Here is a 121,896-nt window from a genome sequence, read left to right as displayed (position 1 = left end):
ATTGATCTAGCTGCAGCTGAAATATGACACGTAATGAAAAGAGTCCTCTGTATTTTTCAGAGGGTCACACACAGTTTTCCCTCTGACATGGGAGGGAGAAGAGAGAGAGATAGATAGAGGGCTGGATTGATGGGTGGGTGTAGGGGGAGGATTCTTCTGGTGGGAGGGAGACAGGGAGGTGAGGGAGGGAGGGTGGTGCTGAATGAACAGCTCCGCGGCTCATAAAGTAATCAGAGATCTCTCCTCTGCTCCTCTTGTCAGAGCCAGCCATGAACCAGCCGAGCTCCCCGTCCTCCAGACCCGCGCCGACTCTCCGCCCGTCTCCCTGACTCTCACCGAAGCACCATGAAGAGGCAAAACGTGCGGACCCTCGCACTCATCATCTGCACTTTCACCTACCTGATCGTCGGAGCGGCGATCTTCGACGCGCTGGAGTCCCAGAAGGAAACGAGCCAGTGGAGTAAGCTGAAACTGCGCAAAGATGAGCTGCTCAACACCTTCAACCTGTCCTCGGCGGACTTTGACGAGCTGGAGAAGGTGGTGCTGCAGCTCAAGCCGCACAAAGCGGGGGTGCAGTGGAAATTCGCCGGCTCGTTTTACTTCGCCATCACTGTGATCACCACTATAGGTAAGAGAGATTTACTCTGAGGTCAGCTCTGGAAACTTTTATTTCACTGCAGAGGAGACAAGCTGTCATGAATAATTATCATTCTTCAGTTTTTGTTTGATTTGAGGCAACATCCATGACTGCAAACTCTTAAAAAAAAAAAGGTTAACATATATCCAAACATAGCCTAAATGTTAGACAGACACAGAAGAATCCAAATCCCAGAGGGAAGAACAGGGCAGACAGCCTACAGCAGAATCAACACTATCACTTATGTGAACTTATACAATGAACACTAGGTAACATGTTATTTTAGCTTGAACACACATGGGGAAAGGCCTCTTCATACAGCTGGTATTTACAACAGGTAGTCTTTAAACTCTGCATCTATTATGGAAATTACATTTTGAAGAATAGGCTATAAAAGTGGCAGAACTTGGATATGAAATATTTCATTACTGGTATTGGCATCAAAGTCAAAGTTAAGTGTCCAATATTGAAGTAGGCCTACAAGCAGTTGCACCAATGTGTGTTTTATTCTTATAATAATGCATTCATGTGTGGCATTTATCTGCTGTAGTCATCCCACTTGGATTTCTTTTAAAATGTATGCTAACATTTCTATTCAATGCATCTTAATTTGTTAAACAATCATTTGTTTTTTGTGTAAATCTACGAAAAAAGGGCAGTGGAAGATATGTTTAATTTTCCCCTCCAGATGTGTACAGTATAATGAAAATACTCTGAAAAAATCTGAAATTCTTCACCAAGAAAAATACTTGATTAAATGTAGACCAAATTATTTAGTCAAATAATACTGTGTTCATAAAAGCATGCTTATTGGCACATTTCCATTATGATACATTATAATATCACAAATGGAGAAAAGATCATGTATATTTTTATAAACTAAGATGAAAGTAGTCAATCACATGTGGACCATAAATTAGAATTTGCTCTAAACACTAAAACATTTTGCTTAACCTTCTTCTTATTGGATTCTTGGATTTTTTAAGTCATAGTAAAAAAAAAGTAATCAATTAACAAGCGTTACAGAATCAGAAAAAAAGACTGAGTATACCTGAACGAAAACAGAAACTTGTTGAACAGTTTTCCATCAAAGCTTTTCTACTGGTGTATTGAGTTGTATTTTTTTTTTTTTTGCAGCGTAGGAAAAGTTTGCCTCAAAGTCAAATAGTCAGGAGCCACGTGAAGGAGGATGAATGACAAGCTTCTGTCCCAAATGAAAGTCATTAGAGAGGATGCTTCAGAGGTTTCAGTTATGAGACATTCATTTGTGCTCTTGCTCATTGATCGTGCAGCAAAGTATCTAAAACATGAAAAAGCTCCCCCGGCTCGTCACTCACTTTATTACACAGCCTTCATGTAGAGCCTGTTAGCTTTACTGATTGAATTAACTGGGCAGCTGAAACTGGGCAGCTGATTGGCTGAAATCCACCACCTGGCAGTCAAATGAACTGGAGGAGAAGAATGTTCAGGCAAAAGCTCAAATCACAACAAGAAAGATAAAAGATAAGTCATAGCTACAGCGTAAACTGTTGTTGATTGGAAGCTAGGATGAGCTTTAAGAAGTAACTGCTTTTCAGACTTTACAGCAAGCTCAGAGCAAAATGGTGTAAAGATGGACAACACACTTGAGAAATACAATTACATCCAACATTAGCTGTTGCATTACACTTAATCTAATGAAGGTGTTGATTTCATCAGACAACCTGAGATTTATCCCCTCTTGTCATTTGTGAATGACATAGAAAGGAGACATCATATTTTGAAACCCCAGAAGAGGCCTCAGTACTCAGTAAGTAACATTTCAAATGAGGTACTTTTTTTATTTTACTCGAGTAGATTCAGAGACTGCTAATTTTACCTTGAGTAAAAGGTCATCAAAGTAACTATACATTTAATTGAGGAGGATATCTTAACACTCGGTCCACCAATGTCTAAGATTTCAGAATACAAATCAGAATCAGAAATACTTTATTAATCTCAGGGGGAAATTTGCTTGTTTCCGTTGCTCTAAGACAAAATACAGAAGTAGGAAATATAGAAATAATGTAAGAATGTAAAAACAAAATAGAATAGAGATACTAAAATAAGCAATAAAACAAGCAACAAGTACCAGGTAGGACTGGAATAGTAGGCTATGTAAAAGCACAGTGACTTAAAGATCAAATATAAAAGAATATTTACAGTTACTAATACACAATGAGTTAAGCAGTGTGGATATTGCACAGTGTATTTATAGGCTTCAATATGAATAAAAAATGTATGACAGGTTATGATAGATTGCACGATTACACATAACACTTTAAATATTGGAGAATGATACAAAAAAAAAAAAGAATGCATCGTTTACCTCACGCTTGTAATTCTTGCTTAGCAACACTCTGGCTGTGTCCAAAATGTCATAGTACACTCTTCATACCTGATGCTGTCCTGTTGTTTAACATGATGGTGCGTGAAGAAGTACTATCATGTGACAAGTCGTAACTGTTGTAGTCTGTAGTCACAACAACTGTGAGTCTGCACACACAACAATGTGTAGAAAGGATGAACTTATATAAAACACACATTATGATAAGTGAAACGGTTCATATTACACTTTAATTAAAGTGTTTTTATTCTATGCCTGAGATGCCTCAGTTGTGTTGCGGCAGTAGTCTGTTATGTTGTTTATGTTGTCATAACTATTGCATTGTGGGATATTTTGAGCTGAAGTGCTTTTAAAGTGATTGTACTGTGATGTTGCCTCATGATTCGAGTGGATTGGAACATTATTGGTTTCATACTGAGGGTCTTCTGGTAAATACTTGAAACTCTCACATGTTGTATAACTATGGAAATTATTAATGTAGAGAATGTAAACATTGAAGCAGATGGTTTTCCACCAATGAGTCCAGTTCTAATGCCTAATAAAGTATTTTTTGCTTCTTGCTAGTGTTGCTAAGTGCTTACAGGAGGACTAAGAAGGCTCTCTGTTAATGTTATTAAAAGGAGTACGGTTTAGACCAGTTTAGTTTCTAGATTTAATTTGACTTATTTAGGGGTCTTTATTATAATAAAAACAATACACCAAAAAGAACCCCTTTGGCCCCTTGAATATTAAATTCTTCTGAAGTTCTCCTGAATCTTTTGTTTTGAAAGGATGACGTTTCCTGCTAAGACATTATCTAACATGAGCACAAGCAGAATTTGGATTATAAAATCAAAATAATTAACGTCAGTTACAAAGCAATCTTCCAAAGTTGGCTCAAATTAACTAACATTAGCCTCAGCCACCTCAACATACACAGATTTACCCAAATCTGGACTTTAAACATTGAAATATGCTAGGGATCCTTTTTTCAGATGGTCCACTTTGTATATGATGTCCAGAGACTTTATAAAGGACGGTACAAATGGTGTATTTATGATTTATTTATGTTGAAATGACCCCTGTGTGGACCAGATCTACCCGCTGCTTCAAAATTATTTTGGAGAAATGTTGAGAAAAATATAGTTTCTGTCTTCCTTTCAGCAGAGACATGAACAATATATGAAACTAAAGGAGAAAACTTTATTTAGCGACTTGCTGTTGTTAGACAGTATCTCGGTGATGAATGGTTTAAATCAGGTATTAGAGGATAAGACCAGATTTCAATTTCTTTTCCACCAAATGTCAACGTTGAAATCACAGCTTGTGCTCACTGGTGGGTCTCTCATGTTGTTTTCATTTGTTAGGAGTCGTCCTTATCACCTTCTCTCATCTTTCCCTGTGTAGTTTACAGTTGTCAGTGGTGACCTGTGACTTGAAACCCTATCAGATGTTAGCAGCTAATTGCACACTAACCCAACTCCGGGTGTCTGTGACTGCATTCTGTAATTGTGAGCCCAGCGGCTGCTACAAACACAGTGATTGGTTGCTTCAACCTGCCATTAAGTATTAATGACAACACCAGAGCCTCACTGTTCCATCCAGCTCCTGGCACACAACATTAACACTGTAGATACCGCACTGTACACACAATATCCTGCAGCCATGACCTACAGTAAAGTCCACAGAGTGAGGCACAATACCATGATAAGACATCTGATTCACAAAGCTTTTATGATTAACTCAATCAGAGCTAAAGCTGGGATTTATTTTTAAAAAATTATCCTGATAAAAGAGAGGCTAAAACTACTTCTGTCACTTACTGACGTACAAAAATAGAACCTCTTATTTCCTGTCATATTCTTAAAAGTTCTAAAAGTCATGTCACATATGAGAAGTGTTGGCTTTCAGATTCACCACAGGACCAGGGTGCTTCACTTTATGCGAAAGGATTTCTGGATGAAACTGGGCTCCTACATGAGGAAAACAACAGACAATAAGCCGAGAAAAATTATATTTAAAGCTTTAGTTACAAACATATGCATGTCTCACTACCAAACAGGCTACAGGAAACAGCGAACACATGATAAAATCTGGCCCCCGCAGCATGCTCTTACTATAATTAAACTAAAGTGATGTAGGGAGGAGAAGCCACAGTTAGTTATCAGTCATCACTTTCCACAGAGGAAAGAGGAGGCACGGGGCAGAGTGTCCATTTACAAACCAAATGTGATGTACAGTAGGTGATAAAAAAAAAGAGCTTTAAGCAAGAAGAAAATTCTTTTTTATTATAAGAGTCTTGGAGACTTGTATTCAAGGACCAAGTGGCAACCTCCGGTCTTGAAAAATGAAACCAATGCAGAAGTGCAAAATCCTGCACATGACTGGCATAAAAAGCAGTTCTGACAGCATAAATGAACATGTTTACAGGACGACACAGATCATCGGGGCGGTACGTTTCTGCCTTATTGCCATGGTAGCAACCGGCTTTCCACCAGCTAGCAAAACAGCAACTTCAACGTCCTTTATATCCAACTTCAATTCTCTGTCTGTGGGAGTGTTCAAAGAAAACTATGGGCGATCGTCACAGCCTCTCCGTTGAACTCGTACAGAGTGAGCTCTCAGGTCGTGTTTGGAAATTGGACGGTACAGTGTGAGCACATGATTTGTGCATTGTAAGAGATTCACTCATACGGTGGGAGATTCTGCAATAGTTCAGGCTTAGTAATGTTTGTAACCTTACTGTTGTAAAAACTTTCTATTTCACTGTTTTTTGAGAAATCTGGCACTAGAGTTGCCTTCAGGATCATCTCCTCTCTCTCTTCTTAATTCACTATTTAAAAGAAAAATCAGGAGACAGTAAATTGACATAGAACATCCCAGTGTGATATAGAGATGTCCATTTTTAAATTTAAAGAAACAGTTCACTTTTTTTTTAATCATGTAAATCTCCACTGTCAGATCTTTCCAGTCCTTTAAAAGAAGCACTTTTTCGATGGGGAGCTCCTCTGCACAGTCGGGAGCTGGCTCTGATAGAGGTCTGGGTCCTCAGGGTGCTTTTCAAACAGTCACCCACCTCCGGGGCTGCTTATCCTGTCATCAGATTATGTGACCGCGGCGCCGCAGTTCAAGGTCATGCCGACCGAGTAGAGGACAAAAACACAACATGACAACGCTGTTGTGCGAGTGAGGGCCAGCTCATATCCTCTGTGTGTTATCTGATGTGTGAGTGTGATATCTGATAACAGCGGGACCATGTGAAGCGAGGACACGAGGACATGTGGTGCCGTTTTGTTCTTCTTTTGGGCAGCTGGCCTGTGTGTGTGTGTTTGTGTGGTTTTTTTTTCATTAACACATGCTGACATACAGAAGTCTTTGTGGGACGCACAATATGATATCACAGTTTGTAGGAGCTTATTAAAGAGCCCATATTCTGCCCTTTTTGGGGTTTGTGTATATTTAATCTATGTACCTACTTTTGTACGTTCACAACAGCTAAAGTCCGAAAAAAAGTGTCTGTTTTCATGTACTGCTCCTCCTTGCTCCCTCTCCGCTCTGAGTCTGTCAGCTACGCTCTGCTGAGCCCCCACTGTTAGACCCCACGTGAGCCAAGTCTGCTCTGATTGGTCTGCCGATCCGCTCTGTCGTTATTGGTCAGTTGCTCAGCACGCGTCTCGGAAATTTCAACATGAGCTGCTGGGCTTGCCACAACGAGCCAATGGACTTAGATCAGTGATCTCACACTGACAATGACGTCGCACTGACAATTTTTTTTCGAGGGGGGCTAGAACCGAGCATTACATGCAGCTAATGCTACAGCTAACAGGAGGACGTAGGAGAAGCCGCGTTTTCTGCGGACTTTGAATTTTTGCGCATAGATGTGCCTAAACATGCACAGGACACTTGGAAAACACACTAAAGAGCATATAAAACCAGAAAAAGCATAATATGGGACCTTTAAATGATCAGACAAACATACACACACATCATATTCTCTATTGCTTGCATGAAGTCATACAAGAAAGTTTTGATTTTTGTTTTTAGTGAAATCTGTTCTGTCTCTCCTTTTCAATGAAATATTTTGGCAGGAGCTATTTTCTTGCAAAGAAAGTGTATCTGTCCAGTTCCTCAAAGAGTAACTTTCATTGAAAACCTCAAAATGAATTGTCCAATGACCAGGTTCAGCGCCAATGTTAGGTGTATGTGTATGGTCTTATCGTATCGAGATTTAAAGTAAGGACGAAGGAAGGGTCAGTGAGGTGCATTAGGTCTGATTTTACAGGAAACTAGGTTCATGCTCTGTCACAACTAGCAGTTCATCATCACCCTTATAGTAACCTTAACTTTGACCAGTTCAAGTAAATTGTTCATACCAAGGGGTTTTACTAACTGTAATTCTCTCTACGGTTATCATTGATTGGTTCTTTGACGATGGAGATTATTGCTGGGGAAATCTTTTGAAGCACCCAAATAAGACACAAAAATTAAATTCATCCAAAGGGGGGTTAAGCCAGACAAGATTGGTTTTCCTTTTTTGTCTCATCTTTTAGATATCTGTCTCCAAGCATCTGTCTTTCAATGGCGTCTCATTAAAAAATAAGATTGCTGGGATAATCTCAAATAATTTCATTTTACCACTACGTCTTACCAAAAGACACATTTTATCTTTAATGGATGGATCAGTTCAAGATAGTTAAATGTGACAGGAAGTGAATGTTTGTTTTTGTAATTTGGGTGAAATGACGCTTTAATGACTCACTGACATGTTCTCCTTACCTTTTCAACACATCTGGTTCTTTAACTTTGCCGACAATTAGTGTCACATTATAAACAAAGGATTCTGATTTCTGCTCTTTTGTCTAATATCTCATCTCTGAAGTCATTAAGTTTCCTTATTGCTCATAAACAAATTTTCATTTCAAGAAAAGAGCTTTAGAAGTCAACATGTGGTTTAAGTTAGAGAAACATTCCATTGGAATCACCTGCTCTGCGTGCATTTTTATTAATGTGAATCACCTCTTGTTAAATAGTTTGTGTTCAGAGATCATCTGGCTGTATGCCTCTTGTTGGATGGTAGACATGAGCTCATCGTCGGTCGTTTATGAACGCATCATGGAGTCTGTTGCAGTGAGAGGAAAGAAGGGCGTGGCCAAATATTTAAAAAAAGGGGCTGGCCTGACTTGTACACTAATGGTGGGGGCGTCATGACATATGATACACATACAGTACATATGTAGAAATAGAGGTTTACCATGTCGCTCTCAATTTTCATATCTATTCCAAAGTACAACACTTAGATATAAAACAGCTGTTGAAAATCTGCCTAGAGGCTTTATCATTTAAAAAAACAACAGAGTGGTACGTATGAATCTTAAATGCTTACCCCTTTAAAGACAACAAGACAATGTGTCTCCAAAAGCCAAATTATAGAATAACAACAAACGTATGCAACATCAACAGCTCCAAAAGCTACTAGCAGCCTGATGAAACATGGCAATGTAAAGCCTTTTTTTAAATTGCTGGTCTGCAACAGCACCATAATGAAGCTCTGCCGTCACTGCGCCTTTGTACCTTTACATTGAATCTACAACAATATAAAATAGTTGTCCCAGTGTGATTATCATGTAACTGTATACATGGTTTGCATCGCCCATTGTGCCATTGCTATAGACTCTGATGCCAAAGTAGGGGCGGAACGACTTTGCCCCACTATTACAACCTGTGCGCTTTACATGAAAGGTCAGGATTAGGGGACGGCTCCTAACAAAGGTAGTTCAGATTTCAGGAAGGGTCCCATATCACCCAAAGCCACCCCCTGGACACAGCCCTGAGAAATTAATTCAGTGTATGAACACACACCTATGATCCCAAAAGATAGCATCAAAGTAGTGAAAGAACCTCATACTTGTTGGGAAAATCTACTGGTTGGTTTGCTGGCAGCTCTGGCCTGGATGAGAAGTGCTCCTAGCTCCTGCTTTAGTTGCTCCATCACCACCAGAACATCAGTGGTAGATGAATGGGGAAACTATAGTGTGGAAGCACATTAATGCTCACGTGTGAAACAGGCTGTCCCTGGAAATAAAAGACAAGTTCAGCAAATCCACTCTGGGTCAGTGAACCCAACGTATGTGTGTATGGACCAAAGATGAATTAAACATTTGATAATTTTCCTATTTCCATCGCTGACATGGACTTTGATTCGGCACTAGGCGGGAATCCATTTTCAGATGCAGCGTAATTAGAGGGCACGTCCTGAATTATTAATGGTAATTACATTAGGATCATCATTATTATTCAGTCGGCTTAAGAGGTTAGTGCGGTAAGTGGTTGAGTGCACAGAGAATATAACTCTTACCAGCTATCCCACATGGGCACAGATGATCAGACAGACAGTGGTGGGTACTTCAGAGCTTCATCACAGGACAGAGGGGGAGAGTGTGGGGGCTAGAGAACACGACAATACAAGTAAGCATACATCTTTAATACAACATGTATCTGTGCAATTTTGAATTAAGTCACCAAGTGATATTTTAGCATCTGCACTGATATGATAAAGATGAAGGCATGTGGTAAAAAGTTGGTTGCTGTCTTCATAGGAGTACATCCAACAGAATAGAGTCTCAGCCTGTAATCTGAAAAATTCCTCGACATTTAAAATGATGGCATGAAGTGTTGTGTGGATGGGCTTATCCATGGTTCCCAGAAGATGTATCCTCCTGAGTTTGAAGACTTACTGTATAGCCGTTTTCACATATGCACTCCGGATAATAATTACAGGAGGACTTCTCCGGAGATTCTCCCGAAGTAGCAATTCACATGTGCTCCTCACAGCGGGGGACTTTCCCTGTCAGAGGGGCAACAGAGTCCGCTACACGACGTTGTAATGAGAATATTTGCCTTTATATCAATGCTATGTGTAATCCAATGGAATGACAACATCCACAGAAGAGTGGAGAACAACATACTGACGAACAGAAAACATAATGCAGACGTTTAATTACGTGCACAGAGATCGTAGAGGTCGCGGGCAGACACTTTAGCCGGTCACTATATAAACGTCATTCTCTTTCCATTGGCTGAAATTGAAATCTCCGGAGTATATTCGGCCGCCTTCAGACATCAGCTCCTCCGGATTATCTATACTATACTATTATAAAAATACTAGGGGTCTGGCAGGATAAACTCCGGGTAATATGGGAGTAAAAAAATCGGCTTTTGCGTTCACACATACAGCTCCTCCTGGAAATCTCCGGAGTTTTTCAGGAGATTTCCGTATGTGTGAAAAGGGTTAGTGTTTCAGAAATATTTTTTAAAGATGCCTTCAGTGCTTATGACATTCTCAGTATCTTGTCAACAGCACTTTGAAAATTAGCAAAAGTTAGCATTCGGAAATGCTAAACTATAAAACAGTTTTACCATGATACATCCTAAACATCAATATGTTAGCATTCATGCCTTCATGCACATCTGTCCAAGCATGTAGGCGAAACAAAGGAAGTCAAGAAAGTCTCAAGAACAAATTTCAGGAAATTTGTCTCAGGTTTCCGACTGTAAAAAAAGAAAGAGAAAAATTGCTAACATAAACATTTTGTTGGAAAAAGGGCCATATTTGAGGTTTTATCTGATAAAACATAAGCTGCAGTATGACAGCAGCTAATGTTAGCATTCAACCACTTCCTAGCTAACATCGCATATTGTTAGGTTACAGGACACCACAAAAAAAAAAAGCCCAATGTGTTTTATTTCAAGGGGTCAATAAATACATCCAAGATGTGTGTTGATAATTCAACTGTAGGGTGTAACGCTATCAAACATTCATGTTAGCAAGAAAATGTATTCAAGCTAATGCTAGTTGTTGTCTTAAACTAGCTAATGGGTTATTAAAAATCCTTTTCTTCAACCTTTTCAGTATTTTCACTATGTTCTCTTATTTGTTATTGTTATTTACAATCTTCCCCATATTTCTGTGACTAGCAGCCTGGAATACTAAAGAACAATAACTCAGCAACATTTAAGCTTCACACTCTGAGTAATTGCAACAACAGGAACATGGTGAATAGATCTCCTGATCGTGCGTCGTGGACCTTTACATTCTCTGTGTAATTTGTTGTTGAGCACTGTTTTTGGAAATTTGAGCTTAGCTATTTAAGCCTTATTCATTTATGTTGTTATGTTAATTTAGAAAGACATATTTTTCTACCTTAGAACTTGTTTTTTTTTTTTAAATATTAGCACACACTGACGCCTCTTGAATGCTTCATTTCCACAATTTCCCAGTTTGGGATCAATAAAGTAATTCTATTCTATTCTATTCTATTCTATTCTATTCTATTCATGTAATGTCTGTTCTTAGCTTGAGAGGTTTCTAATCTACCAGAGCGGTTTCGGTTTACTGTTTAATTGAATTGGGTGGTGAATTGATCCCGGCCCTGCTGCTGTGTTTTAAATGATTATGAAGATAATGTGACTGTTACTCTCCCTGCTGCTTGCATAAAAGAGCCTCGAAACACAGAGCAAATTACCTTGCATAACAGTGTCATGCTCTGCAGGGAGGCGCTGCCCTCCTCACTCATCAGGCAGACACACTGAGATGTTATGTGACAGAGCTATTTGTAAAATAATAATAATAATAATAAGATTAGAAAAAAAATGATTAACAAAAAAGGAACACAGGAAAGGATTTTAACAAAGGAAATGAGTAAGGTTGAGTTCTTCTTAATGCAGAGTATTTGAGTACTTACGCCACAAATGCATTTCTATATCCTGAAGGTCACAGGACAAGATGTGCATAACATATATGTGCATGTTACTAATAACTTCATTAAAAAGAAGAGCGCTGGAGTCACAGGGTTTGAGTCAGTGCTGCTTCAGGGCCGTCACTGGAAGCATAAGCTCTCATTGTTTGCCTCGAGTCACCGAAGTAACACAACCTGGTCATGATAACAGAAAAAGATAAGGTGGGAGCATCCAGTATGTTTAGGTTGTCTTATAGCGCTTAAGAAGAAGTCATATACAGAGTAGATCTACAAGGTTAAGAGGTCATCTTTAGATAGTGAAGTCAGCGTCTCTGTGGATGGATGGTACATTACTTTAGTTAAGGACAGGTTGTTCAAGACCTTGTAACCTCTGATCCTTAATAAGATGCAAAGTCAACTTACAATCACTTTATAGTTTACAGTTTTTAAAATCAGATGTGTGCACTTTAAGCCAGAAAAAAAAAAATTATTTAGTTTAAAACTGTGGTGCCTGGAAAGTGCAAAACAAAATTACAAAGTTTGAAACACTTTTACAAATTGTGAGACAAATTTACAAGTGGCAGAACACTTTTACCAGTCCCCAAACAGATTTAAAAACTACAGACTCTTGACGGAAAGGGAATGTACCAAAGTGACCCGGAAGTGCATATCTGGTCCTTCCATCTCATCGGTGTCCTTTGAAAGATCGAGAGACCGTCCACACGAAAAGCAAAACTGACTAATCTGGCTCAAATGAGTTCCACAAAACGGGCAAAACATCTTTCTGTCACCACAAACTCTGTATCACTCCATTTCACTGCTCGCCAAGTCTTTCCAACAAAACAAACAAAATTACCCCTCACTCTATCACTTCCGGGTCACTTCCAGCATTTGGTACATTCCCTTTCTGTCAAGTGTTTAACAATTTGTATTTTTGTTTTGGACTTCCCAGCCACCGTATAAAACTGTTCGACTGTCCTTCAATAAGGAACGAGCGTCAGCGCTTTCAGCAAACCCTCACTAAGCCTTCTACTCTTTACGTGACAAGAGTAATGAAATTAAAAAGACACAAAGTCTACAAAAGAGCACATAAGCATAAACACAGAAAAGATAGATGTTTGTTTCATGTTTCAAACAGAACGACCCTAATCGCTCCATAACCTTAATCACATCTAGAATTGTCTCTATGACAAAGGTCTCCTAAATTTAACCAAGCAGTCATCAGATCAGAAGCTTTCCTGAAGCATTACCCAATCACTTTTTATCCTTAACCGGATGAAAGCTGACTCATGATGTCACATTTATAAATATGTGTATTTTTTTTCTACTTCTACTTCTTCAACCTGATCAGAATCATTCTGAACGGGGATTCAAACTCCGCTGTCGACATTGACTCTCATTGAAATGAATTAATATGTGCGTATTTATGCGTCAAGCTTTTATTCAGAAAAACAAATATTTTGAAAGACTTGCACTACTAAGCTGGTTTTTGTCTATTACTTCTTTGGGCTTTGTCCGGTATTCTCGTGTGCCTGTTAAATCTTATCGCTGTTTGTGTGGAATTTAAAGCTCCAGTGAGGAGTTTTTAGCTGGTTATGGATAAACACTGACATTAAGAATGAAATTAAGAATGATGCCTCCATATGACGTACAAACGCAAACAAGACCAAGAGCGACAAGGTTGACAATTTTGAAATAATAATTTTTAAGCTTGTGACCACTGTCAGCGGGGTAGTGTGAGGCAGAGTGACAGAGCCTTTGTTTATGTTTACCACAGTTAAGGGAATGATATGACTGACTGCTAAAAGAAAGCAGGAAGAGATTTGTGCTCTTTCATGTGCAAGGCAAGACGACCAAGGAGACTGGCTGTGCTGTACCACTTTGTCCACAGGGGGTGCTAAAATCGATGTAAACTGAAAGTTCCTCACAGAAGCACAGGAGCTTTAAGTTTGGTACACTACAAGCTCTTTGTTTTTAGCATGATGGTAATATTTGAGGGTTTTTGTCATATTTCCTCTGTCCTATGTTTATGCACTAAATAATTAAAGGTAAAAACAACATAATTAGAATCACTCGCTAAATCTGTACTGAGCTCTCCTACACACTGAAAGTACAGCACAGAAACATCCACAGCTTGTACTGGCTTAGAACGCTTGTTTCTGTTCTGGATCTGAAGGCGTAACGTCTGAGAAAGTTCATAGCAGTGAGTCTCAGAGCTGCTGCTGCTTCTGCTCCGTTCACATGACCACTGAATGTTTACCTCTCCTACGCCTTCTTTATACTTAATGGAAAGTTGACTGCCTGCCTGACTCACTAAACAAAACATGAATCTGACTGTGTATTTATTAGACGTTATAATCCAGCGGGGCCTGCTGGGACTCTAACTAAATATAATAGTACACAGTAGTGGGATCTGACTCTGTTTATCTTAAAGTTTCCGTCTGATTCTTTTCCAAAGTGTAAATATACACAACAGGATGTGCAAAGTCTCAGATACACTGCGATAAAGTGACTCCTGTGAGGTTTATTTGATTAGAAATTTAAACTCTCGTTTTTTTTTTGTCTGAATGGAAGAGAGCCTTTAAACCAGGTCCTGGAAATTAAATTATGTGGCTCTCTACCACCCAGAGCTTTTAGTGAAGTCTGGACACTCGATTATTGTCCTAATCCTACAGTGGAGATGTGAGATCAACTCAGCTGTGTCCCATCGCCTCAGACTCTTACTATCTGTAACAACAACGCTTTATTAAAATGAGAATATTCATCAAAAAAAGAAAAAGCTGATTTAAATCTTTTTTAAAGACAATGCTTTTGCTATTCTGTTATAAACTGGCTGTTAATAAATCCCACATAAAGAGCAAAAGCAACATTGTGCCGGTCTGTCTCTTAAGTAACCTCTTGAGTCTTTACCAGGCGGAGACTCTCTGATGGGTGTTCGTTAAGCCCCATTTCCACCAAGCTTTCCGGTTTGAATACAGTTTGGTACAGTTTGATAAGGTAAACCCTGATCTTGATTCTTGCTTGCTTTCCACAGCATGTCGTACTGTTGAGGGGTACGGGAAGTTTACCCTTTAGGGTCGGAACGTTACACTTGACACCCCAACATAAGAGAAGCAGAAAAGTAGGACAGTACAGATCGGTTATTTTGAAACCATTCCCAACTTTTGACAGTGGAAACACCAAAAAAGCCGTACTGCACCGAACCGCTTGGTAAAAACAGGCAGCAGGCGACCTGGGTTTGGGTCTAACCTGTGGCTCCTTTTTTTTTGCATGTCATTCCCCTCTCTCATTGTTTAGGAGGCGGGGCTTCCCAGATTGTGTCAGTTTCATCCTTTGGAATATTTTAGCCGGATGAAAAGCGTCATAGGCGTATTTCAGCAATCAAGAAGTTCATTCAAACTGCCTCAGCTTCACCTCTTTAGAGCTGAGGGGGGCCCGCCTCTTTCTCAATTAACAGGAAGTTAGTTGGAGTCAGCATTTTTATCAGAGGGCTTCACGGTGCCTCTTCAGAAACCAAGGAGTGACAGGACTGAGACTATGTTTTATACAGCCTATGGTCTGTAGACTGTTTTGTCATGGACCCAGCACACATTTAGTACAGTCAGTATTTATAAAAGCAGGAAGAATTTACTCAAAAAAGTAAGCTGATTTTTTTTTATTTTTAATAAAAGTATTTGGATGGACCGATGTTGAATAATAGTACATTGTCTTGTAGTATTTCCGAACTTTATATTAATGTACTGTATCTATAATTTAAGAAATGAGCTTAGTGTTGACCTCTTGTCTGATCAGCTTCACAACTATCTCTCACTGAGACAGAAAGTGAAATGAGATGTTTAACATGCAGCTCTGTGCAGCGTGGACTCAGGTCGTCACAGGGCTGTCTCCTGAATAAGGCTCTGTCACTGAGTGTCTCCTCTCCTGACCTCAAAAGGAAAGGTATTGGAGACATGTTCAGTGTGCAGACAGTTCAGTCGGGATGTGATTCCAGGAACAATGCTGGTAATAAAGCTGTTCTCTAGTGTATGCTAGAGCAAGACAGGATTTATATAAATCCTCTCTGCATGCAGGTTTTCCACTAGGATACCTTTTGTTTCAGTCTTGTGGTAACTTGTGCCACTTTAGTGTCATTTTAGTGTCTCCATCAGTATTTGTTCTACTTAATCGCCCTTTATCTCCAATAAACATTCACCTGTAAAAAAGCTTCTTCAGTTTGTTTGTAATCATAGAATAAATCCCTCTTATGAAACATAAAGTCAGCAATGTTTTTTTTCATTAGTAGTGGAAATGGGGCTTTAGCAGCATGGAGATTACAAGTGAAACAGTTAAACAAACAAAGACTGGTAAGAGATTATCATCAAAAATGAATTCCATTTCACTGAATCTTCTCTTTTTTATGTTCAAAATACCTTTCCAAAAGAAAAAAAAGTTTTATCGAACTTTACCAAAATACCCGGCATAGACAGTTTGCCTTAGTATGAGCACAGGCTCTGATTTGCCATGAACTTGTATTGAATAATCAGAAGGCTGTAACTGCATCCTTGAACCAAACCTGCATGTAGGAATGGGAATCTTTGGCTGTCTCATGATTCTAGTTGATTTCAATTCTTGGGGTCACGATTCAATTCAGAAGCTATTTTCAATTCAAAACGATTCTGGATCCATGGATTCAAAATCTATTTTTGTATTAGGCTACATACTTCAGGATCTACTGCAGTCATCTGTGAGACTGGCTGCATTTCTTGCTGCTCTATTTGTCATTATACTGAGTCAAATAGCTAGGCTTAGCACTTAGCACTTAGCAGGGAGTGACTGATTAGTCAAAAGAATAATAATCGATTTTTGGAAGTTATGAATCTATTTAAAACCTCAGAAGATAAGTATCTCAATTTTACATTTATCATTTTTTCCCCCCATACCTGCATGTTTCCTATCTTCCACTTGTGGTCTACATGAGAAGCCATATAGCTTTACAGCAGCACAGCATAAAGACAATAACACAAGTTACAGATTTGTATATCACTCACTAATTCAAAACATAGTGTAGTCTACTTTATAACAGATTTGCTGCTTTGGGTCTTAATTGGGAGATTTTGAGTGAGCCAAATCTGGCAACATAAAGATTATCCACAACATGTCTTATTCAACACTGTGACAGTGTGCCTTCACAGAGACCGGCTCCATAAAAAATGTATTTGTTGTCCACACTGCTGCAGTTCACTGGTTTTTTTAGAGCATACATTTTTTAAATCCGTGTGAATCATTTCACACAAACTGACAGAGAAAGACTTTCAATGTGTTTAGCAAATTATGCGCAAATGTGGCAACGGGCTCTTACAAAAGCATGGAGACATTTTCCTTAATGATACTTAAGAGACACGATGTTATAACGCAAATTGTCTGCGTTTATTTCTCTGAGAAATGTGCGATTGCTGAGGGGACATTTGCACAGAGAAGCTCATTATGAGAACAATTGCATGTGTGTGTATCTGCGTGTCCTTTTAAACTCTTTTACCCTCTTCGATAAACAGAATTACTGTGTAGAGACACAGTAGAGATGTAGAGTATACAATCCCACAGCAAAACACACAGCTCAAGTGATAATATCACCAGACAGATAACATTTATCACGGTATATTGAAGCAGAAACATCACTTTTCTAAACACAAATTATTGTCAGCTTCTTTAAGATAATAATTTAATCAAAATATCAGGAGAGGCTCAATATTTTGGGGCACAAACGCCGAAATAACAGCTTTCCTCTGCTGCTATAAAAAGCTGAAACAGCTCTTCACACGACCAGACCAGTGAAAATCTCCCCGAGGAGTACACAATGTCATGGAACACAGCTCTCACACACATTTCTCTCACACAGGAGGGGCTGGGGGTGGGGGGGATTTGAAACCAGCCGTCTGAGGGTTGACTCTCTGCCCAAAGCGCTGAGCTGTCTCCCTGAGACGATGGGGCCTCAGTAGCTTTTCTGCCTCAGTACATACATGTGCCATAAAAAATCAAAACGTTCCACTTCAAGCTTTGTCGGCTCCTCGGCAGTGTGGAACGTGCACTGTGTGTTTATGTCGGCTTATCATAACAACCTCAAGTGATTTTCTCACAAGTCACTGACCTCTGACGACTTAAAGGATTCTTGGAGTCCGGAGAGAAGGACTGTGTTGAATGCTTTAGGTAGCTTAGTTGTTGTGTTAGCGTTACGCTAACTGGCACAAAGTACTTGAATGATTCGGTCGGATGTGTGCCAAGTGTCTGCAGCTCGCTCGTTATATATTCTGACTCTCAAGGGAATTTGTTTTCCAATTTGTTCTCAGCGTCTGCTTAATCTCCCAACATGCCAACCTGGATGAAGTGCACTGTCACACACTGTGGGCTAATGATAATAACAATAACTGTGATACGTGAGCTTTGTTTGCCCCAGAGCGCTGCATTCGAAGTGCAAGTTTATGAGTACATGTTCAATATCCATACAGAAAACAACAATAACTGGGAAGTCCATGGGCTAAAACAACAGGCTGCTAACCTATTTTCTCTAGAATAATCCGAATATCACAGCTGTCAGTGGTTCTGTGTCTGCTCCCAAAGCACATGGTGGTGGAAAATAGTGCCAGGGTATGCTTCAGAAGAAGTATGATTAACTGTGTCAGTAACACTAATAATGTCATGGCTGCCGTAGTTTGCTTTGCAATCACCAGGTACTGAATTGGATTGTTTTTTCTTTCTATATTTACCACGATGGAGACAGACAGGACTGCATTTTACGCTAATGGTATTAAATCATGATGTTACACTATTAAAAAGGGATTACCAATTTGAATGCATTTTATAGAACTACAACCAACCTACTCCACCTCAAGCAAGCCTGAGATATGATACTCAACTAATCTCTGTGCTAAGACCAGAGGATTATGTTTGTAAAAGTCACTGTGTTTTTTTACTTTTTTTTTATTTAAGTATTTACATGTACAAAGAACATGAGCTCATCATGGGTGTTACAGGTAAAATCAAAGTATTCTTTTACACATACATCATGGTATAATATCATACTATTCAAGGTGCATACACAATCCATTTTTCCCAGTGTTCAATGCATTTCTCCAACTGAAGTCTCTCCATACAGTAAATTTCTTGAATGATCCCGCGCCACTGGTCCAGTGTTGGAGGGTCTGGTTGCAACCATTTCCTAGTTATAGCTTTCCTACTACTTGCCAAGAGTATCTTCAATAAGTATTTATCCTTCTGTAGGACTGTTTCCGGTATTTTACCGAGATATAAAGTAACAAAAGAGAAATCTAAATCCACCCCAATTATTTTATTGATCTCGGTAGCCCCCTCTCTCCAGAATGACTGGATTTTCGGACAGGCCCAAAAAACATGAAAGTGATTAGCCATAGAGGTTCCACATTGTCTCCAACAGAAGCCTCGGCTCTGTGTGCCTGTTTGCATTGCTGTTATCTGAGGAGTTATAAAAAAATCTCACTACATTCTTCCAGCCGAACTCTCTCAGTGATCTTGAGTTTGCAGTGGTCGCTTGTGTCTCACATATTTCCATCCAGATCTCTTCTGATATTTGTATTTCTGACTCCTTCTCCCATTTTTGTTTAATGGATAACGTAGAATGATTTTCAGTGTGTCTGATTTCTAATGACTTCATTTCCTCTTGTAGTTCTACAAGTCTGTTCTAAAGAAGACAGATGAGTCTCTTGCCAAAAAACTACCTGCAGCTTTTCTCGTTTCATTTTAGCTATAATTTTACTCCTTTTAATTGGATTATGCAGCCCATTGACATTTAGCGTGACTATCTTATATTCCTGATGATGCATATACTCCTTTCATACTGTGTACACCTGTGTAACATTACCCATGACATCCCAAACATGAACACTGAACAACAAAACAGAAAAACACAAACCAAAGACTTCCAAGTCCGAAGTTCAAATAAAACCTCAAGTTGAGAGGAGATCCTCGCGTCTGTCGAGGGCCTCTCGTCGGTATCAAAGAAGATACTAGTCTGCACCGGTAGCATTTTCAAGTCAGTTTCCCCAAAACCGGTATAAAGCTCCATATTATCAAGCTCAGTAAATAATAAAAAGTCTCTTTGTAAAGTGGCAGAGAGTCGAGAAACTTAAGTATTGTCTTCTCAAGTATAAGGATAGGAATAAGCACTTTTAGGAAAGAAAAAATAAATTCTTTAGTAGATTGAAAATTAAATAGCAAAAAGCATTTTCTTTTTTTGGGAATCAAAAAGCAACATAGTACTTGAGGAAGTACTTAAACTCTCAGTAAGTAGACAAAAATCAAAAACTCAAAAGCCCAAGCGTTATCATCTTAAGTAGGTCTATATAATTCCAATTTAGGTAGAAACAGAAACACTATAGTATTTAACTCTTAAGTATAAGGTTCAACTTAAACAAATCTGGGTATCTATAGTAGTAACTCTCCTGACTAGAGCGCAGTAATAAGTCATCCACTTTACATGGGAGTTAATAACACTTTTCTTTTGAAGCCCAGTGTTAAAGATGAGGGTCCAAGCTGGGGGGTTAGTCCCAGATGACACGATGATATCTCAATTAACAGTCACTGGGTTTACCCTCTATAGAGGTGCATGGCTCCAGCCGGTAGCCACTCACCCCGCGATAGTGTGGAGATGTTCACCCTCGGGCACTTCACTCGGCCAGCAACAGATGCTCCCAGTGGAGCGCGCCGAAAGCTCCGTAGTCTCTCTCTTATCCGCCTGTGATCCACTACCTGTCTGCGGCGATCCGCACCTGCCTTCTCCCACGTTGCCAATCTCCGCTGCTTCAACGCTGCAGAGTCTGGCTCCTTAACGTTTTCCATAGGGAATCCTCTCTTCTTCGGGTCTTTAGCCGCCTCAACTTCTGATTTTATTAGCTTCGTTACAAACTCCGACAGATTGGACCCCTCTGATCCCTCCGGTACTGCGTATATATACGGAGATTGTTCCGGCGTGAGCGTGCTTCTAGCTCGGTTAGCTTAGCCTGCAGGACCTCTTGGTTCTCCAGAGCCAGGGTGAGAGCCTCCTTCGCTGCCGTGTCCCATTCTTCAATGTCGGACATACGCTGTTCGGCATCCGCCACTCTTGCTATGGTAGCCTGTAGCTCACCTGTAGTTTCCTGAAGTTTCCGGTTGATTTCTCCTCTAAACTCGTTCAACTCCTTTTTCATGTCGTTACGAAAGGAAAGTCGGAATTCACTCATTTCACTTTTAAGATCCGACCTGAGAGCACGAATCTCGTTACAGATGGCCTGCATGACGGGGTTAGCTACTTCTTTGTCAGCGTCGCCATTGTTCTCATAGTTTTCCTCCTCGCTGTATGTTTCTTCGACTGTCTCTCCTTTATCATGTCTTGAGCCTTGTTTACATTTAGTCTTTTTTTGTTTAACTTCCATGCTAAGTTTCAGTACAGTTTTTTTTATCTTAATGTTCTTCAAAGGGGATAAATATCCGACCGGTTGGGAGCGGGGTTTTTAGGCTGCCATTCGCTTCAGCGCCACCACACTGTGTGTTCACTTCTAACTGAATTAGTGTCGCTTTAAGTTTCTTTTCTCTGCTGCCGAGGTGTGTTAAGTGTTTCAAGAACATAATGAAAGGGGACTCGTCGACTATAGATTGTGCTTGTCATCCAATAAACTGAGCGCTAGCAGAGCTACACTTAGTGAGATTTTCAGTAACAATGTGGAGAGTTACAGTATTTACAGCCGCTTCTTTGACCTCAAGTCACCACCACAGATCCAGAGAGAGAGGGAGACATCATTTAAAACAAACCTTCTGCAGGTTCACTCGTTGTAATGGAGATGCAAATCTGTGCGGCGCTTGGCTCAAGTGACATTGAGTCAAGCCATTCCAGGCCAACACTTTCATTTTGCGCCCACTGTGGCCTGAAGGATGAGCAGTCAGTATTGCCAAATGTGTGTACTACAAACAAACGTGTTTATTAAAGCGGGTGATAATGGTATGCCAAAAATCTATGTTGAGCAGAACGTAATACCGGTTAATGGCTCACCCCTACCGTACTCTTTGTGTCACTATTTAAAGAGCCCTCAGTTTTATCCACCAGCGTACGAGCTATTGGCAACAGTGGTAATGATAAACTTCATTTTGAGCCAGACCAGACACATTGGTGTGCAGCCATCGGTCTTAATTTGGATAGTGGAGAGAGAGACAGCAAACAGCTGATAATAAATATTCATAGAAGCAAAATAAGTCATTTTTTTATTGTACATACGTATAATGGTGACTAAAGCTGCACGTTTTGCACAGCGTTCCAGAAAAAAAGTTCAGTCAGGTTCAGGTGTTTAACTGAAGCCATCTGCGGTGGCGCTCTCACTGTCAACACTCAACTTTGAAATTAATTGGGGGACTGATAGTGCCACTATGCTTCATCAGAAGTGCTTTTTGGATGGCAAACAGCCTCTAAAAATATCCATCCCGTGACACCTTTTTGATGTCCAACAATTTCTGTGACTTTGAAACATTTAAATCCCACTCGCTGCGATTGGCCAGCTGTGAGGAGGTTAGAAAGTCAGCAAAGTTTTAAATTCTGTTTGAAGCCGTCTTTTTTTCATTTGTTACAGAACAACTTTTCAATTTCATGTTAGTGCAACACTTTGAATGTCTTCAAGGAAAGTCGGCGTTGGCTTTATTTCCATATAAAAAGTTGAAGTATGAATTATAAGCTAAGATGTAGATCTTCTAATTTGGTTGTGCAAGGTTTTTTCTTCTAACACAGTACGAGTGTTAATACTGTATTACTATCCTCCTCATCAATCTATGCACACTGCTTAATGTAAATACTGTAAAAACTCTTCCTCATTTTAAATTAATCATCTGCTACATAATTAAAATGCATTATCAAGTTCAACTTAACATTTCTGCACTATTCCCCACTGCACTGTTAACTTATTTAGCCCTATATATATTAAGTCTTTTTGCTTAAATTATGTTTATATTTAATGTTCTACTTTTTGCACATTGAGAGCACAGTTACTGAAGACAAATTCCTTGGGTGTGTAAGCTTACATGGCCAATAAAGCTGATTCTGATTCTGAAGAGTCTGGAGGTTGGGATGGCAAACAATTATTTAAGTTTTATTTATTTGGCTGAAGTTCACATCGCGTCACAGAGCTGCAATTAATGTCTGCCTGTTTGTTCATCTTAGTCCCAATCTACCCTAATCTTAAAGTAATTTAGTTGCCCTCATGTATCATAATTATAGTGTATTGGCTTTAAAAAATCTTCAGTACATTATCCATGCCATAATATCCATGGCTGGTTATTGAATACATGAAAAGTTGATGTACCAAAATCATTTCCAAAAGTTCTTGTCTGTTGAAATTATTGCAGTGATTGCATAAGTGGCATAAATCATAATACATAAACAACTCTTATACTGTATGTGATCGTGGGTAAACTGCAGATTTTCATTCCCATCATTATTTTGAAGAATGTCTTCTTGAGGATATTCAACTCCGTCGAGTCCTCGTTCATTATGTCCGTCCATTCCTGTAAACTGCAGATTACTTAATGGATACAAACTAAGAATAGAGCCCATTACTGTAAAAAAAAAAAAAAAATACTGTATCAGAGCTGCAGCATTTCTTTTTCCTCCCATCTTTGGTCAAATTTGACTGTGAAAGCCCATTAGTAATCTTATACTTTTGTTTTGACCACCTAACACCACAGCGTGAGGCTTTGAACTCCTTCTTTGGTGCTGTAACAAAAAGACATCACCTAAAAGACGCTTACGCTCGCCTGCCAGGAAACCTCACACCAATCATTGCAACAATAAAAAGTCTTAGAGATGTTTAGGGTCTTTGGTTACGGAGCTCTGAATCACCCATCACAAATAAGGTCTAAATGTATTTTGATGTACTCTAGCTCCAGAAAGCAAAGATACAACAAACTGCAGACGTCATGAATACTGTTATTCTCTATGAAAACTCACCTACAGGCTTTTAGCCTTACAGAACAGTACACAGTAACAACCACATGATCCACGTTTTTTTTTTTTTAATTAGTTTAAATGCTGTGACATTTGGGTGTCTCTTTCATAGTGTTGATGACCTCTGAAGATCCCAGACTCATGGGTGTGTCCAAGGTTCGCCAAGGGGTTGCCCACCTCTCCTCTCTCATTTGATTGGCGACTTTTAAACTATGATTGACAATCAGTTCTTGTGTTTGATTGAACTTACTGTGTTCTGTTGCATCAGGCTGTTAGTGGTTTGAGGCATTTTAGTGTAGCAAATCTAATTTATTTGTAGGATATTCTGTGACTTTTGGAGACATCATGAGTCCTTAAAGAATTAAGCTCAGAAGATTGACAGAGCTGAGTTTGACAAATAAGAAACACAACTGAACAACAGAGAAATTATACATACTTGTGCATAAAATAAGCCAATTACACACAATTTCCTGACAATACTGGAAAGTTCATACAGGATTTATAAGTAATGCTTTAATGCTACCAATCCTATCAACATCTCAGTGCTGATGCAGTAAACCTGGTCAATCCAGTTCTCCAAGTAGGTTGAAATAAGAGCTAAAGGATGGATGGTGCAGGAGTTGCAGATCCTGTGTGACCCTGTCTGGGGAAGTGAACATTCAGATTGAGCGGGGGTGGAGCTGATGCTCTCCTCTCCTGTCTGTCTGTTCCCACCATATGGGACGCCTGAGGCAGTGTTTACCTCTCCAAGGTGACATGAGGAGAGTTATATATTTATATACTGGATGGTCACTCGGGAATAGCTAAAAGTTAGAGAAAGCTAAATGTCTGATTACGAATCTGAACATTCATTGTTTTTAAGCAAATTGGTGCTAACGACTTATCGTTGCTAAAAACCACAAACCTTAATACTGACTGTAAAGAATAGATGAGAATAAACTAAATTAAAATGAGATGTATTTACAACTATTTACTATTAAGTATAAATGAGATGAAGTGAAATGACACTTCAGAGCAGCAGATATGTCCAGTGGCATTGCTCATGCAGTAATGAATCAGCAACAATACGGACAATAAAGACAGCCTTACTTTCTTTGATGTTAAGCACCTAAAATGTTACCTAACATTGGGTCTTTACCAATCCAGACCAATTAGCAAAAATGTGCACAGTGTCATCATGTATAATGAGGAGGAACTTATTGTTTTCGCTGCAATGAGATCTCTGCAGAGGATTAAAGCGTTGCTATTATGAACTTTTATCGTGAGCTTTGCTTGTACTGCACGATTCACCATCTTCAGACAGCGCCGATTTTCCTCTGGTGTGCATTTGAACTTCTAAATGAAAGTCTAAATGCTCTCATAAAAAGACTATCGTCATATCACTGTGTTCAACGTTGTAAAAAGTATTAACACAGGAGCCTGACAAATTCTTCTAATTTCACTGCTTCCAGATGGATCAGTAACCAAAAGACCACAGATAGTGGAAAAACTTACAGCTAACATTAGCATCTCCATGTGTACTTTATAGGAATAGCGTACAATCCTAGCTAATGGTATGTTAGCTGACATGCTTAATGACTAACATACTATTTGTCAGACTTCATTTCCAGCCATGGAGTGGTTTTAATGGTACACTAGCTGTTGTATTACAGCATCAAATATGTTGTCTGAAGTTGATATAGGCTAAATTTTATTTGGGATTTTCAGTTTAATCACTTCACTTAAAGAGTGCATACACTGTCAAAAATGCTAATAAACTTAAATTAAAGTACAACATGTTGCATGTTTTTGCAGACCCTTTAGTCTGCATGACTTTCATATTTCCAGTGTTTTCCAGAATAGATGCATTCAGTACTTGCTATGAAAGACAAAAAAGGAGGATGAGCAGCAGCAGCAGCAGCCGGCGGAGCAGTTAGGGGTTCATGTATGCTTTGATAAGATCCATTACTCCTGTTAATTGCATCAGTCATTAAGTCAGGTGCCAGCATTAGCCACATGCATCACAAGACACGTCATACGATCTAGCTTTACAATGAGGCATCGAGCCGAGTCGGACAGCTCAGCCGAACGTTGATGTGCACTTATGTCTCCATGTAGAAAGCTCGTGTCAGAGGACCACACACACACACACAGTTCTCTTTGAGAGAGTGTTGACGGGTTCATTGTGAAGTTATGAAGCAGCCACACTTCTTCTCATGAGGGTTTGGGTATCATAAATGTCCTTCTTTATTTTTACACTTTAAGTCAGGTCAAAACAAAAGCTAAACTTCCCCACAAAGTCGGTCTTGGACTTAACAAAGTTTACCAAAAATACCTATCTACTCACATGTGGTTGGTTTTAATATTAAAATACTCATTAGCCTTTCATAATAGTTTCATAAGTGTAACTCTTAGGTTGTTAGCCACATTTCTGAGGTGACACACAGACAACAATAAGATACATTTAGTTAACATACCCTGAGTTTGTGAAAGTTATAGTTTGACATGCAGCAAAGACACTTCATTTGGAAGATAACTTTCATAACACATTCCTGTTATGTACAAAGATGGAATGTCATATTTTTTTTTCTTTAATCTACAGACAAATTTAAGTTTAAAAAAAATGACTGTTTTGGGGTGGTATGGAGGGGCTATTATCTGTCAACAGAGCTAGCTGTTTTACCCACTTTCTAGTCTATTTGCTAGGTTAAGTGAACTTCATGCTTTATATTTGAAATTAATTAATGAAAAAATGTGTTCCCTTGGGTAATAAAATCTCTGTGATAAAAACTTCTCTAGCGGATTAAAAAACAAAACATTTTCTTGCTGGTCTAACTGCTTAAAATGAACATCAGCCTGGCCAACCCAACATCAAGTATCATAAATGTGTTGTTTCCATGAAATACAAATTTAATGATAGATTAAGTTTGTTAAAATTCATCATCTTAAATTTGGTCTTAAGACCAGGCTGCCAGGTTCTCACAACTTCTTTCCCTGAAAGTCCAAACCGATGTCTGATCCAAGCAGTTTGCCCCCCAAATGTCCCCTGTCTGAAGCTAAATCATGAGACGCCTTTGTGCATGTTTGCTCTTCGTCTATGAGTATCTGAAAAACCTGGAACCTTCAGTTCCTCTTTTTCATTACTAAGCTACCCTATAGATGTAACTATTTGGATTTTTCCTTACAAATGTTTGTTTGGCATAATTAATCTGTACTTATGTGACACATATATTAATTTATTTAAACTAGAAAATGATCGTGAATAAACTCTGTAAGTTTTTTTCTGGAGTCCTAAAACCTCCCACGAACATTATCTAAGTAATTAGAAAGTAAGCAAATAATACAGCTCCCTTTGATCTACAGCCTACAACATGTGATATCTGGTCCCATTGTCAAATTCAAAATATTTTTGTAAGCTGACACCGATCTTTATCATTGTTCATGTCCTCTCATCTAATCCAATGTTTTTCCATATTGTCTTCCTTTCTCTGAGTAAACTGATCCCGATGTGTTCCAGTTTAAGTATGCTACCTCTTTGCCAGCACATGTCAGTTTAGGACAGCATCTGCTCCCTGAGAGCAGCTGAGCAGGGGAAAGAGCGTGTATGCATATATCAGTGGAATCAGGTGTCAGAGGCAGGTGCCTAGGCTGCACGGGCTGCAAATAAAGAGCAAATACATCTGTTTGAATTAGAAACTACGAGGACGGAGAAGTAGAGAGAGAGGAGGGCAGATAGTCAGATCTGCATGGAAAATAAATGTGAGTGAGCAGAGGATCAAGATAGCAAGACAAGCTGCAGCTATTTTTAAACAGAGCATTTAACTGAATAAAACATTACCCAGCTGCAGTCCAAATGACAGGAATCACAAGGCAAGCGTGAAATACCCATGTCAAATTAAAGCACACTTGTTACAACACATGTATTTTGTTTTTTAATGACACAGAGCTGGAATAGTTCCCATAAGATTTCTCTAATATTGGACCGCAGAGACCCCCCCCCCCCTCAAATGTGTCAGGATTAACAACCACAAAATGATGTTGATGTTCCCAAGCATCCACAGTCTGTTCGCAGTCACGCGTAGCCAAAAAAAAAAAAAAAAAGCTGTTTTTTCAGAGAGCAAATGGATCAAAGGCAGTTAATAGTGTGTGAATTTTAGCAATGGTCTCCTGATTCACACTTGGCCCAGTTCCTAGCCTAGATGCAAAGTGTGTCTCTGCTCTCTTTCTGCTCCCCAGAAATGTATCCTCGTCATCCTCCCCACCATCCATCAGCAGTGACATCTGTGACTAATTATGCTCACTGACGTCTAGGCAGAGTGCATCACAGTCATTTCTGCCTGATGTTCTCACAGCCATGTCAATAGAAATCCTCCATTACCACCAAAGGAAGTTTGTTCTTTTGATTATTTTACTGATGTTTATTGAACTCTATCAATTATATTAAAGTGGAAACCGATAAGATATTACTTCAACAATTAAATTCTCATATTCAGTCCAGTTTGGTAAACTTTGCATTAACACCAGTATCATTTGGAGGGACAGAATCTTAACATTTTAACTCTTTATCCACCACTTTGAACTTTCTTGTGCCGACCATTAACATCAGTCAGTTTAAGCCATCTTTTTCAAATGTTCATACTTTACTTTAAGCTCTTCTGGGCTGATAATCCATTAGTTATTTCAACGTTGCGTCTATTACTGTTAGCTAAAACATTTAGCTGCTTATTCATAACTTTTAGTTGTTCAAAAATGATTTTCTTGTACCCTTTCTTAGAGTTTACCTAACAGATCAATCGTTCAACCTTTAGCTATTCAAGTTGCTATCCATCGTTGAAGCTAACATTTTAGTGTTCAATAAATTAGCATTTTATATTACACACATTCTGCATTATGTTTGAGGAAAGTAACTGGAAGCTGAAACATTATCTGTTTTTTTTTTATACTTTAATGAAGCTAATACGTCTGTTCCTGTATTGCGGTTTTAGCTAGCATTCATTTATTATGTTAGCTTACAACTTTAACTGTTTATCCATAGCAACCATATTGGCTAATCTGCTACTGCTTCTACGAGATGTTTTCCTGTCTTTTTAAACATTTACCCATCAACGTCACTCTTAGCTAACTCTTTAAACTGCTACTTTAATCTGTTTGCTGTGGTTTTGGTTCCTTCTGCCACCTGATCATTTAGCCATTCTTTTTGATGGATTTTAAAATTTACTTTAAGCTAACTAAAAACATTTAATGTCAAAAAGCACAACTGATTGTCAGTAACTATTTTTAGATAAAACCACATTTTTAACTAGTTTAGCATCAACGAGTAGGCCTAGGCTACTTTTGCTCGCTGAAGCTAGCATTATTGTTTAGCTTTGGGGTATGCTTTTAACAATAGATTAAATGAAATAGTTCACCTCTGTGTTGCTAATTTGACTAAACTTGTGGATTATACATTCAGGTAGATAAACTACAACACACTTTTTTAACATACCCCCTGGAGTATACCAGCGTCCCTCATTGGGAATGACTGTACTTATCAGGGCTAATTCTGAAGACAGTGGACGGGAAATTGGCTCAGAAATCATGTCCTTAATCTGTCATCTCTCTTTTGTCTCAATGTGTTTTCATTGCACGCAGTTAAAACAGTTTTGTACTACCATCAGAAGTTTACAGCAGGGCATTAGCATGTGGTCCCTTAGAGGTTATTATCATTATCATTAGAAAGTATGTTTTTGCTTTCTCTTAGTCTTCCTTCTACGCCCTCGTAGGCAGATAGCCTAAATTGAGCATGTGAAACAGAAACCTGGTATTTGAGTTGACCCCCTAAAAGCCTGGAAAGAAATCCCAATACAGAAATCCTACATTAGACATGACTACAAACTCTCAATCTGTTTCCTGCTTCCCTGTTTTTTTTCCCCTATTTCCCCTGTCCAGTCCTCCCCCCTCCCCCAGCTCCTAATTTCTGTACAGTGTTGTGTACTATGTTTCCATAAGTCCATATCAACTGTGTATCAGGTACATAAATCACTTGATTTATTTAATTAACTAACCCACCCAGAGATCTCACACTGCCCGGAATGCCTTGCTTACTGACCTCATGGAAAACTGCGGCCTGCCAAGGTTTTCCTCTCATATCCCCTAAAAAGGAACCCGAGAAGTACTTTTGGAAATAGACCCTAGTAGGAGGTTGTTTTTTTAACAGTGAAAGCAAAGCATAAGACTTGGATGGTTGGATAAACACAGACAGATTTTGAGTTCTTGAGCCTTAAACATGACTTGACAATAAAAGGCTTTTTACTACCACACAGGTACATTCAGCTCGAGTCAACGCTCTCTGATCTAACCGCTGGTCGCTTCGGTCTGCAGGCTTGTGATGCTTCAGTGTTTGGGCATCAGCTGTGAGCTGGGCGACAGCACATGCTCCCAGGCCAGATTTGGAGCCCACACATGGGGTAACCGAGTTAAAGTGAACCCAGACAGACGCTTTGCCAATGTGCTGTTTCATCTTGCGTTACATCAGATTGATTGTGATGAATACATCACGTTTCCCCAACTTCTTGCCCTCTCTTTGGTTCTGACTGGACTTGGCTTGTTTTTCACTCTCAGTAATAAGAAAGTTTTATTAAAGAGATTATTCCTTCTGTTTTGCACTCTGCTGACAGCAACAGCAGAGTAATGTCACATTAATGTATTCATGGTATAACAAAGCTATCCATAAATATAATGACAAGTCAGTATTTGTATGTCGTGATATTTTATGTCTGATGTCATCTTAGTCAAATAAATGTGACTTTTTATGTAGCGCTTTAGCCCAAAAGAACCAACATGATGTCTGTAATTCCTTTACACGGACACTTACACACATTGATTACAGTGAGCCCAAAGATTGTGGCCGAATCATCAGAACAATCAACTTTCTGTGTCTTGTTCAGCTAAAATAAAGTTGTAAAAGCTGTAAAATAAAGTTGAGAGATTTTGTTAAATAGTTAAAGTACTTGTAAATAGGAGAGAGTTGTTAGCTGATATGAAGCAGTCCAGTCTGAGTGAAGGAATAAAGAAGTATTAAACATCAATGCTACACTTGTATACTTGTCATGAGGAGCTGCTGAATGAACCGTCAATCCTGCAAGAAGTGGAAAAACTACCTCTGCTTGTATGCTGAATGTTTTTCCACATATGATCCAATTTATAAGATATTAACTTTAACCGTGCTGTGTGGTGAAACTACTCTAATTAGTTACAATGAACTTGAACTTTTCGTTCAGGCGTTTTGACCTGTGAGAGCTGCTGTCACCAAGTCATACATTTTTAACTGTGTCCTAATCTGACACCCTAACATGCAGGGTAGAGTCATTACTTTGTGTCTTCTGAAATTAGCTCGTCCCATGAAAAAAAACAACCTCAAACCATTTATGAATAATGGTCATAGATATCTTCCAAAGTCACAAACCAAGGCCACAGCAGACATGTTGCAACTTTTTAGTGTTATGTGAATCATTCATAGCAGTTTTAAAAAGCTTTGAAAAACAACCTGATGCATCATTTATGTTACATCTAAAAGTCTGACACGTTTAAATTTAAAGCTGAAGCTAGAAAGGGCCGTTTTTGAGCTGTGTAGGTTATCTTGAAAACAAATTAAATGGATTAACTGAGGGTACGATAATATTTTGCAAATCCTTGCTGCACCTCTAAGTCAGTACCACTGACTGTAAATTAAAATACACAGCACTTCTCTGCCTCCATCCATTGTACTGAATTGAAGCTAAAGTATCCCCGTGATGGGCGCTGACATATCGAGTTGGTGACTTCATTTTGAGCCAAGACATGCACAGAAGGGATCGACTGGTTGAACTTCAGAAGTGATGGCACGCCCCGTCTGCTAACTGCAGCACACATTAAACTTACCGATAAAACATAGAGCCATCTGAAAGATACAGTCCACAGCACAACAGATGCTTGTGTCGGTTTGAAGTAGACACACACAGTTATGGACAGTTTAAATGTATTGTTAGTACTTCTTTTGTTTTTCTCACCTTTGATTTTTTTGTATATCAAATAACTAATTAAAACAAAGCTACTCCGAGAGATGAACACTTACACAAAAATTATGTCGATCGATATCATCATGAAAGAATCCAGGTTTAAGAAAAATGTATTTGATGTATTTTAACGTTATAGTTTGAACCATGTCCACCAATCTGAAACACTGAGGAGGCGGGGTTTGTGACCTATACTACAGCCAGTCAGCAGGGGGAGCTCTAAAAATTCTGGCTTCACTCCCTGTCCCAGACAGCCGCTATTGGTTTTTCTGTCCGTTTTAATATAATCCCCATCTTCTTGATTCAGTACTGCGCACATTGCCTTTAAATATAGACATTCAAACTATAATAATAATACCAATATAATACTCCTTAAAATGATAAATTCCTTAAAATATTTGCTTTCAAACGTAGCTTTGACCCACATGAGCCTTGTGGGTCAAAGCTACGCAGAGTATTTGAGGGATGTGGAAAGCAGAGCTGTGTGTGAGTGATTGAATAAACAATCACAGGGTCGTCTGGAGTTTTAGGTGTCTGTGAAGGAGAAACGAGGGGGCCACGCTTTCAAAAGAGATGAGGGAAAATTTGTGGGAAATACAAGATAATAGTCGATTATTTTACTTAAGGTCTTTGGGTGCAATCCATTGAAATGCCTGGTGCCTTGAAGTGGAGAAGAGTTGCAGTTTGTCAGGTCATGGTATCCTCGGTCGGACGCAGCTGGGAGATGAGAGTGAGCTGTGACGAAGGAATTCTGGGAAGAGGATCGGGCTGCTGCTCAGACGGCCTGTACAGAACACACGACATGATCAGTGTTTATTTGTACAGTGATACTGAGCGTTCCTGTTCTGTACAGCGTATTCAGGACAGCGTAAACGCAGATAAGAGTGACGTCATGCCACCTGTACGAGGACAAACTAGGCTGACCATATAGGGCTGAATATGGTGATTGTGTGCGACACCTCTGAGCACACACGGACGACGCTGGAAGAATTTGTTTACTGACCAGTGATACAAGCTTACAGTAATGACCTCTCAGTAAGGAAACACTTTTTCTTTTTATTTCATTATAGTCTTCAAAGGGAGTTTACACCGAGGGAAATTAATTGTGCTTGACATAAGGAATGATGGTTTTACAGAACCGAACATTACCCTTACAGTTCAGTAAGTCTTTAAAAAAACAACGATGCTAGTCCTTTTAAAGCAGAACAGCAAACACTTTGTGAATTATTCCTAAAGTGATTAACCACATGAGACGTTTTTCTTTCATTAAACCTCTCTAATTATTTAAAGACAACACAATCCAGCCGGCTACTGTTTACACCGTTACCTCTCAGAGCAGAGTGAAACCCCGCACCACACACACACACACACACACACACACACACACACACACACACACACTGGTTAGTGTAGTATACAGTGTAGCTCTGGCTTGTCTCCAGGGTGCAGAGACGTCTAAGGATGATATCAGTTACTACTGAAGCTTGCAGAGAGAGCCAGCAGCCAGAGTTTCTGTTACCACAATGCATACCAAGAGGTTTTCTCTCCCGAGACCTCAAAGAGTCTTGTTGGATGAACTGTATGTGAATACAACATGTCACATTTCACATGATTTGTAATCCCAGTCGCAGTTGAGGAACAGTGGGACTAAACTGGTCCCTAAATTGACCTTTTTGGTCTTTTATTTTTATGTTTTAAATACTTGAGTCCTTTCTGTTGGGATAGGGTTAGGCACATTGGTTTCAACAGCTTCTCCTATTTACAAAGTGCTGATATATTATCTCCTGATAAATGGCCTCTCCTCTCCGAGGTGAGTCGATGTGCCTGATGAGTAGGCTGTGCTCCTTTTCTTGTTGGTGAGAACAAATGGTTCCTGTTAATCAATGAAAATTTAATTGAGTAACAGAGAACCAGAGCCCTTACAGGCACATTGTGCCAGACTTTCATGTATTTTTAAAGCATCTTTATCTCTGCCTAATGAGTAATTAGTGCTGTAACTCCAGAGTGGGTACCTGAGTAACCACCATTCATTATTTATTCTCATGCAAAACAAGAACTGGATGGCACCAAAAATAAAGAGTTGACCCCTGGATTTGGTTGGTTTGGTGTTATGCCTCCTGAGTGGTGGTCTTTCCATCCTGTTCATATGAACATGATATCTTAAGAATGTCTAGATTATATCTTTAAGAATTCCACTTGGACTCTTAAATATACTAATTTAAACGTGGAGGTCAAAGGTCACTGTGACCTCACCAAACATGATTTTAGCCAATACTCAAGAATTTGTATGATAAAAACACTTTACACAACACTAAAGGCTCAGTCCTCTGTGTTTTTTCATTTAAAAATGTGTAGGGCAGTTACATTTGAGTCTTAAAGGACACAATAAGGATACAATAATATATATTTACCAGTTAGCGTAAGCACATGACAACATTAAGCTAACTTTGTTAACTTTAGTTCTGGATCTTGACTGTGTGCTTCAAATGGGGCTAAACTGAACATTTCAGGAGATGTTCCCTGCAGGCCAATTTAGATCGATAGTCCAAAAAAGATAGGAACTGTTGGAAATTATTCCAATATGATTTCATATATATAGTGCACAAAATGAAATGATGTTACTGTTAAAAAGCCCTAACTAATGTTGTACCCTGAACTATCTCAGATGCTGCATGAAGCATCAATGATATTTGATATACTGCAGATTAGCAGTATTAATAGAACTAATTTAGAAAATCTGTGTGTGCTAACAAGTCTTCACACTGATTAAAGCGGTACACTCATAAAAAATACATGGGAGGATTCTAAAATGTGTTTGAAGAATCAAAATTGTATCTTTGAATTAGAACATAATGGCAGCTGCTAAAAGAGTGACAGCTTTTAAAGATACCATTTGGGAATACTTTGCCCTTCTTTGAAGTGATTTCTTTTAATGCATTTAAACCAGGACCATTAGCCTTTTGCTAGAGGTTTAAGATTAGATGACTGGCTGTGAATTAGGATTCCCTAAAGAGAGGCAGCATTGAGGAGGGAATGAGATTCAGAGCATATTGCACCTGTGTTCTGTTGACATTTCTAAGCCTCTCCTGCTTGTTTGTTTTCCCTTGTAAGACTTTCAAAGGCTTTAATTGGCCTGCAGTCTTATATAAATGTTACATTTTAAATGATAATCACAGGAATAAGATTATAAGATAATTGGCCCCGGGTTTTTGAAAAGTCTGTTACTCCTTCTATATGTTGCAACATTTCTTACACAAATAGAGGTACTGGGCTGATTTAAGAGGGAGTTATTGTTTGCTAGGGCAAAAACTGATAGGCTATAATTTCCCTGATGTCTCCCCATTTTTTTATCTGACTTGCCATAATATATGTGCAAATACACGTGACTGCATGTGTTCAATATTTATGCTTCAGCTGCAGGCAGCAAGTACAAGAGCCGAGGATTTTCAGATGTAAATGAAACCGCTTTGTTTCACCTTTCAGAGCAGAAAGGTTGCACTTTTCCTCTGCTGAGAGCTACAGAGTAACAGAGGTGTCTGGTGGACATGGTGGCTTTGGCCTGTGTGCCTGAACAAGCCGTCCACAGAGGCATCATCTCTCATGATAACTTTGTCACTTTTGTGAGGCTGGGGGAGGAGAGGGGCGGAGGATGAGCTTGTCATGCGAGCCTCTCCACTCTCTCAGACAGCGATGGGACTGCTGGCCTTGTCGCCTCGGGCTCCTGCGTCTGCTGGTGACGAGCGTAGCTGTCACTCCAGTTGTCCCGTTGTCTCAATAAGCAGCTCTCTTCGGCTAACAGATCCTGACAGGCCGGCAGATCAGCGTCTGTGCTCACCTGAAAAAACTGTACTGCTCTTACTGTACTCAAGGGTAAAATAAATGCACCTGCTGTAAGCCTTTTATTTGTAGCATTTAGCCAATAGTATTATCTAAAAAAGAAAATCGTACAAGACTGAAGTGAATGCTATTTAGGATTTTAATGTTTTTTGATGCTTGATGAGACTTGATGACATTAACATACATACAAGATACTGAGCCAGAATTTGAGACAGATTTAGTTGCTAAAATGTATATTGGTTGAAATGTAATAAATGAACATAACCCTTTGAAATATTAAGCTTAGGGTAGTGGTCATAGTTTCAAACAATACTAAATCACTTTACATGCAATCATAAGTTTCTTAACACAAAATGCACAGGACAATAATGTGAATACTGTTAATGTAGCTATATAATGCATTTAATGCAAGCTAGCTAACGCTAATGTGGAAAACAGCTAGCCAAAAGTAACGGAGGAGCACCAAGTAGCAAAGATGTACTGTTCACATTAAAGGTGCACTATGTAGATTTGGTAGTGGAATTTGAAAGTTGGAGAAGTGATATTTCCTGAACTAAATACACAAACTTAACAGTTACGGTTTCACTGTTGCGGCCCCCCCACCATAACTTCTCGTGTAGCATTTTATCTTCAAACAGTGTTACAGGGAACACAGGACAGTTTGTGTATAGAGTTATGAACATATACCACAAAATATGTACATTTCTCTAACTTTCACATTTCTCTACCAAAACTCCAGAGTGCACCTTTAAGCTAACAACATATTGGTAAAATAAGTTTTAGATTAACATTTGTAATAGCTACCTTATTATTATTATTATTATATATAGCTTAACACATTGAGTAATCATTTTCAAACAGTTAGCTACTGGTAGCTTTCATAGGGCTGTACTTCAGTCCACTGAAGTTAAAATACCTTCAAAGTAATGACAGATCTTAACTGTAAATGAATACTTGAAAAATTGTGTTGAAATAAAACCTCAAGTAAACAAAATCTGGCTGTAATAGACAGAAGCAGTGGATAAACAGGTGAATGAGATAGCTAACATTTTTGAAAAACCATTGTTACCAAATAATAAATGTAACATCGTTTGAGCGATATCTACTGCACAACACCTTTCAAATTAAAAGCATTAGATGGACAAGTTGTTTAAATGTTAAGATTCAGCCATTCCAGGGTGTTGATGTATCAACAGAAATCAAAAAGTATAAAGAAAAATAACATAGTTATAATGCTTATTTATAAAAACACTTATCAAAACGTATGTTACAAATGTAAAACTGCCAACAATAGAATACACAAAAATAAAACAGAAAGGCGTAGAGAATACAAAAAGGAACATCCTAAAACAATGGTTCGCTTAAAAAGATAAAATATATAAAACACCATGGATCAAAAAAAAACAGGAAGGCCTTTTCAATAAAAGTAAGTCTTCAGAAGTGATTTAAAAGACAAAAGTGATGCAGCAAACCGAGTTTCTCAGGCAGGTTGTTCCTCAGCCGAGGGGCCTGGACAGCAAATGGTTGGAAAAATGTGACATCCATCCATTTTAAAATCGATTTACACTGGGGGACAGGGGCTGACAAAAAAACAAGTTTTGGTGGCACATCTGCAGATACAAGGCCATCTTTAAAGTCATCCATCAGCTAGAGAATGAGTCATTTTGGTGAAAGGGGATGTAATAAATCAACTTGTGATCAGAACAGAGTCCTCTTCAGTCATCTCTTTGTCATCACATAACAATATGAGACTACAAACAGGCAATGATACTAAGAAGCAATATGTGTCTCTGCTTGGTACCAGGTCAGGTTTTTCCATGCATAAGGAGATACATCAACTTTAATGGCTCTCATTTTGGCGACACATTTGGGAAAGCTTTAAACAGATTTGGCATCAGACAGACAGATGGCTCTACGGCACGGATCAGAGTGACAATAAAACCAGAGCCCTTAGAATTAAATCAACTCTCACAGTAATTAAATTCAAGCTGTTGGTCAACCTTTTCCATTTGCTGATGTCTGATGTTATTACGCACGTCATCTTCCTGCTCCTGTGTGCAACAGGTCCACATGAAGGGGAAATAAATTGTAGGCGGTGATGATGCCGCATGCGAGTGCACTCTATCCTTTGGGACAGTAGAAGGGGAAAGATAATGTCAGGAAATAAGAGGTTGATCAAATCCGTCCTGGAATTTATGAGTTCTTCATTGTGAGTGCGTACTGGGTAATTCTGCCTTTCCTAGGATTGGTTGTTGGAGGGGACTTTGTAGTATTCTTCAGAGGACTCACTGGTGTGCGCACACACACCACCTCTTCTATTGTGCTGAAGGGTTTTTCAATTTGAAGACTCAAAGGATTGTTGGGTAAAGATGGATTTAATTACACTGGGAAAATAAATTTTATGTAGAAAATGTATGTTTATTTGATCTGGATACAAAATAGAGGACTAATATGGTACAAATGAACTCATTAACTGGAGCCACTCTGCAGGGTACAATAGTCGATGAATTATTCAAGCTGTGTCTCCCATACCTGACATCAATACTTGGTCATTCCCACTGCCACACTGCTTTGCATTCTCATCTTCAGTTGTCGCTGTGAGATGAAGAGTCTTTGAATGTATCTGAAGTGCTGCTAAGCGAATACAAATCATTTCTGTCCGTCTTGCCAAGGTTGGACTATCGTTCCCAGCCTCCGGCCTTCTATTCTCGGGTCCCTGTCCTATGCTCTGTAGATTTAATTAGTTCCTCGTCAGTAACCCTGCTACTTATTCTCTTTTCTCCTCAGGGTATGGCCATGCAGCCCCCAGCACAGATGGAGGGAAGGTGTTCTGCATGCTCTACGCCCTCCTGGGCATCCCTCTCACTTTGGTCATGTTCCAGAGCGTGGGTGAGCGAATGAACACCTTTGTAAGGTACCTGCTCCACCGCCTGAAGAAGTGCCTTGGTATGAGGCATACTGAGGTCTCCATGGTCAACATGGTGATCATCGGCTTAATATCCTGCGTGAGCACACTGTGTGTAGGAGCCTTGGCCTTCTCGCACTTTGAGGGATGGAGCTTCTTTCACGCTTACTACTACTGCTTCATTACACTCACCACCATCGGCTTTGGGGACTACGTAGCTCTGCAGAAGGAACATGCGCTGCAGACCAAGCCAGATTATGTGGCCTTCAGCTTCATCTACATCCTCACCGGCCTGGCTGTGATCGGAGCCTTCCTCAACTTAGCAGTACTGAGGTTCATGACCATGAATGCAGAGGACGAGAAAAGGGATGCAGAGCAGAGGGCTCTCCTCTCCCATAACGGTCAGGCGGGGAGACACATCCATTGCTCAATGGATCCAGCCTCCTCCTCCTCCACACCATCTGGGTGTGGCGGAGGAAGCGGAGTTGGAGGCAGTGGTGGAGGGGCGGCAAGTAGGGGTCTGCGTAACGTTTACGCTGAAGTTCTACACTTTCAATCCATGTGCTCCTGTCTTTGGTACAAGAGCAGAGAGAAGTTGCAGTACTCTATACCCATGATCATCCCACGTGACCTCTCAAACTCCGATACCTACATGGAGCAGGGGGAGGCGTACTCCAATCCCTTCCACTCTAATGGCTGTGTGTGCAGCCTGCAGCGCCACTCGGGCATCAGCTCTGTTTCCACTGGTCTACACAGCATCAACACCTACAGGAGACTCAATAAACGCCGGAGCTCCATCTAAACTTAGTAGACTTCATGCTCCAAGGTGAACACATCTCCTGGCCCAAAGAGAGGCCAGATTCCTGATGTTCGCATCATTCTGGCAATGAAGAACCTGCAGGATCCAGCCATGTTTTTAACTGCCGATAGCTAAGCACAAACCGTTGACGACCAACATCGTTACTGGCATTTCTGAGAAATAATGCTCATGGTTGCTTAAGTGGAAGCATTTTTTTTCACAAACTATGAAACTGTTGCTGTTAAGAACATGGGGAAAAACACAAGTGAAGCTCTGTACGTCTCTGAATTCTAATATTAAACATCTTAGTATTGAATTCAGTAAATTACTTGGTCAAATGACGAATAAAAAAGGGACAAAATACACTGTGATACATGTTTATAAGATAGATTGGGGTTGTATTAACTGTATATAAAGCCCTTCACAGAAATATTTTATTGAATATTCTTTAATACACTTTCCTTTCCTAAAGGGATCTTTGGTTGTAAGTATTATACCCACTTCAGAGAAATATATATGTGTATATATTTGGACACTTCACTTGTTGGTGATATGGAGGAAAAGCCTATTTTTTCAGTGAAAGTTTTCATAAAAGTTCTCACCGTCTGTTCCTTTGTTTCTGTAACTGATGTTCCGGTTCAAGCCAATGTTTCTGATCTGTTTCATCTTTTGTCCTTAAATGAAAGTCATATTGACTGATTGTTTTCATTGACGGTGACAGAGCAGGTTTTGCCCAAATGTCTTTTTGAAGGATGCAACACTTTTTAACAGTTGTTGGGATCGAAAATTGTGGCAGTGTCTCTAACCACTACGACTCCCTCTCAGCCCTTTCATACCTCACTGTTGTACAATGAATTTGTTTCCCATGGTTTCTTTACTACATGCTTTATTTACTATACTTACTTGTCACATAGAGATTATATAAGAGGTAGATGTAGCCCCCAGACTTCACCCATTGGTTGGTGGGATATTATTTTAAAGCCCAGTTTGGCATTTTGGCCATCATCATCTTGTTTCTTGTCGCCAGAAGTTTTCATTCTTAAGAGCGGCAAGAAGTTAGCAAACGCAAGGCTGTAAGCTAATCTATAGTAAGTAGTAAGATTCACATGCCAAGTGGTAATCACATACATTTGTTTAACGTATGCTAGGTCATCTTATACACTACATTATCAGCAAATTCTAGATCTAGATTGCATCTCAAAATTACAGTAAATGGGTGTTAATTGGATAAAAAAATGTTGCCATAGCTTTAGCTTTAACTCTAGGGCCGGATCCACAGAACAGAGCATAGGAAAAGGGTAAAATGCATGCTAAAACGGATCAAATTTCATGGTGCTATTAGAAGACGCAATCCATTACTAGTGGATCTGGCCCTATGTAATAACCAATAAACAAAAAGACTCATTAGAGTGTTTAACAACCAATCATTGTTGTTGGCTGTGCTAGTAATATTTCAATTGCAAGGTAACCACAGGAGCATATCCTGCATTTTCACATTTTATTTGTAGGTAGACAACAACATATTGAAAGTAATGATTTTGACCATACACTCATTAGAATAAAGTTATTATGGTTATAAATTGGGGGAGAAGAAGGGTCATTTTCTTATTGACTGCCATAGAAGTAGACATCATTTATAACCAGCGGATTAGCCTCCTGCTGGCCATTAGTAATAATGCAGGCTCTAGGAACTTTCAAATTGGTTTCACTTTTAGAGACCAGGCTACGTCCATTTCTTTTATACAGTCTATTGCTGCTGGTTTTAAGTTTAAAAAGAGCACAAGTATACCCTCATAGCTTAACTCAGGTGTGAAAGCTCACCATGGTAGAGATTCATACCTTACTCACTGCTGCACCTTAGAAAAATGTTGTATATGCTTTAGGACACTGGAATTCAGTGAACTTTTGTTTCATTTTTAGTTATTTACTCCATGGAATCACATTTGGTTATGTTTTGTAAATTATAAGCCCTGCATAATTATATCTTGCGTTATCAGTCTGACATGTTTGTCTACATATAAATGTTATATATTGAGAATAATTGCAGTAAACCTAACAAAGAAATAGCCTCAGAATTTGCACCACATGCACTTAGTGGGCTTTGCTGCTGCCCCAAACACACTTGATTCAGCCAACTGAGGTCTTCATGCAGTTTTATCAATTGTTTTAAGACCTTTTGAAGGAGTTTTCTTACACAGACTTCATTTTATTTATTGATCATTTTTGTAGGTTTACTTTACAGTGTCTAAACATTTAAGTAATTCAAAATGAATTAAAAACACATTTAAATATTTTTGTTTTCCACTGGAAGGTTCTTATCAGCTGCAATAAGTCTGTTAACATTGATTAGCATCTCTGATGAACTAAAGGAGCGACTGCAGTCGACTGTGTGTGGCTATACATCTACCATATGTTTTCTCTTTCATCATAATAAAATGTCGTTTTAAACATCAACTCATTAGTTTGACTTCTCATTTGAGTGTTTCTTTTTGCACAGCCAGAAAACATGAATTCATCAGGGGACACCAAACATAATTAGCATTAGGACTTTTCCCAGTTATACAATACAAACGTTTAAGCAATTTATACCGAAATATACCATCCTACAGACAGTGTTTTACTCAAAGGTTTCATTTTTCATGCCCATCTCATCATATGATCTACAACTGTCTGTGTAATAAATACCAGTTTGTGGGAAATGGTGTATGTATTATAGTATGTCTGTTCTTTAGTGTAAACATCCTGCACAGAATATGTATTAGATGTTGATAAATGATGAGAAATCTGCACACAGTTTATGATGAATTTGGACCATATTATTATCATAAATAGAGCTACATGAGTAACCAGGTTTAACTTGTTCCATGTAAACACAAAGCCCTGGATAAGATCAAAACTAGGATAACTACAAACCAGCTTGCATGTAAACATTTACTGAGAGGAGGGCTTCGACATGATGAAGATAGTGCACACGGTCGAGCGGTTGAGTACAATATATAGTAGAAAAGACTGCTGATTGTGTTGAATGAATGGCATTCAACACATTCGATGTTCAGTGTTGTGTTGTAGATTGCAGATAAAGACAGCGCACTCAGCCTTTTGTATCACCAGGGAATACACCTTCAACAATCACAAGCATTTCAGAACAAACATTTATCATGAAAGCGAGGACTCAGGGGAATTCATCAGGACAAAACAACCAATCACAAACCAGAGGCAGAATATTTTCTATCTCTACACTACCAATGTAACCAATGTAAGGGTGCTCCAGTGCAGACATGCTTTATATAAACTGGATTATGATCACACTTTCCAACAAACTTGGATGGATATTTGCTAATTTCAACGTCGTTCAGTCAATTTGGTCAATTTGTGTAAATTAAGTAAAAGTCATTATTTTACTTCATTTAAAGTCATTACTTTACTTACTCAGCTGAGATTTGTTATACGATTTTTCTTTTTGATTTGGGTTTTCAGCTTGTGAGGAGGCGTCATCAAAGCAGAATGAAAATTAAACTAAACCTGCAATTCCTTGAGTGTCCACTTGAGGCTGGCTGCAAAATTCATACAACCTTGTAAAAATGCCAATTTCTACAGAAGAAATTAACAAGTTAACATCCAGATTACAAAAAGCTAATTTCTACTCATCTGTTTTGGTGGTATTATTATTCATGGTAAGGGGCATGGCTGATCTGATTGATGGACGGGTGCGTTCCACCCGGCTCCAGCTCTGCCTGTTGCTAGGTTGACCGAAGGTTAGTTTGAAACAGCATTTCCAATACAGTGATGTCACTGTGACTACGTCCATGTTTATAGAGTCTATGGTGTCATCGCTGCTGTCCTCATGGTTAACTTTAAAGCAAGGCCTATACTGCTTTACATAATCAAAAATATAATGAGGTGACTCTTTAGTCATCCCTTTTAGGATATTTATTATATAACTGTCACAGTCACACCTGTATAGCTGCAAAACATCTCTGTTTCTCTGCTTTAAAGGGGGACATTCCTCACCATCTTGCCTGAAGCCTATTTAGATGCTTTTTAAAAACAGTTTATCACATTCTTCAATAATGAACTGGATGGTTATTTTCCTTTTATTTACCCATTTAACGGCGCTACAACCCAAGCTAGTTGTGAGTGGCTATGATACGGCTTAAAGAAAACATCAAGGGCCCTCAATAATAACAATAACCAACTTCAGGTGCTGACTAGAGAGGGATGAAGACATAATTAAGACACATCAATCCTTTATTCGACTAATCATGCACATGACTATCATACCTTTGTTTCTTGGACTTAGAGTCCCTTATAACTTTGGTCTTGTTTTAATGTCATTATTACTTAATATTGTCAAAAAAGTTCCTCAGGGAAGTATTTTTGGCCCGTTTCTATTTTCTTTATACAGTGCATCCTCCTTCTTGTCCACCATATCACAAAACCAATCTATAATAACCCCATCATGCAGATAAGCACCTGTTGTATGTTTTTTTTTAATCCCAATGTGTACACATTTGGGTTTAACTTGACCTCCTTTCCCATATTTCCAACAGCAAAGTAAGAACATCCTGTACTCTGTGTCCTCAGTAGAAGCTTTAGGCCTGATCATCAGTGTTTTTATGTCAGTTATTTTTAAACTATTGAAGTCTTTAAGTTCTTTACTATAAGTGTTTAAATGCCATTGAAATACATACAAATTGTCATTCTTAGTAATGTTAAAAAAACACTGATGCACACATCAATCATAACAGTTGAAATGACAGAGAATTGCATGGACCTATGAGTTTACAGGCAGACCCAAATAACATCTGACAGGCTGCAGTTCTTCATGCTTGAATGGCGAAGCTTTACACAATGTACTGAGGAAAAATTCAATCTGAAGTGATGCTTCAATGAAATATTTTTGCTGTGCTTTTGACTTTTCAAAACTGGGAAAGGTTCATGTCAAATTAGTTGTAATTGAATCTGAATATATTTGCAAATTTGTAGGAAAAAGTTATTTGACTGACAAATGAGTGGAAGTAAAAAAAACAAAACAAGAACTGATAAAAACAAGTGTTGTGCAGTGTCTATTATTCAGGGTGGTTATTGCAAAGGGAATGAGGGACTTTTTGTAGATGTTTGAGTCTAGGTATCGGAATCTATATCATAAAGGAAAATGATGAGAACATCTGTTGTATGCTTATAATCAGCTGCTTCAAATAAGCCTGCAGACAAGGATGTAATGATACCTCTTGATACAACATTTTTTACCGTCCATTTTAGCTCTTTTCATTATCTTTTGGATCTGAATCGGTGTGTGGTTTGGTTAATGTTGTAACCTTCGATCTCCACGTCGTTCATTATTGTCTTTCGATATAGCAGGTTTATATCCAAAGAGGAAGCAAAGTTACCTTAGCTAAAGACAGTACAAAAAAATTGAAAAAAAAAGCACAACTGTTTTTCAATATAAAATAATGGAACTTCAAAGATATGATAAAAAATGTGATTCATTGCGATAAACTACTGAGATTCAGCGGTTAATCACGTCTAAAACGTTATCGTTTGACAGCCCTATTTATTCAGATATCGTCTTCATTTTCATGTCTTTATGAAAATTAGAACATTATAGGAAACTTGTTGAAACCGTCTCATGATACACATCGTATTGTTAACAAACAGCTATTTCTGTCTTCACCAGTCCTGGAAAAGAACGTTACCTGTTCTTGTTCAATTTGAACGGAGAGTGATCCAGGCACCGATTTTAAGATAAGAAGCAACGAAGTGTTTGTGACACAAGAGGATTCAAAGTGGGAAAACAACAGAAGAAACAAATAGTCCTCCATTCCTCCTTAAGAAGACCTTTTTTAAATGTTATTATGTCAGAGTGTTCATGAATGTGTTTCATTCATTTTTCTACTTTAGTGGACAGAAAACATTTTCAAAGACACAATCACCTTCTCCTCCTTTTCCTTCGTACATTCCCTGTCACTATTTTGTCTCCTGAGATTGGAAACTTGTCGAATACACTGTCATAATTCCTCAAAATAATCTCTGTATGAGTCCTTTTCAGAGCCAATGGAGCATATTCACAGGGATAAATGAAAGTGAAGAGGATGTCTGTGGTTATTTAGTGTGTGATGGATTTTCAAATCCTCCCAGAGCCTTCACCTCTGACTGTCCAGTATTCAGTTCTTCTCACATCTAACTCCCATTGACTCGCATTAAGCCAACTCATTTTTCACAGGAAACTGAAATACGCCTGTCTGCCAGGGCCTTTATCTCACGAGCCGAGAATGCCATTAATGGCCTGCTTCACTCTGTTGTTAATCACATAGAGAGGAAATGTCTGTTCCTGTGCTGGTAACCATCTCTCTTGAGAAAAGCAACACTATATTACCAACTAACAGGTTCAAAATGACCAATTGCAATCTTTCTGTCCTATTTTTACTATAAAAGCATTTGAGTAATAATCTAAAAGAAGATGCTTTACATGCTGTAAAAATGAGTGTGTCAGTGATAATAGCCAAAAATATGTATGTAATAAAGTATGGCACACTTAAGACAAATTCTATTAAAGTGATAACACATTGACCTCCAATATTTATTTGACACATGTATCACACAGACAGCCTGGGCTCCACGTTTGAGATTGACTGTAATATGATTAGTATAACTGATGTAAAGAGAAAAAGGCATCAAACAGTGAAGCTGGGGAGGTTCTCATCTTATATGATGGTCTGACATTAGTTGTGTTACATAACTGTGACCTCCGGCTGTGCTGCCGCTGACTCTCGTACAGTACCCCCCCACCCCCAACCCTGCCATCTCCTCTGTAATCATTCTGCTTGCATGGCTTTAGACGTGAAGCCCAGCTTTGTGGCCAAACAAGCTGTTGGCACTTGCCAAGATGTTCCTCTGATCGGTTGTTGCCATCAGCTGAGAAGAGAACAAACGGGAACACTACGCAGAACATGGAGAGCAGAATCAGACCAGGGGCCATTACTCTGATCTCCAGCGATCACTGATGTGCTGAAGCAGAGTTTTAAGATGGGGGTTGAAGAATGATCTCCAGTCTGAGACAGAAACGTGGCACTTCACATTATAATGCAGGAAAATGTATTGAATGTGTAGAAATGGGATTAGTAGATATACTGATGGTCACTTTACATAGCAGCCTCTGCATCAGTGCGTGTATATGTGTGAATATGTAGGTGTGACCTGCGGTGTAAAAGCGCTTTGAGTAGTCAGAAGACTAGAAAAGCGTTATAAAAGCTCAAGTCCATTTACCATTTTTGGAAGAGAAACATCTGGGCTGTTCATTTCAAAGCTAATCTAGCTTTCACATCTTTTTCTTTAGAATTATTAAATAACCTTGGACCCACGCAACTCAATAAACCACCAACTCCAATGTACTGTATGTCTCTTAACAGACATCTAGTGAATACAGCAAACAGTCCCCTCCTAGACGCTGTTACTCAACATCAGCTGTATCTGGCTTCACAACTTGCAAGTCGGACTGTAACAACAGCAACACATGGAAAGGAAGTCTTCACCAGAAGTCCTTTATCACTAAATGTTAGCTACACAGGAAGCCCTGAAAAGTTGGCTGTCTCTCCCAAACGTTATACTTTAACGTTGCCAAACATTAGTAGATGGGTTCTGAGATGACCCACGCTGTGAAAAAGATCAAGATCCAATATTGACTTCATGTCCCACTGTGTGAGAAATTTGTCTAAGGCTATTCATCCATGCTACAGCCATGAAAAGACAACATTCAAAATCATTGTCAGAAGTGTCATCGAAAATCTTGAAGATTTCCCTGAACATGTTCTGTCACGGAGTGGTGACTTATACTGCTCATAATTACAGAAAAGATTGAGGTTATTTGTTGAACCCTGTTTCTAAGCAAATTGGGTTGAAAAACGATTTATACTAAAACTCATTGAGCTAAAAAAAAAATGTAATTAAACCAGCCATTTAAAAAAAAAAAAATGTCACTGGCTGCATTACTTTTCTAGATGAGAAAAATAAACAGTTAAATCAGCTCCTGTTATAGCCAAAGCCTTGTCAGTGGAGCTGAGCCTCATTTCTACGATGAACGTTACTGTCTGTTTGTGGCAAGCTGAAGTGTCATTGGGCCATCCTTGAAAGCCTTGACAAAAAAAGAAATCAAAGCAGCTGCAAATTATCCAAATTTCTTAAAAGACTACAAATGGTCTACTCAACCGGGAACAACCCATTAAACTGTTAGAGGAGTGTGTGTGTGTGTGTGTGTGCTGCTGCTTTCCGTCTTTGTCTTTTGTCCCTGTTAAACATTGTTTATTCATACTGAATTGTGCTGTTTGTTTTCATCTGCAAATGTGCTGCTTCTGATGTCTCGGCCAAATATGACATCCTTTGTCTCAACATAAAAACTCCAAGGGGGAAAAAATGGATGTAAATCAGTCGCGTGGACCCCCATGTGACATATTAGCTGACTCAAGTGTCTGGTGCCGCATCATCAGCAAATCTGTTTGAAGTCATAACTAATACACGACTAATGGGGAGGTTTTCCAGGTTGATTTGATTGAGCGACACTGCAGAGGGACAATCAAGAGATTCACCATCATCTAACATCAAATAACATGGTGTTAACACAATCTACAGTCAATTTAATACAAACTCAACCCAACACCTGAAGCCGCTCATACAATATCTCCCCTTAGGAGGTAAGGCAGATTTCAAGTGGTTAGATATCTTTTACATCCTCAAGTGTCTTTCAGTTCCGCTTTAAGTCGGTGTTTAAAACAGAGGAAAAGGAATTACAGATTTATTTTAGGAACAAAACACTCAGAATTTTCAAGATCAAAAAACTACCAAACTGCTCTGAGCTAAAAGAGATGCCATCTGGCCAACGTAAAGGTTTATATCCCGGTAGTAAAATAGATATAAAACATTATGGCAGGAGTCATTAAATGGTGCTACAGCCTTGGCGAGTGGAAGGCAGCTGTGTTATAGCTCAGACACAACATCTGAGCGGTATTATGTGACTGCATGAGTACAAACATTAAGAATGAGTTTTACCTACTGGTACCAACTAGCAAAGGACAACATTGAGCGTTTAGTCGGCTTATCCCACAGATCCCTAATTTCAACTATTATTGGTGTAAAGAGGAGGGTTGCAGATTGGCATGTTTGCAAGAGAATAAGTTTTAGCTTGTCTTGTTGTGCTACTTCGCTCTTATTCTGAAGAAAATGTATTTTTCAACTCAAAACCTTCTTACAACGCTCCTTTAGAAGCTCTGCCCCAGAAAACATTCATCAAGGATGGATGTGACAGAGAAATGACTACAACAACTTTCTCATAACAAGCAATATGTACAAATCTGGAGCACACGTATGCTGCCTGATTGTAGGTTAGCATCAGTAAGGTAAAGACTTTCTGTCACTATTACGGTGTAGCTCTATTCCTCTTGGGCGAGGATGTGGTTGATGGAGAGTAGCTTGCAGAGACCGATGGGGGGGTTAGCACTTCAGGATAACCTGTTGCTCACTGGCTTAATTTTTTTTAGTATGAGTAGCACTCAGCCACTTTATTTTCTTCCAATTTACAGTCAGGTCTCGTTTCTTTTTTTTCAGCATACTCACGAAACAGACAGAATGGTGAGGACATATCTGCTGCATTTGACAAAATGTGTGTCAGATAAGAATTGCAAAAACTAAATTTGAAACATATAATGCTCTTCCTCTACTTTTTCATTCTTTCTCATGTCACGGTGAATCGAGCTCAAAACTCAACAAAGCACCACCCTCTGTTACAAGAGACAGAGCTTCAGGGAGACTGTCATATGACAGCAAGAAAAAAAAAAGATCATTGTGTATCATTCTTTGACATTTCTCTACCTATAAAGAAGATGAGAACAGATCCAGGTAAAGAGAGTAAAAACGTGCATGTGGAGGACACTGTAATATTGATGCATATTGTAAGAGAACAAACAGTCCGACAATTGGGGCAACAAATAACAAGAACACATGCACATAAAGCTGCTGTGTGTTGTGGATGATTTCATAGCTTGGCGGCCCAAGGTGGTTTTAAATGATTGAAATTGCTATCACATCCAAGACTTCATGGAACAATTTCAATGGTGCCCTTTCATCTAGAAAGAAGCGCTGAGAGTCCTGGAAATGTTTCTGACTTCAGCATGGATTAGCATCAAATCTGTAGAGCTGCCCCGGTGTCACTTGTGATTAGGTGTCCTCCAAGAAGATCTGCAAGAAAATTTGCAACGCCCTCTGTACCCTGCACACCCCGGCCACGTCGAGAAGCTCCTCGACGGTTAGATAATCAGCAAAGATATGAGCAGAAGTGATTGTTGGGAAATCCAAACCTTTGTAGGTTCATTACCAAAGGAATGGATAATACAATTGACAGGTAGTAATGATTGAAAAACTGCTAATAATCATCTTTAAACTGTTCTCCATATCATTATAATCATACCTGCCAATATATAAACAGGTATGATTATAGGACCAAGAACAGAACCAATTCAAAGAGACGGGGTCCTAATGTAATAAAGGATCTGCTAATGAAGCATAATCATATTCATATGAGCCTTTACCATTCCTTGAATCCTTGTTATTTAGCTTCTTCTTCTCAATATATGTGGCACATGACATTTTGTAACTGGTAAAAAAAAACACAATGTAGTTAACATCCATGGTCAAATCTTAACTAACAGGAATACATTTCTGAATGAAAAAAATAAAAATAGAAACACTTTCAAAATTCATTCAGCCGCTCCTCTGACATGAAAAAGGGAAAAACTATTATTGCTGAATTCATGTTCCTCGATTCCAGCAAAATGGGAAACCTCATGCTCAGACCAGATCAGGTTTATTTCTAAGAGCTGAAGTTGGAGCTGGAGTGGATTTGTCTAAATGTATTCCTGTTAGTTAAGGTTTTCCTCAAACAGGTCTTTTGAATGTCTGATTGAGCTGTCTATCTTCTGACTGATTTCTATGACATAGTGAGTAATAATGGAATGAAAATAGCTGTAGTCGATTGCTCTTAATGTCTAATTCCTCCCTCTGATGCACATTACAGGGCTATCTATTCAAACAGAGGAGAATCTACTCGCTATTTATCACATTAGAACTTTTTTTAAATTGCTGTCAGATGCTTTGCCAGTGATTAAAAAAAAAAGAGAGGGGAATTTCTATCTCATTTTAGAAAAACTCTTTTGAGCTGACTCAAATTTGTTACAGAGCCTTTGGTTGGTTGAAAGTTCGGATCACAGCATGTGATTGGTCAATAGATTCAACTCAAGGCACAAGGAGGTGGCTGAGTGGATGCAGAACAGTTTTCAACATGAATACTAACCACAAGTAGACACTGAGTATTGGATTTCTAATTATGGATTGAGAGTAAACTCTAAATTGTAGTTAGAGGCTGGATTAGAAGCTCATGAAAGAGAGAAAATCACACCAGAGCCTTAAGGCAGCACAGCTGTCTGCCTCAAAGAAAAAGAAGACTCACTAAAGCTAAAGAGATCCAAAGTTTTTCTCAATCGTTTTGGCTCCTTCTTCAAAACAGACCTAACATTCTCTAGACTGTTAGTGCAATTGTCAAAACAGTTTCATGGTACTTCAAAACTCTATTGCATGTTTGCAAAAGGTAGTAAGTCACCCAAAACTATTCATCTTTTTTTCAAAATCTAATTTTTGTGTCAGTTTATTGGACACCGCCACCAGTTAAAGTTAAAAAGTTGTTTTGTCATCGCTTGAGCCGTACTGGTCAAATTTTTATTCATAATGATTTTGTCACCAAGTCAGTCAACCTTGGAAAAGTTTCTCATATAAAAATCTCCACTTCTTCAACATTTTTGACACTGACTGGTTACTGTACTATACAATCCTTTTTGTATATTATTTATTCTGTATCATACTGAGATTTTTCAGCGTTAGATAAAAGTTTACATGGAAATATCCATACTCTAGAATTCAGCAGTACACATAAAGATGGGTACATCTATGCAGTACTTCTGTTTGTGTAACAATGTGTTACATGTACTGTTATTCACCTTCAGTCTTTTATGTGAAGTCATATCTAGACAATTTGCCAGAAAATTACACTCATGTGTTTCCTAGTTCATTAGTGTCAGTTGGCAGCTCATTTGGCAATTTAGCAGAAACCACATTCATCCCATGTTATGGATATTTATTGAATATATGTTCTCTGACCGATTTTGATAACCGAATGGACCATTTTGATTGCTAGGATGAAAGAAAGTTTAGAAGAGTTTGACATTTTCACAGAGAATTGTACTTACTCTTGTGCACACATGTACCCAAACAATGCAATTTGTTTCTAATTCTAATCTGTTGTTATTAACAAGTAATAGTTAAGAGATTTAAACTTAATGATTAAAAAAAATATTTTCTTATTTGATAATTCTGCCAAATTGAATGAAAAAACCTTTCATGACTCAGGAAATCATATCCTTCAATGATTATACAACATGCAGACTTAAGGGAATACGTAGTTTAAATATGAAACATGTGAGTTTGGGGACATAAATGTGCCGGTTGCAGGACAAACGAGTTGGTTGGTCAAATTTGCGGGGTTGCAAAAAAGGTGAGGGGATTGGTAGAAAATGTGTGAATTTGCACAATCACATCATCCTAACGTAATGGAAGGACTGATTCATCCACGTCTTTATGGCCCTAGCTTTGTGCAGAGGAGCAAACTCCAAAGGGCCTTACCTAAACCTAACCTTTGCAGCTAAGTCAGGGTCCCAATAGGCTAAATCTCCTGCCTCGATAGTGAGTGTGATTCACCACTCCAAACTTCCACTACCACTTCTGTAAATCCTGTCTCAGCTTGGACAAATCTAGTGTCCTGTTGAAACGTGCTTTACACCACTCAAGCAGACACTCTGCATTGTACATGGCCATGGGAGGCTTGCGTGCAGCTGCTCGGCCATGGAAACCAATTTGATGATCTTTTTGCACACAGTTTGTGTGCTGGTGCTGCTTCCAGAGGCAGTTTGAAACTCTGAAGTGAGTGACGCAACAGATGATGGCCGATTTTACGCACTACAGCACTTGCTGACCCCACTCTGAGAGTTTGTGTGGTCTACACTGGTCAGGACTGAGCTGGTGTTGATGCTAGGCTCATTCACTACGCAATAAGAGCGACTACAGACGAAAGGGGCTGACGTAGGAGGGCTGAACTTTCACAAAGTGGCTGCTTAAAATGTGACAACCTATGAAAGTGCTTTTATAATAGCCGTTGAGCTTTTTATGATTCATTCTGAATACTTAATGTTTGTCAGGGGCTCAGAAAGAGAGACAGGAAAACGTGAATGGATGGATGGATGGACAGTTTCATGAAGAAAGAGAGAAATATGAAGATTGATGGATGGAAGAATTCAAATATGGATGAATGGCGGAAGAGAGAAATACTGAGGTTGATGGATGGATGGATGGATGGATTGATGGGTGGATGGATGGATCAATAGCTATCCAGGGTTGTGTGATATGTTAAGTGTAATGCGAGTGCTGATTGAGTGTACTACACTTCAGAGTCCTTATTATAAATATCAAGAGGGCTGAATGACAAATGACCAAAGAAAGAAAGGCCAGCAGGTGATCATTTGAAGAAGGATTTTCTCTTCGCAAAACAATAATTTCATTTTTATCCTCCACTACTCAAACTCTCACTGGAAAGCTTCTTAGTCATTTCTGTTCACGTGCGTTCGATGACCACTCGAGGCCACGCAGGGACTTAAGAGAGCACCGGTTCCAGCTACGAGCACACTGAGCCCCACTGGAGAGCGGTTGCATAACTGATGACAGCCCTCAGCGGCTGATGCATAATCACGACAACCATCCTGGTGTGCTGATGATACAGTAAATAATAGTTAGAGAGGACACGAGTGGATAGGGAAGACAGAGGGTCACAGGTCAGACGTGTGTGCGCCACAGGTTTGGTTATTTCAAAATGCACAACGTATCAAAGCGTTTTATTAAAAGTCTGCAAAGAAACGATCAAAATTGTTGTGTGAGAGATAAGTCATCATTTAAAGGAGCTGTGATCCATCATTGTTTGACTTTGAAGTGCTGCACTAACGAGTCCTAAAACCTAGAGCGGAAAATTAGCATTTTAGGACGTCCGATTGGTCCTTAAGTCTATGGGATTTGAGTCTATTGAGTTTTCGCTTAGATGCCTGAAATAAGGTCTGTGGTAAACACACACTTAAGAGATTGTGAATTTTGACGCTATTTTATGTGTAACAAAAGGCGGTTGCTAACAACTAGCTAACTAGGACTTAAGAGTTTGTCGGTAACATTAAACGTCAACTCGCCGAACATGGAAACCAAAGTACTGGTTGGAAACTTTGTGGTGATGACGTTAAAGTCAGTTGACGACGGTGTAGGTACTCCAAGGCTGTCAAACAACCGATTGCGTTTACGCTTCACAAATTATGAAAGTAGTGTTCATTTCTGAAGATTATCTTGATGAACAGAACGTTTCATGAACTTCATTTCAGCACAGAGCTTATTTACAGAACCGTGGAAAAACCCAGAGCTTTTTTGTCGACGGAACTGGCGCATTGCTAACTTTTGGGTTGGCATACAAAAAGATGTCTTCCCTGCGGCACTCTTTAAAACATCACTAAAATCAGACCATTCCATTTTCTGGAGCTGAACAGATTTACTGTCCAGCTTATTACATTGATCTCACACCTTCACAAAAATAAATGTTCCACCGTTACTGTTACCAAATATGGTTTCTCACCTCACATGTGTTGCTACAACTTACAACAAATGTAAGACTTCACTTACTCTTGTGTCACCAATGATTTACCCAATGGAAAAAGTATATCTGCCTGGAGGTCCTGATTTGTGTCTGCAGACTTCATGGTAGCTGTTGTTATACTGTCCAGGTATTAAAAGATCATGCAATAAATTTTCAATCCAGTAAAACTGTATATAAACAATGCCAGTAAAGGTGACCCATTTATTCAACAGGGTAAGCCACAGCACAGTTACAGGAACACTTATACAGCTGCTAGTGATCACACAAACCATAAAACTGACAATTAATAATCGCTGTTTTGTAGAAATGACGATACAAATATAAATTCTGTAGCTGCTTTACTCAGCAGTGAACCTCAACCTGTCGTATCCTTAGAGGGTACTTCTTCAGTTACAAGGGCAGACTTGCCAGACTAAAAAAATACACTTTCTAATACAAAACAAAAGCAGCCAGATAGGATAGTTGTTTACTTATTTATTATAATAATAGTGTAGGGAAACTTGTTTGGTGTATGGAAGTTTAAATATTCTGCTATTGATGAACAGTTTTCCAATAACTGACTTTTATTTAGCAATTGAAGAGTGGTTCAAAAGTTTAGCTGTCTGAAACTTATAATGAAATATTTACCTTGAAACAGTTTAAGTGTTGATGCGTAGGACTAAAAGTAGAAAAGTTGAACAATTAGGGAACTTAAGGTTCAACTGCCTAAGGTTGTAAATAAAATAGTTTGCTAAAAAATGATCAACAACTCAAGGAGGGAAAAGTACAGTTAGCTTAAGAAGTTATTGTTAAAAATATGATGTATTTACGTTGTTGAAATAGTGTAAAGTGAACAAACTCTGAAGATAGTTTGATAAACAGTGATGTTTTTAATAAATATATTGTCTAAAATTTGGCAGTAAAAATGTATAAAACTGTTTGCCGAAAAATGGGCTAACAGTATTATAAATAATTAAAACGGTAACGGATAAAAAGCTAAAATAATTAATACACATAAAGATAGCTAGCTAATGTATTAGCAGTTTAAAGCTTAAAAATAACTGATAAGCAAACTGAAATAGTTAGCGAAAAGGACTAAACTTAATTAAAGGGGCTATATGTAACTTTTTACACGTATAAATCATTTTTTATTGTCCATTAATAAGCGAACGGTTAACTGATGTGAAAAAGTAGATGTTCACTGTCTATCTGTGTTGCCTGTATAAAAAGTTTCCCCGGGTCGTGACAGGAAGTGACATTTTATGCACGTTCTCAGCGTCCTCCTCACTCCGCTCCGCTTACAGAGATCAACAGTACAAACTCATCACACACTCCCGGTCTTCACCTCCACAGCCAGAGGCCGTCTTCAACACACTTCTATCCGCCCTAAGAGCTCTCAAAGATGGACAAACTGATCACACACTCCCGCTCTCAGCCAGTGCCTGCCGAGAATGAATACAGACACACAGACTCCTTCACAGACTTGCACATGTGTATGACCACTTATCTCCTCTGTAAACATTATGCCCGTAAATATCCAGTGTTTCGAGGCCGATGATGATACTCGTTTGTGTACGTACGAGCACGTATGACGAGCACGCGAGGGAGAGCGAGCAACAGGTTACTGGTGCAGTTCACCTAGCGGCCATGAGGTATCGCTAGAAACGCAGTATTTTTGAAAGTTACATATAGACCCTTTAAGCTATTATTGATTAGTTAGGGGGTTTTATGTTACAAAAAACATCAGTGAACAAGGGTGCTGTGTTGAAAATGTGTTGCTACCATAAAGCTAACTTAAGTCTCTGACACTAACTTCTGTTTCTCAAAAGCCGTCATGTTTGTTAGTCAGAGCTGAAAGGTGGCATGTCGTTAAAAAAAAAAAAAACATTTTCAAAAGCCAGGATAATGGCAGCAGAATTATTATATGCCATAGTATTTCTCCCTTGTCTCCACAATTTGCTAGCTCTGGCTTTCTAGCTCCATGCCCTTGTGTTTAACAACCTGGGGGAGGGGTTACTGCCCTTTGTGATGTCATGAAGGGAAAATCTCCAAACGGCCTGTTTGAGCACACATTTTCTAAAAAGTGGAGCAAGTAAAAGACGGAGAGGATGGACTTCACTCATAATTTGGGGGGTTTGTAGACAGACTAGGGACACATACAAATGTTAGAAAAAAATGGTAAAAGTGTATTTTGCACAATATGTGACCTTTAAATGTTGTAGTTCTATAAACCATCTAATTAGTATTCATATAATCCAACTATAACACAATCTAAGAATGTTTTCTATGTAAATACAAAAAGATGTTTGAATAACATTAAGTTGCATTGCTCACGTTTGAAAGAGATCTAAAGATCTTTTGAATGGTAAGAATTTGACTAATTTTGCGATATCGAGTATGTAACTGTCTGTCGTACATCACAACATGTTTACTATAATAAGAAAAGAGCAAAATGTTGTAGACATGAAATCAGTCATGAGTGCTTAAAGGTAATCAGATTATGGTGGGGATTTAAAGCCTCAGTGAATGACTTTACTGATTACATTTGTCAGCAGGTGATCTTTTTCGTTGAACAGTCTTAGCCCTGCACGGTGCAGATGTACATGTTACATAACCGCACAAAGTCACGGGGTCACACTCATAGCTGTGTGAAGTGTACTCACAGGTGAACATTGCTGAGCAGTGGTCATGAATAATTGTGGGTTTGGATCCGTTTTGATTGTTGGGCAGAGATGCAGAAAGGTGGACGCTTTTTCACACGAAGCTCTTTAAACAAGCTGTGACCCGCCTCACTCTCTTCAGCTGACACAGACATTTGACATTTCAGTGGCCAAGGATGAGCTGCGTGTACATAAAGTGCTCCCTCGTCACCTTTTCCCTTCCGCAGGTCCGACTCCTCACACCACTGGAAGTTGGCTGTCAATCAAATGTTTCCGGGCCATTCGGCATGAAACGATAATGGTCCTCCTGGGCCCTCATATTTTTTTCATGGCTGCCACAGATGTTGTGACTCTTCAAGGGCACATTTTAAGAAATACAGATTAACTGTGGATTAGCACAAGCCCTACAGTACCAAGCATTAAATAAATGGATATTATAGCGTGGGGTAGCTCATTCGTATTTTACTTGAGTCTGCCGGGGACGGTTAGAGAGGACAAAAAACCAATACATTTTTGCGATTTGATAGCTGCAAAGAAAAGTAAGATAGAGCTTCATGTCAAGGTTTTGGAGGTTGATGCATCATTAAAGGTTACATAAATAGGCCCATGTGTAAACATACAACTTAAGCAAATAAGGCACGATGAAAAGTACGATTGTGTTCAGAACATGATCGTCTGTGAGACTAATACTTTTTAAATATTAATCTGAGTAACCACGGGTAAGATACTCAAATTAGATTTTAGACTTAATATGAACATCAATAACTCAAATAAGACTCACTGGTAGTATCAATACTGGAGGTGTTGCTGCGCCCACTAATACTCAGTGTTTGTGGCGCTATTGAATTGTTGAACTTTTTTCTTGCACTCTGTGATGGTTTTAATATGCAAGACTTTTATACAGCGCCAGTCAGAGACCTTGATAAAACATTAAGTTGTACCTAATATTTCATGGTTATTATATTAATGCTTACGCTGAACCACTTCCTTTCTAACAAAAAAATAAAAAATATAAGCATCTAGATGTGTTGTGCCATCATTTTTGTCATAATGTCACCTTTGCAGTCATACGTAACATATTAATAATACAGATTTATGGATTTTTTTAAAACTTAAAAAATACGTTTTTATTGTCATTATAAAAAGTACAATTAAACCTTGAGTGGCATCTCCGCAAATCTATCCTCGTTAGTAACTCTTCAGATTTTCTCTTCATCTCAGGGGTGGAACTAGCTGCAGCTTTAAAGTCTGATTTCCAGCCACCAGTCATTTGATGTATTTTTTGTCCTGGAAGAACTAGCTAATAACTAATAATAACTAGTCCCTGCCATAACGAACTTTGTTTTTTAAACTGCAGGATGTGAAGGCTAAAATATGAACGCTAAGAAAGATACAAAGGATAACACATTTGCCTGGCTTAAATAGGTGAACATGCCATTTGAAACAGGATACATACAGCTTTCCAATGCTGCAGCTAATTGGGCACAATGCATCCTGGTACATGTAGGCATTGCTGGAATGGTTCAGAACGTAGCTTTATGAGCCGATACAGCTCACAGTTCACAATTATTTTCCTACCATCAACACAATCTCTCCATTTTTAGTCTCTCCAGTGTCCTCACCTTGTAAGTCATCCAGAACTTTAAACACTCTGATTCCCAGCTATCGTCATAACAAGTAGGCCCCAAGTTTATGAGACATGCACATGAGAAATCTGTTGTTGTCATAAGAGAGTAAAGTTTTTCCATTAGCTTGAACAGAGTTATAATGGCTAAATGTTAAGTGGGGGGAGCCAGGAGGTTTTACTGCTGTCTGCAGTGATCAAGAAGATCACTCCTTGATCTCATGAAGAAGAATTCTGTTTTGCGCACTGCAACACCACGAGAAAGAAACTAGAGGCTTATTTCTTCAGTAAAGATTCCTTTTATATTTTAGGGTTTGAGAAAGTCAAAATTTGACCTCATGTGGGACTGTATCCTCCTGGAAAGTTGAGAGTATGTTCTTATTTTAAGCTGCATGAGGCCACAGAGGGGGGAAATAAACTGTGGTCTAACTGTAAAACCCTAAATGGTCTAACTGGTCCATGACTCCCCCTGCTGTTAAACCTGGATACATGCAGCGGTTAAAATCCCCTAATACTTCCTTTTATTTATCTACAAGCACAGGAACAAGTTGTAATGCTTTTGGGAAATAATGACAAATTAACCATGTTACAACTAATATTTTAATTTTAGCTACACAGACAAAAACTGCAAATTTAAACAATTACCAATACATCTATTACATTAATAACTTATTTTATTTAGTGAATATAATGTGATTATGATAAGTATCTAGTCCAGGGTTTATGTCCTGTTCTGAGATCATCAATAATTTCTATTATGCTTTTGCCTACATCGTAAATCTGTTTAATACTGTATTTCTTCATGGATTTAAAGATCATCAACTTTCTATTTCTTGCTGACACATCTTAAGTTTACGGAAATAAATTAAATTCAAACATCTACAAGTCTATGTGAACTCGGCAAAGTCAGCCACTAATGAATATCATAAACCTGAATGGACTTATTGATGAGATTTTTACGCAACTACTGATTTCAGGTCCAACAATCTACTTTGAACTTCAACACAAATAGATCAAGTAATGTTTTGGGCTACTCTTGGTGATATTATTAGAAGAAAATAACCCTTTATAGTTTGAAAGCATGCTGATGCAGCGGAGCCATAATGTAATGTTCTTATTTATATGATAAAATCATCATATTTTGGGACATCATGCTAACTTGCTGCTTTATTCAACTTTCATCTCTTTACTCTTGATGTCTGGATTTATTAACTGGTGTTATGCTGCCACCTATTGGTCACGTCTATGCACGGTGAACACACACACACACATTACCATAATAAATTATTTACTTACAAGTTTAAAGATCTGTACTCGGCACATCTATTTGCAAAAATGTAGGCTTCTCCTACCTCCTCCTGTTAGCTGTAGCATTCGGTTCTAGCCCCCCTCGATAAAAATCTGTCAGTCCGACGTCATTGTCAGTGTGAGATCACTGATCTAAGCCCATTGGCTCGTTGTGGCAAGCCCAGCAGCTCATGTTGCACGCCCGTTAACTTCTGTAGCACGCCCACGATATGCCGTAGCCTGCGGTAGCACAGTAGTGCTAAGGTGCTAATGTTTTTGCTCCCCTCGGACGGAGCCAGTGGCTGCATTCCCAATATGGTAAAAGAGGCGGGACATTTCCGAGAACCGTGCTGAGCAACTGACCAATAACGACAGAGCGGATCGGCAGACCAATCGGAGCAGATTTGGCCCACGTGGGGTCTAACAGTGGGGGCTCAGCAGAGCGTAGCTGACGGACTCAGAGCGTAGAGGGAGCAAGGAGGAGCAGTACATGAAAACAGACACTTTTTTCAAACTTTAACTATTGTGAACGTTCAAAAGTAGGTACATAGATTAAATATACGAACCCCAAAAAGGGCATAATATGGGCTCTTTAATCGTTTCGTCAGGACTATTCCACAAAACCACCCCACAAATGGAAATACACATACTTTTTAAATTGGTCCGAGCATAATGCTGTTTCAAGTTTAGTTTACCTCTAAAGTGATAACCCCCCTTGTCTGTCTTTGAACAGTTTTTGTATGTTTACAGGTAGCAGTTTATTTTTTGCTTCATACATTATTTGTGCAGTCTTAAATTCTACCAGATCCCCAAACTTTAAGGTGTGTAAATTTAAAAACAGTATATTGGTGTGTTCATAATATCCTACATTGTTTACTATACGAATGGCTCTTTTTTTGTAGTGTACTATAATGTAATGTATAATGAGTTTTTGTAAACATAAAGACAATCTGCTGATTGATTTCTACCGGTCGATTAACATATGAATAGAGATATATTTGTAGTCTATCTTTTTCCATTAAACCTTTATCAGCACAAAAATAATGTCTGGGATCTTGTAGGCAGGCTCTGTCTTTTCCAGGAGGGGGCTTTAGAGGGGCTTTCTTCCACCACCCCTCCAGTTTTTCTCCTTCAGTTTTATCTTACATGAGGTAAAGTATATCATTATACCCCTCCAGTATCTTTTTTTTCCCTTCTTCTATTTATTATCTTCATAAGGTAAAGTATTCTTATACCCCCCGCCCTCGTACCCCAGTCAGCTGTTAAATTGGCAAAGACAGGCCGGAAATTAAATTACTGAATAAAAATCCAGTTTAACCTAGTTAATAAAAAATAGACTCTGGCCTCCCCTTGGCTTGTAGAACTTGAAGAACTTTTAATAACGAGGGTTTGCAAAGTGATTTGACACATGAAGAAACTTAGGCCTACATATGAACAAAGCACAACAGTGAAAAGCCAAGACAACAAAGCAACCCGGGTCAAACACCCAACCAACATCAACAAAACCCAAACAATAAAAGAACCCAAACAAACAAACAAACCAGCATCAGTAACCCAAAATTCATTAGACCCAGGCCACATGCTCCAAATTGAAACAAAGAGGAAACATAGGCCTATAATTTCATCTTTTGTTTAAAGAAACCCAGCTATGTAAATATAATTTTTGGCTGATACTGAAAGACGGGGGGGGGGTGATATTGTTTTCCCCAGTATTACTTCTGTTATTCGTCTTTTGAGTGAGACTTTGACGTCCCCATCGACTTTCTCTAACCAACGATCAGCTGGGGGCGAATGTCGTCGTTTCCGACAGCACGTAAACGCATCATGTTGTTTGGGCTGAGGTCAGCTGACTATGAGCTGTCATGTGGCGTTCACAGGCAGATCGGATCCTAAGGAGAGTGTGTGAATAACAACCTGGGTGAACAAAAAAAAAACAACAACATCTCGGTGGTCGTGTGTTCCTGGTTTTGTTTGTCCTCCTGCACACTCGTCCATCATGGCTTGGACTAAATACCAGCTGTTCCTTGCGGGACTTATGCTTACAACTGGATCCCTCAACACATTATCGGCGAAGTGAGTACATTTAATTCAATGATTTTTTTTTACTGATGTCATGTGTGTGTCGTTAAAATTCACTGCAGGATGCCGCTAACAAGCTTATTATTTCGCTTTACACTCGACCTAGTTACTTTATCTTGTTTACTAATGTAGGTTTTTGTTCCAGGTTATTATTAGCCCTTGTACATTATCTCGTCCTAAACGTGCAGACAGGTTGCATTAGCCTATAGCTTGTTAGCTTTTTTTTTTTTAGCTTTAACCATTACCTAGTGTAAACATCATTATCGAGCTGGAAGTGTAATGTCAAGCTAACTTTACATTTGTCTCTCGTCAGGAAGCTGAATGAGGCTGTTGGGGACAGACACGACGATGTTATTGACACACTGATAAGATAGCAGGCAGGCGGAAATAGTTGTTGTGATGTAATTAGTCTTAAATGGGTTTATCTCAAGTCAAATAACTACAGTTGTCACTAATACACTGACTCTGCAGCTGCATTATTTCAATAGCATGTGGTGACTCAGGCATGCAGGCTGCTGTGCCAGAGGTTAGGTCAAAGCATAGTTCAGCAGTCTTTGTACATGGCAGGTAAATATAGTATCTGCTGCAAGAACTAGTCATTGTATACATAAGGGCGACAACAAACTTTAATCTGCAACATTGTTTGGTGTTTCATTTATCAGACAATAAGAGATTGGGCTGCCAAATCCTCATTGAAAACACAACTTTGAATATCTCTTTTCTTCCCAGCCATTTGTCAGAAACCTGTACAATGTAGTAAAACATCAGATATGAGAAGCATAAGATGTTGAATGTTAAGCGTCTTTTTAATCAATGGTTTGAAGAAGTCATTCATTGTCAAAGCTGATACAAATCCTGGTTGATAAGTCAAGTAATCAGTCAATTGTTTTCCTTGTCGTCTAATTTTTTCCCTCTTTAAAAAAAAAATCTCTGATTAGTGAAAGTTCCCTTTGATGTTTTTAAAATTCTTTGTTTGAAAGACCATCAGGTCCAAAACACAGAGCCGACACGACGACACAAACACTTGAAGGAATCTTTGTGTTCATGTGTTACTTTTAATGACAGATGTCCTTTTCTATCGGAAAGGTATCCTTAAATGACTCTATCCACTATCCTATCCCTGCAATAAAGGCACAAAAAGCCCCAAAATAAATCTTTTTTTTACTTGACCTTCAGGGGGTGCAGGCCGCCCCCCAATATAATGGTCGGGGAAACACTGCGTACTTCTGTGACGTTAGGAGAAGTGCGCAATTTCAGTGAAACAAGAAATGCAGCTTTTTTTTTTTTTTTTACTTCTGCACTAATCTGTGTAGTCAGCTCTCTGCTGTCTGACACTTCTCTGTCCTTTTTATGGGTTGAACGAATCTACAAGCTGAGTTTACATAGGGAGTATGTGAGACAAAACAAGCTGTGTCATGTTGTTCAGAGAGCTACTTACAGGTGAAGTTTCATAACGGTCACCTGATACCAGCCCCGTCACAGCATCGCCTCACTGAGTTTTTAACAGCATGTAGGCTGATAGTTGGTGTCTAAGGTTTCACTCTCTTTTATTACAAATGTGCACTATATAAAGACATCTAATCTAAAACGTGGTGACCGCCAATAGAGCTGGTATGAGCAATCACTAATCAATTGTTAGATTAGGTTTTAACAAGACCACTTCAAAGATGAAAGGAGCATCTTAACATCAAATATTTGTATTAACAAGAACTGAATCAGTCTACAATTTCCATGTCGTATTGATGAGCTCAGACGTGGTCGCGTTTGAAGAAAGTGCTGTGTCGTCACCTTTACGGACCACATTCCCTTATCGTGCATTTTAAAGAAGACAGGAGGTCACATGTTTGTCATGCTTCCTCTGACTGTCCCGACTATAAAAGTTTTGTAGACCGAAGGACTCATTAACCTTTCATTCAGACAACTTCATCAGTTTATTTGATCTGACCTCACAGATGATTACTTCACTACTTATTAAAACAGAAGAGAGGCAGCTGGCGCAGGTGTCCTGGCGGTTAGGTTGGGCTCCATGTACAGAGGCTGTAGTCCTCAAATCAAGCGCCCTGTGGTTCCTTTCCTGTATGTCGGACCCATCCCTCTCCCTGGTTTATAAAGGAAAACAGCCCAAAAATGCGTCTTTAAAATAATGAGAGAAGCAGAAGTGCTTCATTTGGTTGCATGCAGACAAATGTGAAATAATCTCAAGTGAGAAAGTGGTTTGGGGCGCCAAAAAAGGTGGCTCTAGGCCCCCGCAGGTTTGTTTTTCAACATGTTGAAATAATAGAAATCATAAAGGGTGGATGACCTAGAACTTGAACTCAAGGGAATAATCAAAATGTTAAAGTACAGTTCTTAATGTCCAACAACAAGTCCCCCTTTTCTCTGAATATTTGGTTGGGTAAAATAGCAATAATAGAATATATGTATATAATATCATGTATAATAACCGTACTGATGTCTTTTGTGTTACAGATGGGCTGACATGTTCTCAGCGAAGGGCTGCAAAGACGACCCTGAACATAAATTCTCTCATCCATTTGTGCAGGTAAACAAATTCAAAACTGCAGGTGACTGTACTGTTTAGCTTCACTTAAACATCACAAACACATCAAACATCAATAAAGGCACCAAGTGCATCAAAGTCACAAAGAAACTCCCAACACAGTCATTTGTGTTGCTGATTTTAGCATTTTAAATTGACAATGAACATTGACTGAAAGGTCACAAATGTCTTCAGAGGAATCGTCAAGGTCACTGTACCCAAAAACAACCTGACATTTATCAGGCTTCAGATGCCCACAGCCAAGTCACAAACATAAATAACACTAAATAAAACAAGGTAATGTGCTTTTAGAGTGTTAAAACTTGTGATAATGACATGGAATATAATAAAACAACATATAAAGAGGGAATAATTGCTGTAACTAAGGGGGCGGCAGTAGCTCAGTCTGTTGGGACTTGGGTCGTGAACCGGTTCAAGTCCCGATGTGGACCAAATCTGGAAATTGTTCTAGTAGCTGGAGCACAACTTCCAACTCCTGAGCGTGTCTGCCAAGGTGCCCTTGAGCAAGGCACCAACCCCCCCCCCCCCCCCCCCCCAGCCCACCGTCTCAGGAGTGCTCGCTGGCATCTCTCCATTAGTACATGTACATAGGATCCTGTTTGTGCATGTGTGTGTAGCATCATCAGTAACAGAGTGTAAAATGGAATTACCCCCATTAACAAGATATATCTTCTTCTTAACTTACAGTTTCTATGTCATTCTGCTGTTTTTTTAAATATTTCACACAATACCTGTCATCATCTGCCCAGGGGACAACAGACAGATTTGTGTGCTTTCAACTTTTCCTGGAATTTTATGAACTTGAGATGATGATTTCCAAGTGGCTTGAACAAAATTACATTTTCTGTTAAGTGAAGTCAGTATCTGATTTATCAGCTGATGTGTCCAAAGTCACAAGTAAAACATGATCTGTTTCCTCTCTCTCTCTCTCTCTCTCTCTCTCTCTCTCACTCTCTCTTGACTCTTCCCCTCCAGGCGGTGGGGATGTTTCTGGGTGAGTTGAGTTGTCTTGCCGTTTTCTACCTTTTACTTTGCCATGACAGACGTAGACCCGAGCCAAAGATGAACCCGGGCCAGAGCTTCAACCCTCTGCTCTTCTTCCCACCTGCCATGTGTGACATGACGGCCACCTCCATTATGTATGTTGGTAAGTGACCACTACAGTTCCTCTTACTCCCTGTGTCTCTCACTTGTTTAAAGTGCTCATAGGTTGTTGTGCTAATTGAGGAAATAATATGTTGTACGACCTGGTCTATCCTGCCCTTTTCTTGCACTCTGTGCCTTTGTTTGAGCTGCTACTAACTCTAAGGAGAAACAAGACACAACCTGCTACTTTCAGAAGGCCATGAAGACAAACGTCTCCTGTTACTGTCCTTCGCTTCAGTATTCGCAGAAAGGACTTCATGCATCAGCCAACAAGAGTTAATGTTGGACTTGATTTTTTAGCCGTTGAGAAGGGAATGATATCACTCAGTTTGGGATTCTTTTTTTTTTTGAGAATACTAATTTTGCATCATGTTGCTTCAGCCTCCCACATCAATGCATCCTCATCCTGGTACCTTACAGTTTGGCTGTGCCGCTACTCATACTTCATTCTCATTGATTAGCATGTTAGCTCAAGTTACATTTTGTATCAAGCAAAATCAGTGAGATATTTTCATTCAAAACAGACCTTTTGTTTAAATACAAGATATAGTTGTTCTGCTTATCGTGTCCCATTCTTTCTAATTGACTAGAAGGAAGTCAAAATGTTTAAAGCAAACAAAAACTCAGGTCTCATGAGGTTAAGTTCCATCAGTGCAGCCTAACAGAATAGATTATTTTCTTTTTACCTTAGTTCAAATAGAGATAACTGAGTCTTAGATAAAGTTGTTTTTCTCTGTGTTATGCAGCAAGTCCAAATAATTTAAGTGTCACGTCAGAGGGAACACCTGATTCTCGATGGTTAAAAACATTTCAAAGGAAACTTTTGTTCGCTTTGACAAAACTTTGATTTTTTTTTTTTTGATCTTCAGCTCTTAACATGACGAGCGCCTCGAGCTTCCAAATGCTGCGAGGAGCTGTCATCATTTTCACTGGTCTGCTCTCGGTGGCGTTCCTCGGGCGGCGTTTGATGCCCAGTCAGTGGCTCGGCATCTTCATCACCATCGTGGGTCTGCTGATCGTCGGTCTCGCCGACTTTTTCAGCGGGAACAGAAGCTCAGAGCACAAACTCAGTGATGTCATCACGGGTATGATGGATTATTTTATTATATCAATGATGTATGTGTTGTCACTTTTAAAACATAAAACTCATTTGGAAGTGCACAGTATTTTTTTGAAACCTTGTCTGTTTTTTCTGTCCTGCAGGAGACCTTCTGATCATCATGGCTCAGGTCATTGTCTCAGTGCAGATGGTCCTGGAGGAGAAGTTTGTCTACAAACACGACGTCCATCCTCTGAAGGCTGTTGGGACTGAAGGTACAGGAATACATCTGCAGTTAGATTTTACAAAACTTGGGGGATTAAGGTCAGTCCAAGAGGAAGAGAGTGGACTTAAAGCTCTGATGTTGGTGATTAATCAGGCCTGGACCACTTGTGGCCTGTAACTCAATAATACAATTTGGTCAAGTGTTTAGCTGGACTGTCACTGGTCTAAATCAATGTAGCCATGTGGATGAGGAAAGAAAAGGTCAACAAACAACAACAATAACAACAGATTGTTGTCCAATAGATACTATTCACATTCTTTGAGGAAGAAATAACCGTAATATACAATTGAAATGTTCTTTAAAAGGATTTCCCACAATATAATTTTTTTGTCGTAATAGTGACATTAGATTTAAATTACATTCAGGGACAACAAAAGGAAAGAGTTCAGCCAAAGTCACTCATTTGTAAAGGGTAATGTACAGCAAGTGGCTTGTTTAAAATGCACGACCCTGGCGGGCTGGATGGCCTAGTGGTTATGTTGCGTGCCTGCATGTACAATAGTCCTCAACTGTAGGTCTGTCTGTAGTCTGTAGGGACTTGGATTGGGAACTGGTGGGTCCCTGGTTCAAGTCCCAGTGCGGACCAACATAAGGATAAGGGTCTCGTAGCTGGAGAGATACCAGATTACTTCTTGAGTACTGCCCTTGAGCAAAGCACCGAACCCCCAACCATTTGATGATGTTGTTGACCTAAATTATTTTTGTCTATTAAGTTCACTGTTAGCAACATTGGTGTGGCACTGGACTGGTTCATTTCCTATCTGTGGAACAGGTATTTTTCTATAGAGCTTGGAGATGATTCTTCCTCTTGTGCTTCTCTTTCTTGTGAGGTTCCCCAGGGGTCTATTTTGGGCCTCCTCTTATTTACTGTTTACAGGCTGCTCCTAGTGCAAAGTGTAGGCACGGCATAGACTTTCACTGTTAGGCTGATGACACTCAACTGTGACCCCTGATAAATCCTGGAACCACTGATCTTTCTAATATGTGCAAGAGGTCCGCAACCTCTGGGTCATGCCCACATTGTCTTAGACCTGTGTTTTGTTACCCAGGTGACCAAAGTAATGCAGTCCTGATTTGCTTCACTTAGACAATTAACTAAAATCAGTGTGTACTCCTTTTTACAGCTTTTTATTGGCATATTTATTTGATTGATTTTGGGGTCATATTTTCCTGTTTATTTTCTCTTTTTATTTGTTTTAATATTTGTGGATTTGTATATTTGTTTGCTATGTAAATACATTTATTATTATAATTGTTATTATTAGTATGTGTATCTGAATCAAATACAGCTAAATAAATCTCTTTGAAGATGTGAAAAAAGGTTTCAAGACTTGATTTTGAAAATATTAAATCCTTTTTTTCTTTCCCCCAGGTTTCTTCGGGTTCGTTGTGCTGTCTCTTCTCCTCATCCCCATGTATTTCATCCATGTGGGCGGGTTCAGCGACAACCCTCGGCAGGTCCTGGAGGACGCTCTGGACGCCTTCTGTCAGATCGGCCACCAGCCTCTCATCCTGCTGGCTCTGCTGGGAAACACGGTCAGCATCGCTTTCTTCAACTTCGCCGGCATCAGCGTCACCAAAGAGATCAGCGCCACCACCCGCATGGTGCTGGACAGCCTGCGCACGCTCGTCATCTGGGCGGTGAGCCTGGCGCTGGGCTGGGAAGTGTTTCACGGCCTGCAGGTGCTCGGCTTCCTGGTGCTGCTGATTGGAGCCGGGCTCTACAATGGACTGCACCGCCCCCTCCTGGAGAGGATACCGTGCTGCGCCGGTTTAGTGAGCACAGAGGAGGAGATCAGCCCAGGAGAGAGGGAGAGGCTGCTGGATGCTGGCAGGGTGCAGGTCGCCGATGACAGTTAAAACTCATTGAAGCACTGATCATGATCATATGCTGTTTTTTTAAATTGTTTTTATTTTCTTACCTTAGATTTTAACTGACCTGACACAATCCTTTTTTTAATATGTGGACATGCACAAGCTCTCTTAAAGGAATAGTATAATACAATACAATAAAGTATTGTGTTAAAGGCACAGCACAGTTGTGTCTGTTTCTTTCCATTGAAAAAAAAACAGACACAAAGGGAAGTCTGCTGGAGCTTTTATATGAATTTACAGGGTTTTACAAAAAACTTTTGAACAACTATAATAATTTCAGTCCTGTTTTTTTGTTAAAAAATAACTTGAACGGCTTTAGTGCTGACGTGATGGAAATTAATGCCAAGTTTAATTGATTTTCATTGTCATTGTCAGATTTTTTATTTTTTTTAAGTGTTGCAGACAGAGCAGTGTGGTTGTGCCAAAGTGTTTTTAACGTCAATCACTGAATGCACTACAGAGATCAATGTCACAGGAGCTCAACATTTTATTTGTAATCAAAAGACTGACTCTTCCCCTCATCTCAGTTTGGTTCAGTACAGAATCTGATGTCGTGTTGCTGTTTTAAAAGAATCCCTCTGTATATTTTCTCTCTGACACTTTGATTTGTTTTGATTTATATGTACAGATGTATAAAAAAAAAAGTTGGCGCACCAAGTGGTTTGTACTTGCTGAAGATCTCTATTTAGTGATTTCAGGTACTGGCTGTAAGAAATGAGAAAACAAAAGGGAACTGTCTTTAAAACTCAGTTGCTGAACACTGTAACAATGTTTTGATGATGCACATGTCATAATGAGTAGAGACATTTTTTTAAATACACTCGTGAAACCACTCACAAAGTCTTGAACCATGTTTGTCCTGCATGATTAGAGAGGTACAGTTTTGTGTTTTCAGCGGAAGTAATAGGTCCGTTAAGTCCTTAAAAATAGGCTCCCCCCTCCACCCCCACACACAAAATTTCGAATGATTTTTTTAAACACCTATGATGTGAAAACACCAATGCATTAAAGGCAGGGTTGGTAATTTCCTCCACATACACTTTTTTAAGATTTTGGTTGAAGTTGTCTTTGGGTCCGGACTTACATTAATAATTCATATGCTCTGAAAAAGGAACAAAGAAAATCTCTCATCTGTAGCAGTTGTAAGCCTGAAAAAACTTTGACCAATGTCTGCCACGAGGTGCCAATCTGATGAACCAATCACGCCTCCCTGTCTCCCTGCTCCTTCTCTACCTCTTGTGTGCACTAGCCCACTTTCAAAGCGCGTCACCAATGATGGAGTTTATACGGTGAGTTTGTCGTCGGCCATTGTGAGTAGTAAAATAGTCAAGTTTTTTTGAACATGTATTATGATACAGTTTAGTGTTTACTTATCGCTGAATGTGACACGAGACGACGTAGTTTCTACACAATGCGAGCGATGAGCTGAGACCCCCTTGTGGAGCAAAGGCGCTGGTGTCTGTAAGTGAGGGGCGTGGCTCTTGAGGGGATGGGTGCAGACGTAGCACTGAGGGAATGGTAGTTTCACAATCATGCTAGTTTTTGAAAATTACCAACCCTGCCTCTGAGGAATGAATTGATCAACAGAAATATTGATTTAACCATCATTGCAGATTTTCTCTATTTCCATCAGGTGTGAAAACTAAGCTTTTATTACTTTTTCATGATTTGATTTAAATAATTTGTGTTATTAATAATCTACATCTAAAACCAGTGACTGTTTTATATTAATTAATGAATTACATTTAAAGTGTTGATAATTACATTCATACTTTGTTTCTTTAGACATGATGGAGTTGAATTCAAAGCTAATTGGTAACCTTTCACTTTAAATAACACTTTTCTTTTCATTGTAACCACACAATCTCAGACAAAGATCATGATGAAAATATGACAAAGTCTCACTTTGACGTTCAATAGGAACAGAAAAGATCAAACCTCCAGCTAAGTGAAGTGAAACACCAGTCGTCGGTTCAGCGTCTGCAGCCCCCACAGCAGCAGCTGACACCTGCCGGCACTTCCTGAGTTGACCCAACATCCTACCCAAAGAGCGACCTCATGCTTTACTAGAGGTCAAAGGTTAAACCCCAGAGTCCCCCGAGACTTACGCACACAGGACCCAGGCCGACCCCGGTAAGAGGATGAAAGAGCGTGTGTTAGTTGACTGAATACGTGTTGATGTTTCCTAATTATCCACATGAACATATCAATAAGTTAAATTCACTACAGATACACTTTAATCAAGAGCGACTGATGCATTTTCAGAATGGATTTGAGTATCTACCCTCAGTACACATTTATTCAAGCTAAGAATTAAATTAACAATAAAGAAATAAAATAATGTCTTTGTTGAAATGAGTAAGTCAGTTTTCTTAGGGGGCATCAACACAGTTCATTTATTCATACTGAAACAATGTCAGACGTTTATTTTACTTAACTAGTGGGCTAGAAGATTGTGAGTCCTGAATTATTTTAATTAAAAAAAATATATATTATTATTTTAATCATTGAGCTTCTTTGCTCTTTTTTTCTGTAAAGCATGTAGCAAAATCAATATGCAAGTACGGCTCTCTCATTATGCTACACACACACACACACACACACACACACACACACACACACACACACACACACACACACACACACACACAAAAGAAAGTCGTACGCAAAGACACAGCATGGCCGCTAGGTGGCAGCATTTAACAAGGAAAATGAACCAAAATTTGTGTGCGGCTGCTGGTTCCGGTCGTCGGCTAAGTACTGAGTCAAGAAGACATTTCATTAAGTGGTGTTCTGTGAAATAGTCTAGAAGCAAAAATATATATTTATTACATATTGTAAAATTGTAATGGCTATAATTACACCATGTGTTATTTATTGACACACAACCCTCATAAAAAAGACCATCAGCAACTTAAAACAACTGACGACATGCAATTATAATGAAACAAGTTGAGACATCATTTATGTATTAGTATATGTTTTAAATTATTTGATCTTTTATTGTATCATATTATTTTGTATTTTACTATATGATATTATTGTTTTATGATTTTACATGATTTATTTCATTTTATTAGATCGTTACTCTAGGCCTATAGAATAATTGCAATTAGAGTCATATGTAAAAGTGACAAAGGCCTATTTTATACCAGTTACAAAACAAACAGATGTCTTTCTTGTAGAGACAGCTTCACTTTCAAAAGGCGGCCCTGTGATGTGAAGGCTGTGAAAAAAATCCAGTGTTTATAAAGCAACATGGATGTGAATCAACATATTTAACACGAATGTTAGTATAGCCGAGCTTATCATTTGAATCAAGCTACAGCCGCTAACAAAAAATACACATAAGATACAATACGTCACAGCACTGCAGAAGACACTCCTGGGACAGCAGAGGGGATTTTAAAGTTTCCAGTAGTTGCTATTTTTTCTTGACAATTTCCTTCCATATGTGAAACTGTTCACCCCTGAGACAGACAGCTAAAAATACTGACATATATATAGATGTATTTATTTTACGTCTTTATTTCAGACACACTATTCCATTTCAACATTAGAAAAAACATTTAGCAGCCCGTATGCACAACAGTCATTTTAAACAGGCAATGCAACATTTACATCATCATGCACAATCTCTTGATATGTATATAATGATAAGTTCAGAGCGCTGTTTACAGGAGATGAAACTTCTCTGCTTTGTTACTCCAGACCTGCTTCTGTTTGGAGTTTCTGGGCTGATGGATTGTAACTTTCCAACGGTACGGCAGCGTCAACCAGGGAGCTGTGCAGGCTGAGATGTTCTGCACTGCATCAGCCTGCTATGAATGTGCGGCCACAAAAAAACTTTTTTCTTTTATTCAAATATTACAACTCAGTCTAACTCTGAAGCTCACGGGTTCTGCCTTTTATTTGCACCCTTTTAGCACAATATGAGGCCAGGTATTCAATTCAAGACATCTAAAACTGTCCTTTTACATGTTATCTTTTTACCTTGGAATACATTCTATAAGGCTTGGAGATGATTCTTTCTCTGGTGCTTTTTTTTTTTGTGGGGTACCCCAGGGGTCTATTTTGGGCCTCCTCTTATTCACTGTTTACAGGCTGCCCTCGGAAATGTAGATCTTCAAACATAAGTGACGTTGATAACTTTATGTTTTGGTGTTAATATGCAGGGTCTGGAGAAGCAGCATCAGGTCTAATGGTTTATAATTCTGACGTCTTGTGTTTCCATCATTCTATGCTCCTGCTGCTGCACTATTTAGCTTACAGTACCTGTGATTTAACCGTGTGTACGTCTCCACACTGGAGCTGTGGACCTGCTGCACAAGAGGTGACTTAAATCTGTTGCAATGTAAACACATGGCTTTGAGTCGCCTTCATATGTGAAAGGTTCCATAAAAGCAGCTCCTTCAGCTTGTTTACAGCTGAGGGCACCCGGGGGTGAGTGTGATTAGTCTGGCACTCCAGAGTCTCAGCTAATGACCACTTCAGGTTTCAAACTTTGACTTTGCAGGATAAAGAGTTTTTAAAAAACCTGCTACCACAAAAGGAAACTCAGGCCTGTGAATGGTTTTAGATTCAGTCTAGCCGCAGTCATTGAGCTCTGTTGTGAAAAGGGAGTTAAGGAAAAGTTCTGTCCAAGGAATTACCAAAAAGTTATTAGTGTGAAAATATTAGCAGCTGCTCAAGATATGCAATCATTTACCTCAGAGAGTTTTCAAGTCATCACCTGTTTCTTAAAGTCCACACTGAGTCAGACACATTCACAGCTTTGAACGAGAGGGGGAAACTATCAACACTTCTATTCAAAGTGAAATCACACCCATCATGCTGTGCCGTATATTTTTTCTTTCTTCAACATAAAGGAGACAAAACAGTACTGTAAGCTGAGTGAGTTCAGTTACTCAAGTATGGAAGTGCAATAAAAAGATGGCGTACACTTTATGTTACATTTCAAAAGGGAGATTGGCTACTTTTCATGAACTCTTCTATAGTTTTTATTGTTTCTTTATTGTGCTATGATTGTTAGTTCTGTTTCACATATTACAATTATCTCTGCATTTCAACAATCTATAGCTCTATTTGTGTTATTAACAATAATAATAATAATAATAATCACCGCATATTTAACTTCCTAGTGCAAATGTATATTTTATATCTTTTATGTGAAAAAGAGTAGAAGAAGAAAACCCAGTATGGCCACTAGAGGGAGCTGCTGAACATTTAGTGCCTTAAGTTGCTCATTAAAGTTGTTTTAAGTTTTATGGTGAAATCTTTGGCACTGACTGAAACTCTGTGACAACATTCAAACACTGACTGTACAGAGAGTCATGTACTAATAACAGGACTGAAACTAGAAACTTTCTTTAAGCTGTACAAATAAAAACATTTTATTTTCTCCTTAGAAGTGTCACAGTTCAGGGGCGCCGGGGGACGAGTGGCTAGGACGCGTGCCCCTTGTACAGAGGCTGCAGTCCTCAAAGTGGGCGAACTGGGTTCTAATCCGATCTGTGGCTCATTTACTTCAGGTCATTCCACACTATCTCTCTCTCCCTGATTTCTGACTCTACACACTGTCCTACAATAAAGTGTGACGTAAAAATCACAAAAATAAATCTTTTTAAAAAATGTCACAGTTTAGGATTTTTTGCATGAAAGATCCTCAAATAGTAAAACATTTACATGCAGTACACGTTATCTACTCCCCTTTATGTCTTATTTTTATTAATTATTTAATTCAAACATTTGATACTTTGCATGTTTACTTAATGTCTGTGCATCTTTCATATAAAGATGACTTTATTTTCATGGATCCTATTTCTCTTACCTGATAAAACCAACTTTAATTTGAACTTGTACAATGTTGTTCATGTTATAGATAATAATAGGAGGACAAAGAAGCTCGACTTCATCAGAAGATGTTACAGTAATATTGCTTAAGATAAATAAAGATTTACTGTAAGGCTCACATGGGCCATTTTTGACCAGTATGTACTTCATTATCATTTGAATTATAAAACATCTGTACTTTCCTTAAGTGCAGTTTTGAATGCAGGAGTTGAGCATTAAATGAGATAAAAATTATATTTAAATTGCTAACAACCTGCAGTAAGTCATGTTTCATAGAGAAAACCCAACATGACAGATCCCCAGAGCTCACAGACACCGTCACACCTCTATCTTATACATACAAATAAAAAAACACAACGGAGTTCATGTGCAGAACAGACAGAGTTCAGTGTTTGGAATATGTTGGATGTATTGAGGATCACATAAACGGGACGCTCTTGTTTTGAACACGTCCTTCTGCTCTCTGTAAAAGATGGCTGGGTGCCATACAGAAGGCTGTGTACAATGGCCCAGGTCCCATTAAATCTGCGAAAGTTCCTTCCTGAGGCAAACATTGCCAGAAATAGTAATCGTGGCGTGGAGCTGCAGTGGTACAGAGGGGGAGCAATAATTCTCGCTGTAATAATGGAAATCAGTTTCAGTGTGTCCTCTGATCCTGCAGAGCTGCAGTCCATCGCTGCTCCTTCAGTTTTTTTCCTCCCCCTGATAACACTTCCTGTAAAAACACACAGCAGCAACAATGAGAGGACAACAATAGACGCTTTAAACTCTAGGTAGTCAACAGACATGCTGGGTCTTTTTGTTTTCAGGCTGTTTGTTTGGGCTGTGGTAGAAGTGCTGCAGAGTGTATGAACTGCTGCTTCTAAAAGGTCTTTAGGCAACCAATCAGTGCTTTAACCATATTGATCATATTATGACTGAAAGTAATGTAGTGGACATTATGATGACGTCTATTCTAAAGAAACATTGTTAACAAACCACTGTTTGAAACTTTCAGTCTTTGCCGTCATGTATTATATCTGACATAATTAAACTTCCAGTACTGATTCATCATTGCATTGTGTAAGTAGGGCTGCAACAGCATCTGATTATAACACAGCCAAATGATTATTGTCTCTGAAAACATGTTGGTGTGACAGGATATCACAATTACTGTAATTATTTCTATTGTAGTCAATAACATAGAAACTCTTCATACGACCCTGGAATACAGTTACAACAACCCAGTATACTGTTATAACACAATGTACCATCATACCACAGTATATAAACCATTATAAGACAGTATACTGTTTGATGATAGTAAACCATCATAACAGTTACTGTAACACCAACACAATGCAAACTATAAGCAGTATTTCACTACAGTAGCTGGTCATGGTGAAGCTACTTTTCGTTATGTTTTACTCAGGTATTGTGGGTAGTTGAGTTCAGTGGTTCCCAACCTGAGAGTAAGGCCCCTTGAATCGGTCATATTGATCTGCGGGTTGAAAGTTGATTACATGTTGTTGTGGGAAAGATACAAACATGGAGTGTTGTGCTACACAAGCTTGGAATTTTTTTTGTTTGTCTTCTGAGAATTATTATTTTTCTCACTGTGCCTCAGCCTAATACATTTATTTTAGTCAAACTACAGTGGATGTTCAACAGTTAAGTGTACATATGTTTCAATCTATTGAAATGCAATGATTATTATTATTATTATTTTTTTTTTTTTTTAAAGTAAACTCTTAATCTGAAAGTAAAATCATCTGTGAAATAAATATTGTAGCATTTAGATGTGTTCCTTCCACATGTTGAGGAGTGGAACTATAAAGTTGTGTCCAATGTAAATACACAAAGTATTTCAGTCATACTTTAGTGCACATACTTACTGTTTAGTACTTTTTACATCTGAGTTGTGAGTATTGATGCTTATCTATAGTGGAACTCTAATCATGGAAAATGTAAGCGATGAATATGACAATCCTCAGAGTTGAAAAACTATTATGTTAGGGACTATATTCTGTCACTGAAGGCGAGCATAACAGAGAGTCCGTTTATCTAAAGTACGACTTTAACTATGAGGTTTTCTTTAGATGAGGACAGATTGAGGTCTGGAGGACTCACAGAGACAGGACGAGGCGCTGGCACTGGCAGCTATCCCACCTGCCATTAATTCTACAGCTCCTCAGAGGACCGGTGAGGAAAAGGGAAATGAAGGTGAATAATGGTATCCCGCAGGGCCGCAGCTGAAAAAGTCATATTTTAGTTTTTTACTGCTGATCTGTGGATCAAACTTACTTTTTCTCCTTTTCCAAACTACTCTTTGTACTGCAGGATTTGATGAAATAAAATGTCTCTCTACTCCAGCTGCAAACATAAAACTCTAAATGGTGGATGCTTTAAAAAAGACATATTTAAAGTAATGATACACTATAACTAGACATGTAGGATTATGGCATGGCTTCTTAAAAGAAACTGTCTCTGCAGTCTCTGATGTGCTCACCTTCTGCATCCTCCAAACTCTGTCCCGACAAAGCGATAACAAATAAGTGATAGAAGTGGAGAGAGTTCACTTTGTTCAATCATCTTTTCCCTGCAGAGAAAATGGTGTATTTGTTAACCCTAAACTATCTTGTTCATATTTTGCACAAGCCTGCACAACTGCACAGATGTTTTGTACATTATTTGATTTAATATGACTTCATTCTACTATTTGTCCAGATGATCTATTTCTTAAAAATATATTCACTTCATTTGTTTCCTTACATCTATATTCTCTCTTCATTGGTCTGTAGAAACGTTAAGTTCTTTTGAGAGCGGTCTTTAAACATTGCTTTTCTCTTTTTTTTTTCTCAGCCATTGGCTGTCGCAGTGTGTGTGTGTGTGTGTGTGTGTGTGTACATATGTATGGTTGTGTTTTTGCACTCCACCAGGAATAGGTGTATGTGTGTGTGTGTTGTATGGGATGGTGCAGGGTCCTTTTAAAAATGTGTTTTGGATTTAAAAAGTGCTTTTGAATCTCTTAGTTAATTTTTTTTTTATGAGCTTGTATTGTGTTTGTTTTTATTTTGGTCTTCTGTAAAGCACATCGAGTTTACATTTGTATGAAGTGTGCTTTACATTTCACACAAATTCCATTACATTTACAACAAAATTTGATTTGAATTCTTTGTATTCACAATCAGACCAGGACAAACTCCTTATAATATCAAATTATATTTAACTTGCAATAAATCTGATTCTGATGTGAAAACAATGAATCCATCGTGTATGATTTAAATCCACTGTTTTGCGGGTGAATATTAAAAATCTGTTATAGGATGAATTCACTGCATGATTGATGTTTCTTTCCTGAAAACTTTTGTGTCTTTAGATATATTTATATTTAAGTCCAAGTTTTGAGCTTGATCATCACCTATGATCACACAAGGTTTAATTCATGGTAAATGTGAATAAATAAAGGAGACACAGAAGTGAATGTTTGCTCCTGTAATCCCATTTAAATCTGAGTAAATGTGATTCATATTTTGTTCCCCTGTGTTTTGAGCATTTCTTTCCTTTTTTTATGGTAAAACAAAATTCCTGTCATTATTTATTTGCTTTTAAGTTTTACATTTTCCAAACTAAAAACAATTTGAGAAGGATTTTTTTTTCTTTTAACAGTAAAGATTTTTCCAAACTTGTGGTTTATCGCTGAGAAAGTAAAAACTCCCTCATGCTGATTTGAGGCCTTCTACTTCTTGTTCTTTAATTTTTCCCACTGAAGAAAAAGAAGAAGAAAAAAAAATCTCATCAGCACCTGAAATAACTGGCGGCGTGCTGCGTCCCGCTGCATCCTCTTCCCTGGATTGTTATGACTGCGTGATAAAGGAGGGCAAACGTTAAAAAACTCTTTTCTAATTTTAACCCGGAAAAGTGTCACTCGAAAACAGCATGATAGCAGGCAGCCAGGGTCATCGGGCCTTCCGCGCGCATGAATCAAGACTTCAATGAACGCGGCTTCAGAGGCCATTGTTCCAGGATTTTAAAAAAAGATACAAAGTATGTGAACTTAAACAAAGACATATTTTATCCTGCAAATATATAAAATGTTCAATTCAACAAATCAATTGGTGTAAATTTAAGCTGCCTTCATTTTGAAATCTTATTGGCCCGGGCCCAACGTGTGAATCCTGAGGGGCCTCGCGGGTGAAGTATCGCCTCTGAAGTTAATTGTGTTTTGCTTTTGGGGGGGGGGGGGGGGGGGGGGATAGGTTTTCCTCTGTTTATTATGAGCATGGGGACGGATTTGCGTCACCGTGCAACTTGCAGGTCGAGATAAAGTTGCACAAATATTGAAAAAGGGAAGTTCTAACAGTCATTATAAAGCGCCCCCCCTCCTATGCTCCGGAAGAAATAAGGATTTCTGGCTGCATCCTAAAATACTAAAACAGCTTCTATTTTTGGGGAGGGCAAATCTAGCAGGAATATCCGCTCATTTAACACGAATCACAGCCCATCAAAAACAGGATGAGCGCGAGCTAATAGAAGCTCTCCTGGGCTGATTACACTTCATGATTTTATATAACCACATGACCTGTTTTCCATTTGTTTGGTTTTTTTTGCAATTCAATGTTTGTTTGGTTTTTTTTTATTATTATTGAAAACTACCAGACCAAAGAGCTTCACGGAAATATTTATTGTTTACTTCTTATGTGGGATATTTACACAAAGAAAATCGACATCAACGCGAGAGTTCATGTTTGTAATTTGTTTGCGTGTGGTTCTCTTTAAGTGATCAATCCGTCATCTCAGGATCAAAATTGCTCCGCAGTCATGTAAGTGTGTGTATGTGTGTGTGTGTGGGGTGTGTGTGTGTGTGTGTGTGTGTGCTCATCATCCCATTCTCAGGGCGTGATGTGAGCGAATGCAAAACATCCATTGGCTCTGAAAGCAACCAATCAGTGTCAGCGGACGAAGTTGAGAGAGGAGCTGCACAGTTTGGATCTCAGAGTTGGGAGAGCGATTTTGGCACGAAGAGGACTCCCCATATCTCGTTCTTCCAAACTAACTCTGCGTTGTTGTTTCATATACATGTCTGTTTGTTTAAATCCTCTTCAAATAAACGATAAGTTCGCATTAGAGGCTGCGGGATGTACACGGCCGGGCTCAACCCGTTTTACGCATCAAACTTCAGCCTGTGGTCTGCGTACTGCGCGGGGGGCTTCGCTGTGGACTCCGCGAAGAAACCGTCCTTTTGCATCGCGGACATTTTGCAGGCTGGAGATGCGGAGAACATCCCGGGATCGTCGGCCCTCATGGTGCATATGGGACACCACCACCCTCACCGGCAGCAGCAGCAGCAGGGTCACTCCGGCAGCTCCCCGCTGCGCCCGAGTCCTATCGCTCCGGACGCGTCTGTGTACGGCGCGAGGGGGAATGCGGCTTCCCCTTACCACAGACACGGACTACAGCTGACATCAGTGTCCAGAACTGCTTTTAACTCCCAGCAAGGACCCCCGCCCTCCAGCAAAGACCTCAAATTCGGAATTGATCGGATATTGTCGTCAGATTTTGATGCGAAAGGCAAAGAAAAGTCTTCGCTAAGAGGTAAGAACAATCATTTAACTCAGAAAGTCCAGAAAATATAAGGTCTTTGTAGAGAAGCTGAAGTAGATAGAACTATGTGTTATGGCCTTAAAGTTCTTTTTGAATGACAGGAGAAGACAAAACATATCCAAACTTTAAAAACTACAAGCATCTTATAACTTTTCACATGTGTACATTCATCCAGAATTACTTTTAAACACTGACAGAGCAGTAAGAACACAAAGGGCTCATAATATCCTCTTCAGTGTGGGGAACTCTCTCCTCTATTGCCCCCTACTCAGAGAGGTCAAAGTTTAGGATCAGCTACAATTAGCAGCCATGCAGCTGCAAGCCACCCTTGAACCCAGAGCAGGAATATATGTTGATGGTCTCTGTAGAACCATGACTGAACCCACCCCCCATCTCTCGCTCTGTGACAGATCTCACGTCCATCATTAGCTCGAACCGTCAGTCAGGCCTCCATCTCCCCGTTCAGCCTCCGTCCAGCCAGTACTTCTCCTCCATGGAGGCGGCCGGGATGAGCGACGCGTCCTCCATGCTGAGCTCACTAGGCAGCAGCTGCAGCGGCAGGCAAACAGGCCAGCATCAGTTTCAGGACTCCTTCCCAGGTAGACACCACCTGTAGGCCTGGATCAGACAGGAACCTGGGCCCTCAGCGGGTCCATGCTCTCTGACACACCTGCAGTCAATGCACGTCTGCTTTCTGTTCTCTCTTTTGCTGCTTTGTTTGTGTGCGTTAACCTCTCATTCTCGTGTCTTTCAGGTCCATACGCCGTCCTCACCAAAGACACGATGCCTCAGACGTACAAGAGGAAGAGGTCGTGGTCTAGGGCCGTGTTCTCAAACCTGCAGAGGAAGGGACTGGAGAAGAGGTTTGAGATTCAGAAATATGTCACCAAGCCGGACAGAAAACAGCTGGCTGCCATGCTCGGGCTGACGGACGCTCAGGTAAGAAGAAGTGATGTTTGGATCACATTAGGCAGCAATGGTTCAGGGTTTTTTTGAACATGTCTTTTATGTACTTTATTGGGCACAATAATCATCTGTGCAATGAAATCCTTGAGGAAAAAGACCAATTGTAGTTTATTCTTACAGCCAGGCCTTCAAAATAAACTAAATAAAAATGTATTTCCTTTGCAGTATGCACGTTGAAATGATCTCAGATTATTATAACTAATAGAATTGATCTGTTTAAATTGTGTTATCTTGATCATTAATATCTTTATACTCTTATTATTATAGTGTGCTATGGTGGTGGTGCTGTATTTTCAGACAGTGTTGCAGTGATCATATGCACATTCTTTTATTATAACCCCACAATCAGCAATAGCATGGATCCATATACAGAATATATATTGACTTTGTTTATATTTGTTTAGGAGGATTTAGGAGGAACTATAACGTGTTTAACTTAATTCATAAATAAAAGAAAGATTAGTGATGTCGTGACCCTCCTTAGTAAAGGTGACACCAAAATGAAGGTAGAACATTCTCATTAGTTGGATTTCGACTTTTTTAAATTATAGTTTCCTTTTAAATTCATAAATCCCTAAAAAAACACTCATAGGTTAAAATGCAGCTGTCTAAACTCATCTTGCTAAAATAAATAATGCTGCCATGGTTATTACTGCTTTAAAGTAATGTTAGGATAATAACGTCCCAAATAATAAATAAAACTACCACGAATGATGCTCTCACTTTGAACCTTACATGGTTACAAAATTTGAGCATTAGATCAGGGTCATTAGGTTTATGACATCACACATACATGCAGGATTAGGAGCCATTTTTACGAGAAAAAAAAAAACTTGTTGTATTAATTTAGCTTAAATTATTATATTTAAAATTAAAAAAATAAAAAAGTTGACAAAAGACCTGAAGCCAACAGAGCTCAGGGTCCTGACCTTTAATTAAGGTTGGCAAAGCAGCATCGTGGCTGTAAGGTGCAACCTTATTGGCCGAGAGGCGTCACAGTGATAAGTCATATCTCACCACACCCTGAGCAACACAATGGAGTTATTGTTTACATTTCAGTATTATTGTATCAGTTAATTAACAAACAAAGGTGTAAACAATGAAGAAAAGATTGAAGATACAGATTATTTAATTGTATTCATTTCTTTAACTTATATTGCAACTTCGTTTTCTGTTTTGTCCTTATAGGGTTTAATCAATATTTGTACTAAATTGACTTTTTTTTTTTAAATGTCATGTGTCCTTTGCAAAAGAGATCTAAAAGCCAAAACAGATTTGACATGATAAATTGAACTTGAAAATAATACTGATCCCCTGTTACCCATTTGGTAGAAATAAGGTGTATTATATGTCTTTAATGTTTTCGTTTTCTTTCAAAGTAAGGGGTCAGTGTGGAAAACTAGTTTTAAAAGCATTTTATCCATCAGATTGAAAACTAGTAGGCTAATATTTCCTATTGAGTCTTATTTTGTTCCAACTTTATCACCTGAATGTTGAAGGAATAATAAATAAAATGTAATGTGGACTACAAAACTGCAGTTGTTTTCCTTAATAGTATGAAGATTAAGTAAGGGTCTGTGTGTGTGTTTCCAGGTGAAGGTGTGGTTTCAGAACAGGCGCATGAAGTGGAGACACTCCAAAGAGGCCCAGTCCCAGAAGGACAAGGACAAGGAGCAGCCCGACAAGAGCGCTTCCGAAGCCGGCAGCGGGGAGCCTCCGGAGCCCGCCGAGTCCGAGTGCGAGTGTGAGAGCGAGGGCAGGAGCGAATGCGAGTCAGAGGAGGCACCGGAGGACAACTCAGACGAACATTTGGACGTTTCCGAGCCCAACAAAACCAGCGTGATCATAAGCGGGAGCACGCCGGGGAGCAGCGCGGAGGGAGCGGCCGCAGCCACAGACACACCGGCCTCTCAGACACTCATATGAAGGACGATTTATTCATGAACTTTGGGGTTTATAATCTTGAAAGAGGGACTCGAGTGATATTAAAACTAAGCTGGAGCGGCAGTGACATGACAGTACACAAAAGCATTTTGCAACCTGAAGTCAGGCCTGGATAAAATCTTGGGAACACATGGATGAATTTTATCATTACGACACATTTTAAGGAAAAATATTTCCCCGTTAATTTGTCATTTTATTACATTTATCTTTAATCTATACCGTCTCTTTTTAATGTAAAATAAACAAACTGCTAATTAAATTAAACATACAGGATTTCAGCCACCACCAGCCTCTCCTTGCAGTCGGTTTTCCTGTCACGTGCTCTCGCGTGCATAATGTTTTCTCATCTGAAGGAAATATGTGGTTGTGAATTTTATTTTGAAGGTTATAAACCACTCGTTTTACGTGTCAATGTATGTTTTTCTTCTCATGTTTTTGGTCTGAATATATAACTGTGTTATTTTGTTAATAAAAACTTGCACTGAATATATTGTAAATAAAATGTTTCTTACTTTAAAAAAAATGTGATTAAAACGTTATTTTCATTATTACAATTACATTTCCAGGTAGGCCATTTGTAATGTCCTCCTTCATCAGAAGTCACTTAATGGACATCATTTGAGTTCTAAATATAACAGTGTTTTTTTTTTATTTAGGCATGTTTGATTGTATTTATTTCTTTTACCTCCTTTTGCTTTTACAGGAGAAAAAAACATAGGCCAATCAGAAAATGGGTTTAGGGAGATGATGCATATGTACACTAGTATCCAGCAAAATACAGAAACAATTTGACAGATTTAGCAGAGCCGAAATTGAGAGAAGCTGCAACTCAGAATTGGAAGTTTCATTCAAAATGTATTTGCATTTTTTTGTTAAAGTCCAGTAAAAATGTACCTGATTTGCAAACAACACTGTGCAGCCAAGGGATTTTGACTTTGACTGATAGCAATAAAAGCAAAAAAAAAAAAAAAATTATTAATGAGTTTTAAACGAGATGAAACAGCTTCTTCCTGCTCGGGAGGTTGAGTGGACTAAGCTTCATGATAAATGTAAACTTCTTTAGGCAAACTAACAGGAGAACTAAATTCCTCCTGAGCGCGGTGAGGCACAGAAAGTGAGAGAGAGGAGAGGGTGGGTAATTTATAGTTTGTATACATTTACTGGCTCCAGATAGCTGGGATGAGTATATTTTATATATCCAGACACAGATACAATCAACATGTCCTCCGTTTATAGAGCTGCGTATAACCTCCCTAAGCAGAGAAGTTCAGATCGGCTCTGTTTGATTATTATGACTGAAGAGAAAGTCCTGTTCTGACCTGAGAGGTGTTGAAATGTAACGTTCAAACCAGCCTTATCATGATGTTTAATAGTGACGGTTCAGAATGACAAAATGGAAGAAAACAACATTATTGCCACATGTGCAGCACAAATTGAACCTGCAGTTTAATGACATGATGTAATGACTCGCTGCCTCCCTGCACATGACGGTGCAGTGGACCTGTGTCTGTCAGAGTAATTATGTTTATCAGAGATACATAAATCCTCATTAGGCTCCTCCTCAGAACTGCATTTCATTGTAATTCCTGAAGTTTCGACTGAAATGACTCACTTTCTGTGTGTTAACACGATCGGTGTTCACCCCTGTGGAGTCAGCAGAAATGTTGCTTTATAAAGTTTCTTTGAGACTAAAAATGATGAAAAGTCTTATTGTGTAAAGTGTTTTTCTAAAGCAGGCCAGTTGCAACATAAAGATTGTGCAAGACAAGATGATTGTTAACTAATGTGCATACAGTGTATTTACCTTTGTTTCTATGAGCTCAAGCCACTCATACTGAATAGAATATGTATCAATTTGGGGTCAATCTGTCAACGACCCCCCTCAGCTATCAGGACATCTGTTGATGGGATAATGAGCCTGATGAACTTTAAATGGTTTACATAAAATAAACAACAACCTAAGCTGCACAATACATCCTACTGACAGCAGTCAAGATAGGAATCCCACAACAAAAAAAAACTTACATATAGGGATGTTTATTTAAAGTTGTATTTTATTTTTGTTCAAATAAAAGTAACCTTTGTACATTTGGTTACAATAATGAGTCTACTGTATAGTGTGAAAAGCATGCAGTCAAGGGAGACATGAGTTTTTAAATTTGTATAGCAAAAATCCCAAATCTGACACCCTATGACTGCTCCTATCAAAGGAGCAGTTATTTGGATGAAGACAATCTCCTTCAAAACTATTTACAAAAAATAAAAAAAAGAGTTAGATTTTAGAAATACTTGCACAGGTCACAAGTCACCTAAAGCACCCTCATCAAAAAGTGGTCCAGATTATAAATATGTGTTTATTATTTCTACATATGAGAGGAGTTTGATATATTCTTAATTAAAGTTATTTATGTTTTGCTACTGCACGTGAAGGTCTAAATGCTAACAGGCTGTTGGTTGAAGAAGCGTAAAGTAAATGATTGTTTGGCTCATAAGTACGAACAAGTCTGCAAACACAAGAACCTTGTTTTTAAGTGTGTAACATGAAGTTCCAATAACATGCAGAGAATCTTAAACTACTAAGAAACACTGAGGACATGAAGGAGTGTGAGCGTCAGGGTTGAGCTGGTTGAAGAACATTTATTTAAGTTCTGTAACCTTACTTCAATTATGAGGGGATTGTGCAAACCTCAAGTATTTCCATCTTCAAGTCTGTTAAGTTCATTTCAAATCAGTCACTGGTTACTTTGCTTTCTGCTTATAAAAATAAAAAACAAATTAAAAGATGATGTATATTATATAAAAAGTAAAGTAGATACAACTATCTCCTTCTGTATCAGCTGCAACTTTAATGCATGATTAGTTATGAACCAGATACATAATAATAATATTTTATTGTGAAATGGGCTTTCTTCCTGCATGACAAGTGCATTTAGGTTCTGCTTACTGCTTTATGATAGAAATCTGCCTTTGCACAGTCAGACCTTTAGTTGGAAGCGTGTGTTTGACCACTGCAGTATTTATACTTAATAGTTCTTTTTCAAACACTAGTGCAGCTTTCAGGAATAAGACTGTCCCACTTTGACCGTTGTTTAAAAAGATCCCATTATAACTCGAGGCTTGAAGTTATCATTCATATCATACATAACTATTTAAATCAACATATATCTATTCAAGGTAATGTTGTAGTGGTCAAACATGACCTGGTTCTGATTATTTTATGGATTATGTCAAAATAATTAATGACAATTCATCCAAATTATAAACAGAGGATTTATTTTTTTATGTGAATTAACAAAAGCTAGGAAACAAATCATGTGTACACTTCAATGTAAAATGGATATTAAAGTGTAAAGTGACACAAAAAAACTTTGAAGATTTACATTCAAACACTACAAAACATTATTTAGCTACATAATGATGTCATTTCTTCTGTTAACACCTTCTCCTGTCCTTTTTATTGTATTATATCTCCGTGAGGAAACTCAAAGCCCTGTGGTGTTTTTCGTCATGTTAGCAGAAACATCATAGTGAGTGACCCAAAAAGCAGGACCACCGCAGACTCCCTCCGCTACGGAGTCCACTTTCCTCCTCTCCGGAAAGACGACTGACCCCCAGAGAGCCGCAGCTTTTCCGCTTGAGCTTAGCATCTTGAATTTCACTTTTCTTTCTCCCCTCTTCTGGCTGTACAGTTAACCTGCTGCTGCTGCTGCTGCTGCTGAGATATTCTGACCCCCAGAATCCAGCGCAGTTTCTCCTGTATGGACTCTGGCCTGTGACAGTTCATGAAGTAGATTACACTGGTCTGAATTCATACTCTGTAACCCCGCTGGATGAAAAGTGTCAGAGTTACAACTCCTGTTTCCATGGAAGGCGGTAAAAGACCCGGGCACTTTATCACCTCGATATTAACTGTTAAACACTCACATATTAAATGTCTGGGTGGGTTGAGTCTCCAGTTATGCCTGAAAACGCCATAAATTACATTAGTATTTGCAAATGTACAATAACAATAACAACCCAAACGCTTAACATAATACTGAGAGGCCTTGATTTGTGAACTGTCCTCAGGACTTTTATGAGCAGGATAGGAGAAAGTCCATCTGGCCAGTATTTAATGTCAGCCTCCCCCCCCCCCCTGCATTAAAAGCTGTCCTATACGTCCCTCTTGGCAACCCGGGACAGGGCAACCTATAAAACATACCAGCCCGTGCAGATTTGGCCCAATATTTAACTCTTTGAAAAAGTAACTGTGTAAAACAAATCACATCTGGGGGGGGGGGGGGGGGGGGGTTCTGTCTGCAGCCGTTTGAGGGATTAACGGGACTAAAAGCTGTGACGTCTCCGCCACTTTGAGGTATTATCTGTGAGGTTGTTTGATCGGCTGATGGAGATTTCTCCTTTTCTGTCGTAATGCATCAGAAGAGGCCTGAGAGTCTGCGGCTCTGCCGAAAAGAAAAGAGGCAGCGAGATAATTCAACGAGTGCCTGAGAAAGTTGCAGTCGGTGTACAGAGAAAAGTCGGAGGTTTGGGTCAGTCACTCAGCTTCTTCCTCATGTAGGAGATTATCACGATGATAATGGGGCCGCTTGTCACAACAATAATGATGATATGAAAGTTTCAAGACTGCGTAGGAAGTGGAGGAGGAAGTACACAGATCCTTTACTGAAGCAATAGCAGAGTTTAAACAAACACCAAATACGCCCAGAACTAAAATAGCTTAAAAGAAAATGGACAGAATTTTAGCCTCAAAAATTGAAGTTAAACCAAACATTTAAATGCACTATACATTTATGCATATATTAAATGTCCACGAAGTGATTAGAAACATTAAATTCTTTAGCCATAATTTGAAAAATACAAGTATCTCTAAGTAGAGCTAGTACTTTAACTACTGGTCATAGCACACTGTAAAAAAAATACTCCGTAACAACAGTTAACAGTTAACTGGAGTAGTATAAAAATTTTAACGACAAAATAAGCAGTCAAAGTTGGCATCATGATGACAGAATAAGATGTTTGTTTTGTCATAAAGATTTCTTCTTCTTTTGCTTGGCATACATGACCCACAGCTGACAGTACTGTAAAAATCACCAGATCAAAAATGGGAAACCAATTTGATGAAACTATATGTTACATAGTTATCACAGTATCCACTGTATTATCTTTTTGTTCTTAAAGCTCCAATGAGGGACTTTTGTTTTTTTGGCAATTTTGGCGCCCCCTATGGACAAAACTATACATCTTATCTTTTTGCTGATCTTGTGTTGTACATGTGTAATTTGGCTTTCTGACAAAATAAATAATAAAGTGTCAAATGTATCACTCATAGTTAACATGTGCTGTGGCCACTGTAAAGAATAAGCTGCTTACACGGACTTGTCTGACACCTACCCTGTGGTAGTGGTTTCAGGCATCAGAAATGACACTATATTAACGATCATTCTTGTTGCTAATGATGTTATTTACTTTTGTAGGAGAGATAGAGAGACATCTGTATTGATTTCAGTCTGTTTCATGAGCAGTTAAAAACCCTCACAGGAGCTTTAAACTGTAATTTACATGTTGAGTATGTTATCTGAGCTTTAAATATATTTAGACATTGCAAAGATGGTAATAGGCACCGATTAAGTCATGGTTTATTAACTGAACGGTTGTTTTTTTATTAAAATGTCAGAAATGGTAAAAAAAACAAACAGCCAATTGCCCAAGATGATCATCCTCTAATTACTGTCCACAAACCAAAATTATTCAGCTTCCTTTCATAGAGCGGTCAAGAGATTTAATAAGAGATTTCTTTCTAAAAATAACACTTTGATTGAATTTAAAAGATTAAACCTAATCAATAAGTTTTATTTAGCTCAAGCTAGTAAATATTATTCTTGAGTTTGTTATTTAAAATGTAGTAAAAACTAAAGTAGCAGAGAACAGAAAGTGGTCATGTTAATGTGAGTATAAGGATATCAGCAGATACACTCATTAAGTAGGAGGACTAAGATTAATTCCAATCTAGTCAAGTTTTGTTTGCCAACAATGTTTGAATCTCTCTGCAGATAAATTAATGTTTTTGGCAACTTGTGCAAACAGAGGTGTTAACTTTTGGATCGTGTGCGTGCATTTGATTACAAGGCCAGGAAATGTGTTGGTGATCAGTGGAGCGTTTGATTCAGTCACTGCAGCAGCTCGATGAGTCAGTGTGGATGTTCTGGAGGTGGCTCCGTTTCCATCTGAGGTATGTTTGTTCCATCAGACACTGATTTATGACATCGGCTGGATGCTCTTTCCCTAAATGAGCTCTGAATCATCGGCATGAGAGACGACTTCCTCCTGAGACTAGCAAAATATTATTACATGGTAGAAAACCTTTAATTTGATAGCAGGCCAAATGTTTCCAGCCGCCCCCATCATTTCAGGCCAATTCACTGGAATAACCGGTATCAAGTCTTTTATTTATGGCCTCTTATTCCAAACACTGTTGGGATTTTCTCTCCCTTAACAGGATTATAAAAGAGTGTGTGTGAAGTTGGAAAACTGGAGTTAGATGCACATGAGAGTTTGTTTGATGTATTGCATGTGAAACTGAAACATCGGCAGATTATTTGAGTGAAATTCATCAGTTTGTATCCCTTCAGTGTGTAAATCACGTGTTATTCTGAACATTTGGCACCGGCAACGGCTCTGCAGCTGCAAGCGCACCAAACATGTTCGCCCTCGCTGAAAGCCGAGCCCCCTCATACAGAAGCTGTCGCCACATTTCCAAAAAAGCCACATTATTGAGTGCTTTTTTAACATGGTCGCAGTTTCCAAACTCTTGGCCTCGCTTTGAGAACCCGGGTCCCTGCCAACATTTGGGAGTGGAAGAAGAAGAAGAAGAAGAAGAAAAAAAAAAAAGACATCTCAAGTTAAATTTAAAGATGTGTTTCTCTTGGAAGCTAAGCAGCGCTGCCATAAACCAAGGGAGACATTTTCATGCTCCACATTTTTCATGGTTTCGCTCTGAGTTTCCTCCCTTCCTTTCTCACTCCACCTTGGCTCCAGAGTTACCTACTTCTGCATCGGCTGCCGACCACAGCCAGCAAGGCACTGCGGGGTGGCCTGAAACGAAGCCCCCCCACCACTACCACCAACACCAAAAAACATACCAAAAAAAAGCTCTCCCGGTTGTCCTTGGATGGCTCTTATAGTGGAGAACTCCTATTTGAGTTCTCTTTCAGCACCTTTCTCAAATAAAACACAGCCCAGAGTAATCAGTAATCAGTTATAATCCAAGCGTTTTCTGACCTACCGCCCTGTTTTTTTAATGTGGCAGAGAAGAAACCAGTTTATTGCAGGCAGCAGACGGTTGTCCTGAGCCAGTCCTGTGTGGTATACGCTATAATTTGTGAAGGGTTCAGAGGTTTGGTATTAATTAGGGCTGTGAAATGGCAGCAGTCCGACCGCCTGCCTGTTTCCACAGAGGCTGAATTCATTGAGTGATGTCCACACTGGGAGTGGGATTACGGCCGGGCTCGCGCTGCCCGCTGAGATGCAAACACAAAGGAGAGGATGTAAAAAGAACTTTATGTTTTTTCACATGACCTGTCATCAGCAGCAAATTTTCACGGGGCTCTCTGAGACCAGGGCTGAACTGCCTGCGGCTTGCAGACTAACCGTGTGTTTGAGTCCAAAGCATCAGATCGGGTTGACATTTTGTGCGTGCAAATGACAGAGCTGCTCGGATGTTTCGACCTCAGCGCTGGCTTTCAGGAGCATGACATTATTATTTCTACCGGTGATGAGAATATCATATTATGAGGTTTGATTTTTACGGTTTATGTACAAATTTCAAAGTAGGGACACTTTAAGTTTGGTTACACTGTATAAAGTTTGACTTGGTTCAAATTAAGTTCCCCTGCTGCCTTAAAAATGTGACTTTACTGGACTGGCATAAAATAAGATGATACAAAGTGGTGTCATGAGTCTTGGCAAATGATTCTGTTTAAAAAACTGAGGACGACCAATCACGCACACTAGTTTTGTCATCATAAAGCCGGCAGCATTTCAATATTTGCTCACTCAATGATGGTAAATGTTACCATTTAGGGCTGTAAAAAAAATACCATTTACCATCATTGTCTTGCCCAAGGCCACATCAGACATGTTGCTGCAGGAGCTGGGGATCGAACCCTCGACCTTCCGGTTGAGCGACGACGACGACTCCACCAACTGTGCCACACCCGCTCCACCATTTGTCCACCCTTTCACAGATTTGAATGAAACTCAGCGTGTATGCTCAGTAAATGACCACAGATGTTTCCAGTCAGTATTATCTGGATTGATCAAAGGCATCTGGAGTTATGAGCAGATTGGTGATAGACCACACCCACTTTAATCTATGAATATGACAATCATGGTGTGAGGAGAGGGGCCTTTCAAAAACTGAGTTTCGTTTCCTTATTTCAGCGCCACCATCTAGCTGATTGGGCTCATATTTCTTGGGAAGCTAATGCATATCATTTACAGTTATTGTGCCAAGTGTTGTGTTTCTACCTCTACCTTGGAGATGCGACATACAGTAAGACAAATAATAATAGTTTTAATTAGAATAAATCGGCACAAAAACAATAAGGTTCTTCCCCTATAGGCTCGTACCCTTATTAGTTTAACCAGGGTTAACAACGTTAAATCCTTCAGCCTGCTAATGGAGCACATACCTTCGTCAGAGAAAGATTTAAGGCGTCACAGCTGTGGCTGCTGCAGTTTGAGCCACTTAACACCAGAGCCAGTATGAAGGCAACATTGGATTCTACAGTGAGATACGAGGGACCTTATCCAACACTAACTGTCATGTTTGTTTGTTTTTTGCTTCGTTCTATCATAAGGATGAGAATCAGGCCTCAGTTAATCCGTCTGAACAGGAGGGGGACCGAACACTGCCAGGGCAAATAAAACATGAACTCACATTATCTGTCCGTGGCTAACACGATGTCGTTTCTTAAAGGTTGGAAAGAGACACTAAAAGCAGTCTTACACTGGAAAAAATGACTTAACTTCACAATACTCATAATTCATCAATATCAACATGGGAAAAAGTGCTTCTTAACATCAGCTCCTTTCACTGCCAAATTCAACTGCTAGCCTCCCAGTAAAAAATCTGTAAGATGTCATGATAGAGAACTGATATGTGAACACAGCAGGTTATTTTTAGGAAAATGTACTGTGAGCAAGCGAGCGGAGGTGATGTCATTTACATCACATGACATTAGATCACATGCTAAACCGATGTGATATTTGTACTCATAATGAAGCTGCTGTATACTCTGTTATTCTCCCCACAATGTTCTACTGTGAATACATCCAGCTGCTTTAACATTATACACCAAGACAATATGTATCTGCATCTACTTAATGTAAATAAAAAGGATAATATGAAGAGCCGGTAGCCTAGTGGTTAGTGTGCACAGCCTATGTAAGAAGGCTCTAGTCCTACAAGCGGGCGGCCCTGATTCGAATCCCAACTGTGGCTCCTTTCCTGCATGTCATTCCCCCCTCTCTCTCTCTCCCTGATTTCTGACTATCCACTGTCCTATCTCTAAAATAAAGGCACAAGAAGCCCAGAAATTAAAAAAAACCCTGAAATAAAAGGATAATAAAATCTTCTCCAGCGCACGTTACAACCCAACACATGATGCAACTCCGGTTACCTGTGTGGCCTCCGTGTAGATACATTTTAACTCTGCTGAGTATAGTTTGAGGTTTCCTCATTTCCCCTTTTTCAGAGCTTATCGTGGCTTGCAGACGCCTTTTTATGGAGAACAGCTCAAACGAAACACTGCTCAGTCAACAACAAGCTGAACTTCATGTCGGCTTATCATGATGTCAAAGGTCTGTCAAGGTCTTTGCCCGTTTATTCAGTAAATGACTAGACACAAGATGTTATCATTTAAAGGGAGTTCTTTTTTTCTTTTGTTACCAGGGTCATATTGCAAAATATAACCTTTTAAAGTGCACATTTCTCCATGAAGTGATGATAAAAAGACACCTTTTACAATTAAAAAAAACTGCAAACATAAAGAATGACAGAAGAAGAAATGAGGGGGAGGGGCATGCAGACAATTGAAATGTTTCAAAAACCACACAAAGTCATGATTATTTCTTTTGGAGTGAGCGACATTACAAGCCCAAGGCAGACCACCCCAGGGACCAATCACAATCAGGCACGTCACCCGGCTCATTGATCATACCCTTTTATCTGATAGTGCCCCTTATTATCTGACTGTGAGTTGTAGCATCAGACCTGGTCACACTCCATTATGCACCTACATGTTGAGTGTGTGTGTGTGTGTGTGTGTGTCAACACTGCAGAGGAGACACACTTTGGACTGATACTGACGGATTAAGGGGGAATTCTTCTTCACCACTCAGCTCGTTACGGGAGGAGAGGGCAAGAGCAGGAAAATAAACAAGACATCACTTGGGTTTATCTTGTTCTTGTTCCAAAATAAACAGAGCGCTGCAGAGGTTTGGAGTTTTTATACAGCTCCTTTGATCGAAACTGTTTGGACCCGAGAAAGAGCCACACGCCTGTCACCACAGCAACATGAGTGCAGACAAACATACAAGTGAGAGTGTACAGGTGATTTATAGAAAGTGCGTCTCAGTTTCACATCCTTCCCACTTCCTTATAACTGATTTGTCAGAGAGATTCAGATTCGGGTGAGAGATCATAATTACGGTCCTCTTTTGCTTCAATGTGGTCGCGGCAGAGCCAGGACTGCAGCCTTGGAGGTGATTTATTCTGCTTTAACAAGCTAGCATGCAATCACACTGTGACTTTCTTGTTTCTGGGATGTGTGCGTGCATGGTTAATGTTTGCACATATTTAGGTGCATGAATAAGAGCGTGAGTGCAAGCCCTGTAACCCATATGTGCAAAGGGTGAGAGTTCAGTTCCTGCAGGGTTTGTTTAGGAATATATGACACTGCACAGCTGGCCTAATCATCTGTGCGTATCTGACTATAAAACTTTACTGAGCGTCACCACAGCCAGCTGCCTTTATCAGCAGAGATGTAGTTATTCCCAATTCGGCCTCAACCCTAGGCCCAGATCTTAGTCTCCTCTCCCAGCGGCCCTCATCAGGACCTGCCCTGCATGCTCTTTGTGTAGAAGCTTTAAGGCAGCAGTTTGTAGGTAGATGTGCACAAACATGGAAGCCGTCTGTTTATTGAAACTGCACTCAGTCACACCGGGGATATCACTTTCAAAGAGAATGATTCTATTTTTAACAACATGAGCTACTAGGTTTTGAATGCATGAATGAAACAGTGGCTCTGAAGTAGCCTGGATGGACTGATCTCAGTAAATGTATAGTATATTCCAACCTTTTTCAAGAAGTATTTCATTTATTGCATGCGACAAAAAACAAGTTCCTTCCTCTCTTATTAAAATGTGCAGACACACACACAGTGTCCTAGTGCAATAAGGTTTAAAGATAGCACGGTGGATAGAGTCAGAAATCAGGGAGAGAGAGAGAGAGAGAGTGGGGAATGACTTGCAGGAAAGGAGCCACAGGTTGGATTTGAACCTGGGCGGTCAGCTAAGAGGATTTAATCCTCTCTGTACATGGGGTGCACACACTTACCACTAGGCTAACGACGTCCCCAGCAATAAGGGTTTTCTAATGTCACTTTTCGGCATCTTCTTTTATTCAACTCTCACAAAAAAAGTAGTTTAGGTAAACAGCTGACGTGCCTGCTAGTTTTAAATCTCAATCCAAGAAATTCTCATGAAATTCGTCTTGACTTCAAAATAAGACGTATGACTCAAAAAGTGGGTTAAATTTGACTGAAATCACACAGTGTGTACGCACGCATGTTTCTGTTGCATGTTGTCATTGTTGCTATATTTAGAATGTATTTGCTTATGTTTGTGAATTTGGTTTTAATTTAATTTATTTCTGTTTAATCAGTACAGTGTAGACACATCCTCTCTTTTCACTTTGGCTTTGACTTTCTGTTGCCAATTTTATTTTTTTCCTTGATTTGGTTTTGAAATGTTATACAGGCCTTTGAATTAGTCTGTAAATTGAAGCTGACTTTGCTAAATGTAAATGTATTATTTATTTTACTGTTGCAGCACATGTAGGTTCTGGTTAGTGTGTGTGTGTGTGGAGAATTTATTTTTACCTATAAATGTATTTCCTGTTGGGACCTTGCTCAGCCAGTGAGACAATTTAGCTGTATGTACAATGACTATAAAAAAAACATTCTATTTTCGTCTCTTCCATTCATACTTCACCTCCCCTCCGCCCTCCTTGTTCTTCACTGCCCTCCTCTGACACGCGGTTGACCTCAGGCTCACTACATCCATCAGGTGATCATTACGAGTTGGAGGTCACGACCTGCACACTCCAATCACTGCACCTCTGCCTCTTCCTGCAGTAACCCCGTGTCGTACATAAACCCCTCTCTTCCCCTCAAACTGCTCAAAAGAGTCATGTACTCAATAATGTTTCCCCCGGCACCAGCTCGCGGATTGAGATATAAGCGATCCTGTCTGACTGCAGGAAACAGTCGCAGGAAATGGAGATGCACTGCGTCATTGTGAGTGCCACTTCAGGTTATTTATTTGGACAGATTTTTAGTTTTCTTTTTTTTTCATGGGAATCCCCCTCCCTCCATCACTCTAGGAATCCCGGAGTAGATGTCTGGGAGCCCGAGGAACAAGCCTGCAGTGTCATGTAGCCTGTTGAGGCTACAGGGAGGGATCACTTCCCTTCCCTCTCACCCTTTGCCACCACCTCCTCCTCCTCAAAACAAATTCATGTGGGGAATCCAATTAGTTAATCTCACTCCTGACACACTTCCACTTGTTTGCAACACAGACACGCAATTCCTCCACAGATCCTCTCATAACAAGCTGTCGAAGCGGAGAGAGAGAGAGAGAGGGAGAGAAAGTCTGAGAGGCTATTGATTATGAGGTTTAAACGGACAGCGGGACATCTGGTTTCCATTACAGCTCTTGATGGGACGCAGGGCTCTTCGGCAGCCGGCAGCAGAGGCCACACGACATACAGGCACATGCTAACGCCGCTTGTAATTACTTCATATGGGATCTGGGGGAACAGAGAATGTCATCTAAAGCTGAAACAGGTTTAATGTGGATTTTCCATTATTCAAAAAAGCTTGACTGTTCAATTTATCCTGACCTGTCCAACTGGTGGATGACTTAATTTGTTCATTTTGAAACACATCTGTGAGCTGTATATAGTAGGATTAAAACATGTTTTCTTACAAGTGATCCATCTGTAGATTTTTTTTACATGGAAACATTCTTTGGACTCTCAAATTTCCGAAGATAATAAATTTTTTAACACAAGTTTTTAGAGTTTAATTGATGGTGTGATACGACACGATATCATGACATTTAATTTACTAAAGAAAAGACAATAAAACCGATTTATTTTCACAGAGAAGCTAGACTTAAAAAAGAATGCTCCTCCTCATGTCAGGGCGGGTGTCAGCTTTTACTATGATAGGCTATGTGCTGAAATGGTTTGGCTCGGTTTCATCTGGCATCTCAATTTCAACGGATCTACCTGCTGAAAGTGTCTTTGAATTGATGTCTCACTTGTCTTAATCAGAGATGATTAAATGAAGAGCGCTGTGGCTGTGACTCGAGGTCAAAGGAGCCGCTGTAAATACTTCAACTCCACACAGTGTCATCGAAAAACACTGCTAATTGTAGCACTGCTAAAGCTCAGTTAATTAGATGATCAATACATTGTATTTCCTACAAGTTCTTCTCAATACATTTTCTTCCCAATAACTCCCATTACTATTGTCTTTAAATACTTTTATTATGAAGTAGCGTTATCAGAAAATCTGTTTTCAGCAAAATCAATTTAAGAAAAGTCAGACGCCTAAAAATACCAACACAGGAGAGAAATCAGTAAGAAGCTTCAACGTACTGACAGATGAACATGGTGACTTAAAACAATAAATTGCTTATATTGCCTCTCAGTCGAGGTTTAGCTGCAGCTAAATCAGCATTTGAGGACATGGCTGCATTTTAAAAGTCAAACCAGCCTCAAAATAGTAAACTAAAACAATCTTTTTCTGTTAATAAGCGAGACGGAGAGCATGTCAGTATTTTCTTTTTCTCTTTATGAAATATCCTAGTACTTCAATAGAGCACGGCAGGCAGAGGAGAAAGTTAATACAACCCTGCTGTAGAGTCAGACTTTGTTTACATTTTCTGCAGCAAAGATTTATAGAGAATTTAAGTTTTGCTGTTAAGAGAAAGCGGGATGAGATATGTCATCACTACACTTGTACAGGACAGACTCAGCAAGCATAGACAGGAGGCAACCGACAGTTCCACACATGAACTTTAATGATACTAAAAATGTAATTTGATTACAGGGTGGTTCAAAATACTGGATAAAATACGGGGGTTAGACACAGAGTATATAAGAAGACAGTGTTGAAGATGGTAAATTAATACTGCGGCTGCTTGGAGCGCTGGTTTGGCTAAATTGGTAAATTCATGCTCCATGTACAGAGGCTGTAGTCTTCAGCGTGCTGGTCGCAGGTTGGACTCCCGATCCTGACACTAATTGGTATCATCCAGCACTCCCTCTCCCAACACTACCTGTCGATCTACAGTAGTCCTGTACAAATAAAGGCACAAAGCCTCCTAAAAAAAGAATCTTAAAGAAAAAAAATGACAGCTTCTGTTTTATTTTGCATATTTAGAATGGTAAATGGACTTGAGCTTGTATAGTCCTTTTCTTGTCTTCAGACTACTCAAAGCGCTTTTACATCGCATGTCACACCCACCCATTCACACACTGGTGGTAGAGGCTGCTATGTATAGGGACCATCAGAAGTATCCAATCAGAGTCATACACATTCATACGCCGCAGACTAAGCAGCGGGAGCAACTTGGGGTTAAGTGTCTTGCCCAAGGACACATCGGACATTCTGCTGCAGGAGCTGGGGATCGAACCCCCAACCTTCCAGTTGAGAGACAACCGACTCCACCAAACCAACTGCAAACCGATTTTTTAGTGCAGAGGAGACATTCAAATCTAAAATGGTTGAATGGTTCTGTAATGTATCCAGTTTCAATGTGAGTCTAGACAAACAATGTGGTCAAACAAGAGCCATGACAATCCATCCAGTCCCCAAATGATCTTGTTACATTTGAAGACAACAATTATTGACACTCATCTGACTTTGGTTTGTGGTCATTTTTTTCCTACTTGATCTCACTATCATTATGGATGTTGTACTTCATCCAATCCATTACAAAGTTCAAAAGCAAAATTGTGATTGGCTAAATAGATTCCTGTTTTGTTTATATATCCAGTTCAGATGGTAAAGCGGCAGCTTACTCTCTTTATCTGGACTCATCACATTGCTCTTGTGGTGAGGCTGTGCAAGGTATTTGTGGAGTGGGGACAGACTTCTCTTTAGAGTGTTTTAACCACTATTGTGTATTTGACCAAAGTTTCTGCATTCTCTTTAACCAGCGATGCTCATTAAGTTTCCCACGGTGCTGCAAGAGCCACTTGGTAAAAAGGACATTCTCTTCTGTGACTAAAATAAATAAAACTGAAACCCTAATTTCCACTTGTTCTTTTACTTAAGGGTATTTCTCCCACTGAGCTCACAACAGCACATGTCTAACTTGTGTTTTTGCTAAAAGAAAACTTCCACTTATAAGTAATGGTTAAGAGTCTCCCTGCAATATCACTTATCACTGTGGCAAGATGGAGATTATTGACTTAACTGGTCTAAACATCAACAATGAGTGATTTAAGGCCCCTTTACAGCGTCTGAGCTTTGTGTATTTTACTTGAGCAGAGGCAGAAGAGGAAAATAAACGTCTTTATTTATTCTTTGAAGACGAAGATGCGAGCCGAGCGATGCACAATCGTGTCGTGTCATCTCTGAAAGGAACAAGACGAAAAGCTGTTGTGACTTTAATTTGCTTGTTTGGGGTTGTGGGGGCGTGTTGATGAGGTGGGAGCGGGTCACATCGTGGTAGTGAGTAACACTAACAGCAGTAAATCACATTTGAAGTTAAACCAATCAGACGGAACACACACAGACATACATTATGTCTATGTGTGTGTGTGTATAGGAGATAAGTCTGTCTGAGTGTTTGTACAACATGGAGAGGCCTGGAACTGAGATATTAGCCCTTAAATAGCTTTGGTATTTAATCACATTTTAAGCATTTTAGAAATTCTTTGATATAGTTTTTTAACCTTCCTAATATCTATATGGAGAGAAAAATGTACGAGCAGATACTAAGTAACTCTTTGACATATTAGTGATTGGTAGAAAAACACAAATTGTTTACATTTTGCTAGCTTTGACATGAAACTCCTCATTAGAACTACATCTTTGTTTAAAAAAAAAAAAAAAAGCCTTACCTGGTGTTTTGCATTTTTTTAAGAGGGCAAGAAAAAATAACCCCTTTTACATTGTCAGCTCAAGACTGGACCGTCACTCTCCTGAGGCGTTGCAGAGGCGTAACAAAGGGGAAATGTTGTCAAAATAAAAGCGAGCATAGCAAAAGTGTGACTTGCCATGACTCATATTTGTGCGACTATCAAATGGGGAAGAAGAGCACCTCGAATCTGCCATTATTCATATCATGTGGCTCAAAGTGCAGAGCGACGTTCCTTCGAGTCTGCAGAATCAGTGCAGTGAAATAAAGTACAACATGATCTGCCGCCATCATTGTTTTAGAAAAAAAAATAAAAATCGCTGCTGTTGTCGCTGCACCACTCTCGATGATGACACTGCTCTGTCACATGTGACCTATGCTGCCTCTCATTTGGTTACATAATGCCTGAATGCAATATAATATCACACACTTGGGAACCATCATTACAACACTGTGGCTTCAATGTAAAAGTACAACGGTGTAATAAAGGCAGAACTTTGTGGCAAATTACCCCATAGCCAATATAGCATGTTAGACTGTATCAGAGGCCTGTGCAGATACTCAACTCAATTCAACTTTATTTATATATCACTTAACCCACTTTCTACAGGTGATGCTTTTATGATTTCCAGTTCTGCAAGGTTTGACTGCACTGAGCTACTTCAGCATAAATCATGCTGAAAGTTTAACTACAATATCTCATATCAGCTCTCCCCAAAAAAGGTCTCATGGATGAACTTGCATGCACATAGAAATAAGCATCCTGTAAAGTCTGAGACAGACATGACAGACACTAAAGCTAAACCAAAAGGCAATAATTTACTAATGCACTCCTGAGCCGTGCTCCCTGGGCCTGTCTGCAGCCCCTGATGGATGCTGACGGCTGCAGAGATGGACTGCTGCTGATAGGGAGTGACCAGAGAGGAGCCTGATTAAAAGTGTTGGAGCACGGCGGAGGGTGATAACCCCAATCCAGCAGTGATGAATCCACTCTGGACAGGCTGCTGTCTCATTAGGGTCTAACCTCAGCCAGGCACTGCGTGTCCAAATAAACTTTGAAACAATCCTTGCTTTTATCAGCAGGATTACGCTTGTTTTCCTTTCCACGGGCTTTCCTTGTGTGGGCTCATAGAGAGTGTCCTCCCCCTCTGTCGGCCTCTGTAAACTGAAGGTGTGATTCACCAGCCCTGACTTCACTGTGTTTACACAATCCTTGGTCTATCTGCTTGAATTAATGAGCCCAGCAGCACCATTAGACAACTATTTGCCTGACTAATCTGGAGCCAATGTGAAATAGTGAGAAAAAGTTGGAATAATCTGCCCTTTATTTGCGATAACATAAACAGTGGGGTTGTTTTAAAGGATGATAACATTAAATATTAGGCCTAGGGAGGGGGACAGAGAGAGGTAGTTTACATTCTCACTGGAGTAGTCTTGATAACAGGCCAAGGGGAATATGAGCCCCTTAAATTTGTGCATTAGTGTAATTTATTGGGCTTCCCTTGCAGCCCTGCTGTTCCTCCAGCTCTTTTTCCCAAACATAAGACAGGCCAAGCACGGCTCCAGGATGGATGGGAGGCAAAAATCATTCACAGTTGATAATCACATAAAACAACGCCATATTTGCTGCCTAATAAGCACAAAACGTTCCATCGGCCTCCCCCCTTCGATTAGGATTAGGGCGCTCCTCTGAGCAGGCCTGCGTGATTTAGACCCGGCGATTTGGAAATGCTCCGGTTTTGGAGTGGGTACGAGGGGAGCCGGGGGAGCGGAGGGCGGAGGCGAGGCCATAGCTTTCATAATTCTTTGTGTATGTCTGGAAGTCATCCACGCGTTCCGATTTTTAACCAATTTATGTCCAAACGGAATGACCCTGGGAATTAATGAGGTTTCTGGCCGTGAGTTCCAGCACTGCAGGGTCAAGTAAATCATGCTTTAGGGCTCCAGTCCTCCCCACTCTGCTCCCTCGCTCTCCCCGACTCCACATCCTGCGATAACGGAAAGACAAGGGGCCTGAGAAATACCACCTCATCGACACTTGTGTCCATCCAGTAGAACATATTTTAGAGCACAAGCGCCAACCAGCTTTTAGTGGAGACTGGGAGCTGATGAATGGGAGCGGGGCAAGAGCAGCGGGACTAGAGGTCACTTTCTTCATTTCACATTTCTAGACAGATTGTTGATGCTATGCACATTTCTTTCTCCAGAGGTGACTTTCTTTTTTTTTTTTTATCTGGGCCTGAGTTTTATTGGGGCATTATAAAGAGTTTATACGTGATTTAGTGGCGCCATTTCCTTTTGAATGAATCTATGTCAGAGCACAAGAACATAAGGGAAAAGTTGACATCACTAGACATAATACCATGAAACCTAATAGAGTAACACCTAAGTAACGAGCCCTGCAAATCAATCAGATCTTTTAATGCACAAAAATAATTTGTCTTTTCATTTCATAGCTGTTAAAATGCAATAATTTTCACACATGTGTTTAATGTTTCATATTTAAGAGGAAAAAGGGTGACAACATTGTCAAACAAGCGTGAAACTGGAGCTCAGTTCACCCCTCATGGAACATTGAGGAGAGAGACTGCCAAGTTCTGCTCGACTGGGTTCTTGTCCTACTGTAACCAGTAAAGTAACATTTATCTTCTAAATTAAGCCCCCACAACCCCCAAAAAAGTAAGTAAAAAGATTCCCATTTTTTACCTTTTTTTTAAATTCAACAGGGGATCCGACCAACTGTTTCAAAGTCTAGTTTTTCAAAATCAGAGTATTTTATCTACAACATCTTTTAATGTCTTATTGCAGTGCAGAGGCTAATGTTGCAAAAGTGTACAGCATTATTATTATTAGTAATAGTAAAGAAAATAAATGTTTGTCCGTGTGTTGGTAAATTCAGTCCACCGATGTAATCTAACTTTAGTGAATTCAACCATGAAGCAAAATAACTATACATTTATTCCATACACATCTATATCCGTATGGCAATGGATGGTTAGCAATTTAAAGCTCTGGATGAACTCAGTAAATATGGCAGGTTGAGCAAATGACGAATATTTTGAGGGCAAGGCACTTACCCTCCAGAAGGGCAGCTGCTCACTGACTGCCAGAATGTGACACAGGTAAATCTGAACATGTACCAAAAGATCTTTCCCTGCTCAAACTATACAATATATCCTATTAATTTAGATTATTTTCTAATTCTTATTCCAGAAACTAGCAAAATGTAATAGCAACAAAGACATTTCTATTTTCTCCTAAACAACATAAAATAGTAGACCACTTGCATGATACCAAAATGAGACAAAATTGAGACAAACAGAACTTGGTGTTGAATCTAATGGCACATGTTGATACTTTGCAACATAAAATAAAAACTAGGTCCAGAATGAATGGAGCCCATACAGATTTGCTATATTCCTTTAAGGTTTCCTCTGTATATTTCAGTTTAAGGTTTCAAGAGATCTATGGGCAGGAATGTGATATGTGTGTTTTCAGTAGTGTACACTCCCTTTGGAAGTAAGAACTGTTGTGTGTTTGTGTACCTTAAAATGGGAGATGGTACTTTTCCACACTTTGCCGTGTTGCATCTTCGTGTTTCTACAGTTGACCAGAAAAGAGAAATCCAACAGCAGTCCTGTTGAACAAAAAAAAACATGTAATCATCAAGGGGTTTTACTTCAAAAACGACATTAAACAAATGAGGAATGCACTTTTACACAGGAGAGATTTAACCCAAGTATCAGTGAAGTTGAAGACAAAGAGCCAAACACAGAATCCTACATTTCCCAAAGTGCAACTCACTGCAGCCTTTAATTAACCACAATCTGCCTCCTTATGTCCTACTTCTTTTAAACCTCACATTTATGATTGTGAGACATGCCCTGTTAAATTGTTATTTAAGAGATAATCCTCATGACATCACACATTTTTTTTTTAACTTCTAAAACCTAAACGCAGAGGACATTATGGACTTAATGAGTTCCTCTCAGGAGAAGTTTTATGAACTTCATGTGTACAATCTAAGCCTTTTCAAATGATTCCATGTATCACTGATATGATTTCAGATGGCGAACTCCCTTCTTGAATCATTTCACAACCCAAGTTTATCCTCACATTCCTTCCTCTGGCTAATACTTTACCTTGTTTATAAGATTATCCTCCCTGTAACAGTTCACTTAATGTATGAATTAGACCAGGGCGACGACTAGGAATAAATCTGGCCTGTCCGCGATTAACGCTGTTACATACTTCAGGCTCTGTTAAAACAAACCGAGTGATGTCAGGAGTCCATGTCAGAGCAGCTGAGGAGAAGCAGTCTCCACGCTCTTGGCTGATGGCTCCAGACGAGCAACTTGATGGCTGTAATTACTGTCATGTCCCAAAAGAGATGAGAGATACCAGAGGCCCAAATAAAAACCTAAAACAGTTTTGATATGATGGATTTCTCTGACTTTGTTTAAAAATTCCCGAAGCTATCTGTCTGGAGTCTCGAGGACATCATGACATGAGCACTACAGCCGTTCCATTCACTCGCTCAGAGCACAAAAAACTTCAGAGTGTTTAAACCAATACGCTTAGATAAGCATTAGGCTACAATTGCTGATTTTTACTCGAAGTGTAAGTATGCAGACTGGATTCAGTAAATGTCTGCTGTGTGTGTGTTTACATTCTACCTAATGCACTCAGATGACACTGAATCTAAACACATTCACACAGAGACTCTCCGCGGCTCAGCTTTACTGGCACATTCCAAGTAGGTCCATCTTTATGAGTCCAGCTGTCTGTGAGCTGCAGTTTAACACTGCAGAGCATCTAAACATAAGCAGTCACTCTGCACTAAGTCAACAAAGATTTGAAATATGATCAGTGTTTTTCGGAAATAATTTTTATTGTTAGAGAATTGAGCTGAGGCAGATCCACTCCCAGAACCTGCTGTTATAAGTGAAAGTTCTGCGTCAAAAACAGTTATTCAACTGACTGAGGTTTAAAATGCAAAACTTCATTCTTAGAACATTTTAATGTATCAATGCAGGACATTTCCCCTTGTGTTTTTCCATAATCTGTAAAGTGATAAGATACAATACAATAAGGTACGGTGCAATAGATATGATACGATGCGGTGAGATACAGTGTGGTATGATGCGATATAGTGTGATGCAATAAGCCGACACTGATGGTAAATGGACTTGAGCTTAAATAGCACTTTTCTAGTCTTCCGAATACTCAAAGCGCTTTTACAATGCATCACACACCTACCCATTCACACACTGATGGTAGTGATCGCTATGTAGTATCATCCATCAGAAGTAACTAATCCCATTCATACACCACCACTGAAGCAGCGGGAGCAATTCTGGGTTAAGTGTCTTGTCCAAGGACACATCGGACATGTTGCCCAGCTGGGGATCGAACCGTCGACCTTCCGGTTGAGAGGCGACGACTTTACCATCGATAACCACAAAGAAGATATATTGCACACAATACTCATCATATAGTAAAAAAAAAAAAAGGATAAAAGAAAAAAAGAAAGAAAAGAACACGGTGAAGCAATTGCACAACCTCATCAGTCTCAACAAACATCATTTAAAATATTGATATAGGTAAATATGAGTTTTAAAAAAAGTTGAGTTTGCATTTGGGAAGTTTAATAAGCAAAATGCTGATTCATTTAGGTAACAATGCCAAAGATCCCATTTTTTTTTTTTTTTTTTGGTAATAAGTGCTATATGGAGGTGTTTTTTTTTAACCTGCTATAGTAGCTATAACTCAATGCTAGCAGAAGTAGGAAAACCATACCCAGCGTCACTCTTTAATGAGCACATGAGTGGGTTGGTTGGGTCAGCTCCACCTACTTTCTGTTGGACCAAAAGGCCTCATTAATGGAACACAACTTGTTACGTCTATCATCCCTATCAGGTCTGGCATATGTTGCCTTCCAGTTGTGCTCTGACAGACTCCAGTAAAGTAAATGTGTCACAGAGGGAGCTGCCACATCCTCACAGTAAGCGTGCCAGAAACCTTTAAAAAAAAGGAATCTCTCCAGCAATCACATGAGGTTGAGGCTGTGTAGGCAGGACCTAACACACTGGAGATACAAATCTAATTTTTATAAATGGGATTAAGGCATATAAAAAACAAAAAGAGGTATGAATGGGCTTACTGTACTAAACAGAAGATCTACCTGACAGCCCCTGTGTGGTTTCTACTCAGCATATTTCTATAAACGGTGGACAGTTTGGAGACGGCTTAGATCCATTTAGATCTGAAGGAGGACAAGTCCTTCCTGAGCCAAGCTACCGTCTACAGATGTCAGAATAAAAGTGTCTATTTTGAGACAGGAGTGGCCGCAGATGGAGGGAAATATTTTGAGGGAGTAAGGATTGTGCCGGCATACAACGTACAATTTTGGGCTTATATCGATAGCTAACCACACACCTTTCATTTCTACGTCAAATATCTGTCTCAATCAACTGGATTTTTTACGTTCACAGAATCATTTATTGTGTGGCGAGCTGTAGCCTTGAAATGGGTAAAAACATCTCCCTCGGCCTTGAGATCCCTCCAAGCTCCATGAATCACAAAGCAACCAAAGGAATTCAAATTTGCTTTCCTGTTTCTCTATTTTTCAGTTGTCCTTTTCTCGAAAAACTCATACCATCTGCTCCCTTTCCGTGAGACTTAACCTTTAAAACAAAAAAACACACAGTAAACTAAACCTGTGTCTGCCTCTAAGAGCCTCTCTGACCTTGCTGTTAAACCTTGTGTGTCTGCGTTACATTGACTTGAGTGGGGAATACGCCATGCGCCTCCTCTGCTTGAGATGAAGAGCAGAGGGCGTTATGAGTTGCCTGTTCTAACCACAGTTTCCTCTCTTAAGTAGCTCTGATGCTGCAATAACAAAAACGTGCCAAAACAAGACAATAATAAAGGATAAGAGGGAAAAGTCACTTTTAACTTGTCCAGAACTTGAGCTCATGCCTGAGCCAAAGTAGCTTTCTAGGGCAACATCAGTGACTGTGATGTTTGGTAAGAGACAAGCATAATCTCCTGGATAACTAGACCGATGAGGAGATAAGAGGGAGAGACAGACAATGAGCAGATCTCTTCATGGGTTAGAGAGAAAAGAGAGAGAGAGACATATCAGCCCTTTCTAAACCACAGGTATGATTTACAGAGCAAAGTTGGTCGCCTGCATAAAATTAATAATAGGAAATGCAAGGGTAGTCCGGTGACTTGTCCAAGATATACTTTCCCTGGCGCTCCAGACCCCGTGAAAACCTGGGTGGCCTGCAACTGGGCTTCCTCTGGTTTCTGATGTTAATGTCATTGCTTTCGTTGGTATGACAGGAGCTTTACCACAAGCGTGGTTTGGGTCTGACAAAAGAGACAAGCTGTGATAGCAGGATCCTGGTCCATAATTCACAAGAATCCACTCTACGTTTGTTTGGGGTATTACAGAGTCCCACAGTGGAAGTTTGTTGCCACAGAGGGGGGGGGGGGGGGGGGGGGGGGGGGGGGGGGTGGAAGGAATGAAGAGGAGAATTCATTTTATTCAAATCCGATTGTTTTGAAATACTCCACTTTTCCAGAAATCAGAAACCACACAGTGCATTATGGTTAATGGATGTTTTGAATTACTTCAACTACTTAATGGTTCCTCCTTACCCAGCCCACTGAGCTGTTTCATAGTGGTTTTAAAACTTTGCTCAAGTCATTGAGTATGATGTTGAGTAATCTGCCTTTAAACCTACCCATCACAACAAAGCATGAGAGTTGTTCATTGACAGTTTATACAAAAACAATAAGTCCAGTAAAACATATTACACTTTTCAAGTAAAGACCCCCTATGTTCAAAATGGGAACTTTTGAGGATTTGAAAAGTGAACTGGTTTATGGGCATATTTTTTCCAAGGGCAATCTTCCAAAGAGGGAAAGGTCCTAGATTTTTTTCTCAATTTCAGGAGGGGCATTTAATCATTACTGTAATTAAAATGAGAAACTCAGTGTTAACACGTTTTTATAAGGGTCATAAATAAATGTATATTAAGCTGAGAATGTTTTTCTCTCCTTACAAAAAGTGCAGTGTCCTTAAAATCCTGGTTGTAAAAGTGAGTGAGAACGGCCCTGTTAATATTGGTGTAGATGTTAACCCTGCTCAAGTTGGCACTAACTGAAGAATCCCCTGTTTTCTGAAATAACAGAGGATCTAAGGCCCATTACTCTATATACAGAGTATTGAAAAGAGGTAAGTGGAGGCCGGTGGAACATTTGTAAATCTTGTGTCACCAAAACCGCCGCAAGCAGGATGAATGCGCTTACTTCGCCAACAGGATATCCCTTCAGACCTGCTCACTGCGTCGCTGATGAGGATAACAGAGGGAGCTTTATTTTTGCTCAACAGCTCGGGAAGGTGATAAAGGGCTCCCAGATCCTCTCACAGGGTGCAGCGGTACACACACATCCATTCTCGTTGACGCAACATTTCATCTCCTCAACTACAAGGGGGATTCTCTGGATTTAAACCCTTAAACAGGGCCATGACCAACATGACTGGGGTCAAGAGGAAAAGACTTCTAAACACACAGCGGCCCAGACACATCCCATGTCCTTATAAAAATGTCTTCATAACATCATCATTGGCTAAAGTTAGAGAAGCAGTTGGAGAATCTTTTTAAGCTTCTAAAAATGTAATGTTTCTGCATTTGCCATTAACACATGGCCCAAAAAATTGTACTTAGTAGTAACACAATACAACTTAATAATATTCAATGCAGCCAAATGGTTGTATATTCTGTATTAGGAGTAAATAGTAAACTCATTAGATAATATTAAGATAGTCATTACTGAAATGCACATTAACAATAGTAATCTTGAATTGCAAATTTAGTTAGTTTATGCTGTAAATGGTCTGGTATTATACTTGCCCCTTTAAGCAGTCTGAACATTTAATAAGAGTTCATGCTATTTGTCTGAAGTCAGACATTAAACACTCAGCATCAGAACCATAGATTGAAAAACAGACACTTAATTTAAGTAGAAACATACAATGAGTAGTATGTTTTCATTGTGTGCAGTCACCTGAGGAGAATAACTGCTCTGCTGTTTTGGTCCATGGAATCCGCCATGTTGCACCGCCATGTTTGTTTCTACTGTAGTTAAGAGCAAACCAAACACTGATTTCTGACTTGAATAGAAGATACACGGTCATTAGACATTATTTAGGCCTATTAATAAACCCCATCAAAATCTATGAACAACTTCTATCAAGTATTCAATTATAAGCACATTTTTTTTAACGATTTAACACCTACCAAGTCAAGGATAATTTGTTACTAATTAGCTGTTGGGCGACAGAGGTAGAGACAGGTTGTGTGAGAGGGTTCTCATCAAACCTGGCAACCACTGCGGTTACAAAGCGTTGAGGAGGACTAGACACGCTTATGTTAACGTATACTCATTTTACATACTTTTATGAGCTTCTATCTATCGGGTATTTGCTAAATTAAGAGACCAGCAGGAGGATTCGGATAACCAACCGGGCGACGCGTTGCTCCGTGGAAGTTACGTACATACCCCGTTGCCAACGAGCCATAGCAACCAGGAGTTTTCAACTTACAGGGACTGAAGGTGAGTAACCGCCTTTTAATAATGTTGAGGAATTGACCCATATTTCACCAATTTTCATATGCATTTTTACAATCCATGCCCCTGGCTTAGTCTAGCTTGATTTTTTCTGTGCGCTATTTTATTGTTTTATACAGTTGACATTCATTTTAATGTCATCAAATGATATATGAATATATTTGGCATTAGGATGCAGTGCACTTTGAAAGCAGTCTGCTCTATCATGTTAGAAAATGTCCCAGTTAACTGTTCAAGTTGTCATATTACCTTGTAGTAGGATTATGGTTATCCCTTGAGGAGCAATATTTCATATTCATTTTGGTTTCATGAACATTTTATCTTTAAAATGACTAGCTTTTGTTGTTGTCTAATTCAGTAAATTTGGAGAGTAGCTTTACAGAGTAGGCTATACAAGTATACTTCCCCAGCCATTAGCCTAATTGTTACCAGCATTTAGAGCCCTGAAAACAGAAGGTCAAATGTAACTCAGACAGATATGAGAGCAGGAACAAGACCTCTTGTTGTTGTGTCAGCGTGGGCTGTAAAAGTCTGAACATTCTCAAATTGTCTCTGCAGCAGTGACTGTGACAACAAGACAAACTCTATTGTCTCTTGCGCTTGGTGATTAAAATGAATGATTCCTGTTATGACTGGAGGTCCTGTTTTACTTCCTCCCTATCTACTAACAAGTGTGAGTACTTTCATTGTGAGGAGCAGCTCTCAGTCCCGATCAGTGTTGGATGTGTATGTGCAGAATCTAAACTTCCCCATGTTTTTTTTATTCTATTTGGCTTATGGTCAAGGCTATCTGGTTTAAGACCCTCAGACGTCTTCTGTTTTTTTGCGAGAAAAGTGCTGGTGAAGCCAAGGGGCACATGCTTGTTTGAAAATTGTTATCTGTCTTTTTTGGGTGACAAAATCGTAGTGTATTGATGGATTTTGTGGTTGCAATATATAATGTTTATGTACTGTTATGTGCTGCTTTTGCTTAGAAAGAAATAGTAATAACATATAGGGTTTTAGTCTAAAACATATAAAGTACCAACTGGGTTTAGTCGAGTCTGAAAGACGCAGGCCTAATGTTTGTTCCTAGTTCCTAGTTTTAGACCTAAGCAAAACCCTATGGCTTTTTATGAGCATCATGCATGATGTTTTACAAGGCTTCAATTGTAAATTAATGATTTCATCTTTAAAATCAATCTCACTCCAGAAAGAAGCCGGCTAACATTGCTAACATGGTCTGTATCCAGTTGTCTTTAATGGAATATTTTCTTCTAAAGTCCAAACAACTGTAACTGTTCAGGCTCTGTTTGTCACATTTACTGGACATTTAGATTGGTGCACTTTCTACATTTTAAAATTACTTAACTGTACAAACATTAACACTGATTTACTAGAAGTTCAATAATGAAGTGTCTACATCATTTCTATAACTCACTCAACTTGCTGAAGTGAGCTGCTCTCAATTACAGTGAAAGTGGTGGAATATATAACGCTTCCTTTATAGCTCTGAAATCATTTCAGAGGCTCTGGTAGCGCTGGCACAATTTAAAAGCTTAGGTCTGAGGTAGCCCATTAAAAATGCTCATAAACATTAATTTAGCCAGTGGGCTGTGAGATTGTGTTACCCCTTTGGCAGAAATGTGTATGAAATATGTGGTTGTGCATTGGCTAAAATAGTTCCCAGCCCTCGCTTCCTTTGAAAAGTGTATAATCGAGACTGTGACTGTTTGTCAACTCAGTTTGAAGCAATTGGACGTAACCCAGTCACCATGTGCCTTGTCATGATGGTGATGGTGGTTGTGTCAACATGAAACACTGCAAACCTAAGCGAGGCTACCAAGCCAGAGAAATGTGCTGACTGATTGGTGCAGAACACTTCATATTTACTAAAGCCAAAGATAAATAAAACTTAAGCCGTAAGGGGCGGTAAGTTACTGACATGTCGTCAGTACAGTGCACCGTTTTGAACGTGGTTTCCAACCATTGTTGTCTTAGGTTTTGGCTTTTGAAAACTTCTTAGTGGATAATCAAAATAGAAATATCCTTCTGTCACTCTAATATTTTGAGTAACTTTTGAAAGAAAAAAAAGCCCTTTAATGCCGTTATCAACTACCACAGTGAGAAAAAAAAAAAGAAATTCTCCCCGTCCCACTTTTGAGTTATGACCCACCAGTTAAGAACCACTGCTTCATACTTACTGTAACAGTTTCAGATCCAGACTCTGTCTATTCACTGCTTCACCTCAGAGATGTCTGATTGACATGACAGGCTTTGGTATTATTATTAGAACTAGCATGATGAATTACATTTTATACAGTTGTGTGTTGTGGAACACCGTACTTAAAGTTGTGTTAAGTATGGGGTTTACTTTGTAATACAAGCCATTTTACCATGCAAATGACAGAGGCATTCAACAAATAAGGACAATAGAAATAGGCGAAATTACCCTATAAACAACTTTTCCGCTAACCTTGCTTCCCTTCAGTTCTCTTAGTAAGCTTTCTACTTCCACAAACTTATTGGGCGCATATCTCCTGTCACCGTTATTTATCATTAGGGTTAGGGTTAGCAGATGATGTGAAGTTAGACTGCCTGTCGTCTTACTTGGGTAATGACATCATGAAAATGTACCCGAGTATACTCGTACCCATCCCTAATTGTAAACTTCATATTATATTTATGCAAGATTTTCCCGCATTGTCAGGGCCAGACCTGCTGAAATGTATTATTGAACGCAATTTCCCCGCGCCGAAATTCCAACCCTGTGTGAACAAGCATTCGTGCACGATCACAAACTCAAACACACTTTTTCAGCAGCAACCTGTAGGTCAATGATGACTCTTCATACAGGCTCACATCATCAACTTTTGGTCTCTAGTGTCTAGTGGAATGTGTTATAATCAGGACTGTGTGAGACGGATGATGACTGGTGCAGTCCCTTCAGTACACATACAACGTCAGGTTCACGTACTTCTATTCATTATTTTTCAAAGCTTTTGATATGTGATAAACTTACCACTGTTTTATAATGCTAACACGGGTCACTCACCACGACACCTGCACTGTTCTCCACTGGTTCTTGTCACAACACTACTCAATTTCTCTTCTGTGGCTTTTATTTCTTCTAATCCTGAAACTGTTCACAGTCTCTTTTTCGCGCATATAGCAGGTTGAATATATATGCATATGAATAAAAATCTTTTTTTTTTTTACTTTTCTTCCTCTTTATTGACAAGACCAGCATTTAGGTCAGTGTTTAATATTGTTAAACCCAAAGCTTACTCAGTTTACCCCTTATAATATGTCACATCCGGTTGTTTGTTTTTAGTAGTAAGTAGTAGTAGGAAGTAAAAGCAAACATACAAAAGTTATTTTCCTACAAATTGATTCACTGGGGTCTCCAACCTGTAAGTTGCTCTTTAAACACTGAAAGCAGTGTTTCAGCGGGATCTTAAAATACACTTGGTAATTTAAATTTCAGGTGCTGCACCATGTGGAGAGTGGCTCAGAATGATGTGAGCAGTCAGATATATGAGCAGCTCTGTGGTGACAGGGGCTTGGCTTCCTGGCATACACTACCTGGTACACTCTATTGATGCTCCGCCAGGAGCCTGACCTACACCAGGTCAGATTTATGGCTAGATACTTAGCTTGTCTCTGCCACTCTGTTGGGCAGAAAGAATAACATCGTTCCTCTCCGCGGGTTGCGCTCTAAGCCCGGTGATGTTTCCCCTCAGAGGAGGCAGCCTGGCCACACATCACAGACCTGCTGAGAGTAAACTGAAAATGTCAAAAACACTCCCATTACTCTCCTCTTTAAAGTTAGCGTGTGGTCTATGGCATCAGTTTATCATTAGGGTTTGAATTTGAAAACAGTTTGAACTTAGTAGCTCTGGGGACATCATGCTTATACCTTTTTTGAAACCAACAAAATAATTTCCACATACATCTGTAGAATCACTACAGCATTTCCATTAATGCTAACATATCAATGGCACAGTTTATTAGTGCTAAAATGAAATGTTTCCAGGAGTATTAACCTTTGTCTTTCTCTGTCTGTCTTTGGCAACCTGTGATGCTGATGATAATGAAACAGGAAACAGTCACAATGTGTCATTGTCGGAATGAGGAAGTAAAGATGCTGCGGTATCAATATAGTTTTCTAGTGAAATTATGAGTTAGAGTCACCAGTAAAATGACCTTAACGATGATCCTGTTTTAACGCAGGAAGGTGTAAAGTATTAAAACAAACACTTTTGGATACTTTCACACATCATCACTTACCTCTCAGCATGTCATAGGTTACACCTCCACTGTCCACCCCTCTGCAGCAGACAGTATTTTTTTTATTTAGTATGAAATTACATATAGTGCCAAAATGGGGAAGTGCCGTTTTTATTTTCCTGTTGCATGAACCTTGGAACACCCTGCCTCCCAGCTGCTCCAGCAGCTCAACCCCAAAAGTAGTTTCACTTCTCTATGGCTCCAGTTTTTCGTTTAAGTTGCAAAATACCTACCGAGCTCATTGGTACAATCACTCTCTCCTTAACCACATGTACACACGCAGAGGTTCAAATCACTAAAATGAGGGATCTGACTCACATGCAAAGAACTTCAGTCATACTGTACTCAAACTAAACTACTGTTTATCCAGAGTTACACCACGTAATTACAATTACCTGTAATACCTTAATGGAAATCCTCAATTATCTGTAATATATGAAGTGGAAATCTCTTTTTGCTAAGCACTTACCGTTACTGCCGTTGTGTCTTTCCAGGAAACTATCTGAACAATTATTTTCCTTCCTGAGATTTTCTGCTTCTCTGCTGGTGAAGTTTGTACTTTTCTGGATAGGTTCAGTTTGTACATCCATGGTGCAATTTGTTTGAGCTGTATTTTAGACTTTACATATGCTTAAGTCCATTCTCGTCAGATCACCTTTTGGAGATCAGTCTCCGATGCTTTTCGGCTTCTGGCCTTCACCAAGGCCATCATCTTCATCATGAAGGCCACAAGCTGAGATGCGTAGTTTGTTTTCACATGCAGCCGGTTGCCTTTATAACTTTCCATAGTTCTTTTCGTGGATAAAATCTTTCATTGCAGTGTTATTAATTTCTGTTTAGTGTGATTCTGATAACTCTTTAATGGAGGTTTTCTTTCTGGATTGTATTTCAATGTCTCACCATTACCTAGATGAACAAACCTCCAACAACACAGATGAGTTGTTCATCAGCCTCTCTCTTAACCTCAAATTTTCCACCAAAAAAAAAACCAGGGACATGTGATGATAATGTATTTCTTCTACCCTCTCACAAACACTGCTAAGCATGTTTTTCAGAGTACTTTTGAATCAGTCAGCGTATGAAGTTAAGTGAAATTCCTGCTCGTTTGTTTGACACATGTCAGCTGTCTCTCAACAATGGCTATTGTGTTGCACAACGCTCTGCAATTGAACTTTGGCAATAGTGAGTAGATTGACAGATAGATGATTAAGTGGAGTGATCACATACAGAACCTCTTATTACCCTGCTTCTTCTGCCAAGTGCATGCGTTTAGGATGTGTGCGTGTGGGTGTGAGAGAGAGTACGTGTGTGTGTGTGTGTGTGTGTGTGTGTGTGTGTGTGTGTGTGTGTGTGTGTGTGGTGGTTAAGGTGTCCGTGCTGGGAAGGTGGGCAAGAACAGAGGGCTTGGGAATAGCCGAGCTTCTGCAAAGTCCAAGCAGCACATTTGTCAATGTCACGGAGCGCACTAATTTGTAGTACAGCTGTTTCCCTATATGATGTGTTGAAACGCTCGATCCGAAAAAATTGGGCTGGACCGGCTCTTGTCTCCAGCTCGTAATAATGCCCCATTCACAAAGTAACCACGCAGCTTCTTTGGCCAGGCTTCCCATGGTAGCACTGGCCTGTATGAAGTAGCAGTAAACTCAGCTGCTCTAATTTGTAAACTAGGAGAGAGAGAAAGAGTGTGTGGCACTGGATAGGGTGTCAGTGGTGGGCAAGAGAAGGGAAAGACCATATGTTCCTGATTGACGATGATTGAATCAAGCGCAGTAGCTGAGAGAAAGTGTTCTCCTGCCAGTGAGAAATTTGTGTGCACCGATGCATTTGACAGAGGGACAGGGAGCTTAAACAGGCAGCACTAATCGATTAGTGATGACCCATTACTCCAAAGAGTGTGTGGAAAGGCTCGTATTTTGAACTGCAATATTGCTCCCCTGGAAAATGCTCCTTCAAATACATAAATCTTACCATGCATGCTTTTGTCTCCACTGTTTTTAAGGAAGAGTCATTTTTATATTGGTGCCATAAAAATATGAATAAAAAAGCAACGTCCAGGAGGCCTTAGAGCTGGCAACAAAAACATGATCCTCTCCTTGATGTCAAGGCTAAAGAAAGATATGAAAGAGACATTTGGGTGGAAAAAAAGTCAACCATGAAGTTCCCCAAATTGCTGGCCTGTGACATGATGGCCTCTAGTGGTCCATCGCCGATTGACACAGACAGCTAAATCATTTCCTTATAGGCGTGTGCTGCCAGGTCCAGCTGGCTTTGACATTAACACCGGGCCCTGACTGACAGAGGCCCTGGCCTTGGGCCGGGCTCCCGGGGCCTCCACAGTACATTCAGCTCTCCTTTTAGCCTGTTGATTTACTGTCCCCGGTGGCTGCTCGTTGATCCATTTCCCCTCTCAGTTTGCTCACAGGGCACCCCGAAAAACCTTCCTCCAGCAATATATTTGCTTTATGATTTCCTGAGGAGCCGATGAAGAAAAACAAGCCCCCCGCTCACTGCACCTGTTCCAGTTAATGTGCAGTGGGGCCAGGCGGCCTCCTCTGGTCTCGGTGACCAGGGAAAAGCAGAGGTTCCACAGTGTCACAAGCTCCATGTGGATCTTCCATTTCCCCCAAAACCGGCTCAGTTGGGACTGTGCTGCATGGAGGTTTGATGGCGTATTATATGTGTGTCAGTTTAACACACGCAGGTCAAATGGGGCCCACATAGAGTCTTGCTGCGTGTGCATTATTAACATGTGTGCGGGTGTTTATGTAGCGCAGCGCCCAACATGGAGCTGACATTAATAAGGGAAAGTGATGGGAACTTGCTTACATCATTTTGGACAATCTGCAGATGTGACTGAATGGAAGGTTTTAGCCATCTTCCTTTTGTACAATGATGTCATCAACGTGGTATTTACATTATACAAAATGCATAAAATAAACATTAATTGCCCAGATGTATTCGCTGAAGTAATGAAATAAACCTTTGCATTGTGATCTCAGTTAAAGCGACAAATAGCATGGAAACTTGTTTTGGAGTGAAGACAGCAGAGTGATTGGCATTAAAGCCCAGGGCATGCTGGGTAACATTTACTGATTCAGCAGATAGTTTGTCAAATTTTAGGCAAAAAGCTGGCTTTTATTTGATAACCACATCCTGTTTATCCCAGCAATTTGTGTTTCATCAAGTGTTAATGGATTCTTACTGACCACTCTGTGACCTTTCTTACCATCTAATCTCTTAGGAACATACTGTATATGCTGTCAGTAATCCAAAGTAAAAACCCAATATATTTTAATACAACGTGCTGACTTTTTTCTCATTATGTCAACTCTTTAAGTAGAAGTCCAGGCAGAAATCCCCTGGCCTGAAAATGTGATCCATTTATTTCACAGTCTGATATTTCCATTGATAGGAACGGCTGTGATACATTTTCCAGGTCAGAAAAGAAAGAATGATATTGTCGATAAATTGCCAGAAAATCCAAACTCATAATTCAGGCAAATTCCTTTTTTATTGTTAAAGGTTTATATTCGGTCTGCCCGCTTATTTTATCCCTTCACCGCCACTTAGAAAACAGTACGATGGTTTGATTGAACAATTATAGGCTCATGGCGAGGTAATGATTGTGAACTAAGGTTGTTAAAAGTTTCAACACTTGAATAGTTTTCAATACCACGTGTTTAAAAACGATACGTCTGTTATCAATAGTACTGAAAAATACCAAAGCTTTGAAATAACTAGGGATCTTCAGTCATATTTTAACTAAAAGCTGCTGCGAGCAAAAGAGAGAGACCATGTCTATATTGCACCAATACGTTGGCAACATTTTGATGCTAACAAAATGCCAACAAGTTGTGCAATGAAGACAGCGTGCAGGAGTTTGCTTGCCGTTTTTGTTAATTAAGTTACCCAATATTGGATGCCTAGGACTTTTGTTGCCATGGTATCAGAACAGGTTTTAATATTGTTTGATTTTTGATAGTATCTAGGGATGCACCAATGCATCCGCTGAACATTATATCAGACCTGTTGATACACAATGGCACATTGGCAAATATTATGGCATGTGTTGATGCCACGGGTATCTGCTGTTGCATCAAAACAATGCTGACAAGCTAGTATACCTAACTGCTGATTTAGACAATATGTTTTTTATTGGGCAGAAGTAGTCACCTGTTGGATACAACTGATTTTCAGTGTTACATGTGAAAGAGAAGTTTGGCAGTTTGTAAGACATGTTCCAGTGACAAGCGTGCCAAGTTTCAAGAAATGGGACTACTAACAATTAAAATACATCCAACCTCAAAGCCCATTTGAAAGACACACAAAGAATTACCAGGCAATTAAAATAAAATACAAATTCACAATCGATGCATCTCTACTAGAATCTTATCTAAGTTTAAAAATAAAGCCTACTGTGAACAGCTCTCACTTGCTTGCAGTAAGCCTCTAAACATGGTAGATATCAACAATAGTCCATCCAAAAGCTGTCAACCACAGCTCCGACCCAGCTCTTCCTGTTTCCTTGGAAGTGGCCCACTGTAGATTTGGCCCACTGGCTTTCAGGTCAAGAAGAGAGGTGAACAGAGTTATGAGAGGAAGCATGCATGTGGCAGTGTCTGCTATTCTCAGTCATGTGTGTTTAAGTAGTAACCTGACAGAGTAAATGTATTCCAACGTGCTTTCTTTTTTTTTTTTTTTTTTTTTCCATCTCAGCTCACTTCCTGATGGCAGATGCATTGGAGCTCACCCTTGCGTGTAGTTGCTGAGTGTGTGTGAGTCCTCGTGCTTTTCTTTCTGTTGTTTTATCCCCCTCCTTTCTTTTACCTTTTTTTTTTTTTTTTTTTTTTTACTTCAGGCTCAAACAGTGTGTTAACCACCAGATCCCATCGCTATCAATCTTAATGGTGGTGGGTGAATGTAAACGCACACATGTGTAGGCTCTTTCTGCAAAGCCACAGTTTAAGAATAATTCCCCCTCCCCAGGAAAAAAAAGAGAGAGAGAGGGAGAGAGAGGAAAAGTATTCTGGCCCCATTAACAAAATAGGTGCTCAAAAAACACCCCACCCGGCCCAGAGTGATGGCTACTTCCTCTCCTTTTTCCACTTCATTGATGGTTATGTGAGTTAAAACAACCGGCTTAATGGAGACTCCGGGCCCTCAGGGGACTAATCATAGCCACGTGACTTCCTCCGGGGCTTCCATGAAAATAACTCCATTACAATGGCCTGTGATATTAATATCGACTTTGGGAAAGTCAGGCACGGGATCCACTGGGAGGGCTCAGTGTGAGCAAACAAAGAGGAATGCACGGCATTCAGAGGGAACGAGGGAGGGAAAGAGAAAAGATGAAACTGAGTGAAAGACAAAGAGAAGTGAGACATTTGTGGTGAGTTATAGCTTGTTTTAAAGTCATGTTCTTGGCGTCTTCTTTTTGAGAGCTTCTACGATAATTATCTGAAGTCAGGTTGTTCCTGCCTCATGTATCACTCAACATACACATAATAACTTCCTTAAACTGCTCTTTAACACATACTTACTCTATCTTCAGATATAAACAGGTGGCTAAATTCAGGCATGGAAAAGTAACATTAACTTTCAGGCGCATTAACTCTATAGACTCTACACTGTAATAAGTACTTTTTATTCAGGGAAATGTTTTAATGTTCCTTAGATCATTATTATTGATCACTGTAATTTAAAAAAAAATCACATCATTCACTTACATGCAGATGTGGTGCATTGAAACCATTTATCTAGTTTTTTTGGGGGGGCTGTTTACAATATTATCAAGATTTGACATTTAGAAACATTCAGAGTCAAAGCCTGATGATAACTGTTTTAAAGAGTCTAGTTCTGCTATGATAGGAAGTAGTGCAAACTGTGGAAACAAGGCAAAGTGTGTGGATGATCTTGAGTTAAGTGCCATTCACAGTAAGATGACGATGACTTTCAAGCAATATGGTTTTACAAATATTGTAGCTCAAAGGGACAAAATCCACATCACAATTATAACCACTTAGTTTATAACACTGTTGGGATCACTTTCAGAGTGATTTTGATGATAAATACTAACAGCCAATCAAAGTCAGCCTACCTCTTTAATGTAAGCTATATGGCGTTTTGGTGTTTCTTTTCAATGGTTTACTGTATTCATTCAGTCTTGCCTACTGTGGTATGCAACTTTTATTTTTATTTACAGCAATATCACTTAACTGCAATATCACATGAGACATACCAGAGAGTCTCTCAAGTTCATTTCATCTTACTGAGGTTCTGTTCGACAAGGTTTTGGTTATGATGACATTTTCATGTAAAAGTTAACATAACATTTGTTTTCTAGTGTTGGATTGTCCCAACTTCTCTTGTCTGTCATGAATTATCTGAGCCCATGTCATATCCTTGCCTGCACAATTGAGAGCAGTAACACGTAATTAATGTTCATTTCCCTGCAGCTGCTGACACAGCTGGAGCATGCAGTGCTTTTAAAGTATTTAACATTATTGATTCCTTTGAGAGATATTGCTGTTCAAAATTCGACTTATTTAAGTTTCTTTTTATCTGAGAGGGTCCAAAACAAAATGTGATGAGACTAAATAAAGAAACAAGACTGTCTACATGCATACATACCATTTAAAGGAACAGTAACTAGGTTTCATTTGAAGGCAGGAGTTCTACCAAAGTGTTTTAACTAGTTTTATAAAAGAAATGTGTGATCTGTACGTAAAATAATCTCAGGTTCAAATTAAAAGATCCACCTGCAATCCTAACTCTGATTAAATCACCTGTATGAGACAGACATGGGGACATTAAACGGTCAGTTTGTCAAATTCTCCCCTAAGATGATTTTTTCAGCCAGGCCACTATTTTACTGTCTTCTCTTTCTCCCTATAAACCTGCCATACTGTCATTTCTCTTCTCTGTACAGGCAGTAACTCATCGCCAGCTGCTTTCAGAACAAATTAAACTTTAGTGATCGCACAGAAGACAGGTCGGCCACCGCAGAGTTCAGTTCAAACAGACATGTGTGTTAGCTAACGGGACATCATAGAGCTGCTAAACTCTTGTCTAAACCGTCACTTGTAAAGAAATTCTTGAGTTCACTGAGTCATAAGGGAGACACTTTTTTCTCGGGTTCCTCCTGTTGTAGAGATTTATTGAATGAAATAACCCTCTTCACTTTAAGCCCTGCTTTTATGAATGTTGTTTTAACAGCACTTTTAAATTCCTCCCACTCTGCTGTTGGGGTCACTGCTGGGTCTTCATCTGTTTGAGGATTCGACCTGAAAAAAAGATTTCAAATATTATCTTAAAATATTTGTCCTGGAAAGACCGCTGAGTGCGAAGAGTGGCTCAACGTTCAGTTCAACGTCTTTGCTGATGCTGTGCAGTTTAAAGTTGAAATATGCTTTTTAATTTTGAATATAGCTTTGTAAATTAAACTTTTCAGAATTTATAGCTTGTATGAGGAACTTTCAGTTTGTTGATTTGGTGCCGCACGTGGACAAATTGGTTCCTCTTGTCTTTTTACTGATCTTGTCCTGTAGGCAGTTTATTATCTGCATGCTCATTTGCTTATTTAGGTTATATAAAGTCATCAGTATTAATTTCTATTGGTTTCATAACCATATAAATGTTCCCCACAAGAGCTTTAATGTTAACATTTGAACAGCAATATAGAAAATTTGACTATTGAGGGTTTGGACTTTCTACAGAAAAGTAACCAAAATCTTTATGTGGAATGACCAATTGATTGTAATTTTTTTTAGCACAGATGCCAACATTTGCTGCTGATGCTGCTGTTCTCTGTTTAAAATCAATTCATGTCTTTTTAATTTGAATGGGGTACATTGATGACAAACCGTATAAGAAGTTACTTGACCCACATGCACTACCTGTTGAAGCCTTGTGTTTGGAACTTTTGCTGTCGCCTTCTTTCTTTTTTTTCGATCTACAAATGAGACAAGGATGATGGTGAATACACATTAGTGTATTGTGGGTCAAAATATCAATATGGCAATTTATCTTGGCCCTCACTTGTTCCATACAATCATTGTTTGCGGTCACTAACTATTGTCCTTTCAAGTGGACTCACTGTGTCACTAACGGAGAACGTTTTTACTTTTCTTCTAATAACAAAGTTTATCTTGCACATGACTACAAATTGTAATATCTATAAATCCATAGTTAGTTAGAAAATCCTCAATTAGTTGTAGTTATGATAAAAAAAATCCAATTGCAAAGAGCTGGGGACACATTTCTAAGAAGATTTAGGAATATCCCGCGACATACTCACACCACAAGGAGTGATATGCCTTTTACATCTTTCAAGTGAAATATTAGACGGCAGTAGCCAAGCCAAAGAAAAGGTCCTCCTCCAGGGCCCAAATAATTATAAGAGTGCCATAACAGATCAAACATTATTTCCTTGACCTTGTCTCCAGCTTGAGGAACAGCTCAGACTTTTTGGCTGAACACTCAGGCAGCAAAAATCTCTCTGTCTGCAGGCGCTCTCGCTACACGGAGCTGACGTTTACACAGGATTAGAGATTCATTCAGCATTAAGTAAATGACCCTGCGCTGGCCAGGAGCAACACTTCTCTGGATGTTTGGATTCTGTGGTGCAGATTTCACTCGGGGATTAG

General features: G+C 39.3%; 3 protein-coding genes across 4 annotated transcripts; all 3 read left to right on the top strand.

The window, feature by feature from the left end:
- The first annotated feature begins 225 nt into the window (after positions 1-225).
- kcnk3a (potassium channel, subfamily K, member 3a) lies at positions 226-41,694 on the top strand. The gene is made up of 2 exons (XM_061051858.1): positions 226-628; positions 38,324-41,694. The coding sequence occupies exons 1-2, from the start codon at positions 346-348 to the stop codon at positions 39,241-39,243; spliced, it is 1,203 nt and encodes a 400-aa protein (XP_060907841.1). The 5' UTR covers positions 226-345; the 3' UTR covers positions 39,244-41,694.
- Positions 41,695-61,482: 19,788 nt separating this feature from the next.
- slc35f6 (solute carrier family 35 member F6) lies at positions 61,483-68,710 on the top strand. Its single transcript, XM_061051857.1, has 6 exons — positions 61,483-61,642; positions 64,118-64,190; positions 65,184-65,355; positions 66,224-66,439; positions 66,558-66,668; positions 68,052-68,710. The coding sequence occupies exons 1-6, from the start codon at positions 61,566-61,568 to the stop codon at positions 68,537-68,539; spliced, it is 1,137 nt and encodes a 378-aa protein (XP_060907840.1). The 5' UTR covers positions 61,483-61,565; the 3' UTR covers positions 68,540-68,710.
- Positions 68,711-79,341: 10,631 nt separating this feature from the next.
- On the top strand, positions 79,342-83,386 carry hlx1 (H2.0-like homeo box 1 (Drosophila)). Of its 2 annotated transcripts, XM_061051854.1 has the most exons (4): positions 79,342-79,981; positions 80,401-80,589; positions 80,745-80,929; positions 82,550-83,386. In XM_061051854.1, exons 1-4 carry the CDS (start codon positions 79,525-79,527, stop codon positions 82,880-82,882), a joined length of 1,164 nt encoding a protein of 387 aa, XP_060907837.1. In that variant the 5' UTR covers positions 79,342-79,524; the 3' UTR covers positions 82,883-83,386. The 2 variants fall into 2 exon arrangements, with proteins under 2 accessions (XP_060907837.1, XP_060907838.1); XM_061051855.1 differs by lacking the exon at positions 80,401-80,589.
- Positions 83,387-121,896: the final 38,510 nt, after the last annotated feature.

Source organism: Labrus mixtus, chromosome 12, assembly GCF_963584025.1.
Source record: "Labrus mixtus chromosome 12, fLabMix1.1, whole genome shotgun sequence".
NCBI lineage: Eukaryota > Metazoa > Chordata > Actinopteri > Labriformes > Labridae > Labrus > Labrus mixtus.
The sequence above is the reverse complement of the archived record's forward strand: the minus strand, read 5'-3'. Positions and strand labels throughout refer to the sequence as shown.

Coding starts and splice junctions, on each gene's coding strand:
- kcnk3a (XM_061051858.1), top strand. CDS start 346: ATGAAGAGGCAAAACGTGCGGACCCTCGCACTCATCATCTGCACTTTC. Junction 629..38,323: donor CACTGTGATCACCACTATAG/GTAAGAGAGATT, acceptor TTTTCTCCTCAG/GGTATGGCCATGCAGCCCCC.
- slc35f6 (XM_061051857.1), top strand. CDS start 61,566: ATGGCTTGGACTAAATACCAGCTGTTCCTTGCGGGACTTATGCTTACA. Junction 61,643..64,117: donor CTCAACACATTATCGGCGAA/GTGAGTACATTT, acceptor TTTGTGTTACAG/ATGGGCTGACATGTTCTCAG. Junction 66,669..68,051: donor GAAGGCTGTTGGGACTGAAG/GTACAGGAATAC, acceptor TCTTTCCCCCAG/GTTTCTTCGGGTTCGTTGTG.
- hlx1 (XM_061051854.1), top strand. CDS start 79,525: ATGTACACGGCCGGGCTCAACCCGTTTTACGCATCAAACTTCAGCCTG. Junction 79,982..80,400: donor AGAAAAGTCTTCGCTAAGAG/GTAAGAACAATC, acceptor GCTCTGTGACAG/ATCTCACGTCCATCATTAGC. Junction 80,930..82,549: donor TCGGGCTGACGGACGCTCAG/GTAAGAAGAAGT, acceptor GTGTGTTTCCAG/GTGAAGGTGTGGTTTCAGAA.